Here is a 104,916-nt window from a genome sequence, read left to right as displayed (position 1 = left end):
GGAAAGTCAACACCATTTTCTCTCTTCCAGGCACTGTGGAAGTCCCAGGCAAAAGGAATCATAAGAACACTCATTCTGCCAGCACAGCAGCACTAGGAGGACATTGCCTGTGGTCAGCACTAAGAGTGAAACTGAGTATCTGCAGCCAGTTCCCAGCAGACAAAATCTGAGCAAAGCCAGGACCCATGTCTTCAATTCACTTTTTTAATGTGAGACCAGGTGAGATTTAATAGCTCTGTGTTTTCCTGCCTCTTTTAAGAGGCAGTCTATGCTCTAGCGTGAAATAAGTTACCAAAGCAAAAGGACTGGCTCAGAACCCATCCAAATGAGAGAAGAACACCACCTTGCCATATGCCAATAATGTAACATAGCATTAAAGCCTCAGAAACTGAATTCTCCCCTGAACCAACAACTTCAGTGCCTCCCTGCAAGGCTAGAGCCCATGCTGGCACAGCAGCTATAGGCAACTTCCCCTCAACTCTTCCACTCGTGGCAATTCTCCACTCCTGAGAACCAAGAGGCAATCTGATTTGTGAGCTGCCAAACCTGGCCTGAGCCCCAAACAGCCATGCTTAAATGCAGACCACCAGCTGTCTTCATTTGCTAAGGGACCAAATTCAATGCCATGTCTTTTTCCTCAAAAAGGTTTGAGTGGGGGGGTCGTAAATTTGCTTAAACATTTAGTAGATTCTTTCTTCCACCTTCCAAACACCTCTGCCAAAATAATAATGCACAGAAAGAATTAATTTAACACTGTGGGGGAAGAGGGTCACTAATAAAAAGAAGTGTGTAACACACGGACTCAGCGGCTGAGCTGGCCAGCACAGACCACGCTGGTGTAGAACTGGTCTTCACAGAGCATCACAAAGATGCAGAGCCTTTGGGCAGGGGCCCAACAGGTAATATGGCACCCAACAGGTGCAATATCACAGGCAGGCCTTGTTGTTGGCAAAGGCTGGAACCAGGAGAGAGGGACAAATCCCTGCAAAGGTACCCATGCAACAGAAGAGGAAATTGTCTTAGAAGCAGCAGTGGTTTTCTTGAATTCAAATCCCAAAGCCCCCACTGAGATACAGACCTTCTTTATTAATTTAACACCATGGGCTTTTCAGAAATGTTTTGAAATTGTTATTGATAACAATAATGCATGTGGTGGGAGGCAGCTGTAGTCCTGTTGAAATGGCTGCATTCCTTCTCTGTCCCCAGCCCTTTTTGTGGAGGGAACCCACCTCCTTTCAACATCAGAGAGTGGATTTGGCCCCACAGTTTCTAGGAAACAAACCCTGTCCCCCTCTAAAGCCAATGTGTTTTTTTTTTTGCAATTTTAAATGTATTTCAAGGAAGCCAAGTTTCATGGCCATTATTGCACAGTTAATAACCCTTTGGAGACTGCAGACATGTGTTATATACATCTTCCTGAGCAGTCATTTGGCTCACTGCCTGGAAAATGCCAGCATGTGAAGGGTTAAATTGGCTGTTATTCAGCCTTCTCTTCAGGCACCCCTCTCTAAACCCTTCTTGTCCTGGTCCTGAGGGGCAACGATGGCCTTGCAGGCAATGCTTTCCTGCCCAGTACACTCTGATGACTTCCCCACTCCCTGCAGCTCCTCACCTTGCTGCAACCTTTGGGCAGAAACGTTTTCCTTTCCTGCTGCACCAGCACTGCTGTTGCAGAATCTGGCCAGGTTGATCAGGCACAGGTTTAATGGGTGCTGCTATTATTTATGTCAATGCCCTACAGATAAAAAAAGAGTTTAACGGCAGCTAGGAATTGAGAAAAGCTATTTTATCACCTAAAGCAATCAAATAAATAAATAAAGTAGCTGTAAAAAAAAAAAAAAAAGGTTTCCTACAGATCAGGTTTTCACAGTCAGCTAGGGGTTTAATCAGCGTTTCTTCCCTGGACAGAGGGTGTTTAATGGTGTGCTCCCTGATGCAAATTCTCACTGTGTATTACCATTCAGGTAGTCCTCAGCAGAGGTTCTTGTAAGGACTCTCCTTCCACTGCATGAATTCTCCTGAACTCATGCAAGAAAAATCCTTCTGGGACTCCTCTACTGAGTCCAGTTGAAAATGACAGCCCATTCCTGAGCCCTGGGGATAAGGAGCAGAAAGAAGTGACTGACAATGGAGATGACCAGGGACAGCTGAGCCTCTGACACTTGTTCAGGAGAACACAGCCTGCTTCAGTTAAGGTAAATCTGTGACAGCTTTCCTGGCCCTTTCTTTCCTCCAGGATGGAGCTTGAGGAAGATACACAGCCTGGCAAAGGTTCCCTTTAGTCAGAGAGTTTGCTTCTGTTGACATACACCTGTTTCACAAACAGCAAGTAGAGCACTGGTGCCACTACTGCCTTCAAAAGACCTCCTGCAACTTCTTGTTGCCTTGGTACAGATGTTTTGAGGGATCAGGGCACAGCAGTGTCCGGAAGAGAAAATCAGATTGCTCACATGCCGTTGTGGGTGAGAAAAGGCAGGAAAAAAAAATAAACAAAGTTCTCCCAATCAAGTAACACACCTGCAGGATGCTGGAAAATCTGCTCCCTCCCTGCAGGAATCACTTTATGTAAGGAGATTGGAAATGTAAATGTACCACCACCTCCACACAGACCATGCTGGGATTTTGAAACACGGAGGCAAGGCCAGTCCAGGGCCGGTTTGGTATCTGAGATGGGTGTACAGATAGCCATCACCCAGGCAATAATAATCAGCCACACGTCACCCTCCAGGCATGCAGGAACAAACGGACAAAGGAAAGAGCTGTCAGTTTTTGAGCCTGACCCTAAAGTTCAGCAAGGCTTTTAATGAAGTCCAGAGTTGCCACCTCGGTTGACGTTATCAGGAACACGGGAATAGCTGGCACTTTCTTTTGTTCAGCTTTATGGTTTGTTTGGGTTTTTTCCTCTCCAGGCCATGGCTCCCTCAGTCATGACTCTTATTTCTCATTTAATTGTTATCACACTGTGTTTGACCCCATAACAGGCTAGGAAATGTGAGCTGCAAGAGGCCTACAGGCTCACTGACCAGGAACAAATGAAGAGGGTCCAACCACAGGATTATTTTAAACAACCTTTTCTCCAAAATTGCTGCGATTTCTTTTGTGTGTGTGTTTGTGTAGAGAGATGTTCTGCATGCTTAGAGTTGACAACAGCAGACACTTTCATGCAGATGCCATCTTCTTTTCCTGGTTGTCCTTCAGCTGGTTACATCCATAGCTGGTGTCCTCCCTCTCACACATCTCCCCTCCTGCCCAGCGCCTGCCTTGGACACCGATTACCCCTCAGAATAAATATTTCATATGAGGTTCTTCATTCTCCACATTTCCTTGCAGCAAGAGCAAGAAGCCAGAGGAGATTTGTAACTCAAGAAGGCAGTGCATGGTTTGGAAGACAAATAGGGGTGATGCTAAGGGCTTGGTACTGCCATCTGTGTGCATGTGTACAGGGACCTGGATGTGGTGGCCCAGAGCAGCTGCACAGATTTAAAGTGGCTTCTTTCCATCATGAAAGTACTAATAAGGGAAACTGTCAACTTAGAACTCTTAAATAATGTTTTCCTATTTCTTTAACACCTCTCCCCAGAGCACTCTCTCCTCCTTTCACAGCGTCTTGGCCAATTACACTTACAAAGCAAACAGAAAACTCAATATCCCCATGAGCAGGGATTACCAGCAGTCAGGGGCCGTCAGCAAGCACTGTGGTGGGGGCACCGAGGTGGGTCAAGGCAGGAGCCTGCTTTTCTCCAGCCACGGAGGCACTTCCCCCTGCTCCTGTTTTGCAGTCACCAGGGCTGCAGAAGAACACAGCAGGATATGAAGCAGTGGGGTGTGCCAAGACAGCGTCCTTCAAGGACAAACATCACTTGATGGTGGCACGGAGGTGAGGAAGGACTGCGCTCCAGGCCAAGCTCCACCATCCCCCCAGCCTAGGTCAGTAAATCACCTCTCCTCTCTTGTGGGATTGAAACAATCCCAACCCCCTGTATTCATGTTATCACTGCTCTTGATGGCTGTCATCTTCTTTTTCTCATATTGAAGTTGCTCTCAGGGCCCTTCACATGTATGAGTGGTGATGGGACAAACAACGCAACAGCACTGTGTTATGGAATGAACCCACGTTGGTGCAAGTTTTCTTAATTACTCCCATTTTGGGTGCAGAGCTGTGCACGAGCATCGCTGTAACACTGCTCTCAGAAGGAGTGCAGAGTTCACAGCCTAAAACCTCCAACAGCCTGGAGCTAGGCTTTAAGAACAAAATCAGCAATGCGATTTTGCCCAAGTTCTCTCCACACTTGGCTCTGCTGCAGTTCCCCACTCCGGACAAGTCAGCCCCTGTGCTCCCTTCCCATCATTCTCAATCACATCAGCAAATTCCCTAGCACTGTCCCAGAAGGATGAGCACTACCAGCAGGGAGGGATCTGTAGACAATCCTGGCCAGATAGCCTCCAGCATGCCATCTCACAGGCTTTAGAACATGCTCCACAGCCTGGAGATGCAAACTGTGGCTTTTGGTCAACTACTGTCACGTATTTATTTGCTGTCTGTCCAAGGGGTCACTTGAAGCACCTACTTAGAAAAAGTCCTACGTTTTGGGCTCCTGAGGTGACCTGAAGCAACAGAAACATCCTTATTCTGATGAGACAAAGGGGCAGGACAGGCTTGAGGTGCTGTGACCATTCCAGTGCCAGCAAGAGCTCTCTTTATACACAGCAAGCAAGGAAACCTGATTGCCCACACCAGCAAAGTCTGCTCAAGAGTCTCTTAGCTAAGAACTAGTCAGAGGGCAGCGCGAGGGAGCAACCCTTCTGGAGACTGAGACACATTCTGCTTTTTAATCAACAACTACCAATACCTCATCTCAGACCATTTCTGGCCAAAATTGTTATCACTTGCTGTATAATCAATAGATATCAAAATGTTACAATCAAAAAATTAACAAGAGAGTTAGGCAAAGTGGACTACGATAACAAGAGAGAATAAATGGAAGGCTTACCCTTATGCTGGGCTCACCACAAAACACCAGAAGAAGGGATCTCCAGACGAAATCCTTCCCCACTGGTAGCCAGCTCTTAAATAGGTCTAGGAGCCTATTTACATATATATAATTGCCTTCACCTGTGCTCCTCTGGCTGACTCATGGCTCACCTCAGGTGATCAATCAGAGGTTCAGGCCGTGACTCAGTAGTTCCCATACACTTGCAAAGTCATACAGTGAATCAAGAAAAAAACCAAGATCCTTCTCTGACACTAGATCCTCTCTGCCAGCAGAGCTGACAGTTGACTTCAACTTGATAGCAAGTATTTATTCACAAAGGCAAAAGAATTTGGAAGCACTGTAGGGCAATAGCAGCTAGACTCCTACAGGGATTGAGAGGAGATGTGCTTTGGTCAACCTGGCGGCAATTAGGAGTCCTAGCGCCATCTGTGAGCTGCGATGGAAAAAACCTCAAGCAGCTGCGTACCAGCACGTGGCAAACCTCCATGGGCAGCACGTACTGAGCAGGCAACCTTGACACTTCAGTCCCTGCCGGGACAAAGTGAAACCCAGCTATCTCCAGCTCTGACAGAGAAGCCTGGGGAGGAGATGGGGTCGGGTGGGAACCAGGGAGGCTGCCATCTCTGATCTACAGCGTTTGAGCACAGCCACGTGCTGAGAGATCCTGGGAAAATGCTTCGTTCCCATCAAAACAAATCAGCTCCCAGCTCTCTATGCAGCTATAGCTGAGCACAGCCTCACCAGAAGGTTGTGTTGAAAAGGATTAAAGATGATTGTTTATTCCAACAGATCCCATTTTCCTGCTGACAGTCGAGGCAAGTGTGGCTGCACGCAGGCCGTTTGCTTGGCTCCGTGGGTCATTTCAGGCAGGGCTTAGCACAGCTGTGGAGCCAGTAGGTTCTTCATCACACCTGCTATTGAGCCCTAGCCCAAAATTTCTTCCTAGCAATGGAGGAAAACTTCTACAATAGTGGTAAAGGAAGAGATACAGACCCTGAGTTGTACTCTGATAACAGTGCTTGGGGGATGACTCCTACAGCTCTTAGATTCTGGTCTCACTTGTCTTTTCTTTCTGCTCTGTATTTAACGAAAAGCACAATTTCAGTTCAGCATTTGACACTGCTTAGTCACTACTTCAGCCCGGGGTGACAAACTCCTTATTTACTTGAAACAAGTCTGGGACCAGCTTCCTACAGGCAGCACTTTTCAGCAACGCTTCCTGACAGTGCACTGTGGTGGTTCTGGAGGTGTTTTAAGGTACTGTTCTTGGACCACAAAACTGAATGTTCAGTCCATGCTTCTGTACAGCATATCTGTCAGTGACACAGCTCTCATTCACTCAGCAGCCTGTCACATACCTTGTCTTTTCCAGCACACAGGCAGCAGCCAAGCAGCTTGTCCTTCTGCCCTGGTAAAAGTTGGTGGTAGGTTTTCTTACAGAAAGCCATTTTGAGGCATTCACAAATCCTTGACTTGCTCTGACTATGAGATTTAAGGGATACAATACATCACAGCTCCTCAGTTTCCATCTGCTTTTGTTTGAAAGGTGCTACACCATGCCATGCCTTGCCCAAACCCTTCTACCCTTAAACTTTTGCTTTATTTTTAGCAAGGAAGACCCTTTACATACTTGAGGTGGACCATCTGTCTCCTGAGAGGGGATATCAGAATAACCCTCATCACCAGGGAGCTTTATCAGCCTTATTTGCCTTGCAGGCATTAAAGATCCAGGTGAGCCTGGGGCTTCATTCGTAGGCAGCTGCAAGCTCTGTGTCTTGACAAATTAGTAGTTTAAATAAACAGTACAAAAAAGTACAAGCAGCAAAGCGGAGATGATTAAAGAGCCTTCCTTCCTATTTCCACGTACAGCTCTGCTGCTAGAGAAGCCGGCAGGGTGGCTCTGCACATCAGCTCAAAGCTGTACTGCTGACAGCCGCCTATACGCCAGTCCTCAGGCACCAGCTCACCAGCCCTCCGTACCGGCCCCAAACGCTTTCGGTAAGTTTTGTAGCGGTCGCTCACTAGCGATGTGCCGGGCACGCGTGTCGCGGCGTGAGACTGACCGAGTAGGAACTGTCAGCTGCAAGCAACATTTTTGCACCCCAGTCTTTAACAAAATCTCCGTTGTTTCAGGGGCAAAAAGACGGACGTCTGAGCAGGGAGCAGCGTCCTGCTATTGCCACCTCGTGGGCCCTTGCAGCAATAACCAGGTAACCCAACACGTGTTTCTTCAGTGTTGCTTTCTCATCCCAATTGCAGCTTGCAGAGACCAGCAGTGCTGCTCTGGGCTTTTCGAAGGAAGCTATGAACCACGAAGAAGACCTGAGACATACCTACATCCTGTACCTGAGGTGTTTTCTGCTGCTCCCTGTACTGTCTGTCATAGACTGAAGACCAACGGTGATATTTGCTGTGCATTTCACACTAGTGCCTGTGGTTCAACATGCAACAATACAGAGGAGCACTCATTCCCACAGCAAGCAGCAAAAGGTGTAAAATGAAGAAACCAGAGTCCAGTAGCTGGAGATGAACCAGGGGATCACTGCCACAGCCTCCTGGCCTTGATGTGTGGCTGTTGAGGCCCAACCTCTGCTGAATCCCTCCATGGACCCTCACTTGCTTACTAGGACCCTTCTAAGGACTGTTTGGACAAGAAAGACATCTGCTCAGGTTTCCCAAATCCTGCTGCCTTCTACATCGGAACTCATCAGCGAAACCCCGACTGCTTAGGGAAAAGAAGTTATCCTGGCTGCAGAGACTTTGTTGAGAGTCAAAGACTTTTTTTTTTTCCTCCAGCTTTGTTATTCCTTTGTTTTGTGATTATTAGTAATGTCGGTTCTGTGTTTTAACTGCTGCTGTGCTGCCCCAGCCCTTTTTCTTCATCTTCTCTGTCTTTGCTCCCTTTTCTCCTCTGGCTCAGCAGCCCTCTTGCTCACTCACACAAGCACCAAGGTGATTATGATAACCACAGCTCATCATTTGCCTCTTCCTGGAAAACTGGGCCTCAGATTGCAGGCTTTAGCATCAGCAACTCAGCCTTTGTGAGATTTTGAACACTGCGGTAGGACAGGAGGCAGACTGCTTGCTGACAGTGAAGTTGCTGGTTGAATGGAAAGGCACTGCTTTTCCAGGGTGCCTTTCAAGATGTACGTGCCTGGTTTGGGCAGAGGCAAAGGCAGAGCCGTGTTCAGGTGAGCGTCATGCAGACAGGAGGTTTTGCTTCCTGGAGACAGTTTTACCCTGGGCTACAAAAGGGCAGACACTGAGATGTGCCCTGCTCCTGGCAGAACGCAGCTCTTGCTGTATGGCAGTGCCATGCTGCCGTTCTCCTTTCATCCAGTCCCAGGAAGTCCGGATCCTTTTCTCATCTGCTTCACAGGGAAAGGCCCCTGTAAACTTCAGTGGGAATTTAGTAATCTATTTCACTGCTCAATTTTAACTTATTTTTAAACCAGGTTCTTTTGTGTTAGGAGAAATATGGACTTTCTACCGCCTGAAACAACTGTGGGAGCTGCTGCTTCCCACCCCAGCTCAAAGCACAGTAATATTCTATGGCTACAGGGATGTGTTTCTTGTGCTTCAAAGTCAATGCGAGTAGGGTTTATCCTTGTTATTGCACTTAATGTTTCTGACTTTGAAATGATTATGGGGTCTCCTCTGAATGCTTTATGGGGTAACAGAACTCCAGAAGAACAGGATTATTTCCAGCTGAGTAAATAGAAGATATTTTCATAAATCTTCAGACCATTGGAGTATCAACAACATTATCCTACACGGATTGTTATGACTTTGTATTTGCAGAATCATATGTTGAAGCTTAGACCTGTGCCTTCAACCTTATCTTCTGCTGAACCAGAGACTTGAAGTAATCCTACAGAGGATGCTTCAACTAAACAAGCTCTCAGAGCCCTGCTGGAAGTCCTCTTTAGTCAGCCATGGTGAAGATCACGTTACTTTGATCCCCTCCATTTCCTTGACTGGGAATCCTGCTCTCTGAGAAGGGATTAATGTCAGGGCTTTTACCTTCTTTCTGTCCCTTATGATCTTAAAGTGTGGATGACAGGATGGAAAGTGAGATTGTTGTTCTTCCTTCAGGAGCCCTACTTTTTGGTCAATGATTTCCCCTCTCCCCTGTTATATCCCAGCACTTTGTGAAGCTTTCCCTTGTGTGATAAACCAAATAGCTTACACCTCAGCAGACGTGCTGCTTTGGCTTTACACTGCTTCTGCCACAAGTTTGGAGCAGAGATGTGGTGTGGAAAAACCTCTGCTGGCTGGGTTAAGCAGCCACGCACGTAACCGAAAACCTGCAAGTTGCAAGCAGGATGGAACACAAGATGGGCAATGGGCATCCAAAGAAATGCTCCAAGTTCCTCACCCAAGGTATGCCTAAATCCTGCAGCACAAAGCTGGTTGTTGCACGTGTGAGCAACAAGAACATCTGAGCTGTAACTTCATGGTAACACCCTTCCTCCTTCAAAATGTGTTTCAGAACACAAACCTGCCTCTGCTTTATAGCAAAATGGGAGAATGATTTCCCTGGGCTGCTGGCTTCGTAATCACCTCTCAAGTTTTTGGCACTGGCTGCTCTCAGAAATGGGTGACAACTGCTCTGGCCATGTTTGGTAATTTCTGTAAAGCAGAAGCAACATCGTGCAGAAACATGGAGACAGAGTGAGGAAATGTTCTCCACTACAGAGCTGGAGAAAGCAGCCTTTAAATGAATTTTTCATTCCTACTGTAAGAGAAGTTTACGTGACGAGTTGTCAAACGCTCTGCTGACATTTCTCCTTCTTCAGAAGGAAAGATCACCCTTGCCAAGGTGCTGGTCAGTCACGTGCCACTTTGCTGTGTGATACACACTGCTTACTCTCTAAAGCATGGGCGATAGGTAGGTTTTGTTATTTTCATACATAGAAATCACTCTCTCAGTGGAAATACAGATGTCCCATCTGTCAAATCAGAGGTGTTTACCTTCTGACTGCTAGGTCCTCACCTTGGGCAGCCAAATCTCAAACCCTACAGGCAAGAAACAAAAGCTTGGCTCATGTAGCAGAGATAGAGCAGGAGGGAGCCTATAAAGCTTACTGGAAAATGAGAACAGACATTTTCAGTGATTTTGAACATGACCAATGAAATCAGCTCAGAGATGCATTCTTGGCTCCTTTGCTGTTCTATGTTGAAAGGCTCCCCAGCTCTTGGGCAGCTATCAGCCATCAAACCACCTCTCTTTGGCTGTTTTACAACCAGGCTGTGCTCTTATCCTCAGCATGGACCTTCATTTCTGCCTGCTGATTATCTGTTGTTCTTCTAGCCCACAGCTGAGGGAAGTGCCTGTGGAGATGGTGTTTTTCTTCCTAAATCAGCAAGATTTTTTTTATTATTATTATTATTCTCCACAGTTTGCAAGTTGCTTGTAGCCAAAACTCACAGATCTCTGCTTGATTTGATTTCTATCTACTTTGTTCTTACTCATAAGCTTAAAAAAAAAAAAAAAGAAAAGACTTCAGATAAATAATAATAAATCCAAAGTGTTCTGCCACAGTTCATTATCTGGGTTGAAACACCTTCCCTTATGTTTGTCTGCAAAGAGAGGCATGGGAAGAGATGGCAAGTCAGACCCTCTGATCTTTCCATCTAGGGAGACAGAAATGGCAAGAACAAGAAATATGGAACAGCTCTTCAGCTGGCACTAATTATCACAGCTCCCTGCTTTCAGCAGAGCTTTTCTGCTTTTTTCAGGTTAAGATCCATGCCTGAGTTATCTGAAATGTGCTTCCGACCAGGCTTTTGGGCAGCGGTCCCACTGCAGTCTAACTTAGTGATAGCACCTCAAACTGTGTACGAACATAAGGAGCAAAAAAGATTCTGGTCATGGCTGCATTTCTCTCTGTATTTCTCAAATGCACATAAATTCAAAATCGGTCCTACTGTGCACAGTAACAAGAAAATGAGGAACGATATAAAAATGCTGGCATTATAGAGAGAGTAGAGTAGCTCCTGCTGCACACAAGATCACTGTCAAGTTGAAGCATAAATCTTGAATGATAAAAACGATGACGTAGCCATTAGATTTGCTTCCTCTCCATTTATGAATTGTCCAAAAAAAGAATTCTCCAATTTACCTGTAATTAAAACATCACTTAGCAAATGCCTCTATCTGTGCCATAACACACTTGCCCAATTTGCCCTGTGGGAAGGAAGCTTGACTTGCTGTACATCCTGCAAACTTGCTCTTAATCTCTGACCTGCCAGGTCAGAAAGCTCATTTAACAGTCACTGTTATCCCTTAAGAGGTGGGTGGATTGTCCAGCTCTTGCCAGGCCTGCTCAGGAGCAAGATTCTTCCTACAAAAGTGGTTTGAAACCCTTTCCCAGCCTATGGAAAAAACTTGAGAGAAAAGGGAAATCCTAACTGGGTGCTGACAAGAATGCTAGGAGGGAACAGAAAGCAGAGAGGACACTGCAAAGCAGGGAAAGCAAGGAAATCCCCTTCAGATATCTGCTTTAACAAAAAGGTTTTATTTGTAGCGTGCAGCCTAAGTGACCGGGCAAATTCAGTGACATTAAGGGCAAAAAAGGTAACTATACTGAAGATACTAATTGACAAAATGAGTTCTGTGGAGCAAGGGAGATCTGTAAATCAAATCCAGAGCAGCTTGGTAAATCTGTATAGCAAACAAGCACAGAGGCAGCACTGACAGGAATCCCAAAACAAAATTCAGAGGAATTAAATGGAGCAGAGGTGTTTCTGCTAATGCTGATGGGCTACAACTTCATGTTCTAGTTTACAATTCTATCATAAATATTTTGCATGGTCAAAGAGACACGGCAAACTCAAATGCCCAGCGTAAAGCATTAAGGCAGGCCTCGCTTTGTGAAATGCTCAGGACGATGTGTGACTCTGCCATCTCCTGTTGCTGTGCATTGCCTCCCGCCGTTTCGCACTGGCTTATTGAGGCAGTAATATTTCCAAAGGATGTGAAGGGCATTGAACAGATTGAAAATCTCGAAGCATCGAGGCATTCATTTCTTTAGTCGATTAGTGTGAACTATTTTCCATTATCTCAGCTTCTTGTTTCTGAGTTTCTATCAGCAAACAGCAGAAAATGACACCTGTGTAATTTCAGGAACAACCAATGTGACGTCAGCACAGCTCACAGCGTCCTGTCCCACGGCGACAGACTGCTCCCGTTTCTGCATTTATCTGCAGCACCTGGTGCTTTGTGCCAACAACTCTGTTGGCCAGGAGATGAACGCCCCGATGGAATTCCATGGCCTTCCTACTTCCCGTACCCCTGGATGCAATGCCACGGAGTTTCTTGGTTGTTTACTGCACTCGTAATCTTTGCCTTCCTTGCTTTCATATTCTTCTGTACTCACTCAAAACATGCCTCAACGTTTTAAGTTTAAAGGTATTTATCTGCCTTTTACTCTCCCTGTAAGACCCTAATTTCAAGTAGGTTTAAAACAAATGTAATTACGTTGCCTGTCTGCAATCCAAAATTTCATCTAGGCTAAACTCCAGTAGAGCTAATTGGCTTCAGTGGGAGACTTGTCTGAGTAAGAAGGGCAAGATTTGGTCTCGAAGAAACTATAAATTCCCGTTTAAAATTCAGTAGTTGTACAGAGGCTCGCTCCTGTGACAGCACCATTCTTCGTGTTTCCTTCCCTGAATTCCTTTCCTATTCATAGTAGGAAAGCTTTCTGGCATCAAAATCAAATGATAATATCCTGGCCACCTCCCAAAATCCCGTTGTGTCTTGTGGAAAGCGTCGTTGTCTCCGCTGCTTTGAACGGGAGTGTAAATCCTCCAAGACATTGGATTTCTACCTTTTTTTTTTTAGGAAAGGCCGTTTCTTTTCATGTGTGCCATAAACAGGTCCCGATAAGCAGCTCTGACCCTGCCAAATTTACCGGTTGCTTTAGATGATGTAATAAGTACTCAAGCTTCCAATAAATCCACACTGCAGCATTTAAGGTATTCTCTACAGCTGTGTAAGGAAACACGATGCTGTGCAACAACTGCTGAGGGAATTTTGCCTGCTCCACATGAGCAGCACTACTTATCTACAAGTGCTGCACAGGAATCCCTTCCCACTACTGCCCATCTCCAGTCCTTCTCAGGAGCTGTGGCCATACTCCTTCACAAAGATGTGGGGAGTACGTTGTCCACAGTGTAAGTAAAAACTTAAACACAGCCTAGTTCAGCACCTCAAGAGATGTTTCCAACTGCAAGCCTCTCTAACAAAGCAGTCCCACAGTTTTTTGCAACTGTTCAGAAAAAAATCTTTTTTCTTTGTATCTGAGATCCCAAACGTTTCCAATTCTTACAAATGCTTCAGTTGCTGAATTATATCCCCGTTTTCTCAAGATCTCCTTGGCAAAGAAGTCGCTCATATTGTGCTTCCTGTAGGTCACCAAGTGCCTGCTGAGCAGCCTTAAGGGGAAAGGAGCCTTTCCAAACTGATGGCTCTGCACTGGGGATGTTTTAGCTGTGGTCCCCCCGGTCTCGCAAGCTACTGGATTTGTTCCACCAGATGGTCTCAGCTACTGTAGAATCAAGAGCTCTTCTCACCTTTAAAACTTGTGACAAATCAATTACATCCAGTAAGCCAAATGCATCAGGTAGCACTGTTCAAGGGAACACTGGTCTCCTTGTAAAGCCCCGGCTCTAAAAACTCTGCACTAGCACTAGAACAAAAGTGCAAACTGATGAAGTGTGCATGGAAAGGGGAACCGAGACGCCACGCTCTGTTCTTACACTTCTCACAGACTAACGATGCTATCTCAGCCACCTGCATCCACGCTTGGCTCCAGCTGATGCAATTCACTATTTTCCAAAAGGGCAGAGATGAACAGATTCTGAAATCAGGTGAATACACTGCACTGATGATGTGATGCCCACGCTCTCCCAGTGACCAGATACATGCAGTGAATGCACAGCAGCCACAAAACAGATTTGCTCCAAGGCAGTCATCCGACATCACTGTGAGACAAACTTACACAAAACAGGACAGAATAATCCTTAATCTTCTGGGCTGTAAATGTGTTGAGATCTCGGGTGTTCAGCAAATAAGAAGTGCAAAAGAACCTGTGAGAAGACCCAATTTTCATTCACTGCTCCTTCTGTTCTAACATCCAGGATAGCTGTGATGAAAGACATTTGTGAAACCTGGAGCTCCGGGGAGAACTGCTGTGTGATTTTCTTCACTGGTACGTTTCAAAACATCTCTTCATACAGTATTTGAACTACATACAGCAGGCTCTAGAGATAAACCAGGCTTGTACAGTAAAGCAAACTCTTTGGAAGCAAATTGCTTGAATTCCTCCACACTAGCTTCCATCAAGATCAAAACAAGATCAAACTCGTAAAAAATAGCCATTTTAATGAGATTTTAAACTGAAAAGTAAAGATACAACATTAGTCAACCTACACCACTGTCATTTTTCCCCGCATCGAGTAACTCTGTCTCCTGATGGAGTTCACACTAGGTACCTCCCATGAAGCACCTATGAATGAAACTGCTTGATGAAATTGATGATCAGACTGAAAAACAGTTAAAATCAATGGGACACTAAACGATCTGACACTTCCACCTTGTAGAGCACTGTGAGAGTGGAGCAGTCTGTGTCCAAGCACCTTTTCAAATGCTAAGCAATGATTCAGAAAGTGGGTCATTAACACATTTTGTCATCTTATGCAATTTTCCCCTCCCCGTTTACTGGGCTTTTTTCCAGGCCCAGTAGCCAACAATAAATCAATCAGTGTCTCCTAAGTGTGTTGACTTAGGTTTTATCCCATAAGTTGGGTTAAAAACAGAGTAGCAATCGCTGCAGGAGGTGAGGCACGAGGGGGCTAGTGGTGACTGCTGGTAAGGAGATGTTTGCCTGACCCACAGCCATTCTTATTGCCGTTCTTTGTGGACTCCTCTTCATTATCCGTTACAGAATCTTCTTCCTCTTCATCACTCCGGTCATCTTTCAAGTCCTATGGAGAAGAAAGCACCATGAGCACATTCTGTACTTGCAGTATTTACTGTCAGATAAGTTGCCAGATTGCTATTAGTGCAATCAAAAGGCCTGTGTGTGCCACACAAGCAAGTTACTTCTTACAATGTGAACTGTGTGTCTGATCTTTACGAAGACTTGGCAAAAGCAGTCAGTTAGCTTCATTAGTCAGGAGCTCCCATTTGTAATTGCAAGATGAAGAGATGGTGCAGAGGAGTTTCAGAAAATGGAACATTCTGCCTTCTTGGAAATTTCTCTCATCCTCTGAAGACAGAACTCCTCAATTTCTTCAGAAAATAATGCGTGAGAGGAAACAGATGAAAGGGAGTTCTCAATACGAGCCCCCAGGCCACCTCCCAAGAAGATGGATGTGATGCTGGAGGACAGGCCAGCTAACACCAATTTAATCTCACAGAACCTAAAGTTCCTCAGACAAAATTACCTCTGTGGGCCTGGCCCAGCCATTTGACCTCTTCCTGCTTGTTTTTGCTTTCCCTTGTAAAGCATTACTGGTAATCCCTGGGTGCTGTGGGATTAATTAACGATCGTGAAGTGTGGGAAAGATGAAAAGAGTATTGTATAAAAGCTAAACATGATGAATGGTCTCACTCAGACACAGTAGTTCAGAGGCTGCCTGCTTCTGACAGGTGTAAACTAAACAGTGACTGGCTGTGCCAGCATCTCCTGGTATTAACGTCACTCAGAGAGACTTACTGACCCTAAAATGCTGTATATATCATACCAGTGTTTGTAAAGGGAAAGCCATGTCTCTACACAGCTTTGGGTACACCTATACATCTTTGACATATCATCCTGCTAAGGGAATTGCCAGGGAGGAGGGGATGGTTGTTTCGTTAGCAGGGATGAAAGGGGGTCCAGAGGCAGCCTGTCCTTGAGCAAAGTAATTCTGTGCAATTTGCATGGTACATAACATATCCCATTCCTCTCTTTTATTTCTCATTTTCTACTATATCATAAGACCTTACAGCACATTCAGGACTTTGGTCCAAACAATCAAGGCTTTGGCATTTAAAACAAACTCCCTGAAACAAGCTCACAAGAGCACTGCCTGCCTCACAGGAGTGATAACTGCTCTGCTGCCTCCAGGTAAAGATGCTCTAAGTCAAATAAATGCTTCCTTCTGTCCATGTGGGTGACCAAGAGCAGGAACAAAGCAGGCACTTATGAAATCTCCCCTAAATCCCACAGTTTCCTATGTTTAGCAGCCACCACCAGTGGCTTCTTTCTGTGACTTGACTCACGTCTCTTAGATTCAGTGCAGCATTTGAACACACGCAACACTCCAGGAGAAAAAAGACACACAGAACACACTGCTCCTTTTGCTGGCTTTGAGTTTAGCAGCTGATAGACTCACACAAAGCCCTCTAGTTTTTGAACTGGAAGAGATGGGTAATCACAGTCTTCCCCTCCCCAGCATCTCATGCTTTAATAGATGACTTCTCATTTAAAGTCAGGAGTTTCCTGTAGCCGAGGATCAGACCCTAACCGCTCACACTGTGGCTCACACTCTAAGCATGAACACCAGGGTATCCAGCATGTTCATGGAAATTCCAAACTCTAACAGCCAGCTGTTGGTGGTGCCAACATTCACATACTGAGGACTGCAAGTCCTGTGGTGCCTTTTTTTCATGCACAGGTATTCGGCCTGCGGTGCTGGCTGATGAAGGATGATCCAAGGCTTTTCTTCATCACAGAGGAAGCTGCCTCTAGAGCCACGTGCTGGATGTGCCAGGTACGTCAGCTCTTGCACAGACCACCTGCAGGCAGCCTGTACAGCTACACTGCAGATCACTCCTCTCTGGACAGATTTATTTTCCTTACCATCCATCCGGATCTCAGCCTCACACAGGCTCAGACTGCAGGCTCTTCCTGCTCCTGGAGCAGTGAGATGCAGAAAAGAGAAAGCAGTGTTGCCCTGCTATCTGCTCCCTGAATGAAGCAGCAGCTTCACTTAGCCTGCTGGTCTGGAGGTCTTTCTTAAGCACCAAATTCATACAGAAAAAATAAATGACAGCTCAGTAATAACTCACCCCATTGCAATCTCATAACCCTTCATATATTACACTTCTAGTAAAACATATAGGACTAGAAAGAAAACTAAAGTTCCAACTGTCTCATCAGAAACTGTAAACCTCCTGGAGCTTTTCTTTTTCCTTTTCCATAACAGCATACAAAGGGTATCAAAACAAACAAATCTTATTGTAAGCACTGTAAAATAAACTTGGCATGCCATCAGTTACAGAAAAGGAAAGACAGCCTTTCTCACACAAACAATTTATGAGGTTCTGCCTCTTTCAGATCACCTCTGTTACTCCTGCTGGTTATGTGTTTTGTATTTACAGTTAAAGACAAATGCCTGGGGTGGGGGAAGTTACTTTTTTGCCATCAGAAACATTTCAGTAAAAAGTGCAAACCAAAGCAAAGCAAACAGCAATGCAGCATCTGCTGGACTCCCCACAAGTATTCTCATCTCCTTGAGCATTCTCCAGCTGCAGCAGAAAACACACGGGATGACAAGGGGAGGAGTGCTTTTGTGCTCAGTGCAAGTGGACTTGGAGTCAGTAATGTTCTTGAAATCATAGCTCATTTGGAGCACCTTGCTGTGGCCCGCAGAAGTTGATGGAACTCAAGAATGTGCTTAACTGGCAATCTGCTTTACCTTGAGTGGTAGCTGATATGACACTGACTCCTGTCTTCTATAGGAATGACCTGGTATTTCCAGCATGGAAGTGGAAGCTCAGGTAGGATTTACTTTCCAGGTTTAATACCGTCAGCGTGGTTGCTATCATAAAAGGCACAATGTGTAATAATTAAAAACAAATAAACATTACCATCCAGCACACTGGAAATCCTTGCATTTGAGACGATCTCTTATTTTGAAGAAGCAGGAATTGAATTTCTTTGTCGTCTGAGACGATCATTATGGAGCAAGTTTGTTTTTATCAGGGCAAGAGTTCTGAATCCTAATATGGATCAAGAATAAATGCTGCTAAATAGAATCTACGTTTTGTTTCCTTCAGTCACAACCCTGCTTCCTCACCTGACCCCTCTGAAACTTGCTTTGGAAGAGTCTGGCTGTTTTTGTTTACCTTGTTTAAGCAAGGGGAATGCAACAGAAGTCATGGCAGAGCAGAACTTGACATTTCTGTAGTTTCATCTGTAACTGCAAAACCAAATAAACCTGACGTTGCAAACTGTGTAGCATAGCATTATAAGCATATTAAGACATCAAAAATAAAGTTTGTGCCCTGACCTTCTAAGAACAAAGAAATATGTAGCATTTCTAGGATTCGGCCTTGCTTTAATACTAAGATGTTTTCTCTGACATTCTCACATCTAAGTTAGCGCTGTGTTTTCCAGCACAACACTGTGCTGCCTGTCCCTGAGCAACAGCAGATGAATATATCACCAGAAACACAAGAACTGGAAAACTGTAAATGCAACTGAAGCCATCAGTAATACTCAGTGCTTTGGTTTAATGGCACGAGCTGAATTTATTACACTTTACGTGGTTTGAGGTAACAAACAAAATGGATGTGCATATTTTATGTTCTGGATGACTAACCAATTTAATCTTTCTAAACGGATGAATGGTTTCAAGGTTTATGAGAAGCAACACTAATGCTATAAAGTCTGCAAGAGAGCCATTTGTAGTGAAGCCAAAGCTGCAAACTTTTATAATCTTTTTCCTTTTGTTTAACCCTTCCACCTGCTGCTCAGTCTGCCTCTTTTAGTTAAATGAACCATACATGCTAAGGTAGTTTTGGCTTCTTGCATTTCACTTCTGCTACAGTGTGCATCATTCAAGCCATTAGCACTGCATCTTATTACACAAACAGGAACGGATCTTCTAAGAGGATTCACCAAGGAAAAAGGCTTGAAATCAAGCTAGAGGTAAACTTAAAAGGCTATTTCCCAGCCTCTTGTAGGCAGAACAGCATTGGTCGAATCTCAGTCTAAGCTAACTTTGCAAGAGTGTCTCTCAATAAAGCATTCAGAAATCAGTTCCCTCTGACAAGCTTTGGTGCTGATCTCTTTCTACTACAGCTGCTAAGAATGCCGGGAGAAAGACACAGCAGTGCTGGAAGGCAGACAGCATTGCAGCTTCGTGCTCCCATGTGCTGCTGCTAACAACTGGTCCTGAAGCTCACTGGGCAGACACCATCCTTCTCTCCTGCTCTGCCTCACTGAGGCACCCGGCACCTCCATCCATGGGCACAGAGATACGCAGCCATGGCTTTGGATCTGCTACTCAGTAGCTAAAGTGAAAAGTGTTAAGAGCAAAGGGAAAAAAAAACTGTGCCAAACAGTATTAAAAAACAGGCAAAAAAAAAATACATATTGTAGCTACATGGATTGATCCTACAAACAGTGAGGAAGGCTTAGCAACGTGCCTTCTACGTTCTCAGAAGGGACGGGGCACTTAGTAGCAAATGCACTGTTAGCTCCATGCGGCGTAGTACAGCCCATCAAGTGGAGATCTCAACGTGTCAGCAGTTCCTAAAAGGACACACTGCAGAACAGACCCACTGAAGCATCACGGAGAAGAATCTGGTAACCTTGCACGCTTTTGTGGCACATTCAGATCCAAGCAGAGGAAGTTTCTGCAAGGAAGTTCAGCTACTACATTTTTTTCATCCAGCTTTCAACCTGGCCTCTCCCTGACAAAGGCACGTACTTTTTGGAGGCATTTGCAATAGCTTAATTTGGCACTATGAAGGCAAAGTCTCTGCTTTACAAATTCATGGTGCAGGCTTGGGAGTATCATGGGGGGAATGTTTGTTCGTCTCCATGTTCATCTGAACAGAAGAGAAGGATGATAAGAAGGCTTGCTGTGCCATAAGTCACGCACCACTGGGCAGGGACATGCTTTCAGCCTGAACTGGCTACAGCTAAAGCCATCAGGAATCCCTCAGTAACTTCTGACAAACTCTCTGAACGACATCAATCTCAGCACTGTAATACCTGCCACCAAAAGTCAACTCAGAGTGAAAACCCCTGCAGTACATGTGTACCTGGACAGAAACATTATTGAAAATACTAATAAATAAATAACTGGCAGTGGCTAAATCCTGAGCCTTTTACTCAATCATTTGCTTCTTGATGCAGAACTTGGCATGGAGGAACCCTGCCAGGTACATTGGTGTCCTCATTTTTTTCTGATTGTGTTAAAAAAAAAAAAAAAAAAAAAAAAAAAAGACATGCAGTGACTCTAGAAACCCTCTGACTCCCATTAACACCTAAAACAGTCATAATCCACAAGCAGTTACACTATTACAAGTGGTATTTCTTAGTGCAATTGGCAGACTTAAATCCTAGATTTCTATACCTTCAAAATGCCACAACGTTTCAACGTGTCCAGTAAATCTTGATTACAGCTTTTATTCCTAACGTTATCAGCACGTTCCAATGTTCAATGGCTCCACAGAAGATCCTGTATGTGAGTAGCACGTAAATCACAACACAAATGCCAGCTTCTCCCCTACAGCTCCACCCAGCAGCCAGATCTCCCCAGGCCAACATACTGTGCAGAGGCAGAGACCTCCATGAGGTCCAACAGCTGCCTTGCCCTGAGCTCATCCACACTGCTGTAACTGCACCTGTTTGAGGGCACCACTTTCTCACTCCACCAGCACAAGCCCAGCTGCCATCCATCCCTTCTGCAGCTAACAGACCTCACCCTGTAACACAGGCTGCCAGTCAGCTCGCTGCAAATTGATCTTAAGAACAGCCCTGTACCCGAGATCAGTTGGATCATATCCTTACACAGGCATATGCTAATGTGATTAAATGCTAATGTGATTAACGCGTGCCAGGACGGTCATCTTTCCTCCTTTTTATTGTTAAAATACAGATCACAGCAGACGGTTCTGATAAGCACCAAGCCCACAAGCAGCCCATTGGATCTTGTAAACAGCAGGAAGGGTCTCTCACAGAGGTGGTAGGGCTGCAGGAAATACATTTGGGCCTCTCAGGTTAAGGTAATTTACTTCCACGCAGCTGACTGGATTTCTTTGGCCAGGTACTGCCATATAAAAAGCAATTCACAGCTGACCCTGGGATCATGGTGTTCTCTGATTCAGTAAAATTTAGATTTGTGAATTTTCAAATATTTATTTTTCTCCTTCAGTCAGTATTTCCCAATTCTCAAATGTATGCTTTGTTAAAATCAGGGTGCCCTAATTCTCATACTTCAGGAATGGTTTCATTTAAACATCTACAGCCACACTGCCTACATCTTGACTTTTCAACGTAACCACAATAAATTCCACAGCACCTGCACGCATGGGAGCAGCCTGCACTACGGAGATGAAAGCTATCAGCAAGGTCAGCAACCACTGGCTCAAATCAAAGAGATAATAAACAAGAGAGATAATAAAAAGTGAGTCCAAATAGATAGAAGGGAGCTACTTTTCTAACAAATAATACCATAAAGTTGATGAATCTCTAAGATCAACACATTTAATTTGACTTCAGCTGACATGACTTAATAAGCCTTTACTTTCCTGTGGAGTCTAAGCAATATATATTTGGATTCATGCAAACTGCTCTAAATTTCCAGCCTGGAAGACTTTCTTGGCAAATATATTTCCCTTTTCAGCTTATACACACCAGGCAACATAAATAATGCTGATCTTCAGAGGCACTGTTGGACTCTGCTTTCTGCAGTTAGGTGATGAAGATGCAGAGCCTCTAGATTAATTGCAGTGGACATCTCACAGGCCAAACTCATCTTACTGAATCTCTCTCTCTTTTGGAACTCTCACTCCCCAGGTTTTCCACTTTGAGTTTTCAGAAGGAACTCAAAGACGTGTGAAAAACAAATGAAACATTGCATTAATTTCACACGTATTGAAGAAAGCAGCCTCATAAAGCAACACATTACTGTTAGAGAACATGCCCAGGATTTTGATGGAAGGAGTAAATTTAACTTGGAAAGTGTCACTTGCCTTGTCACTCAGCAAAGCACACCTGTGACTGGAGCTGTAATACCTCAGCTGATCAGAAGACACAAATCATTGCTTACAGTTAATCAGGTACTCTGTGGTTTCAATGAAGTCTGCTGGCTGTGTTACTGAAATCCACTAACTAAACCTTGCACTCAAGTGCATGCGACTTTACGATAATGTCAAAAGCCCAGGAGGTACTGAATGAGTCATAATGTCCCACTGCTTTTTGAATTATTCCAATTTTAAATCCACAGTTGGCAAAGAAACAAAGAACAATATAATAGGCATTTGATGCCGTTCTGTATAGTGAACTTTTTTTTACCCTAGCACAGAATTTGTATTAAGCCAAGGAGTTCAGCGTTCTGAACCTTTATCAGAACATGCACTTTTATTCCTTGCAAATGGTTCTTTGGCTACAGGACAGACGATCAGACACTCACACTGTTCTCACTTAGAGGTGTGATGCTGCACTGAAGATGAATGCTTTGAAACAACACAGCTGCTGAAAAACACTCTTACAGAGCCTCACAGCACTACGAAGGTAACCTGAAGCTATGAAGAATGCTCCTCTCTCCTATCCAATGTGTCCATCAGGAGCTCATTTCTTTTTGCTGTGAGGTGTTCCAGTCCTTGTGTGATGTACCTCAACGTTGGCCCCACACTTAAAAATTACTAATCTGATTTTCAAGTCACATACCTGATACGAAATGTCTTTTGCATTCACAGCAGCATGCATGATAGATAAAATCATTGCAGTACAATATTTCTAAGCACTCTAACATTGAGTATGGATGCACAATTCTTCAAGCAGTACCTAATGAACAAAGTTCCTCACATAGCATTAGAAGTCCTGAGATTTGTGTTTTTAAGTCACCAGGAGAAGGGCTTATTTCACAGGTGTTCAGCATCCTGACTGTTGGGTATTGCTCAGTGCACCATCCAGGACCACCCTGGTACCAACAAAAAGGGAAACAGATCAGATCTCTCCAGAGGAAGACCTGCTCCACCACCGTGCTGCCTGCAACACTGGACACAGTGAATTGCACCCTCTTTTCCTCCACGTTTACAGTGGGACCCTTTCACTTGAGCAAGCATAGCTTTTACATGGCCAAAATTAGGCAGGACAAATCCCACTCTCGTATGCTTCAGATCCTCCTGCATCACCCCCTGATGAGAGCAGTACACTGACCAGGTTTGTTGGTGTATTTTCTGATGATCTGAATTCAGCTGCATGCTGTGCCTGGTCAAAAGTCATTAATTGTTCAGGAGTCAAGACTGCTCCTTTTAAGATTTCCTGCCTTCTTTGCTACAAGGATTCTTAAGGATTATGGAGCATTTGCAGATCTACCTAGGGAAACGTTTACTTTAAATCCAAGATACGGCAATTTTATTTCTGAATTGATATTAATCTATCATTAACTAGCTTTATTTCAAGTGCACTTATAAAAATAAAAATTGATTCAGCAGATTGCAGTACTATACACCCCTCTGAGAAAGTCTGAGAATTATTAATCTAATAAGAAAGTCTCAATTCAAACCTCCCCAACATATGTTAAAAATAGCAAATGAAAGCATGAAAAGCTCTGTAGAAGACCCAGGATTTGTTCTGTGAATTGATTTCTGGCAACTGGAAAAATAAATACATATGCACACTATTATATATATAGTTTTAATATAGGAGCACTTATATAAAACTAGCAACAAATGGAAATTTCATAAATATTCTCTAAAATTAAAAGATATGAGCAGTTAATAAGAGATGCCAGAAAAGCTGTCAGCAAATGCCCTTCTGTGAATGCTAAGGCAAACCCGTGAATTATAAAGCAGAAGTTTTACTGTTTGTCATTTATCTGAATTAGAAGCCTTCACATAAAAAAAAAAAAAAAAAAAAAAAAAGGAGTGTCATTTAAGACACAGATTTACTACAAGTAGAGCTGTCTCATGTCAGACTGACATGCAGAGAGGGCTGATGGTGGTTGTTCAGCCAGATCCATTGCTGGTAAAAACTTACACAATCCCACAGACTTCAAGTAGAGCTGCTCATTTATACCAGCTGAGAACCTGGCCCCGTCTCAACACTGCAGACTTCTGTGCTTCTGCTGAGCTGGCCAGGGCAGGAAGCTTTGCTTTCAGCATTACATACAAGTTTCGATTTTCGTAGAGGCAGTGGTCATCTGCATCTCCTACTGAAGTAAAACTCAGAGATTTGGAAACAATAAACTAGCTAAAAGATTTTTACACAGCACATTGGGTACCAGCACAGCCTTGTTCATGGCACAGCTGATAGAAACACAGGCAGCATCCACACACCTGATTTGTTGAGATATGGCCAGAGGACCAAGTCTGCTCCTGCAGAGCCTTATTATGTGTGCACAGTGGAAGAGTACTCTGTCCTAACACTCCCCTCCCAATGTAGGTTTACAAGCCCATCAACTGTAATCAAATGCATGGAAATTCTTTTCCTCAGTTTCTCATTACTTCATTCCTCCATAATGGTGTTAACAGTCCTTAACGTGCATTTTCTACACTTGATTTTTACGTAATATACAAATGAAAGGTGGTGTGGAATAAGAGGCATTCTAAACAGGGCCAGCCTAAAGAAAAATAAAATCCAGAGAACATGTTTGCTGTTTTGGAGTGCAAGTCGCACATTTCAGTCTAGAGTACAACAAGCCTCCCTGGAAGTCACCCTTCAGCTGCTGATCCCGTTTCATAATCTGGAGTCAAAAGCAGAAACTTAACCAGCAATCTGCCTCCTAACTGACAGAGCCAAAGGGAAGGCCAAGGGAGCAGTGCTGCTCTTGGACCAGCTCGTGACAGCTGTGAAATGAAGAACCAGTGGGTTTTCCTCTTTCACTCCCTGCCAGCTTGCTTACTTTGACAACAACTGAATTCAGTCTTGATTTCAGTTCTCCAGCAAAGATAGGAATCCAGAGCTCCCCTTTTTGCCTACCATCATGAATACCAGCCAGCAAACATCCTACTCCTTTTGCTTTCTCCTGCCTGCCTCTCAGCCCTCCTCCCCAGACGAATTTGGCAGCATCAAATGAGACATGTAGCCAGGCTTTGGGCTTAACTGGAATGCAGTAACAGAATGGGAAACACACAGATGACAGAAAGTCATAACAGGAAACCATTTCCCTGTTCAAGGGCTTGAGCCTTCATGCTGCTGACCTGGCTGGCCAGCTCCCATCTCCAGGCTATTAAAAAACCTCACATCTCAGAAGCAGTAATTTGAATCAACTGGGAAGATTCCCAGATAGAGTGATCTTCGTCTCTGAGGAAAAGCTTCCATTTGTCCTGCTTAGATCCCCTCATAAGCCATCCTCATAGGAAAAACTGCTATAAACGTTTATCCATAGAGAACCAAGAAATTCAACTTCTCCACAATCCATTTTCCTTTACAAGGGGGGAAAAGGCAGCTCCTATCAATCCAGTTCCATCTGACTCGAGTCTATGCTAACCTTCACTAGGAGGACTCAAACTCTGACACCCAACAGGTACCAGCCCTTCCCAGTCTAGAAGGTAACCACAAAACCTCCCTGTAAGCTTTTCAGCAGCTTCTCAACCCCAAGCTGTCCATGAAATTGCAGTTTACAAGATTATCATTATCCTCTCCAGTAAGTTACTGCTTTTAGGAGAACTGCTTGGAATAAGGCAAGAACATTTCTCTGGTCTGCTCTGTGAACACACTGGCTGCCACAGGCATGGTATGGGCTTAACAAAGCTCAGACAAAAAGGAAAGAGAACAGAACTTGAGCACCTATAGTTAAGGGAACTAAACCCTGCCCCCTGATAAACTCCTGTAGAATCACATTTTACTGAAATGAATGACTTCTTCCTGTGTTAATTCCCATTAAATTTCATTTTATATATACATACACACATTTATATATGTATACATATATTAAAAATGAGATGATGCCCTGAAAACAGTTTTCCACTGCTAAAAAAAAAAAAACCTCACAATCTGACTTCTTAGAGTTGGGTCAAGTGCAGTGCACGCCAAAACTCAATATACATTTCATTTCATACTTCATTTTCACATCCCAGTAATTGCATGGTGCACAAAAGGCTGCATACGATTAGGGTCACACTGTGACCTTTTGCAGATGAAGTTAGAAGTTGTGGTTTATGAGCTGGGAGCAGTCAGGCTGAGTTCACCCTCGGTGCCTCCCCTGCACACCAAAGAGCACACAGCTCAAGCACATGAATGCTGGTTCCAATTTTATTTGCCACAAAAGAGATTTAAAATGTAACCTCTTCAAAGGCCGTTCTACTTTCATGTTACATAGGGCTCTCTTCCCCCCATGGTTTTAAAAATAAGATTTCTGTTTAGGATGAAATATCACAGGTTATTGCACAGCCTCCACAAGAAGGTCTGTGCCGCCGCAGCTGTCAGAGCAGCACAGTGCTGGTGGCTAACAAAGGCAAACCCACAGATCTCAACCACTGCAGATCCACGGTCTAATTGTGAAGGATATAGCCCTGATTCCAAAGGTAACTAAGGAAAACAAAGCGAGTGCCATTTGGTGCTTAAAGTTGTTATACAGAAGTCTCAGCTTCCATGGAAAAATGTTTAAGGTCCTGCAAACAAAAGAACTGGAAAAATCATTGCTTTAAGTACATGTGCTGAGGGCCTATGTGTAATGAACATGAAAGCTGTCACCTGAATTCAGAACTCAAATTTCATGCCGTCAGGTCCCACACGGTTACGAAATGTATTTAAGATTCAAGTGAATTATTAAAAATAGAAGTTCTACTTGATCAAACACACAAACAGAGGAATAAACAATAAGAGACTCCTGGACAGGGCCCAGGGCAGGAAAGTTCTGCAGCAGCTGAGGTGAGGCTGAACAGCCTCAGCCTAAATGCAGTCATGTGGCCTCTGGGAACTGTAGAACTTAATTTGAAAACAAAGGGTTACAGCAAGTCTCTAAAGAGGTAAATTCACAACAAATAAGGCAGAACACAACACAGGGCAGCACACGTGCAGGCGTAAAGAAGCATTACTCTTCAATATAGGCAGTGGGGCATGTTTTACAGGAGCAGTTACGTCTGCATCCCAAGGGATTCTCAGGCCTTGTCTGTGTATTACAATTAAAACACATGAAGTATTTGAGTCCATGGACACCCTTTTAGGAATACAGCATTACTGGTATACATCATTTTGATGCAGAAAAGGAGTCCTGACTTCAGGAATCATGGCAAGGGCTGTGCTGGCACCCCGCTATCAGTGCATGAGAAAGAAGGAAAGAAAGTTAACTTGAACTGGCAGAATTATCTCAGTACAAGAACAGCCTTCAGACAGCACAAAGTTAAAGAACGAGTGCTGGCAGCAGCAGCAGAACCACAACAAGTATTTCACAGCTCTTATGACAGCACCAAAATAGTATTTTCTTATCGTTTTCAGCTATCTTAGACTGCCATGCACCATTCTTCAAACATTAACACTCACAGTTCCCTTGGGAAGTTGGACTGAGTAAGAAATGAATACATCATGGACAAGAATATGTCCAACCAAAAAGCCTTAAAAACCCTTTGTAATGATTGCAAAACAAAGGAATACTGAAGTTTTTCTTTGAGAAAGCAACAAGTCCATAAAAACCTGGTCTACAGCAGTGCAGGATCTCATGGGTCTTTTCTTCTTTAGAAAGAAGAACAAACCAAAGCTGAATTATTAAGAAGCTCTTTGCCTTAATTTAGGACAGTCTAACAACAACGAAAGAGTAAGAAAATACCTTGCTGGTAACATTGCAGTCTGTAAAAAGCCTACTGTTACCTTTTGCCATTGATGGACTTTGCATCAGCCCCGAAGCATCTGAGTCATGCAGACACCATGCCCACTTCCTACAACTTACACATATTTTCAAGATTTAAAACACCGTAGTCTCAAAACCTTAAACTCAATTTGTAATGGTTTTAACATATATTTTACGTCTTAATTTGCCATAATAATGTGGCTATAAGCTGCTGTCACTCGCTCCCTTTTTCTGACCTTGGAAATAAAACGTTTAATCTCCATGGGATTTTCCTGGCGAGATATTTTAAATCAGTGCACATGTACATACTTCTCTATATGTTTTTTCAATTTTCCTAAAATATTCTCATATGTGCAGACATGATGACTAGACATGTTTCAGTGGTTCGTGAAACCTGATACAAGTGGGTAATTTAACCATGTAATTGAACAATATTACAGAAACACACAGAGTTTCCTAGCAACAAAAGGCCTTGGACACCAAGATGGCAGCCAGCATTGCGATTGCCTGACCTAACTTGAAACGAAACCACACTGAAAAACGGCTTCTTTCTCCCACTGCAGAACTGATCTAAGATAAATGGCTGCAGGTCTTACCTCGAACGGCTTTCGTGCCTATGTCTCTCTTATAAATGGGCTCATAAAATGTTCTACCATAATATGAACCCAAATGTCCTTTAACGTATTATTGTTACTTTTTTTGTTGTTTTCCAGTGTAAGAACAACCTTTGATTTGAAAAATTCAATTCTCATGTTCCCTCAGGTTTAACTCCATAGAAACAAAGAGCTTCCTAACGCAAAGTCGCTGAGCACAGCTTAGTTTGCCACCATGGATTTCCCACTTGCTAGGGCATTCCTGGGCAATGAGGTTCAGAGCAGTGCTGTTCTGCACCACCAGCTCAGCTGCTGCTGACTGCCGTGCCTGAGTCAGCAGGACACAGAGGGGCAGAACCCTGCACCCATCTTTCCTTTTTTCTCATGTTCATTCATCTCTGGCTGCGGTGTTTACAAGGAGGAACATCGCAGGACTTCTAGCCAAGTTCTTCTATGTGAAACAAGTCAGCTGAGTAGTTATCCCAGAGAGATGGAGATTGTCCCCTTTATCAGGGCAGAGGAGGTGGCAGCTGAGATTAAGAGCTTCTGTCAATCCAGATTCACGTGCGACCCAAGCAGGTCCTCTAACCTGTGCTTTGACAGCAGACAACAGCACTGTCCATTCAAAGCAAATGCACTGCAGACTGCTGACTTTCAGACAGGCTGCTGACGTGGGCCAGGATGCCACCAGGAGACACCTGCCCCTTGGAAGGATGCCAGGCCACGTAAACTGCTGCACTGCAGTGCTGGTCACTGCTGAGCGCGTGAACGAGGGGCGGCTCAAAGCATGGAGGACACTGATAAAATCCTGACTCCCTTGGTGTGCTCTGAGCTTCTTTGAGGCTCCCACAGCTATACATCAGTCCCTATCCCCACTTACAACATGACTTCATTTTTCCACCTAAAGTAGCTAACTTGCTTCGTGAAAAACATTAAGAATTGCCTATCTTCTGAATGGGCTCAGAAGTCTTGGGCAGAGAAACAAAACCCTCCTAACACAAGTATAATGGTTTGCTGCTATTTCACTAAAATAGCAACAGCTATTTGCGTGGAGTACGCCTGTGACAAATGCGTTGGTATAAAAATGCAGCCTTACAAACACCATTCTTTTCCAAGTTGTCTTTACAGTTTTGGAGGCACTGCCTGCTTTCACAGCCAAGTTTGCCACCGCTATGGAAAACAGGCTGCACATGCAAGCCAGCTGAAGTCATGCAGACTGAAAAGGGCTAGGCCTGCTGCTGCTGCCACTGTAAAAATGTTATTTGGAAACCATCTTCTCAGAGAGCTGTATAAGGAATGAAAAATCCATGGTAGAAATGCCGGCTTGGTGCTTTTCCATTTTTTTGCAATGACTAATACAAAAACTGTCTTCTCTCAAAATAAAGCATTTCTGCCCCTTACAAAGGCATATAAGCATGCATGGCAGGATGGCCTTATATAGGCTGCTCTAGTAACTTCTCCTTAACCATGGTATCCAAAGACTTTTTGCAGTGCACTCACAAAACCTCAATCAGCATGGATGAAATACTATGCCAAAGCCCTTCTCTTCCTCGGCTGCAAAGCAGAGGAAGCTCCCCTGTTTTTATTACAAGAGCTGTGTGAGAAGGCTCACCCTTATTTCAGGCTCAGCATACAAAGAATGCTGTATATGGAACACAAACCACTTCTAATTTCATGTTATTTCAGGTTATCAATCCACTTACTCCTAAGTTTGACTTCTCAGAAATGCTTTGAAAATGTTACCAAACATCTACAATTTAACATGGATTCACATGGAATTTGTTTTCTGTTTCTTTCTGTACTGTTTCAGCCACACTGCTTTCATTAGCAAATTCTCCAGTAGCCTCATGTGCACTTCTTGTGGGACTACCATACCCATACTTTTCACAACCAGTACAAACTTCTCTATTCTGCAAACATCCTCAGTTCTAATGGCTAAACATTTCTTATCCTTTTTCCTCTCTACCTTCCTTCTTTAGATGTTTATTTCTCAACAAAACTGTGTTTTTAGAGATTATGATATTGAAGACAGTATTAAAGGCAGACAGGATGTGTTGGTCAATGTGGCTAGTTTTGTCAAATCCTAACAGGTATTCCGACAAAAGTCAGAATAATGTCAAAATTCTGCCAAACTACAGTGAAATATGAAGGACAAACTGCAGCTCAGTGCAGAGACAAGGTCACAGTCAAAAAAGAAATGACAAGTAAAACACTAACACTCCATGAGCCTGACCATAAATAACTACGGAAACAAAACATGTTTTAAAAGCAGAACCAAGCAAGATGTTCCTTGTACAGATTTTTCCTTGACGTTCACTGGTTTGCTCTCTAACAAGGGTAGAGCTTGTAAGTGCCATGTTCTTCTAGGAAAGACAGTGGGTCTCCTTAATATCCAATTATTTGCATAAGACTTGTATGAATCTAGGAATGCCCTCAGATGAGGCTGAGATTGGCCAGTGGGATCAAGCAGAAATTTAACTTGATTGCCTGAGCTTTCTTGAGAAGCCAATTTTAAATAAAGTACAAATAAAAAAAATGAGCAACAACAAAATCATCCTTCAAAAGTATCCAGTCAAGAAACTTCTCATCCAGACTCTTGTCAAAATCATCAAAATTCAGTGGAAGGCAAAACAAAAAGCAGTCCCAGCTACCACCAATTGAGGAATAAAAAAGCACCATCTGGCATACTGCAAAGCTCAACCACTGGGAACAATCATAATGGATTACCAGGCCTACCTGCACTGAATTGGTCACTGCATTTCATCACTTAGTCAGGCCTCTTCAAAGCAAGACCAAACCTAAAATACCATGATCTACAATTTGCACTTCACAGTTGTGTCTTACAAATAGATCAGCAGAAAAGCTAAAGAAAAAACTCAAAGGACTTTCCCTTTCAAAAAGGCTGTTTAAAACAACTAGTTTTTTTTTTTAAGGGGTATCTTATCAATTTGGTTGAAATTAATAAACAAATTAAGGGTATGGAAGTACTCAGACAACAGAATAAGCTTGGACTGAGAATGAAGATATTCAGCTCTTTTTCGTTTCTGGTGATAGCCAGAGTAATTGGCTGTTATTTTAGAATTTCATCCAGTACTATTAAAATCAGCAGCAGTCTTTCCATCAACTTCAAAGAGGCTTGGGTTAGGATGTTATTGAAATGATAGGGTCCGTGCCCGGGCAGCAAAATTGTGTATAATTGCATTTGTGCAGAGTTCACCACTAGTTATTTCCAGAAAGTAAAATACGGGATAGTTTCAGTTACTGGTGAAATGATGAATAATGTGGGTAGAAAGGAATATCCCTATTTGTTTAAGATGCTTCACAACATTAGCTGATTCAGATAAAAGTAGACTTAGCTCAGTAATGTTTTTAGTCTTGATAATCACAAGATTACTCTGCTGAATATGCTGAGGCTTCCTCAGCAAAATTAAGTCTCTTTGAAAAGCCATTTTGAAAATAAAAAACCTTTGAGCTTGATCTATTTGTATGCCATGGCTGAATAGGACTGTAGTTCATTATGTCATAATATAACATTGGATCAGTTTTGTATGGATTTTTAAGCCCAAAAACAGTGTTTAAGTATCACCAAGCTCAGATTTAGAGAAGCCTGAAGCACTTTAACCATGAGTTTTCTGTTGGATATAAAGATCTCAGCACTCACCTTTAATTCTTTTTACTGTTCTTATAAAGTCCAGGGAGAAAAAAAAAAAAAAAAAAATTACTTCCACTTTGAAAACAGGAATTAAAAGAGTTCTACACCATTTTTGGGCTCCAGATTTTGGTAGAGTTCACTTATTGACCATCAGAACAAAATATCAGACACAGGCCAAAAAAAACAAAACCAAAAAAAACTGCACCTGAAGTTTCCATATTCTGATCTGTGACCTTAAATGTGAACTTGAAAGGCAGAAAGCACATCTCAACATCTCTATACTTAGTAGATCCCTAACAAGAACGCTGACATGGAAATTCAGGAAGACAGTAAGAAATGTCAAGTAAATCTATTGAAGGTGCTAATGTAAGTTTGATATTTCACATATCTTTCTGTGAGGCAACATTGCTTACCTTTAAGAAAATGAACCTTTTCAAAATCTTGAAGATCAAGTAACCCCAATATAAATGTAAGCCTTGAAGGGTCAATAGCAGCCCATTGAATAAGAAATATGCTATGACTGGAGTGGTGGAGTAGAATGTAGGTTGATACAACGTGGCACGCAGAATCCTGAGAAAACAAAGGTCACTGTTATGATGCAGGGCTCCGTTTTTATGCTTTTTAAAGCAATTTCTACTTTCACATTCCAAACTGATTAACTCTTCCCATAAAAATATTAAAAAGCTCTGCAAAGATGACAGATGAATTAACAAGCTGTGCCTTACCTATATTACGTATCTCTACCTAAATGCAGACTTTACAAGATAAGAAACTTGAGTCTTGCATGAAAGTATTCTAAATAGAGATAGAAATATATTTTTTAATCTTGGGCTCTGTGTGGTCTAGATAACATGCAGCACAGAGCTAGACTGTGCCGTTTTTCATTCAAATTCTCCCTAATCTAAAATCCACATTCAGAGAAAATCCTGCAGGTTTTGCAACAGGGCTCTTTGTTAATTAACACGTGTTTTGTCCATCTTGAGGTTTCAATTCTTCCATATTATTTTGGGCTTTTCAAGTCCTTTTAATCTCATCATGTTTTGCTTCCAAGCTCAAGAACAAGAAGCTCAGTGAAGCAAAATGATTGGAGATCACTTGTGCAGTTAATCAAAAAATAACAAGAAAGCAGAAACGCTGATGTCTTTTTAAAAAAGAATACTACAGGAAATTAAAACCTTGTGCTGATCAGTGTTCAGAACTACTAATTTAACCAGCTTGCGTCTCTGAGGGTTTGTCCACATGCAGGGAGGGGTATGAAAGTAATCCAGAGCGAATCAGTGAAACCCTGGATGTGAAACACATTAAACATTTTTTAAAAGCTAAAGATGTTAAGCATTAAGCACACTAAGCACACGTGTGGATACTCCAAAGCAGATTAAATCATAGAACTCCAAATTCATGTGAGAATTCAGCAAGTTATGATTCACGTGCACTGACTTTGTAAATTCATGGGTTCACCTTAACTTTTGAGTGCTTCCAATGTAGGGGAGTGATGCAACGTACCTCCCAAGAACTGGGAACTGAAAAGAAGACACTAGAAGAAAAAGTAACTGCACTTATAGGGGACAGACTGTCCTCTGACTTTGCAGCTCCAGCGGGAGAATAGGAATGAAAGACAGTAGCATCTCTTTGTGAAGTAGCTCACCCCCCTCAAAGACACAGGACCTCATAGCATTTAACTACTAACTATGAAATGAAGTTAAATAATAGATTTAACCCTTTGAGTTGCATGTTTTCAAGTGCCTGATTTTTTTTAATTTTTTTTTTTTTTTACTAAACTATATGTATTTTTACTAAAATGCTAAATAAAATTATGGGCACTGAAGTAAACAATAATGAAGAAGCCCAGCTTCTTCGCTTCAAGGTACAACCTACTGCTCTTCTTTACCCATCACAACCACTACTAACCTCTCAATGGAAACAAGGATGAAATAAAAGGTCATGACTATGTTAAATATTGCTTACCAGAAGGGGAACAGGATGATTCTTGTGATGAAGAATGCGATAGAAAAGATGAAAAAAAGCATATTGCAGGTTTTCTCCCAGCGAGCATAATTAAACATTTTGGCTGCCTGTATTGAACATGAAACAAAGGTATTACAAATATTCCCTGAAATAAGTTCACTTCTGCATTTAATAAACAAGAACTTATCTTTCCCTAAGCAGGAAGGTTTCCTCCCTGTTTGACATACAGAGCAATCAGTTTACTAATACCTAATAAAGCAGCAACAAAACAGATTCTTGTTTATATTTCTCCTTTAATATTAAAAGAAAGGATTTGGTATAAAAAGCTGAAGAAACAGTTCTGAGATGTGAAAGTAGATGCATCACGAAAACATGAAGTGCTCTTGAAAGTAGAAGTTCATCCCTCACTACTGCACCAGTTTCAAAGCAAAGCTGCTGGCCTTATCTACACACTCAGGAGCAGCAGTGACCCTTTGTACCAGCATTCTGGTGGATGCATTCTGTCTCTTACCCTCCTCTTTGAGGGCTGGAAGTCCTAGCTTCAGTTTTTATTTCACTAGTTAAGATCATAATTTCTGCTTCTCCCCTAGCTGAAACGTGCAACTCCCCATGTTTCATTGAGGAATCACCCTGGGCACTGTCAAGCAAAACAGCTGATCTCAGGAGTGAACACAAGCTCCAAATGCCAAGCCTCAGTCTTACAGCTTAAACACTGTTTGAGAGTCAGACAACTTCAGTTTGCATCTGAGTGCTGTTATTCCAATTGTTGGTTCAACATTCTAAGGGCCTTGCAGTCAACTGAACAACAGTTAAGGATTAGAAGTAACCCAGCAAAAGCCTGCATTTAATTGGGACCAGCCCCAAATGTGTGACCCCCACAATTAGTTGCTCCTACACAACTAAAAGTGTATTAGGAGCAGAAATGAGTAGTGAGAGACAACAGCCTGCAGGAGAACACAGACACTACCACCAAAAAGGCTGTGAAACTATGTTCTGAATCCTGGTGTTATAAAACCGAAGTAATGCTGTTGAAGGAACCACAGAGTAAATTTGTCTTTTGAGAAACCCAGCAGCAGGTCTCCATCATTGCAGAACTGTGTGCAGAGAAATCCTAAAACATTTCTGAACATTGATATTTAGTCAAGAGAAGGAAAAACTTCACTTCTGCCAGTACCTGTGGTATCTCATTCAGAGTCAGCTTGAGTATCTCCAGCCAGAACTGAATGAGGCAGACATAGCCCTTGGGTCAACACAGGGGTGTGAATGCTGACAGAATTAAGACAGCGTGAAAAAGTAGCCAAGCTTTTAGCTGCTAAATTTGCTTGAGAACTGCTATCGTGACAAGCTGTTCACAGGCTAGCCAACTTGGTCTAACTTTAACAATGAAACAAGAATAAGCCAGGGAGGCATTTCCAGTCCTTGTACTGTTTTGCAGAACTTCTCTTATGCTTTTTTCTCATAATGGATTCTGTAACAGAATATCACCTTAAATTATCAGGAAGTTTTTTTTTTTTTTTTAATCTTACAATTTATGACTGTAGAACCACATCTCTGTAGGGATAGGGAGGGAGCATATGAAACTGATGGCAAAGATTGAAACACCACTGAACATCACCTGGGTGATAACAAAAAAAAAGAAAAGAAAAAAATAATTAAAGAAGAAGGTCATCATTACCTCAAGCCAGAAATCTGCAGTATCATGCACAAACATCACCAGTGTTCCAATACGCAAGTAATTGCCACACCAAGAGCAACTCATCAACCCAATGGCTGCAAAGTGATGAACGACGTGAGCCAAAAAATCCTGTGAAAACAAAAAGTAGAGCCACGTAAGTGCAGCTCCGGAGGGTCTCTCTGTGGATGTGGATACTACATCACACACACAGAGGGACCCTGACAGCCAGAACAGGGAAGGGTGCAGGTGTGCCAGGGATAGGCTGATGCTGCCCTCATGTGGCTGCACCAAATCCAGTATCAGGACGGTGCTTTTATCAACTTCTTGTTTATCACGACCACTTGCCTTCCTTTTGGTATCAATCCCAAGTGTAAATAAGAGAGACCAGTAGAAACTAATCTCAGCCATGTAGTACCAATATTGAGATGGCAGCATAGTCTGTAAATAAAAGAGTAATTTTATTAAAAAAACAAAACCAGTTAACTTGGAGAAGAGCAAAAGTGAATGCCAAATTCTTTTTTTCCCCCCTCACTTTTTTTTGTGCTCCTCTGCTGAGTCCTGTCTAAAAAAAAAAAAAAAAAAAAAAAAAAAATTAAACTAAATCCATGTTCTGGGCTTCATTACGAAGAACGTTCTGGGAGCCAAATATTTTAACCTTTACTCAGACCAAACTCCAAGATTCTGTAGTTCCTTCCCAACCCCCAATTTTAGCGTGCTTTTTTCTGTGCTTTTGTCAGAGAACTCAATATAGAGTGCTTCTGCATTTAATTACAAACAACTGCAAATAAACAAAGCTCTCCATTTTGGCAAACAAACATTTTAGATATTCACACATCTTTGGGTCTAAAAAGTCATCTATTTACACTAAAATCCTAGGTATCCACATAGGGCACAAGAGAGCTAGGATGCTGAAAGAGCTTGGCTTCTCACTTGGTTAAATGTGTTTCCCAGGTGGCAGGGAGTGAGCTGGTTTATCAGGTCCCACAAGTAAAAGGAGCTGGGAAAACCCAGCTAGGAGGCAGGATTCTTTTTATTTTTGGCCCCTGGCTTGGAGTCAAGTAAGAAGGTGGCGATGTGATGTGCCACAGATTTACCAAAACAGGAAGGGAGCAGCATGCAAGAACCTCTAAAAGGAGGGCAAGGCAGCAGTTTGCTTGAAGCCATCTGTTAGGGGACCATGACTAAAATACTTCAGGAAGAAAGCAGAACCTTGTGACACTTGGAGGGGAAAAAGAAAAAAAAAAAAAAAAAAAAAAAAAAGAGTAACAAGCAGATTGTCAGAGCAGGGCATCACATTCTGCCAAACCACATCACTGCAGGGCTCCCCTCCACTTGTGCTGCTAAGCAACAGTGCCCAGCAGACACTTGGTGGAGGCTTGGTGCAGCCCTCTGCATACTGCTACTCCGCAGTGCCTCAGACCCAAAGCATCATCAGGACTGGTGCAAGCCAAAGATTCCACACTGAAGCCTCAAACACTGAGGGACTGCTGTAGACAACTGGTAGCCTGGAATGGGCCAGAGGGCTGCAGTGCAGCACAGGCACATTATGGTGAAGTCCTGAAGGAGTCAGCTGGAGGTACCAAAAAAGTGGCAGAAGAGTTTGGTGCCACCCCTCTCTAGGTGATGCCTGCCGGGAGGGAGAAGCACCTCTGTAGATTATCCCTTCCAATGGGGAAATACCTGGAACACCCTGAGGCCAATGGACCAATGCCAAAAAGCTCACCTGAAATGGATAGCCAACCCACGTCTGCCATATGTCATACAACCAAGGCTTCTGGGGAAGACAGATGATTCAGACTGATCAGCTAAGCAATAAGTCATCATCTTAACTAAAAATCCTCAATACTTCAGCATTTTCTAATTGGAGCAGGCTAAGAAAGTATATTCTTGATAATTGTTCTCCAGCAATTTCTAAAGAGAGCTTAGATCTCAGGTTTATCATATTAGTTTCAGCTTTCTGGCTTCTTTTCAGGACACCTGAGACATTCCAGTTGATCATTTCATCATCCAAAGCAATGGGTGTGTTTTATCTCTGCAATTACTCAAGATTGTTGCTACAATTATTACATTTTGATGTATTTACCAGCCACACGCACTGGTTCATGATGATAAACTGTTTAGGGAGGAGAGCCAGATGAACATAGACACACTGAGAACTGTTCAATTGCTCAGGAGAAGCATTAATTATACCCCAGGCAGTGCTCACTATGAGCAGTCTCTCTGTTGCTGCTGAGTCAGAAGTTGGGAGTAACACAACAATAAACAGCCATAAAATGCACTACGACCCCAAAAAAAGCTGCCAGAAAAGTTGTACTGCTTCCTTTGAGAAAACATGGCCATGTGATGTATTTTTAGGTGTTAAGAAGGCACGTTGTAAACTTTCCTTAACAATGCTGGTTACTCATTATTTTATTTTACTGTTAATCATATAAGTTCATGAGTAAAAATTAAAGTCCCAATTAAAACTTCAGTGCAGCCTATTGCACAGATCATATACATTAAACTTCTGAACCCAACCAACCACCAAAATCAGTGTATGAGCTTCAATGGGTGCCATTAATATCTAGAGATCAGTCCCTGTTTTAAAATATAATATCAACTACTCACAAAGTATACTTACATCATACAGAAATATAAATCCAGCAATGGAGGATGCAAAATAGAATGAAAATCTCCAGCTGCAAGATTGAAATGAAAAAAACAAAACAAAACATTTTTGTTTTACAGACAGTATCAATTTTTTTTTCCATAGATTTTAGAAAGTCATTGTACATTACAGATAATTTACACATGAATGCACCCTCACACTTTACCTTCAGGGTTGCTAAGTATTAACATTCAAATATTTTGATTAATGGCTAAAAAAAAAGTGAGTTTACATTATATAACACAGATCCCTTGCTTGTAGATCATGGCAGTAGTTCTCCAGGCACAACATGATCAAGATAACAGTCATAGCAAATGTAATAAGTTCCCTACAAACGTAGGTTTGATTACCCTACTGTAATCAAACATACTCTATCTCTGCTCTAGAATATTCACATTGGACTGAACATCTCATAGCTCCCTACCACTAGAAAAAGTTTCAGCTACAGAACATGTACTTCCCAATCTGATCAAATGCTGTCAACACTGTCAAAGTCAGCAGTGACTTGCTTCAATTGCTGAGTAGATTGTCTGATTTTGTTGTTGTTAAAAGAGCAACAAAACACTGGTTGCTGAAAACAGGGGAGCCCTATAGAACTTAACAACAGCTACCAGGTAAGTTTGTATTTACCTCACAGATCTGAATTAGCCATAAACCTCAACCCCTGACTAGCATTTAAGTTTGGTGTAAGGTTTTTGTGGTTTAAATCCATCAAAGAACATAAAACTTTCAGATTTTCATCACTGATCTGGTAAGTCAGCAAAGGGGTAAAAAGCTCCTGCGTATCCTAGTGAACCGAAACTGTGTTGTTATGTGTGTCAGAACAGGATGCTGTGATTTGGAGCCAGCAGTCAGTGTTGTAACCAATCTGGAACCTGTGTGGGAGGTACTGTCCCTGGGACTGGGTGTGGCTAGAGAGACTCAGTAGGAGCGTTCCCACTCCCACCTCTACAGGTGATGGAAAACTTCTTCCTTTGCCCTCTTCTGCTCTGCAGGAACAAGCCTGACCTTTCCCTGAGCGTCTTCAAGATGAGCAGGAAAATGCTGCAGGACTTCACATGCTGGGAGAGGTCAAAATCACAGAGAAAGGCACACGACCCCAAACTTGGTGAGAACATTGTCTAGAACAAGAGAACAAAGGAGAACAGCAGACAGCCTCCCAGAATAGTGAGTTGCTAAAAAGGAGAAAGAGCCTTGACAAGAACTCTGCTTTCATTGTTGGCACTAATGAATTGAGAGATAAATAAAAATGATGATTTTGGGGGTCTTTGGCAAATGGTAACAAAGTGTCATTTGAGAAACAACGAGCCTGGTAGAAGCAGCCTCTCTTCTGAGCCCTGCATTACCTGGAGGCTGTCCTAGGTGAAAGAACAACACGTTCAAAGACTGAGCCAATGTTTCAGAAGAAAAATAAAGAAAATGAGTACATGGAACAGTAGAGGCCAGCTAAGTCAATATGCATCATGCTTGCAGAAGTCAAAAAGCAATTATAGAAGTGCCAGAAGATAGGCTGGTGATAAATGATCACTGTACATTTCTACTTTTAAGCATCTTTCCTAAGATTATGAAGGGAAAAAACACTTTATAACACCCACTGCACAAAAAAAAAAAAAAAAAAAAGCAGAAATTAGGAAAGCAAATGGAAGGGGAAGGTGGAATTCATAAGTAATACCTCACTCAGAGTTAAAGGAGAGATACTGGGAAAAATACTGTGGCACATGACTGACTACACATGGGCTGATTCTGCTGTTATTTCTCCTCATATTTCCAGCAAGAGAGGTGTGAGGAGTCCAATAAACATGGAACAGATTCTGTGTTCAGTGTAATATGTACGAATGCTTCAGCAGCTTCCTGACTGCACCATTAGCCCCCAGCCCTACAACTATGTATATCCAAAGCACTTGGCAGTAAATACTCAGAGTGCTTCAGATTAACTCGTCATCTGAACAAGACTGCCAGATGAGCCCTACCTCACTTTGCATTCAGCCAAGCTTCTTTATGAATTTTGTTAACAAAGCCCCAAGTAAAATTCATCCAAATTCACAAAATTTTATGCAGCATGTGCCTTATAAACTCTGAACTGCACAACAGTGATGTAAAAGGATCTTTCTGATTTAACTTCAGGAATCTTTTCTCTTGATTTTTTTTTTCCTCTTGAATGGAGTCTAACAAAAAATAACGTAGTGGGTGAATTTAAAGGCTCGAGTCTTTTAAGGCAAGGAGGTTTCACACAAAGACCTTTCCAAACCTCAGTGTTGCTTAACTGGGAACACTAATAGCTTAAGTACAGTTTAGATCTGGCTCATCACATCTTCCTTGTGATTCATCAAAATGATCCTGGAGATTGCAGGCTTTCAAAAGTGCCATAATGCTCATAACGCTGACTACCAACATGGGATAGCTCTGTTCCTTCTCTGTTGCCTTGAAAATTAAATCCAATTAAATTCACTGACACAAAGAGCAGAGCAAGGTCTCCAGAATTGCACAAGAAAAACCTGTTTGCTTCATTCTAACTTAAGCTGCTGAGCAAGTTTCAATTTTTGTCTTTGGCTGTGTGTAACTAGAAGAATGGACCCACAGCAGGCAGCTCTTATACTGATAGTAAGAAATCTTATTGTCACTTGACAGTTAACTCAGCCACAGAACAACAGCAGCAGACATGGATATCATTTGCCAAGACAGTTTGCTCAGTTAGGTTTCAGAGCAATGCACCTAAATGCCTAACAACTAGATTTATGCCCAGAGGAGATCATCAAATCATTATCATATTGATTCACACTGAAAATAATCTTGATAAACTACTCAACTCTGAGCTTTTAATCCTCATTCCTTAAGCTAACCTACACTAAAAGAGGTGAAATATTATGATCATGTCAATTGTTACCAAAGTAGTTATACCAGCTAAAAATCCAAGTAGACAGGACATTAGGAAAGTACTTTACACTAGTACAGTAAATTTCACTATTGAAAAATGAGCTATGTAAGCAAAGCTATGCTGCTCACTTGGGGACTTGCAATTCATATGAGATTTTGGATAACACTGGAATAATTAGTAACATGTTTACGTATGTGGAATTTCTCACAGATTTTGACAAAACAGACTCAATGCTCTGCTGGTTTGTAATTAGATGCAGAAGGAAGTTTTGAAACTTTTTCCATATTCATCACTACCACTCAATTGCTCAACAGCCCACTTTCATTGACATATTTGAGCTCATGTTCCATATGGTACCTTGCGTTCAAGTTGTGACACCTACTGCTTCATTAGGATGCCACAATTCCTGCTCCTGAACCAACATCAGGACACTATTATTCCAAGATGACAGCATAGATGCTTATTTAAAGCAGAGTGAATAAGTTCCCTATGATTATGGGCACACACAGACATGCTTTCCTACTCTCTACATGTTTTTATCAAGCATTATGTAGCAGTAACCTACAAATAAGTCCCTTTTTAAACGGTGAAGAAAATTACAATATTTTAGAATCTTTGATCTAATATTTTTAAGCTACAAATCTGGAGAAACCTTACTAACTCCTTTAGATTTCTTTGTAAATGCACAAACACAAACCAAAACCCTCATCAGACAGACCCAGCTTCCTGGAAATGAGCCCCTGCCAGGAAGGCACCTGAGGACCTCAATCACTGTTTTTCCCCAACACACAAATCAATAACAAGAGTTGTGTCTTCTTACAAAGCTTCCTGGAATTTCCGAAGCACCGTTGGGATCTCAAGGTTTCGCCGTCTCCTAAACCACTTTTCCACCAGATGGACTGTGCAGTTGCACTTTTTGGCAAGGCCTTGAATCTCTGACTGCAAAAAAATGTAATAATGTTAGCAACAAAACCTACACTGATGTCATCTTCACTGGTTCTATACTTCTCAGATTGGCTTTCCAGCCACTGTAAGATCTTCATTTAAAAATATTACTAATATTAACTATCCATGCCATTTTAACTTATAAGTTTCCCAATTTAACTTTTGAATGACATTCACAGAAATACTGTATTTTCAGGACACTAATTTATATTACTGAAGTGGGTACAAAATGCACAGGCCTACAAACCATGCTATTGTTTTTCTGGTGGCTTCTGATAATTTATAAGCTTGGGAAATTGTATGATTCTATGAACTTTTACTGCTAAGCAAGAGGTTTTGCTGAGGATAACTTTCTGAAGTGTCATGCATCACTGCACGTTATCAGTGTATGTAATAAGGTTATGTATTGGATAATTGCCAGATTGTATTTAAATGAGTCCTTCAGGTAAGACATGGCATCAAAGCGATCTGGGCTCTGTTCTCAAATCTGATGTCCTGCTATGCAACAGGGCAAGTCAGTTAATCTTACCCAGCAAAATCCAGACTGCCTTCTTTCAATGCCTAAAAATAAATTAATGCTTGAGCAACTGCCTAAAAATTCATTGGCCTCCAAGTGTCTGTGCTTTATCTGCACTCTGAAGGTTGAAGTGGCTCCGCTGTGCAGCCATGTCAGGTGCTAAGCACAAGGTTGTAGCTCCTGCTCTGGTGAGCTGGGGGTAATGAGCTGTATTCTGTTGGCCATGTGATTGCTGTGCTTCTGGGTGCCGGGAGCTCCACGTGCAGCTTGTAGGCTCCCTCCCTCTCCTCCATCCTAAAATGAAAATGGTGTGGGCTGACCTGCCCTGAAGCTGCTGCAGACATGGAGGCAGCATTCAACTCACCCCCCTAGGGAAGCAATTCACCCTGAGGCTAGCATGCAAATACTGGGTGGTAGCATCACTTTCTGCCAAGGTAAGTCAAGTTCACTTGGTCTCCTTCCCTTGGAAAAAAGCTCTGGTATGTAAGCAAAGGACAGTTTGCCTGCTGGGGAGCGCAGCACTGCAAACAGGCTCTCTATTCAGAAGGATGTTCCACTCGTCACACAGGAATACTGACTTTGTTTTGACAGACAGTGGAGCCTAGATGTCCTCAGATGACAGCCAGGCCTCTGCATGCACTCTCAGACACACTGGTCCCTAAGCCAGACAACTAAAGGATGCAGCCTGAATTCTATGTACATTGAGAAATATAAAAATGCAAATGCTGTGCTTCCCTTCAGAAATTAATTGGCAAACTGCACGCATGCAAAAGGAAGTTATGAAGCAGAGATCAAGACACTTGTCCAGATAGAGAAGAGCTCACGTGTGAACATGAATACATCTACTCCTCACAATATGAGGCAAAAAAAAAAAATAGGAAGTGAAGCAAAGTCAGAGTTAGAACAAAGTTTAAGGTATTAATAATCAGCTGAGTAAATAATTATTTCCAAAACCAGTGTAGGAAAGCTGCCATTGTATTTGTAGTCAATTAAATGAGCTTTGAGATTGCAATCACAGCAATCTCATCAACAATCAGGTTGCTTCATATTTCAGGATGGTAAGTGTTGGCTTTTATCTTTTACTTGTTTAAATTTGAAAATAGACAGCAAGGTAATGCATAGATATTTCTTTTTCATGAACCAGGATTAAGTATGCAGCAGTATATCAAAGTATGCAGTAACAGATCAAAGGGCTTCCATCCCAGAGTCCCAATGTCAATACATGCAATAAATATGATACCACTCCCCAACAACAGACATCAGCTGATGTTTTCTCCAGGCAGAAAGAGCTAAAGATGATGAAGCACTGATCTTCATTGGAAATACTTCCTAGAGTCTAACATACCAGAAAATTAAACATCTTCAACATATTTTCTAGTTTGGATGCTATATACCCTTGCCAGCAGAACAGCAACATAAACCCAAATAAATTAAATCATCTGTCAATCAGACGGAACTCATCCCATGATGTCATTGTTGACCATTTATTGAAACAGTAAAGCCTGTGATTTTCCAAGAACCAAAACTAGTACAAAAGAAGCTCTTACTTGAGATGGATGTCTTGAGCACTCCCGGAAATAACTCTCTAAAACAGGATTAGGCTGCGGCTTCACACGTCTCACATTCTTTATACCTAAGGCTTTTGCTAGAGGAATAGCAACGTATCTGAAAAAACATGCAATGAAAAGCTTAAAAAAATGCAACACAGTTACAAGACCTCAGCTGTTCTCACACCAGGATATGAATGAAGTAATTCTGAAGCATTTCAATTGTCCATAGGATATGACCATGCACCATGAGAAAGAAAAAAAAACAAAAAAACAAAAAAACTCACTAACTGATCCCAAGAGAGAACAATAGCATATTAGCAGCTACTTGAAAATGCAGATCCAATTACTCAAGCTCGTGGTCCTGAAAAGATATAAAGCTAAAGGAAAAACTCTACACTTTGTCTTGTATTTTTTTTTTTTTTTTTGAGTTCTGCAATAGTTAAGGGTGCACAAAACAAGAACAACTGGTTTCTTTATATGAGCTGTGCTGGAAGACTGCTTCTGGGATACTCTCTTAGAGGCAGAGAGCCACTTGACATACTGTGATAGGCTGCCACGGCCCAGGAAACGAGACTCTCCACACAGCCTCTAGCATGTGGCACGCAGCAGAGGGCTTCTCCTTCTCTTCCACTTGGCCCTCAAGGTGCTACAGAGCATGCCAGTTGCTTTGCCCTTCTGCTTGGGCAGGCTCTTCCGAGAAAAGCCCCTTGCCTCTACTGATATCAGCAATTGATTCTCTGCTACTTCCAGCAGTGGTCAGTTCTCTTCATTCATGAGCAGATTCACTGCATGCCAGATGCGTGGGCTAATTTTTCACATGAGCAACTTTCAGTAGTAGTTCAGTGAGACAGCCAGGCAAGCATTTACTCAGGAGACACTATGAATGGTTGTAAACATGTGATCCAAATTACTTTTGATCTCAAATATGAATGATTTTATCTGGCTCTGTGTCAAGTCTGTCCAACTTATGACATTCCAAGTTTACTCATTCTATCCTGAAATAATTAAAAACCTACTAATCACTTTCTTTATAGAGAAAAGTAAAGCTACACAAATAAGTCACAACACTACAAATTTTAACATTTTTGTAGCTTTCTTCTATGGAACCAACTTCTGCTTGTACCATTAAAATTCCAGTTGCAGAAGCAATACAACTTGTTAGGGAAAAAAAAAGAAGAAACTCATTCCTCAAGTTTGCCTCAGGTTGCTCCATTTGGGCACCTGGGATTGATCAGCATCATGTGCTGATCCAAAAGGAGAGGTTTGGTTCGAAGGAGCAGTAACTATGCTTCTACCAAAGGAGGAAAAATAGAAAAGAAACCAAAACGTTTCTGGAGAGTTTGCAACTCTATTCAAAGGGCATAACTAGAGTTATCCAAATGCTGTTCTAGAAAAGCTGTATAGGAACACCTTTCTAGATTGGGCTGCAATCGCATTCCTAGCAGTGAAGCTATCTCTAAGTTTTTCATCTTCCACTGTTTTGACAGTAGGTATTTTTAACAGACTACCAACTAACCTTCATACATAAGAATGAATCTTGTTCTCAAATTATTTTTTAGCATTACTGAAAACTAACAAGAACACAAAATTGAATTCATGCTTCTTACCTTTCAGTGAAGAACCGGATAATCAGCAATACAAAAGCATACGGTATTGTGGCATACAACTGTTGTGGCTTTGGAAAGACGAGGCCATCGCGGTCTACGAAATCTGCCCATGTGCAATTGATTGGCATCCAAATATTCTCCCACCAGAACCAGCTGTTGAGCGTCTTTAATATATGCGCCATGCTAAGCAAATGAAAAGATAGTTAAAAATTATTCCCCTTGTATTAAAAAAAAAAAAATGCAGGAAACAAAACATATTGAACCTTGTGAAAAGCAGTGGCTCTCAGCTGGCAGGACATTTCCTACAGATAAGGTACAAGCAAATAAAACAGGAAACTTGGGTCCCATACGAACGCGCTCCCTGACCAGCACAGGTTGTGCTCACACTGCTGGTCCAGCAGAGGCACTCCATAGTGCTACTGCAGGCATGCAGGGGGATTATGTGCTAATGGAAGAGAAAACAGATCTCAATCTTTAGATCTTTAGCTGGTAGAAATGAACATAGAATCGTTGAGATCAGTACTTCTGTTGTTTTCTTGGTTGTTTGTTTTAAATCTGCAGTCTCATTTCTGTCATTCAAATGAGGTTATTTAATATTGTAAAAGATTTGACCAGATAACTGTTTCTAATCTATCACACAAGATACAAGCGACACAAATGAGAACTGATGTCCTCTAGGCCACTCTTCTCAATTTAATATAAGGGACTAGGAGGATGGGAGGAAGAAAAGGAGAAAGTCCAGAGTGTGACTCAGTCTTGCATTAGCGAAGGTATTTTGCTGCTGAGTTACTGCTATTTGATGTACTACTTGTAATATGCATTTTGATCCCAATTTATAAACACCACTATGCACAGGACCAAGTATAGCAGTTACAGAGTGCAATAAGCCTGTTTAGGGATCAGAACAAAACGTCAAAAATCTGTTCTTGAAGATTGTTTCACTAAACCCCAGAATTTTGCTCTTTTCAAAGCCTCAATTTCAACCCTCCTATTCTACATTATGAATGTAGACGTTTTTGTTTCCCCTTATTTAATTGTAAGATCTTTACAATTTGTCCAAACTTTTTTTTTTTACATATATCCTATGAAAATATTCTAAAATAGAATAAAAACGGAAGGCCAAAGTAATCTTCCTATAACTTCAAAGAGAAATAACATTGAATAACATGATAACATTCCCTCTTTTTTTGTTTGTTTGTTTGTTTGTTTAGGGGAAATAATTGATTTTATGAAATCATAGTTTGAATGAAGAAACAGTCAGGCTGGGAAATCCAGCCAAGCCTCTTCATCGTGTCAAACTTCCCATCGGAAGAGCTTTCAGTGACCCATTGCATAGGATCAAGTGACTAAATAAATCAGGCCGAGGACAGATAGCGGTTCAGGGCCTTTCATGTGCCTCCAGTACTGAATAGGGACAACACAAATCCAGGTTTGCCTACAGCCACGTGTAAACTTTCACCTGTGCAATATCAGGACACCCAGCTTCATGCATTCACACAGCACAGGCTTCCCAGATTTAGAGTCCTGAAACCCACTGTAATCAACAGCTAATGAGTAATTGCTGCAATCCACGAAGGGCTGTTTCCACTAATCAGAAGACTTGCAGCAGGTTTGTGAAACTGTGACTTGTACCCATCAAACAGAGCTGGGTTAACAAGCACTGTAAATTAACTTACTGGCCATGAACAGTAGTCAATACTGAAATATTAATAACTCAACCATTTAGTCTTTTTAAATGCCAAAAGGGGACAGTAAAATCTACTGAATGGATTGTGTGTATAAGCAAACGCAAAAACAAAGGATGAAGAAATCACAGTCGTTCCTTCCCTGAGACTTTATAAGCCAAGTTTCAGCCTAGAGCAATTCTTTACTGCTGAATTATAAACTCCTGGAAGTCAGGATTTATAATGGGGCTGCTAACAGACCCTTAATTACGGCTAGCAGGCGCCATGATAATGAAACAGAGCTTTGAAACATGACATTTTATGTCAGGCAGAAAAGCTTGCAGACATGCTCCCCTAAAAGACCAGGGGAGACATTCATTACTTCACTGTGCTCCTTTATGTATCTGTGTTTTTAAACTAGACTGCATTGCAAGTTCATTGCAAGTTATCACAAACTGTAACTGTAAGTTAAATTGGCCACTATTAAAACACAGTGGAAAGAGCACTAACAATTGGACTGCAGAAGGTGGGCTGTGACTAAATATGCACCCAGAACACTCGAACCCTACAAGGACCCAGAAATATGCATTTCAAAACTGGATTGTTGGTATCTAAGCAATTCATGCCTTCCTTTCACACACAGTCATATAGTAAGGCAACTACCTTCACAGGTCATGTATTAGTTAATACACCTTCATTTAAAGCTCATAAGCACGTCCTTAACTTTAATATCCAAGGAAATTCTGGAATTTGGGGTCCGACCCAGAACCCACAGATGTCCATAGAAATCCTTGCTCAGAAACTCCAACTAGAGTCACAGAAAAGTGGGTTCTCTGAAACTCTCTCTCGTGTAAAACCCTGTATTTCAAACAGGTTCTGCCTGGTGCACAGCAGATTAGACCATCCCTGTTGATGGCTGTTCAAGAAATTCTTAGAAAACCATTGATGAGATTCTACATCTGTTTGCACAGCTTGCTATGCTTCATTATTCTTGAACTAGACTTTCACCCTACACTGTTTTCACTACAGCAAGTCAGGTCATTCCCTGGACAGTTCTGGAGATTCCCATTTCTGTAATAGAGGTTATTCAGGTACTGGGGCTATTCCTCCATGATTTTCAATTACACTTTTAATAACTAATCATCATCCTAACCTCTCCACCCTAAAGGTTATTTCAGCTACCCCACAGCATGACCAATACCAATAATCCTGCTTTGTGCCTTACTCATCACGTCTACAGCAACCACTGTCCCAGATGCTAACTCCCATTATCAGCTTTCTCTACCTTATGAGAGCTTCCATTTAAATTTCTTGATCATTTGACCCCTTAACAATGGCTGTGAGACATGGAAAATGAGAGGCCAGAGGATGGGGAATAGGTAATAAAGAAGGCGCACAGTTCATTTGTTTCTAGCAAGCTATCTGTTACAAAAAAAACTATTTTCATTTGCTAATGCCCCCTCCTAATTACCAGGCATCTGGTAAAACTGTGGCAGAGAGACATTTCTCTCTGAAGAATCCTATACTCCATGTCAGTTCACCAGGCAGTAGATTGAATGGCAGAGAGAAAGACATTTTCAGAGCATTTCCAGTGCCATCAGAAAATTTTCATGTTGTGTATTTTTTTTCCTCTATGGTTTTCCCTATGGGCTATAGTTGTGGTGTCTTACAAGTAGAGCAGACATAAGCACTTGCATGTACTTCAACTGTTTTGTCTATACTGTCTAGTTTTGTTTTAAACCCAATTATTTTTGGCAGCTTATTACATCTTACAGGTCAGGAAGACCAGTAACCTCTTCAAGTGCCCACAGCATGCATGTGAAGTGAAAGGCATTCGCCACTGGTACCTCCTGTGGTAGAGACAAATAAATAGGTAGAGATGTTTCAGCTGTCTTTTCTGCCACCCAGGAACAGGGCCTACGTACAGCAATAGCCATATAGAAAGGCATCACCTCATACAGTGCATGAAATCTAGGTGGAACATGGGAGAACCAGTTTCTCAGTACTTGGGCAAGTGAAGTGTTGTGCAACAAGCTCTTTTTATACTGCCAAGAAATCCTCACCCCTGAGAAGTGCTGTAACTGCAGTTGTCAGGATCCAGGCTTGCTTTCCCACAACATCAGCATAAAACTAGAGGATGCTCACTTTTGTCACGGGCCTGTGACAGCACAAAGACACAGAGAATAAGCCCAAGTGGTGGCAGCCCTTTCCAGTGCTGGAATCAGGCTGCAGATACTAGATTTCAAAGAAGGCCAGTCGTTGTAGCTTGCATAAATTGCCATGAGTTGTTACTCTCAGAGTGTGCTGTCATACACACTCTGCTTCCAAAGAATCAGCAGCAGCTGCAAAGGCCCAGTCTGACTCAGGATTGGCTCTAATAAGAAATCTGAAACCTTGCCCAGCGCAAACATCCTTTTTCTAGGATTGCTGAGCTCAGAACTTCTTCCTTGCAGCTTCTAACAGTGCCAAGGAAACAGCTATACATCATGTGTGAAAACAACAGCTCAGTGACAGATACTCTGCTCAACCTAGGGTGAAAATACCTACTACTTCCCAAATAAATGCTGCCACTTATTTTCATAGAAGAGAAAGAAAGGGGTGAAGAATCATAGAATCACAGCATTGGAAAGGATCTACAAGATCATCTAGTCCAGCTGTCCTCCCATTACCCTTGCTACCATAAGCCACTAAACCATATCTCACAGCTCCTCATTTTGTCATTTTTCACTGACAAAACTGGAATTTTTGCTATTCCTCTGAAAGGATCTGGAAAAAAAAAAAAAAATCAGTCTAAAAATAAAAGATATTTCAGAAAATTGGAAGGTTCCCCTGTATCCTGGAAAATAAACACTCCAAGTAAATACATCTAATCAACTCCTTGCTAAGGATCTCTTCTGTAGCCTAATCTAGGACTATAACTGGGCTAGCATAAAACAGGAAAATCAGGAATGGCTAGTTTAGGAACTGCATCCTTTGTAATTAAAAAGCCTACACAGTTGGGAAGTACCAAAGTGAACCTTCCTTTCAATCTCTTTTCCAAAAAACACATAAATATTTTTACTGATGTTAAACAAAAAAATGACAATTTTTGCTTTGACAAAAGCCAGAAACTACATGTTAGATTTTGAAAATCCAAGTCAGGAGCTGCTTTGAAGTTTAGTTACTGACTGCTACAGTATAAGGAAAAAACAATAAGAAATAGGCAAGTCTTGATTTTATCCTCCAGGCAAAAGCCCCTTCTTTGCAAAAACTGAATTTCCAAAACCAGAATTAAGGGAAAGTGATATCCAGATTCAAAGGAATTGTTAAAAGAACCTCTTATCTTCACTTACTGAATATGCTGGAAAACTCAATAGATCACCAACACCAACACGCAAGTGAAAAAGTAGTTTCACTCAGCATCTTTCCTAGAATATCTACTCAGTATCAGTCTGGAGGTGTAATAGAAAAAGGACAAACCAAGAATAACATAAATTTCCTATTTAATGCCATTGCCTGGTAGAACTGTTTAAGCTGGTTCAGTGAGTTTTGGAAAGAAAAAAATTATCAAGAGCATCATATATCAAAAAGATAGCAAAGCTGTTCCAAGCCATTGATCTTTAAAAGAGTAAATAAGATTAGAACTCTATTACAGCTTTTATTTTTGTTTTGCTTAAGACTAAGCAATAAATGCTAGAGGCAACACACAAGTTTCAGCCACAGATCTATGTTCTGCTAATACTGGGCAGCGTGTTGCCCAAAGATTCCCAACAGCATGAATGACATCTAACTAATGGAAGCACAAAATGAAAGAGCTGTTGGACTTAAAGGTTCTTATGATGAAACACTGAAATACTTTATACACATAACAGAGCTGAATTAAGATCGCTATGAGACCCCTAACTTCAAATTCACTCCTTAATATGGACAAGTTTCAACTGTAAACAATTACAAGTCCCTAGTTAGAAGGCAATTAGAATATTTTGTTTCTTTTACTATTCTATCACATTGCCTTGTAACTTGGTTTCTGTATCGCAGCAGGCCAAAATAGCATGAAGTAAATCTCAATTAAGGTGGCAAGTGAGTTTTATTACACTTTCCCTTGTTGTACAGGGGAAAGAGAATCAGGGCTGCTTGAAAGAATTCATTTTCTGGGTGAAAGCTACTATACTAGTCAAAGATAAAACCTGAGCGTATGTATTTGCTTCAGTAGATCTCAGGCAGCTTAAAGGAGTGAAAAATAGTTCTCACTAAGTATAATTATAGTGCAAACTATGCCTGTCTCTAAGCTTTAAAATCCCTGACACTGACAGAGTTGGATAAAGAGCTACACAGTAATTTAGAGTTTAAGAAAAAAATACAGTTCTATGAAGAAAGCTCAGTCAGAACTACATGTTCTTAGATGCTTAGCTCATAAGTTTGAGCAGACCTAGAGGGACACCACTTCCTTCTAGAACTCATTAGTAAAACTTGTCAGAACATAAGAGGCACTAAGTACAGCAGAGTCACAAAATATGTGAAGGTAACAGAACAATCAGGAACTGGAGAGAGGACCTGAGGGTGTAAAAGCAAAGGATGTAAGCTTCTTCACCGGCACAGCAGATGACTCAACATTTTAAATTAGCTCTTGGGAATTAGGGAAAGAGGCAGCACCGGTGCAGTTTCACTCTGGAGAACTGTCATTCACAGCTTCCTGAAAGAGGGGCTGGTGGACAGTCAAGGTCTTCAGCTATCACATACGCACGGTGACTCAAACTTGCGCGCTCATCTCCTCATCACCCTGAATCAGATCAAGTCTGTTGTGCTCCGCTGTTTTTAGTTCTCCACCTGTTGGTTATCCCCTCCTTTGCGGTTTAACCTGCCCATACATTCTCCACCCACAAAGCCAACTAGAGGAGGAGTCAGAACGTAACTGGTATTTCATTATTGCAGCCTCTGCTTGGCATCCTATTCATGTCATAACAAATGCAAGAGAGACCTTCGGTTAATGCATACCAGCATAGTCTCTTCATCAACAGCGGCGCTCCAGCTGAAGTTTTGATCCAAGCTAAAAAGCTGGCTAAAAATAGGTATGCAATACAAAAAGTAAGAGGGAAGAAATACACAGCATTACTCTATTTGAGTTTTATAGTGTTACTGTGAAATAACCACTTCTGGTAGCTGGTTTAAACGTGTCATTCACAGCACTAGACACCAGACCTGTAACAGGTAAGTCATACGTAAAACTGTTAAACTGAGTTAGTTACAGAATAGCAATTCATTTTAGAGAAGAAAAAAAAAAATAGAAGTAGCTTTTTCAAGCAATCTAAATTCAAAGTTTCCTATGCAAGCATTTTACATCATTAGCTAACATTTTTCCTACTCAAATTTTCCTCCTTTCCAGTTTAGAATTAAGTGTTCTTAGTAGCACTTTAAATAAAATGATGATACAAGATGCAGAAGTACAACTGTAATCCATACTTACCTTCTTCAAAAAGAAAAGCAGTTCTCATAGGCTGGAACGCTTAGCAATATAAGATCTCTTCACATCTATACCATCTGAATCTATTACAAGTTGTCATTATAAAGCCAACATGCTAACAGTTTGGACCATATCCTAATGTAGGGAAGCAAGAAAAAAAAAAAAAAAGCGAAAGAAATTCCTACCTTTATGATGTTGCAGCCAAAGAGAACACGCACACATTAGCCACGAAGAGGCATTGCAGTCACTACTTCGACAGAAGTAAACACGCCCCATCTGCACAACTCTTTCAAATTCTTCAGAGACCCACCCACCAAAGCTGCACTTCAAGATTTCTGACTGAAGGCAATCCTGATGTCATGAGTAACTACTCAGTGAAACTCAGGAGCAGTAATGCCAGGCGCCTTCCCGTGTGCCTGTTTCAACACAGCCGATGAAGAAATGTTCTAAATCACACGGTATTTGGTTGCACGATGAGAATTTGTCTCAACTAATGTTGCTCTAGACACGCACGGGAGGATGCTGATTGCACAGAAAGGAAATCCCAACACAACATCTTTAGATGCATTATTAGATTAAGTAAAGGTTTCAAAGTTAAATCAGAGAAAAATTCCCCCTCCTACTGATCACCTCCGGAATGCTTTCAGCCTCAGTCAACAAAATGAAAGTGTTACAGTTTCTCAGAATATAAAGTGGAATTGTTGGAAGTCCTACAGCAGAGCAAAATCACGCAAACTGAACATGTTTGGTCAGACATACCATACAAACATAGAATTAATTACTGAATTGCTATTTTTTTGTTTTGTTTGGATGTGAGGGGGCTTGCTTTTAATTAAAGTTTTTAATTGATTTGCTTTTAATTCCATGACTAAGGAATAAGGCTGAAAGTCATTCCTCAGCTGGTCACCTCAGCTTCAAATAATAATCAACAGCATTCAGAAATACTGGTATTACTTCGCATTCTGAAGCATAAGGCATCTTAATATTGTTGGAAAGGAATAAAGAGGTGTCACTAGAAAGCCAGGAACATCTACAGATTTTAAATCTGCTGAGAAGTTCTATTAGCCCTCTCTGTCTACTTGCAGTCAGCAGACAACAACCCACACAATAGGAACCGACATGTCAAAGCTGGACCCAAGTTTCACCTCTCCTGAAGTACTGCCTCTAAAGGGAGCTAACAGCAGATGGCTACACAGGAGTGCAAGATATACAAAACACAACTGATAATGGAGCAGTTTTTCCTCCTGCACCCCCACCCCACCCTTCGACTACATGGAAACTTTCATCATTATCCCTAAGACAGTAACGGAAGATGCGATGCAGCAATACTTGGATCCAGCTCATTTACTTTCCCCTAAAGAGATTCAGACTGAAATGTTTCGTTTGTTCAAAAGGTTTTTCAAGGTGTTCAGTATTGCAGCTGTTGCAATATCAATAAATAACTGTTTCAGAGCTTCCATAAAACTAGGAGTGATATCCAATAAACTGAAGCACTAAAGCAATATTAAACAGGAAGGATTATTTCAGGAAGGTAGTATTAGGGCTCGGCTGCTCCTTTAAGTTATCTCCACAGTTTCCCACATCTAAACCACTAGCATGAATCAAGCAGAACACTTAAGAACACTCTGCCAATCAGGAAAGCCTACAGCAAGCTGATTCATATTTCCCTTGTCTAATACTGTGCCAGTTATGTAATAGGTAATTGGCACAAACACCTTTCTTACACTTCATAATTTCTTCACTCTTGCACTGCATTGCAAAAAAACCCCTTTCATTTGAATGGAGCAAATTTGAGACTGCTACAGATAACAGCAAACTGTCTTTACACAGTTTCTCAGGAGCCTTTTTTAGGTAGCATACATTACCTACGCTGGATTCTATAGCAAGATTAAACACACTGCATGTAAATAACAAAATAACAACCGAACCATAGCCTCTCGATTAAAGCTGCCTATTGCACTTTCAATTACTGCCCAACTTTCATACAATTCTTCAGTCAGTTATCTTTAACTTTGAAGCCACAGGAAAAAAAAAAAATCTTACTCTGTATTACTCATGGAGGGAAAGAAAAAAATGCAACTACTCCTTATCTGCAGTGTAATGTGTGTCACAGAATCATAGAATGGCCTAGGTTGAATAGGATCTCAAAGACCACAGAATGGCCAGAGTTGGAAGGATCATGAATCTCCAACCCCCCTGCCACATGCAGGGCAACCAACCTCCACATTTAATACTATACCAGGCTGCCCATGGCCCCATCCAACCTGGCCTTGAACGCCTCCAGGGACGGGGCATCCACAGCCTATCTGGGCAGCCTGTTCCAGTGCATCACCACCCTCTGTGCGAAAATGTTACTCCTAATACCTCACCTAAATCTCCCATCTCAATTTAAAACCATTTGTCATATGACTGAGTAACTAGATAACAGAGGTATGTGATCAGCCAAAATAATTATTGCACATATCACTGGAAAGGATAAATTATGTAGAAGATGCCGGGGGGGGGGGAGTAGAACAAAAAAACCTCAGAGTCCACTTCTTTAGCTTTTCCAATAAATACATATATCAAATTAGAACACATGAATTCAATGTATGTGAGTTTTCACCTGAACTTTTAAGTAATTGCATAAGGAAAAAAAATATCAGAAATATCTCCTCCCAATACATCAAACTTCCCCTACAGAAAAGAGATGAAGTCATCCATTCAGGATCTCTCTAAAAGTTTTCTGCTCAAGAGCTTTCTTACTTGGAGGTACGATCTGACTCACAATCCATACAGAGTTGCAAGTTAATATTAATAATTAGAAATTAGTTTCTTCTATCTATCATAACTGAAGACTGGATAACTGATTGCAAATAGAGCAAATGGTAGGGTTATAAACACTGTACCTTAGTGTCAATGCAGCACCAAAGCAAAAATACATTTGAACAAACGGGCTGAAATCCTCAAAACACTGAAATCTTAAAATTCAGAACTTGATTGCATGAACTTCAATAAGAAACAGAATATTTGAGAATCTGTGGCTTGAATAACAGGACAACAATGGAACAGAAAGAAGCCAGTAGTAATACTAGAGGAGTAAAGGCAATGGAGAGGAAAGCAGTGGAACAGCAATACACTGCCGACCCAAACTACCAGCTTTTTGATCAGGTGCCAAAAGAGGACTATTAATAATCTTTAACTACATCTTGGGTAAAAGGCTCCAGGAAGCAATACCAGCACTACCTGGGGACCACTTTCTAACTACATTCTTTCATGCACAACTGAGGGATATAAATACCACAAATATGCTGCATCTCACAATTTTTTGGCTGCATTTCTTTCAAATGCTGAACACGCGGTGTATTGATAAGCCTCCAGAGCTGCAGTTAAGAATCCACCCAAACCCAAAAGCACAGAGCTGTATGCATATATTAGTGAAGTTTCATGTAGTTGTAGTTCAGACAGCTTTCCTTTATATAAGCCTCCCAATCTTTGTCTGCAGATGATCCCTCATAAGATTATTTCTCCTTGATTTAACTCACTTTCTCCACATTTGTCATATTCATCCCTCTAATAACAGAAGCACTGAATTATAATTTTCAAATCAAACTGCATATCCATGAAACAGTGAAAGCACATTAAAATATAGTTTAAAAAAACATGGAAGAGTAACTTCTACTGCTTGCATTTAGAGGAAGCATTGCATTAAGACTTATATCTGTTAATCACAATCTTAGTAAAAAGAACTATTACAAAGCCTGGACCTTTTCCCTTTCAAATACAGCACCACTAATTTGCTCAAATAATACTTGGATGTGCAGGGAATTCAACAATCACTTCAATCAATTTATTCAGGAGAGAGTTTTTAATTAATTTCCAACAGTCTACACAATGTGGGATTTAAAAAATTAAATAGATGATGCCTTGTTGATTCCTGGAGCTGGAAGTACTGGTTAAACAACTGCATGAAAATAAACCTCAGCAATTTGTAACACTTGCACATAAGACAACACTGCAAAGATTGCTTGATTACTTTAACAGAAGAGTCTTAAAGCATCAATGTTTATCTATCCATACAGAATAGAAACACAAAACATGAGCATGTGCTTAGTGAAACTGAAAGGCAACCCCTTGCCTGTTTCAGTCAGTAAAAACTGCCTCCTCTACAACTGTCTGTAGCTGAAAATTAGAGAAAACATTGGAATCACACCAGCTGAAACTTCGAAATGAGGTGAAGAAACAATCCTTTAGAAGAACTGACATTCTGCTTGGGATGATCAAATAATAGATTCAACTCCAAGGAGGTGATGAATTTAAACAAACACACCATTTAAGAGTCCCGCATTTGCTGCATAGTGAGTCTGTGCCAATTGTTAATGAAAAACGAAGCACATCGGACTTTGACTACAGATCCTATTGGTTTAATCACCACAAGCTCTTTTACATAACAGACTTCATAATCTTTTCTGCTGCTTCCTTTGCAGCTGTTGCTTCCTTCCAAGTCACTGTGGGCATTCAGAAGCTCTTTGAAGAAAACCTTTCAGGTTTCAAATCTCTAGCATCAGAATACAATGAGGGAGATTCTTGGACAACTCCCGACAGTTTTGGGATAAAACACCTTCTAAGGAGACCAGCATTCTGTAACGCGATCACTTTTCAGGTTGAATGCTTTATTTATTATTATTATTATTATTTTTTAAGTACTACCTAATGTTTTCAAGACTCTTCCCTGGAAAGACATTGCTGACTAACAAAGCTTGTGTTTTGCCATACAGGTCAGTAAGAACCAGAAATGACTAAGGATTTTTTTTTTTTTTTTTTAAATTCTCCATGAAAGATATTTTTTTTTAAAACCTGAAAACTATGTTTTATTTCTTTATTATTCTAAGTAAAACAAAGTCACCTTTTCTTTTAAAGAATGTTTCCAATAGTAGACAGCAATAAACTCAATTATACAGCACTTAAGATGACAGCAACGTGGAAAAGCTTAAATCTGAGACCTAACCTTAAATGGTTACTCAGCCATTCCAAGTCCATGCTTGCTGTTGAGGCAGTGATAGTAAAAAGCTGCTCATGATCCACTCTGACACACACAGTTGGCTTCTAACAAGACTTCAGAGTAAGCCAGGGAATCTGGCAGTTGTATGAAGTGCAACAACAATCTACAAATTCAGTTGGACAACTTTCAGGCAGAATACAGAGAAGAAAAACTGTAAAGACTACAGTATTTTCACTCCTACTGATCCTAACAGGCTGTGATAAATACTTCACGCTGGCTTCAGACACCATCCCAGACTGAATTTGGAAGTACAAACACTTCATGCTGCAATGATAAACTAAGGAAAAACCAAGGCTCTTTAATCCGAGCTTTACAAGAATATTGTAAATATAGAAATTCCGAATGTTGGGTTTTGTTCTTGTATTACAGGATTAAAACTCTTATTACAAGTGTAAAAGCCAGAAGGCAAAGCAACTGTAAATACTGGAGAAATTTCAGTCTGATGGAGAAATTTCAGTCTGAAGAACCACAAGAATGGAGTCACTGGGACCCACCTGGATTCAGCTGTAACTTATCAGTCCCTGCAAATATCCAGTTTAAGACTACCCTTCAAAAAAGTACATCCTCTAAGCAACTTCTACTGCTGCTTGCCTTATGAGGAAGTGTAATTTACTCTACTGGCCTGCAAGGAAAACTCACAACACAGATGGAGACTATCTCAGGCTAAGTGCTCAGATAAATAATCATCTCCAAACAGGGCATTTATCTCGTTCTCTATCTAACAGAAGAAAACGTTTAGATATCAGAAGCCAAATGCAATGCATGTTATCCTCCTAATAACAATACTACTGACCTAGTTCAAAAGTTCTAATCTAACACTGGCAATAGGTTTTGCTCTAGTAAATGGCAGCTCTGTATAAAATCTTCAGAGTAAAGATTCAAAAATAAACCAAAATCAAAACCCAGAATATATATTTAATGGATTGAAATACAAACTAATTTACAAAGGTCTTTTCCTCGTGCTAGACTTTCTGAATATACCCATAAAGCTACAAGTTACTGCACTGCTCACACTCATTTTGTGTGGAATAAAGAAAGAAAAACTTGACCTTTGTCAGTTTTACTTCATTTCAGTTCCTATGGGTCATAAACTGTAAAAGATCAAGGTATAAACCACTGGGTAGCTAGAACATTTACAAATGCAGCAAATTCCTGTTTTCCTACCTTTCTTTCACCATTTATATCATTAAGGTGTGAGAAATATGGTTGCAATCTGGATTATTTCCAACTTGTAAAGTAGTTCAGTGAAACAGCGAGGTTATTTAAGTAAAATAAACTAGTCAGCAAAGCTCAGATGAGAAGAGGGGACAGTAGAAAGGATTTCACTGAAACCTAAGTACCTACACTGAAAATTGTGAACTTGAGAAATCCTTGTTCAATTGTCTTGCCAAAGGCACTTCCCCTGTCTGAACTGCAAAGTTCTCAAGTTGTCTAGCGCTGCATCTTTGAACATGCCCACAGGCTTCCAGTCCTGACAGAAGTGAACAACTCAGCACCTAGAGTGTAACTGCATTTAAACACTGAACAGGAACTGGGCATTCCTCTGGTCAGACAACTCAAACATTCGTTTTTAATTCAAGTGACTATAAGCAAATTGAATTTTTCCCGATCAGACATTCATATTCCCCAATGTAAGCACAGAATATTCAGGTCTACTACATGTCATATGATTTTGTATTGCCTGTACAACTTTCACTTTGAGATGACAGAGCAGTCATCTCAAAGACCAAAGTTCAAGTCTGCCTGTCAGAAAGAATTAATACCATTCAATGTCTCTGGCGAGCACTGTTATCTCCATCTAGATAGACTATGAACTTCAATCCACTCTTCCCCCACTCTCAGTACATAGTTGATTCACTGTCTGAGAGCTCAAGACTAATCTGGAAGATGGCCACAGCAGTTTGGTGGCCAGAGTCACCTGTTTCAGAAACTGTTTATCTTCACATCTATTTTTCACTACAGAGTTCCTGTAAAGGGGAAAGAGACAACTTACCTGGTCCTCAAACAAAATAGACCACTTGCCTTCAAGAGATGATCCCAAGAGGAAAACAGCTTCTTTCAGAGGTGATGAGGTGTGGGATTTACAGTACTCTGTCACTGGTATTTTCCCATTGCCTAACCCTCCTAAGATCACTACAAGCTGCATGTTAAGTTTACCAACATTAGGTGGCTTCCTATTTGGTGCACACACTGGTTTGGATGCTGTTCTGAACTTTCCCCTAGCAGTCTTAGACGCTTTGCAGGTTATTCAAATTAGATGTAATAAGAGATGCAACCATTTAAGATTACATTCAACATCCACCTCATCGCACTGCAGATATTTAAATTTATAATTCTCTACCTTGCAGATATATTTGATACTTACATGAAACGTGTAAAGGAAGTAAGAATTTGTTGGAATTTCTCTTGATTTTAAACATAATGTTCCAACAAAAGTTCTGTAAATAAGTAAAACATGCATTAGTACCATGCAAAACTTTCCTTCATAATTAAAAGGAGCATACCACGCAATATTAAGAAAAAATAGATTCAATTTTTACTGAGGTGGCAACATCATTGATTAGATCAAGTAAACAGGACCTCCTAAGCACTAGGCAAGCACTTCAACCAAGGAAAACAGATGGCATGGATTATTGGGATATTGGTAGTACCCCCACACATTCACTTCGAGCAGAGCACAGATTCAATACACACAGTATGAACATTAAACCAGCCCCCAGCTGTAGTATTTTATTTCACTTAACCTCTTAACTGCTTAGAGTACACAATCACCACCAATCTGGCAATCACTACTAAATTGCTACATTAGAATGATGTTAAGTATAACTGACAAGACTTTAAATATTGTATGTTGTTGATATTCTTTCAGATAAGTTATTTATTAGCAGTTTTTGCATTCCTAGCAATTACTACTGATGCACAGTGCATGACATACATACCACAAATAAGCCTGAGACCCCGAGGTAACGGATCACGTCATTGAGCACAACTGCAGACTTTTTAGTGTCAACCAAAACCACGTTCATCTGATTTCAGTTTTAATACACCAATAGGTGCAAAAGGCCTTAGAAGTCATTCATCTCTAGTGCACTAGTCACAAGTCACTAGAATACTACTTTGATTTATTGTGAATTCATGTTCTTACTAATCTTCTCAATGTGACTCAGTAGTCTCAATAGCGCAGATGGATTATAAGGGAAAAGATTTCTTCCCTGCAATCTAGAAATTGCTTTTTGCAGTTCTTCCAAACACTTTGTTGATTTATAAAGCATTATTCTTAGAGGAACGATGTTATCTGAAGACAATATACATGCCAGACTGGATGAGGTATTAGATCCCTTTTGTTTCAGAGGCAACACTTCAGACTCGAGTTTATTCTGTTTATCATCTGTGTAGCTGCAAACAGCTTCCCTTATCATTGTCTCACACTCCTTATGTAAAGGCATCTGCTTTGTGTTTACTAAGCACTCTTCTCCAACTGATTCTAATTCAGAATCTTCTGAGCTGTCATAATTAACAAGTCTTTGAAGAGAACCCAGCAGAGATGTATTATCATCACATAGCAATGAGTTAGACTGGTTAGACTTTGCAACTTCATTATCACCTTGCTCTGCTGTAAACACTAAGTAATTGTGAGAAGAAGCCAAAGGTATCAAAGTCTGTGATTCTGGTTCACAACAAGCATTTTGCAAGCTCACACCAGCCATGCAGCTTTGTTTTTCTTGGTGTCCAGGCTTGATAGAAGACATTGCTTGAGAAGAACCACACTTGGTATCAAAATGGTTACAGATGTTTACAAACCGATGCCAGTCTTCTCGAAGAAGTTTCAAGTACCTCACCAAGTACTCCAGAAAGCAAGTTTCTGATGAAATCAAAAAATCTAGAAGTACTGTGGAATCAAAAGAGATTTTTTCTAGAAAAAATAAAAATATGCAGTGAGGATTATAACCATTTGCATGTGCATGGAAGTCCCAGCTTTCCTCCTCTTCCCAACTTAAATTATCTGCAGCATCACACCGTAACCTGAAAAGTAAATTGTGAAATGGATTAAATTCAGTGGAATTCTACAGTTAAGAACAGACATTTCCTGAAAATTTTATTCTTGATCTTTTTTGATGTTCTCTAACAGACAATAAATGCACACATGCTAGGCCCTACAAGTTTTACAGTGATTAGATTTCCAGGAAAATATTTCCAATAAAATTCCGGGGAAAAAAAAAAAAAAAAAAAAAAAAAAACAACAACAACAAAAAAAAGCACCTACAGGATTCCCAGCAAAGTAACTTGTTTTGTTGGATGAGCTTTCTATGCAAGACAGGTTTGAAATCTGTTTTACAGCATGCAGTATTTTGAATTCCAACATCCCAGAGTCAGATTGTCAAAATGTAAATATCAGGAAAAAAAGCAGTTTTCATATTAGAGAATGAACACAGGTGGGTGGTAGATCAGCTTGGGAAGCCAAAGCACCTAAAGCAGGTTTTCTTAAACAGCATGTCCTTAATTCTAGAAGCAGCAAAACTTAGAATATGTGAATAGTTCTCTGTAATACTTTCGTATTACTTTCGTAAACTTGAACATCCACCACATTGGAAAAAGAGCCTAAAAGTTATTTTATGTGCCTAAGACACTACTTGCAACGTCCTTGCGTTTGAAGCTTGAAAAATATTTTATAAGTTAGTATACACTCCTGTATGTTAACTTGAACAATGAAGTAGTGAACATCCAGGGGCAATTCACAAAAAAATCATTTCTGATGTTAGTAGTGACAGAATTTACATGGGTCCAAAGGTGAGAGCACTACTTTGCCAGAGGTCCCTAAATTCTTGAAACTTGATTACCAGATTGCATTCTTCACATGTGTTGAAAGAGAGCAGCTTTGCCTTTTATCTCTAGTTAACCACTACTTAGAATGTGAAGTCAATTATTCTAAATTGCAGGATATGCTTTGGTATTAATAGGAATTTGTTGCACAACTCCTTCATTTCAATGAAAAAAAACACTTAACCAAATTATCAGAAAAGTTAACAGCTCTTACACCGTCCATTACCGCATAATCCAGAGCTTATTAAAAATATTCATCCTTTCTATAAAAGTAATCAATGAAAGCATTATGTGTATCACAACAGCCTCATTACGTTATCATTCATAATTCAGTCAAATAAAAAGCATACCAACCTATCAATTTTTAAATAAATGAGTAATAAAGCTTTTGCAGCTTCCCACATGTCATCGTCTTGCTCTATAAAAACCAAGGAGAGCCATTCACAATGATGTGCAACTGGATGAGAGTGCAGGGAACACTTCGTGTGATTCCTCCAGAATGTCAAGAGATGGGACATGGAACTTTCAAAGCCTTCTGAAAACAGGAGAGAAAAGGGAGGGGAAAAAAAAAACCAACCACATCTATTTGTTACTAACCAATACAGACATTTTTAAAAGTTAACAACGCAAAACACTGCACACATTTATCATTCCTAAGCTCAACTGATTTAACACAGCATCAAATTTCACAGCTCATTTCTTCCTCCTTGGTACTAAAGTAATCTAGAAAAAAAATTCAGAAGACCACAAGCAGTTATCTAACCTTAAATCCTTTTTATCTTTAAAAACACCAACCTTTAGATGTCAACATTATTAACTAAGTTAACCTGCAGAAAATGAATTTAATTATATACTAGGCTCCTCCTCTCTTGTCTTTCTCCCCACAGATAAGGCAGATAAATCCTAAGAACACAATTACTTGATCCAGCAGTGTCCTTCTCGTGGACCTAGAAACTCCTGCAGCATGAATCCTCTTACACCTAAGCTTGCAGGTGCGCATGTATCACAAAGCCTACAAAAATGTTGCTATACCTGTACAGCTGTGGTTTATATTTTTCTCTAGCTCCCCAGTTAGGTAGCTCCATTGGCATATATCAAACTGAAGAAAGGTGAATTATAATCAGGTCAATACCACAGATGTAATGATGTAAAATGAGTACTTTCATTCCATAATGCAATTCTGATGTTCTAACAGCGCTGAAACTAAAAACCCCAATGTGAAAAATACCACTGTACAGAAATCTGCTGCACTGCTTCACAGTCAGTGGGACCAAACTGCCATCTCCACAGAGTAAGAAGCCTGCTTGATAGCCTTAAACCAAACAGTTCTTTATAAAATAATCTCATCACGGATGATGCAAGTTTTCAAGTGCACATAGGCTTGAACAGAAGTACATTAAAGAGATGGCACTTCCAGCAAGGATTCTGCACTGTTTGCACTGAACTCTCTCAACTAACGCCAGCAGTGCTCTGCCTGAAAATCCTCTCCTTCTGAACACTGAACTTCTCAATGGGAAAAGCACCTCAAAACTTATGCCAGTGTAGTGTAGTAGCTCACCCATTAAAAAAAAAAAAACTGTATTTTTATGGCTGAGGCAGACTCTTCTCCCTTAAGTCAAGAAACCTCCTTAATAATAATGACAAACTAGGACAAGATTCTTTATGTCTGAATTTAGGCACTACTTTTTCATGTAATGCTGCACATATTCAATATTTAGAAAATAAAAAATAAAAACAACACATCTTTACCCCAAAGGTACACCGTGAGAACTTTCACACTGCTTGAAGCACACCATAGCTTGAAGAGCACAGTTGCATCATTCATATAAACTGCAATTACTGCTTTTGAAAGATTTCCTGCAGCATGGGATCAATTTTACTAACAAAGCCATCATGTGGTTTTCCTTAATATCTGGCCTTAAGAGTTGCTTCTCCTCTCAGAAAAAAAAATTGAAATATCTAATTATCTTTGTTATTAATAGTTACTATTCAGAATAAAATTCTCCCCTATAAATCAAAGCTATCTGAAAATTGCTCCCAAAATTGGAGTGAATTAAAGTTAAGCCACTGTAATCCGTATTAGTGAAAAAGATAGGATCAACAAGCTTCCTGGAAGGGAAGTTAGTCTGTTAAAGCATTTTGGTGCTTGTTTTAACCACTTCATTTAATAACACTCAAATAGAAGCACCACTCCTTTCAACTTGAAATGCCTCATGACACCTGTGGTGTTTGAATTTAATTAAACAACTCATTTCAGTAGCACAAAGTGGGAAGAGAAAAACTTTGTTCTTTGAGACAATTTTCCACAGACATCTAAAATAGATGTAACCTACTTTTATTCTATTAATTTGTTCTTAGAAAATCTCAGAACTTTTTCAGGAGATGGATTGTAAGTAAAATCTCCCTTACAAATACTTAAAAATCCTAACAACACAACTGGCATCACAAATGACATCTTCCACAATATGGAAAAAAAGTGGATGAAGATCCCTTGTAAAATTCCCCAGCTGTCTTGTACAGATGAATTAAAAATGGACTTTGCTCTAGAATGTAGAAATATAAAAAGCAAAATAGCATTTACATCTAGAGCTTCTCAGGTGTCTCAGTACACCACAAAAATGCTGTAAAATACATCCCCATATAAAAAAAATGAAGTAATTGTGACATTTTGCCTCATGAACACTTAACTGAGTATAAGGAACATATCCAGTCTCACTTGTATTTGACTAGAAACACTACTTCAGAACCATTTTACCTTTTTTGTCACATCCTGTAATCCAGGACAGCATGCTGCTCTGATCATACAATTTGCACATCCAAGTTCACGTGGCTTAGTATCAGAAGACACTCATCATGTGCCTCTGAAAGGTAGACAGGCCAGTGGGAAGATGGAACTCCAGGATATCTAACAGGCAGTGTCTCCTTAGAGCACCCAAGAAGGCTAACTGGATACCAGTGGGAAACAGCAAGGCATCCTCTCCTGTCAGGAATGAGAACTGCACTCAATCCTCTGCCATCCCACTGTCTGTCTTGTGGCAATGCCCAAACACCAGAGACCAATCTGCTCTTCTGCTAATCTAATTCATCTATTCAGTGGAATAAACATACTCAAGCTGAGCAGGAATGAGAAGAATGCCTAGCACCTACTAATTTCAAAGGGCTATATTCTAAGGTAGAGTGAAGAAAACCACCACTACACCCTGTCAGCTCCCATGATTTCCCTGTCTTTTATTTTACAGCCTCATTATAATGTTTACCTCTTCCCCACCACTACTTTTTCTGTCCCATAATATTATTTGTCTGGCAGTGCCTTCAACCAAGTTAAGTGGTACTTAAAAGGCCCACCTCCAATTACAAACCAGAAAACCATCACCTATCCTTTCTTTTAGTTCCCCACCCAAATGGAGTAGAAGCTTGTACTATGAGCGTTTATTTTTTTTTTCAGCTGGAAAAAAACCTGATGTTCTCAAGCTGGTTCATCTATTTCAACTATTAAAATATGGTCTTAATAGGAAAAGTTTTCAATCTCAAGAGCAGCTGTCACAAGCCCTCCTTATTCCAAGGCTAAGAATATGAAAAAGATAAGGAAAAAAGCTGATTTAGGAAGACACAGTGATAGTGAAGGCAAACACTCTGGGTGGGATTTTTTGTTCCACCTTCCTACAACCACTAATTCAGTAGAACATGCTTCTAATCTTAATGAGCTGCAACCATAAATTTAAAAGCTTTACAACTCTTGCTGCTTAATGAACAAAACCAAAAAGAAAATGTTACCTTTGATTTCTGCCTCCGTAGCAGAGTTCCGACTCTTGAACTCCAGTGCTTTGAGCACAGCCAGACTTAGGGCTCTAAGGACAGTTTGGTCAGAACCACTTTGACTATTATCTCCAGAAAGAGCTTCATTGCCTCCAAAGTAGCTGGCCTTTCCACTGAGCGGGATTTCATTAAGCCAAGTCAAATTCACAACTTGCAGAACAGCATTACTTAGTGCAAGCACATCCTCTTTTAAATATGGGTTTTGTAAGAATTGAGACCCACTTACAGCATCTTCTTGAGGCTTGTAAAGGACACATTTTTTAAGAAGCATAATGAACTTCTTCTTGATAAAATAGTGAGCTGATGAGTTAATGACCTTCAGGACATAAGACGTTTTTAAAAACAGTACTCTCTGGCATCTCAGTGGTAGCTCTAATTCAGTTCTAGAAGCCAGAAGTGCTTCAAGCAGGTCTACAAAACTGACCAAGTTGTTTGCAGCTTTAGAATAAGGTGAATTATAGAGCTGACTATCAAAATGATGTTGCAGAATGGAATTGTAAAATCCTTCAAGCACAGCATCAAGAGGAGCCAACAACTTCAAAACACCTGCAACAACAAGAAGGTTACAGAGTTGGAGTTCCAGTATAACACAACCAGCTAAAGCATCAGATTAACAGAAAAATGGTGACTATGATTACTTCCAGTTTTAAAGCATATCAAAGCCACATTCTTAATTGTGTTTCAACTCTCTCTACAATGAAGAAAATAAGCGTTGTGTAGTCAAGCCGCTCTAGAGATTACCAGTAACATCCCTCCCCCTAGTGGGCACTGATGTATTGACACTAGCATAGAACTACTGCAGTACCTGGTCCAGGTAACATTTTATCTTTCATTACATCCTTGATGACAGCCGTAAGAGTCCACAGACATTCTGCTACTTGGGTATGCATAGGGAACTCCAGAAGACTTTTCAAACTGAAGCTGAGCCAGGTGACATTTACTGCATTCTAATTAGATGAGTTCAAAAAAATATAAACAAATGCTTTAGAGTTACTACATAAATTAAACAGCAATACAACGATAATTATTTTGATACTCATGCTAAACTATATTTGGATAGCATTAATAATACACAAACTAAAACATAGAAAAGACACAGGTAGAAACAACGTATCCAACTGGTGCCTTTTAAGCACCTAGATCTGTATTTACACACAAGAAGTCAAGTCACATACAATAGCAAGAAGCTATGTTTTCCAGAAAAAGAAAACAAAACTTGCTAATGTTAGCCAACATGCCCCAAATCAGGTAATACTGAAGATAGACCTGAAGCAACAGTGCTACAAAAGAAAAGGGTTGCTTATCTGTACCAGAAGATTCTAGGGTCACAGGGGAAAGCTCTGCCCAGGAGGAATCTCCAGAAAGAACTCCATCCCCAGTGGCAGCCAGCCTTTAAATGAGATCTAAGAGAGGTGCAGCCAGGCTCCATCCCTTCCGGTCCCGTAGCTGAACTGCCTTCACCTGTGCTCCCAGGGCCCACCGGGGCCTTTCCCCAGCTGCAGGGAAATACCTACAGAATGTTAATCAAATACATTTCTGTATTTTCTTGTTTAATATTCCAAGAAGCGTTCATTGTTTGTTTTTTTTTCCTATTTGCTGTGTGTTTAATGAAAAAATATTAGAGCTTCCATAGTAGCATCTCTGAACATATATTTCTTCTCAGAAGCACATCTATGTTATTTCTTGTAAAAATCTGTGAAATGGAAGTTAGGAATTCAGCTATGATCCTGAATGGGAGCTGCTGAGTCACGGCCTGAACCACTGATTGAGCAGCTGGGGAAAGGACCTGGTGGGCCCTGGGAGCACAGGTGAGGGCAGTTCAGCTGCGGGACCGGAAGGGATGGAGCCTGGCTGCACCTCTCTTAGATCTCATTTAAAGGCTGGCTGCCACTGGGGATGGAGTTCTTTCTGGAGATTCCTCCTGGGCAGAGCTTTCCCCTATGACCCTAGAATCTTCTGGTACATACAGGTAAGCAATCCTCTTCTTTTATTGTACCCTTCTATCATGCTGGTCCTCCTATTATCACACTTTTGCTGTAATACCTTTCCTATTGTATTCATCTGTCTGATTGATACAACAATGTTCCTGACACTAAACACGTTTCAAAAACTGTATGGTATTTTCAGGACACTAACTGTCCATATGTTGAAAATCACTAGGCTGCAGCTCTGCTTTTCTGAAGGAGCAATAGAGACATGCAGGCAATAGATACCAGAAAGGAGCAGCACTGGTGTTGCTCTGTAAGTCTCACTATGAAAGAATACTCTTGCTAAGTAATTTTAGACTATGGAGTAGTGAGAAAACAAGTACTTCTATGCCATGTAAGCTACAAAAAGTTGTCTATAAAGTCAAATGGAGAAACTTGTAGGTACGTATTCATTGAGTCATTTTTCAAGCTGTGCTAAGTTATAAGATACTCACTTCTTCCTTCAGTTGGAAATATACAAGAGATGCTAAACTTTTTGAAGCCATATGAGATAACAGCTGATCATGGCTACCAAGAAGACAAACCTGCAGATATATAAAAAGAAACAATATTTAAGTAGCATCCTTTCTATATCTCTTCTTTTGCAGAAGTCTTCCCACAGGTTACAAACCTTACCAATTTCGAGTCAACTTGTGTTTCCTTCAAAAGAAGGAGAAGAATTTCACAGTACTTCTGTCTTGTGCTGAATCCAATTTCCTGGGACTCTGCTTTAGCAACCAGCATTTCGATCAAAGTTAATTGAAGCAGCATCACTTCTCGTGGATAAAATGAGAAGTTCATGTTTGCTAAGTTATGTGATACATCATCTGCTGTAGGGATAACAGCATCCTGATGACTCCTAATGCTGCCATCGGTGGATGGCAGATCACGCAATTCATCTCTTTCTTGTGACTGCCCAACACACAGATTAAGAAAAGAGGTGTAATAATAGCTTTCCTTTGGCAACGGAGTACCTGCCAGTACATCCTTATACATCTGCTGTAGCAAAGATATCTTCATTGTGAGAACATCCAATGTAACACAGAATGCTGTAGGTTTTCACCAATTATTTCTGATTGCTGCAAATCAGCTTTGAAGTTATTTTTATCCAGTAAGAGAAAGAGACAGGCTAATAGGCACTCCTCTTCTAAGTTACCTAGGAAAAAAGATTACACTATTACTGAACTTAACAGATAACCATAAAGATATGAAGGAACACCACACATTCTTAGACTCTGTACTACCATTATTAAACTTAAAGCACAATTACTCTGTAGTTAAACAAGTGATAAACTAACAGTTGTGCAAAACTCTATCCCAGTGCAATGTTCAAAAAGTTATAAGACTTACAATGTAGTGAAGAAATTTACAGTTCCAATACAATACTACTGAAAATGTAGATTTGCAGGAATTAACAAAAATAAAGATGACAATTTTCAGGGTCTGTTTCTGAAAGATATGAGAACTTCAATCAAATCTTTCTCTATCTTCTGCTGCTAAATCCTCATTTTCTTTGCGAGTGATTGCTTGAAGAGCAGGCATGACATTTCAAGTGGGAATTTCATCTGAACTGACAATGTTTATTTCTCCACTAAGGGTGAACAGGACAATCTCACTCTATTTAAAAACAAAAACAAAATAAAAAGGGAAGGACAAGTCCTATATTTGGTTGCACATAGACTCAAGGGGAGTAGTGTGAATATACAGGAGAGAACTGGGCTAATTTAGTAAGGAGGATCAAAGATTCATTTACCTCTGGACATGCAAAACTCTGAGCACGTAAGTGTTGTAATCCAAAACAGTGTTTTTATATAATACAAAAGGTCAACTATGCCTTTAAGCTTGGTCTCAAGGGTCTAATGGCTGAGAAGTTTTAAATCAAAAAAATTACTTAAAGTGTAAAAGGCTCTTAAAAGCATTTAAACATTCAGAAAAAGATTTAAAAGGAAACCTTTATCACAAACCTAATGGGATGTTTCTTTCAATTGCTGGAACATTCAGTGTAGCTTTACAAGAAAACCTATTAATAATTCAAATTTCTCCTTAAAGTGTGAGTAGTAAGCACCCCAAAATTTCCAGTCAATATGCAAATGGCTAAAAGGGTGTCAGATCTCTCCAGAAAACAGATTTACCCATGATCACGAGGGTAGTTTTTTTTTATCAGTGATACGACTCTATACAGGTTTAATATATTATCTAACCACTGCTCTTTTCATAAAATAAACTCGTTACCTTTCATCTACTCTGAGTTTAGGAGTGAGATTTATTTTCTTTATGGGAGTTTTCTTGTATGCTTTTGGGATTCCCCTCTCTTTAAACCTGGCAGAGCCAAGGTAGGCTCCTGCAGCCATCTGTCTCTAGCTGGCTGCTGGTGAAATGTTAAGTATCACATCTCTTAAGAAGTGAAGAAAACAGTTCTGTCTCTTAATAAAGACTAGCTATTCCCTTTCTATGTTTTTAATCATAATTCCAGTTATCACACCAAATATGTTTAAAAATATTGCTTTCTAGGAGAACATTAACAAACTGAGGTTACTAGAGTTTATTTAGCTTATCTTTACACATTTTTAAAACTATTGAGCATTGAGGATTGTACTTTCATTTTCATAATGTGATTTTTTTTGTTGTTGTTGTTTTAAAACTGTAACTGAAATATGCATTGAAATGGCTTCCCAAAGCCACAGAGTAGTAGGGGTAGACCAAGACCTGCTATCCAGGCTGCTGCCTACTGTCACAATTGAGCAGTATTTCTCTTGGTGTAGACTTAAGAGAATCTAAAATTACAAAACAAGCACTACCCTGCAGGGAATAATCTCCAATTCCCTCTGCTGGGGTACCTTTGACAGTGATGGCTGACCTGGCAACTTCAAAATGTACCTCACCTAATCCATAGCAGACCTAAGAACCCTTTCCCACATTCCACGTTAGAGATTAGATCTGATACTTTAAATTCCCTCTTCATCTGAAGAATCTATTTGTAATTCTACTTGAGGTAGAAATTTATGGCCCGAACCATTGTAAAACTTCTTCACAAATCACTTAAAATATTTTATGTAGCTATTGTTCCCATCTTTGAGTTTTATTTCTTCCTATAAGAACATCTAATAATGTAAAATTATCTCAGCACATTTGCTTCTATGTGCAAAACCAACCTGAGCTGTCATTCTTTGTGGCAAATGAACAGATCTGTCATGCACAAATTCATGCAACGCAGCAAGGCTGTAAGAGCACGAGAGATTTAGAACTCCTCCAGCACATGCGCTATGAAATTTTTACATTTACCACATGATACTGGTTGTGCTTTCCCTGATCCCACCATTGCACGTTTGTGTTATAGCATTAACTTGCAGAGCACTTTGCAAAGAGGAGTGGTCAAGTCATTAAAAAAAGATACGTGAGGGGCTTATTTTGAAGAGGTTTAACTTCAAAGAGGGAGATGTCAGACAGACTGAATTTGGCTCAGCCACAGTAAGAAGGCATGGTGGAAAGCTCAAAGAGTAAAGAAAAGCAATTACATCCACACAAAGGAAATGACAACCCCAGCCCTCACTTACGTTGTTTATTTGTGACAGCATCGAAAAAACAATTAAGATAAGGCCCTGTGGTGTCAGACTCCTGCATAAACAACAGGAACCAGTTCTGGAGACCTTATAGTGAGACGAATCAGAGAGGAAAGCTGTATAGAAAGAAAGATGTTTTTCTGTATATCGTTCTCACCATTGCTTTAGTTAGGCTTTAAAAGCATAAAATCACGTGCAGCTGCAAAGACAGGAATGAGAGATGAAAACAGGATGGAGAAAGAAATAACGGACCTGAGACAGCACCTGAGCCTGCCAGCTTTAAAGGCCTCAAACCCAAGCTGTGTACCTGCAGCGACTGCGTAGGCTCACCTCTGGTTAAAAGAGCTTGTGCTGAATTACCGTAACCCCCTGTAACACAACGTCATTTCCCTTCAGAGGCTGTAAATAACCCAGCGGCCTAACGCAACGCTTCTGCTCTTCCGCAGCGCCTTCGGCCCCTTCCCACCCGCCCCGAGCCCTCAGCGCCCCTTCAGTGTTCCCGCCTTCGCCTCGCGCCCCCCAAGCCCCGCCCCCTCCTGGAAGCCCGCGGCCCGCTTAGTCACATCGCGCCATCCCGCCCCGTTGCTAGGAGACGGCTGCTAGGCGACCGCCGCGACTCACCCGCCCCCGGGAGACAGGGAGCGGGAAGGCCCAATTCTCCTCTGTTCGATCACCGGAACCACCGCGGCCTGCCCCCTCCGCTGTCGCAAAGACCTCCCCGTTCCCTTTACGGCAAAGGCGGGGCCACGAGCGGCGGGCGGAGCCGCCGTCAGCGCGGTGACCAATCGAAAGCTCCGGCGGCGAGCGGCCGGGGGCGGGCCCAGCGCCAAGGCCTTTGATTGGCTGCGGCGGAGGTCAGTCCCTGCCCGCTGACCCCGCAGCGAGCCGCGGGGGGCGGCTGGGCGCAAAGTGTCCCCGCACGGCGCGGCCCCTTCCCGCGGCCGGCCCGGCCCCGCCGCCGGCAGTCAGCACAGCGCGGGGGGCGGCCGCAGCGCGGAGCCCACCGGCGCGCAGGTAACGGCTGCGGTGCTCCCCGGCCGCCCCCCGCTTCCCTCCCGGTGCTGCGACCCCGTGGCCTCCGCCGGCTTCCCCTCAGCCCCCTCGCTCCGCGGAGCTGCCCTCTCACCGCCTGTCCCCGCGGACGTGGGCGCGCTGCCGCTCCCCCCCCCCCCTCCCCATCTCCGCCCCTCCCGCCCGTCCGCCCGTCCTCGGGGCTGCCCCGGGCCGCTCTATGCGCTCCCGGGGCGGTGAAGCTGAGGGGAACGCCGGTGACCCCACAGCGGAGTGCGGCCCTCAGCCTCCGGCGGTGCCTCGCCGGGCCCGGAGCTGCGGAGCGGGGACGACTCCGGATTTCCCGCAGCTCTGCTCGGCGGGGACTTCCTGTCACTTCCTCCGCGCTCACCTCAGCCCCGGGGCTGTGCTGACAGGGCGGGCGGGCTCGGCCTCGGCGCTTCCTACAGAGCCCATCTCTGAGCTGAACGAGCCCTTCCTGGCTCATCGGAGGGCTTTTCCTGTTTCGGACTGCTGTTCCTTTAGTATTGGCCGCTGTGCTGTCAGTTTCTGTCATTGCATGGCTCAGTTCTACTTTCCTGTATTTTTTCAGGTTTAAGCTGCCTTAAAATCGGGACTGCAAAGAATGGAATGAGACAGAAGAGAGAAAGCAACGCTCGCAAGTGCCCAGCAAGGTGATAATCCACTTAGAGTCATCCCTGCTGCACGGTTTACCTGGGTCTGCATTCCTCAATGTGGCTTTGGTGGATTCTGTGGGCATTGTTGGGTCTCTTTGTTCTCCCAGAACCTGCGTGTTTCTGAGGTTGGGTTTAGAAGCTCTGAAGCCCATTTGAAGAGCTCTTTCCTCCTTGTAACGGTTTGTCATCTGAATCTAATCTGCAGACGTGTTTCTGATCACAGGTTACTCCTTAACATGTGTTGGTGTCTCTTCAGCTCAGGTATGTCATAGAATCGTAGCATGGTTGGATTGGAAGGGACCTTGAAGATCATGGAGCTCCACCCCCTCTTGGCTGGGTGCCCCCCACCATCTTGGGCTCCCAGGGCCCCATCCACCCTGGCCTTGGGCACCTCCAGGGATGGGGAGTGTTATTTAACGTGACCTCACCCAAGGCAATGGTGACGGTCCCTTCACCCTTTTCTGCTGACATGCTGCTCTGGTTCTGCAGTTGTTGCTGCAGTAGGTCATGGTGATTAGGTTTTGTTGGTTTTAGTTGCACCGAACTTCTGTGTGGGTCAGGGTTTTTGTATTATAACCAAGCTGCAAAAATTCCAGTGGATTTAATTGGATGGTGTTTGTTTACAAGTACTTTGTGGGTTGAGATGACAAAATAAGATAATGCCGTTGGATGATTAAGGGAAAAAATGAAAGGAGTCATCAGAAACTGAGCCCTGCCGTGAGAGGAGAATGGTTTGGTTTCAGAGCAAGAGCGGCTCATAGGGAGAATTCCTGTTTTATGTGGCTGGGAGGTGAAGAGGTGGCCTTTGGAAGGGAAGAGAACGGGGGGAGGTTAATGTCAGTCAGCATTATTCTGCATCCCACTCTTACGCGCTTCAAGTAATGGTGCTCATGCCTGTTCTAATGCAAGGTCTGCACTGACTCTATTGTAATCCATTTCAAATGTAGATGAGTTTGTGTTATTTTGGCAAGTGTATTCTCAATATGGTTTCCACTGGTCCTTGTCTTGTTTTCAGAGATGTCACTGACTGTACCAAAATGGTTTCTGTTGTCAGAAATGAATTGCTTCTAGTGTTAGTTGCAGCAGAGAAAGTACCTGTTGCTGTGGTCAAGGGTGGATCTTTATTCTGATGCATTCTCAGCATATGAAAGGTGAAAAAGTTGTTCTGTGTAAAGATTAAGTAGAAAATTGCCCTGTAACGCAAGGACAATAAATTCTGAGGTATGTACTTTAAAAGCAGAGTGAAGAAATATTCTGTGCTATTTTGATAGCGTACCACAAAACCAGATGTATGATGCTGGAACACGTAGACAGGCCCAGTGTGATTGCAGGAGTGGTTTCTATGCAGCTAGATAAGATAGTGCATTAATGCTAACTTTCCAGTGCAGCCATGGTCACCTGCTTCATACAGTGTTGGTTTATTATAACAACCTCTTTGTAACCCCTCTGTCACATTTAACGTGAGAGCTTGCATCAGTGTAGCTACTCAAACAGCACAACATCTTGGTTCTGTGCTGATGAGCCATGAGGTCTTCTGAGAAATCAGAGTGTTTGTGACTTGCTATGCTCCTTCTTGATGTGAAATGCCAATGCAACAAAGTATGATCCAGATGCAGAGGCTGGAACTGGGTTCACAGGCACTGGGGCATGAGCTTCTGCCAGAAATGTACACGTGATCAAAACAAGAAACAGAGACAAATGATGTGCTGTAGCCTTCCTCTCAGGCTCTGGAAGGAATGCAGCACGTTGCAAGTAGAGCTATCCCCTTAGATTAAGTTACATATCCAGTGTTTTTCTTATTTTTAGCCTCAGGTTACATACCCAATGTTTTTGTTTTTCCTAATTGTGAATTCTAAACCCTTAAAGGAAATGTGTGGAGTGAGAAGCTGCTTTCTGTTCCAGCATTTGCTTGCAGAATGATACTATTGCAGTGAAACACTGTTGCTTTATCTGCTGAAGTCATCCAATTAATTCTCCCCAGTTTGGTTCTTCTAGGCCTTATTAAAAAAAATGCAGAGCAAATACACATCTTACTGAGACTGTTAAATAAAATGAGCTCCATAAGCAGCACTCTTTTTTTCTCATCAGCTGTGTCATGAGTAGTAGGACTGAAACAATTACTGTAGTGAGGTTTGAATTAGTTTGTGGATTTTTTTCCTGCTTCTGTCATTCAGTGAGAAGTTGGTGCTGGGATACTTTAGTGATAGCAAATAATGTTAAAATGGGTAAATCTTACACCTTAACTCTTGGTCTGAATTACTGCTCACTTTTAAGGCTAAGTTTTCTCTATGTTTGTACTGTTTGAAGCTTGCTAATGGTAAGTCAGCAGTGGGGCTGCCTTTTATGCTCGACCTCAAAGCGTGCTGCAGGCTCCCTGCAGGTGCCCCATGCAGACTGGGGAAGGAGTATTGCAGCTGTATGAACTGATGCAACGTTCTCTCCTGCAAAACATCTGTAAATCAGCACTAACACTGAGCTTGCTAGATCTGTGGCATTTTCTTCACAAGGTCCCATTTGTACCCACAAGGTGCCAGCGTACAAATGGGGATTTTGAGGATGGTTTGAGCTGATGCGTTAACGGTGGGTGCTGAAGATGATGTCTCATCTGTTGCTCTCCTGTTTGCAGACCTGCAGTTACTTGAGCTGGGTAATTTCCCCTAGTTCTCCATCAGGTCCAAAAGTCAGAACCTCACATCTCACCATTAAATGGGTAATAGTAAAATGATACCTCTAAACTTAAGTTTTGTTCACCTGCAGAATGTAACAGCACAACAGCTGCTCGTTAGTCTATAATGGCAGCATGATTGCTACTACACACACCTGAAGCTGATGGAGCACTTTTAGATTAACTCTCTGTTACTTTAAATATGTCCAAGCCAGAAGATGGCATTACAGGTGTTCTCATGAGAAATGTATAACTTTCAATGATCACTCATGAAGAGTGAAGCTTCTTTCCTTTGAAATAATTTTTTTGTGATGTTTAGGAGGATTAACGCATGATAAACTCATTGCTTTTGGTGGCAGGAGTTTGCACTAGCAGCTTGGTGACTTTCATTTTAGCCCCTTGGATGCCTCACTTGATGTCCAGGATATAGCAGCTAACATAAGATATATTCATAGAATAGCTTGGGTTGAAAGGCAGCTCAAAGATGTCTGGTTCCAGCCCCCCCAGGATCATAAGGCCCTGTGAAATATTGGCATTTCTTTTTTGTTTGTTTGTTTGTTTGTTTGTTTTTTTCAAACATTGATTGGAATATAAGAACACAATAACATGGTTATTTGCCTTTCTCTGTAGAGTTTCTGAAATAGGAAGCTAAGTGACATAGGAAGATGATAGTTGCATTTAAACTGTTTGTTGAACACGTACTGCCCATTTTTCAAAATGCCATTTGAGTAAAAACACATTTGGCTTGTTTGAGTTCTGAAAGGGACAGGAAAAGTGGGTTGTGAGAATCATGAATGCTGATTACCCTTAATCCATAGGACTTCCTTCTATGTTATTTCTTTGGTTTAAATGTATTAGAATACTTCAGAGACAACTGTGCTGTGGTTAGTTCCATGCTAGACGTTAAGTCGTGTCATGAAACACTTTTCCTGCTTTGTGCAGCTAGGTTGACATCAAGAAGTATGGTCCTCTTCCTGCTGGCTATGTGACCTTAATACTCCATTATAAACAAGTGCATACGCATGCTGGAATTTGTTTTCTGCATGATGTATGCAGTGACTTTAATGAAATGATGTATTGATTTGGAAAAGTCTAAGGTGTCTTAGATAACATGGTACTTTGTCAGCAGAAAAGGAAGATGTTTCTTTTGTTTTTAGTGTGCTACTTTGCTACAATTATTAGTGTTTTAAGCAAACTTAGTCAAGTTAAGTAAGTGAGCTTTACTTTCACTAAATATAATTTCTTTTTATTAAAGTTACAGATCTTATTCTTGCCATATGCAGCTAATTTTCCTTTGGGGGGAAAAATGCTTGTTACTTTTTTAGTGGAGCAATCTGTTACCTTGTCTGTAGTCTGTGAAGTCAGTGCAATTCTAATTTGCATCAGCTAATAAAAAATGTGTGGGTTTTTAAGTGGAAATCATGCAAAAATTAAAAAGAAAAAGGAAAAAAAAGAGAAGGTGAACTAACAACTGATCAGCTATGCAAAAACAAGGCTGGAAATGTGATCAAAATAGGTCATGGCAGTGCAGTTTTGTGCAGGGCTGTGAGCGTGTCTGCAGACCTCGTGTGTTTTATCTCGAGAAGCAAAGCTCTTAGAAAACGTGCATAAGAGGGATGAAGAGCTTTTTCCCATCTTCTTTTTCTGAGCTATCATCAGCAAAGCACAATCATATGTTGCACGAAGTGACAAATTCTAAGCTGAAGGTTCAGTTCTTAAAATTGTTCTGATGCAACAGAAACAACTCCCAGTCCGCGTGATCTGCTATGCAATGAAGTAATTAATGCTTTTATTATTTGTTACATTATTGCAGTGTGTAAGAATGGGGAGGGTCCTCTCTCAAGGATCTTTCAGACTAAGTGGATGAAATGCCAGCTGGACAGATGTGTATGGAGAATTAATGGAATATAGTGGCCAGGAAAGGCTCGTGGCAGCGCTTTGAGCAGAGGTCAGTTGTTGGGACTGGTGCTGTTATCAGCCAGGAGGGAGGATAAGAAAGGCTAGGAACTGGATAGGGATGGGTACTGGAGTTCAGTGAGGCTGGATATTGAAAGGAAAGGGTTTAGGTGATGATTTTTGAGCTGAAGGTATTGCTTGTGTTGGGAAGGCGTGTTCACTGATCTGAAACACAGTGTGTGTTAGCTCAAGTTGGTTGTGTTGGGGAAGGAAGGCTTACCTGGTGGTGCCGGAGGGCCACAGGACAGTGGATGGGAAAGGCAATGCTCTACTTTCTCAGGTTATATTCTTGAGACAGAGAAACACAAATGGGATGGAGATAAAGAACCAACATGATCTGGGAGGAGCAAAGTGTTTTTTCCTGACATTTGGCTCCCACAGGAAAACATTCTGCAGTTGGGCAGAAATACATACAGTAACCTTTGCATTCTTTCTTGTTCCATAGCAGGAGCAGATAGGTGAAACTGTCAGAGAAGAGGTTAGGTGGTTCCTTCAAGGTGTACTCTGCAGAGAAAGCACATCTCTGGTTTCTCTTATTTTCCACAGATTATTCTCTAGCTTTTTCTTCATCTTTGCAGAAGCAAACTCTTCTCACCCCAGCTTCTGAAGGACTATCTGATAATGGAAAAAAAAGAAAACACACACATTTGTGGCCTTTTTTGACGTAACTACATTAAAATGTAGCACTCTAGTACTGGTACAGAGTAAAAACAGGTAGACCTCTGACTCTTACTATTGGCACCTAACAGGAAATATCATTCTTTTTAAGGGGTAGCAGGTTGTTTGACACGCATGGGCACACAAGATTATGAATAGTGAAGAAAATGAAGAATGGAACATCCATCAAAGACTGACAACCTCTTATAAGGTAATTCAGGGACGTGTTGAATTCATGCTTTTGTACTTGCAGAATCACTTAAGTTCTTGTTACTGTCATTTTTTCTCATGGCAGTATACAAATATTAATAATGTATAGGTGGGTGTTTTCCATGCTTTCCCATCTTAATTTTTTACTTGAACATAGGAAGCCAATATGCAGCAATCAAATTACATACTATTTTCTAAAAGGGATTGCTTATAGTTACAAAGTGTTAAATATTAAGTGCCCACTGGAGAAAGGCTTCCTGTAGACCCTGTTCCCTTCCCCAAAGGTTGACGCTGTAAATGATGATTTGTAAATAGCATGTCTGAATGATCTGTGGAGTGGAAGTGAGCATAATTTCCAAGCTGGCATGTGTCTGGAGCTATCCTGAAACCTCCAGTGTTGCAGTTAAGCATTCTTGTAATTTGAATTTTATTGCTTGCCATAGGGGTGAGATAGAAGAGTAGATATTCACAGAAACTACACAAGTGATAAAAGGAGCTGCTTATGCTTGACTTTGTCTTCTGCTTTGTATGTTTCAGTACTTACGTACTTTAGTACTAGCTGATTTGAATAAGCTCTGCTAGTCACATGCAACATATGGGGTCAGTGCCAACTTTTTATAATGCTGCATTACAAATGTACCCACCAGCTGAGAAGTGTGATATAAAGAGCTTTGCTTTTTCTTAACCAACTGCCTTTGTAGGTACTTTTTAGCATATGCTGCTGGCCCCTTAAATGAGAAATCCATTTCTTCTTATTTGTGTGGTCTCCCTTTCTCTCTGTAGCATTTTGAACAACTGGGTTGACTTTTGTTTTCAGGATAGTAGGAGATCTTCAAAATACTACTCCTTTACCAGAAGGGCCTGTAAAAAAAAATGTGGGAGAATGTTTGTTTCCTTTCCATCACATATTCTCAATTTGAAAGAACTTTTCATGTACATTTTTTTACATATTCAGAAAGTAGGGCTGGAAGAGTGTGCTCTGATATTTATTTTTTATTGTTGCTTTTGTTTTGCTTTGAAGGATTTCCCCCCAACTCACATCTTTTATCAATCAAGTTCCACTGTCAGCTTTCTCTTGTAAATCCAAAGAAAGGCCTTGCTTTATAGTTGGAATTCCATTCTAGATTGCACTACTAACAGCACTGTTAATGAAGTCAAGCTCACTGTCTTACAGGTGAGAGCATTCTGAAGTGCTGATTGGAATTTAGAAAAGAGCTTAGCAAAAATGTATTACAGTCAATAGAAATAATTCTGTTGTCATTAGATTAGTCAAGTTTGATTATTTTTTTTTTTTGAAAAAAAAAAAATTGAGTTAGCAGTTGCCAGTTTGTGAATCCTCTTTTCCTCCAAAGCCAGATAATGGAGTTCATGCTATGAAACAAAACCAAGTCTGTAATTAAGCCATGTATGACCTATTGAGCTAAAAAGTTGTATTCTATAGCTCTATGCTGAATTAGTGACTGTTGGCATACGTGCTATCTTGAAGCATCAATAAATGTCAATGGCAGGCATTGGCTGTATGTAATCTCTGCTTTTGCTGTCTCAGTAGGGTGACTGTAGCTACCTGTTCATTATTAGTTGCTATCTCTGCAAGCAGCACATAATAACTTTTTTGCAATGGGCACAGGCAGGTTAGAAGTAGAGTGAATAGCCCTTGAAGCCTTTGTCCAGAAGGATGGCAGTGATTGATGTTTTCACTTTTCTATTGTCTGTGTGCATATCTGGATCACAGGAAAACAAGCGCCCAGTGGGATATGAGGAGTTGATTGCAATGTCTTCTGAATGACCTATGAATCGTGAGGATTGAAATCCTTATGATATTTACATAAATGAAGGTGTAGGTGATGATGTGGGTTGTTATCCCAATAAAATGGGGTTGCTGTACACTTTAACAATTCTTTAAAAATTCCTTTTTGTCTTCAGAATCTCTCATTATACTTTACTCTTAACTTTATAGCAATCTAAATTCTTTCTTTTTCCCCCTTTTAAAATCTCCTAATTCATTGTTAATATCCACTGCAGTTGTTTCTGGATAATTGCTGTGACTTCTGTTGCCCAGCATTCGCTTTCCTCATTTCCCTGCTTTTATTCTTTCTTCTAATATTCCTTTCCATTCCAGGGGTAGTTGTTAATGGGATATGATGCGCAGTGCATGTGAAAATGCAAACACTTCACAGACTTTGTACTGTGAAAGAATCCTTAAATACCTGTGTTTTTTTTCTTGTCCCCAGCTGGGTAGCAAGTAGAACTGCAGATGAGTGCTTTTCAGACAGAGCACAGAATATTATACTTATTTCTTTCCCAACATATGTTGGTATCTAGGCTCTTTTGCAATGGCTGTTTTAGAGACCCTTTCAGCCCAGCATTCTCATATACTTTATCAAGGTAATTATAAATTGAATTTTTCTGATACGTGTTTTCATGTCTCATGTAGTACCATCGTTGTCAGATCTTTGGAATATGAAGATCCTTTACAGTGTTTTATGTACTAGTAAGGAAGCCCAAAAGCCAAAATATGGGCAGAAGATTCTAATTTAAAAAAAAAAATCCAACAAAATACTAGGAGAAAGGAGGTTAAAGTTCTCAGTTTGAACATTGATGCTGCTGGTATTCCTGTGCAGCAGCTCACGAGAAAACATTGTATTAGTAATCTGAACGTATGTTTTTCAATTAATTTTTGTAGTTATTTATTTCTAGGCAGGGGAAAAAGTGGTTCAGCAATACAGTACTGTTTCATGCAACAGTTTAGAGAATGTATTCAACAGTATCTCTTGAGTCAGCGTTATTAACCATGTTGTGATCTGAAATGAGTATTGGGTTCTGGAGATTCCTCATTCTCCTCCTCGTTCAGGTATTTTAACTGTGGCTTGCTGTCACTTCTGAAGAAAATATTTACTATTTATTATCTGCGAGTGTCCTCTTTAGTTACTGCTCAGTGATGTGAATCGTATACCAAGCTTTTGCTAGCAGTAGTGAGATTGTGCTTAATCTTATCCTATGTATAAATAACTTTGCTCTGCATGTAGGGAGTACGTCTGAGCATTGCTTTTTCTAGTACTAATTATTTTTTTAGATCTCTTTCCTGATCGCAGTCCTAATTAATCCATGTTTTCTGTTGATTCAAGGTGACCAGTGTGACCTCATGACGCTTCTGTAAAAGCCAGACTCAGCTAGGATGTTACACCATCACTGTCGGAGAAACCCTGAGCTACAGGAAGAATTGCAGATTCAGGCTGCAGTTGCTGCTGGCGATGTTCACACCGTGCGCAAAATGCTGGAGCAAGGATATTCTCCAAATGGTCGAGATGCCAACGGCTGGACCTTGCTTCATTTCTCTGCAGCCAGAGGGAAAGAGAGATGCGTCCGTGTTTTTCTTGAACATGGAGGTGAGTTGCCTAGAGAGAAAAAACTTGGTACCCAGTTCACAGCTCTCTATCCCAATTCCCATTGTATGGCTTTCCAGCATCACTTAATTGCCAGACTACTTCTGTTTGGTTGTTTTTTTTTCCTCTCTTTCTTTGGTGCTTCTTTTCTGTTTCTGTCTGATGCATGCTCTGTGAATGAGGTAATAGATTAGCTGTATAACTTAAAACCTGACAGTGTTTCAGACTTGCCAAGTAATTATTAAAAAAATGAATACACATTATAAAAACAGGGCAGAGAGCTCATTATAGACTTAAACACGCTCACAGGACTCGCTATGGGCTTCTCTACTGGTAGGGGCTGTTACTACAGGAAGGCAGGTCTTTGGGTTGAAATCTTAGGGAAGATTGTTTCATAATTCTCAAGAAGTTAACAAGTCGCGTTAAAGGTTTGAGTTTCCTTGTAGGTTTTAACATAATCTGCTAAACTCTGTGAAAACATTCCTTTGTGCAAAGATTTTGGTGTTAACTGGTGCAGCTGAGTTCACACTTCTCCTGCACCCACTGGTACTGAAGCTTTAAAGACTTGAGTTTTAGATGATGTAGTTGTATGAATGGGGCTCATTCCCCACAAATGGTACAGTCAGAATTTTTTTCTGTATCTTCTTTTAAGATCATCTATTGCTTTAAAAATTTATGGGTTTAAGTCTTTAATGTGAGATGAGGAGGGAAAAAAACCAAGAATCAGATGACCTCCACGTTCTGAGTAGTGTTCTTTATGAACAGTATCCTTTACTCTAGCACTGTTCTAATCAACTTAGTTCTGAAACAGGATGGCTTCCAGTCCTATGGAAACTGAAACGAATCGTCTTTTTGGTGCTTTACTTATCTGAGGTTTGGTCCTGGTCCCCTTGTTTAAGATTTCTACATCTGACATATGCTATGTTACCCTTAATATTGAATGGCAGTAATAAAGTGTGGTGTTTGCACAATTCTTGGTGTGTTATTTTAAAGCACTAGTGAAACACAGCCTGACCATCTAGACCCCGTTTATATACCTACTGCAATTTCTAACGATGTAATACTGGGAAGTTCTTCTATCCTTATTGGAGGTGAGGGGAAAGCTACTGAATTGCACAAATAACTTTAAACTCTGCTTTTTAAAGGAAATATATGTAGATAATCTGAAGTCATCTTTAGTTTGGTAATTCAAAATGTATGGGCTGAGTCTCAAAGGGTGTGATTTTTAAGATGATCAAAAAAACCCTGTAAATCCTACTTACTTTAATTATATAGGTTTTGCTATTAAATAGCTGCTGGCATAATGTTTTGTCTTGTTTTTATTTTTTTGTTACTCTTTTCCATATGAAGTACTGGCTGAGTCTGATGCCTGGTGAAAACTGCCTGTAATGAGACATCTTTGTTCTGCAAGCAGCCAAGAGTTTAATCACCAGGACTAGAAAGTTGAGTAACAAATAGTGTGAGGGTTAGTCATCTAAGCAGCTTTTTTCTGTAGTTGAGCCTCTGTTCAGAAAATTGGCACTGATTTGTGCCTTACCTTGTTTTCCCTCAAAACAGATAATGTTATTTTAAAAAAAAAAAAACAACAACAAAACAAAACATAAAAGATAATGAGCATTTAAAACATAATAATGTCACAAGTGAGCCAATGAGTTGACTGTTAAAAGCAAACTTAATCACGCCTGCCTCATTAGAGTGAGATTTGTGTGTACCTTTCTTAACAGCCTCCCCTTTCCTCCCTCTTGAAGTAGATTAATTTGATGTTGGATATTAATCCCTTTGGACCGAAAAGATATTGCAATGAAGGGAAAAGTCATTTTCTGGTATGAGTCTTATGGTAAACTGCACAGAAGTGACTGGGTGTGTATTAGTAATAAAGAGGAGGCAGTAGGTGAAGTTGTGGAGAGAAAAAAGGGTACCTGCGAGTCAGTGGGAAGAAAGGGGGGGGGGGCTGATAGATGTGGCTGTCTGGTGGTGATGGAGCTTAGAAGAGCTGGAACGATTTTCAAGTACAGAAATGAGAACATGCAGGACTGTTGCTGAGGGAGGAGTGCCATGCCTCACATCTTGGATGCTGCAGGAGCAGTGGCGTAGGCTGGAGTGGTAGTGGGTTTGAGATGGATTTTGGCAAATAAGCAATGAGAGAGACTCTGCTCACTGACCTGGAAATAAGAGGTAGCTTCTTATGGGAGTCGTGACCTAGCTGCCTCATGCTTTTTCTCTCTTTTCTTTTTCATCATTGCTCACCAGCAAAGAGCCAGGGGACAGTGCTGTACATGCAGATTGGCTGATGGGAGTGGAGGTGGTGTGGAACAGGAGGAAGAGTTTATTTTCTGCTAAACAAGGAGGAGAGGCAGATAGATAGGGAAATGCCTAAAGTAACAGCTCACATTTAGGAGTGAAGCCAGCAGAAATAGCAACTAGGTACAGAGATAGTAGATCATATAAGACCCTTGTGAAATGCAGGAACTTGATCAGAACTCCAGGGGAAGTTAGTTTTCATTAAGAAACAGGGAATTGGACTTAATGCACTTGTCTCATCTTAATGAAATGGAGATGCTACAAAGCTAGCTCTTTCCTTCCACACGAACAACCCACAGTCACAAAGCTCAGTATGAGAGCAATGTAAAACAGGGGGATAGTTTTCAGTAATTTAGACAACAAACCTTTTTTCCCCCTTAATGCTTTTTTTTTTTCTTTTTTTTTTTTTTTTTTTTTCAAAACAATATAGAAGCAGACAATAAAATACTGGACAAAAACTATTTTAATTCCCAACACCACTGAAGTAGCAATCCACTGAAGCCTTGACAGTGTGTAGTTGCTAGCTGTCTCTGGTTGATGTTCTCTCAATGCTAATTGAACAGGACAGTTTCTTGTTACTTGCATTAATGCGAGGAAATGATTTGGGAAGGCTCCCAGAAATTAGACTGAAAAAGGAAGTGTCTAAATAGAGCTATTTATTTTTAGTCTTGGCTGGAAGGTATCTAATTTTTAGTAAGGTCATGCAGAATCCAGAAGAAATGAGTGAGCGCCAAATGCTCCTAAACCAACTCACGGTGGTTTTGTGTCTGAACAGTAATGCCTTCATGGAGGTCTTGTGTATCAGTGTTGTCCTAGAAAATTCAAAACAGAAGATAAATGTAGCCATGTTTCTAAACCTTGTGGTCTGAATTAATTCCCAGTTGTGGGGGAGTGATAGAAATATTTTATGAAGCCAGTAGCACTGTGTTCTTGGCTTCCCAAATTAGACTGATAGAGCAAAAGTGTCCTGAAAGAAGGGAAACTGTCCCACTGAGCAATAAATTGAAACTAAGATTTTTAGACTCTTTCCTAATAACCTATATATTCTCTAGATTACACTACTAGAAACAGGTCTCATTAACACTGGAGTTAATAGCTAACTGAGGTGCCCAACTTTAACATGAAATAAGATCATGAGCATCATTGTTACAATTTTCTATCTCAAATGAGATTGATTACAGTAATTCAGGTACCCTTAAGCAGCTCAAGGTTTATGTCACTGTGTTGTGCCGTATATTTTAAGAACATTAGAAGTGACCAAATGCAGCTGTTCATATTTCTAGATTCTGCTATCCCCAAATTAATGGGAAGCTTGAGAAGAAGTAACTATAATTGTCAAACAATCAGGATGGAGGCAAGATAAAGAAATGCTGGCAAGTGCTGGCTTCATCCCTTCCTAGTTAAATACGCTTGTACCAAGTACTTTTTTACCCCTCTGCAGAATCTGAAAGGTAAGCTAAGTGAATTCTTTCCCGATTCATTTCTGCCTTGCTTGTGTTCTGGGGGACAGAGATGCTTTACAACATGGTAATGATGTTCAAGCTTTTGAAAAATAATGAAAACGAAAAAATAATCACAGCAATCAAAGCTTTTAAGGCAGCATCAGCATCGCAGTCTTACTTTGGTGCTCGTACAGGGACTGAATGGATAGAAATTGTGTGCAATGTAATGCGGGTCTGACTTCTAAAAGCCCTTGTGCAATTCAACAGTTTTGCAGGAGGTGGCAGCAAGACACTTGTTAGTAGCTGTGGGTAATGTTTTGGTCTTGTTAATGTTGCTTCTTTACTGGAGGAGTGGTTGGTGCAATTAGGTCTCCCAAAGCACGTTATGAGAATTGGAATATTTTTATTGTGATTTTTCTGTCATTGGGCTTGGTTTTGGAAGGTTAGGTATTTGTATTTCTTGGTTGCGCAGGTAAGACTTTTTTTGTTGCTGTTCTATTCTTGTTGAGATACATGTCTTATGTGTGCTGGTAACTGTTTGTTGAGCTTAATGATACAAAAGTAATGAAACTGTGGGAGGAGAGAAGGTGTTGAGAGATACTTAAAACTATAGGGAAAAGATATCCTTATTTTGTAAGCTAAACTGCTTTCATATTGCAACAACTTGCTTGTGAAATGCATACAATGAATTTGGGGCAGATCTGATGGAATTTGAAAGTGGCACAGGCCAACTGGAATTGTGTGCCTCAGCTGGGGGGTGGAAATGATGGACCTGCATGCTCAGCATGGAAGAGAAGGCATAACATGAAAGTGCTTGTCAGTTCTATTTGTAAGTCTTTTTTTTTTTTTTTTTTTTTTTGTGCAAAATGGCTGTGGCTGCTGCTGTCTCCATTATGTCCAGCTTTCTCCCTAAATCTGCCTTTCAAAATGCATCATCCTACTGCATCCTCCTGCCTGTTCTACTCCCTTTGCCTATCACCACTCAGGGGATAATCTGGAATAGTCTGAACAGTGCAGAAAGAGAGCATGTGAGCAGCTAACGTTACGGGGAAGTAGTGTCACAGTCTCTGATGACTGTGTGGGTCATACTGATTCTGTGCTATAATATCAGACACCATCACAGAGCAGGTTAGGAATCACTTACTGAGCCCAGGTCTGCATTTTCCTGCCAACCTGTGGATTCTTCAGCAATTTCTTTAATGCAGGTTAGTGCAATTCTGTGGTATGCTGAAACTGTTTCTGCGTTTCACGAAAGGAGGGCTGTCTACCAAGGCACTAAACTTTCCTTAATCTTTCATTATTTCTGGGGTCCTCCTCTACTGAGGTGGTTCTCACTCTTTATTTTGCCACGTGCTGTTTTAATTGTGACTCCATTAGTTTGTACGTTTGGTTTTGTTTTTTTTTCCCTTGGTCCTTTCTTTAAATCTTAAATTCTCTGGATGTACTGGGTTACCTTTGCAGCTGTATTCTCAACTCTGTCTTCCCTGCCCTATTATTTTGGTAGGGTGTCTATCTCATTGTGTTATCTGAATGTGGTTGCAGGAGGTCCATGTTAGAATGCTCATCCCTGTTTTGTGATGGCACCTTTGCATTTTCAGACCATTGTTAAACTAAACTAGCTTAAAGTTGATATTGTGACTTTAGCTTGCTTGTATGGATGAGGAAATGGCAAAGAATTCAATACCAGAGCTGTTGCAGTCATTTCAATAGATGCATGGGCATACTGAAAATGTCAGCTTGATGCAAGTCTTTCATGCAGGCAGCATCTCTTTTTACCAGCTGGAAAACTTATTAGGAATGTGCCTCAAACTTGCACGCTGCAGTTTATATTCTTTACCATCCACCAGACAGCATCTGCAGTTGTGAGAATGGTAACAAGGCAGGCACCTTTCTGTCAGTAATTAGTTGCTACATGGGAAAAATCGGTTGGTTTAGAAGTCTGGGGGATTAAGTAAATTGGTTTAGTTATTTTATGCTTCTAAAGTCATAAATTAGGTGAAGATTTTGTCCTGTGTCGGGGCTGGGGGAGTATCTGTCTGATCACTTGTATTCTGCACTAACTTTTCTCTTGACTCCTTCCATACGTGGTTGCTTACATTCTTGTAAAATCTAAGATTTTTGTAAAAACTATAAATTCAGAACAGATTGATCATTTATAAAAACAAACTTTATCAAGATAATCTAAAATAACATATATCCTACACGCTTTGGAAATCCTGCAGACCACAGAGAAACATTTTACCTAATACAGTATTACACCCTAAAAACAATACAATCCTGCCAGACCACAAAACATCCGCAATTTGGGACAGCAGATGTTTCTACACATGCTTCTTTTTAAGACCAAGCAGCAACACAAGGGAAACTTAAAAAAAATAAAAAATAAAATAAAAAAAAAAAAAAGTTGAACATTGAGAAAGAAATGTAATATTACAGAGCTGGACGAAAACTGGATGGACAGAGAGATTTGGGTAATTAGCCTGAGAGTGCTAGAAAGATGTTGAAAACTATTTGTCAAATGGAAACATATGTATATGAAAGAAAAGTTCTTTTTTTGTTTGTGTAATTCTTTCATAAATATAATTTAGCTTTTTCTTTACAATAGCGTTTGGTGCAAGAGTTGGTTTGAAGTACAAAAAATCCTGTCTTGCTGTGCTTGAAAAGAATAACATTCAATCATTTGATTATTTGTTTGCAGCACTGGTTTACCCCCATGCCTTCTAATTGTTTCTTAATTTTATTTTAACTTCAGCTGATCCCACGGTTAAGGACTTAATTGGAGGCTTCACTGCTCTGCATTACGCAGCCATGCACGGCCGAGCGAGGATCGCGCGCTTGATGTTGGAATCGGAATATAGGAGTGACATTATTAATGCAAAAAGCAACGACGGTTGGACTCCCCTCCATGTAGCAGCCCACTACGGCAGAGACTCGTTTGTCCGGCTCCTGTTGGAGTTCAAGGCTGAGGTTGATCCGCTCAGTGATAAAGGTACTACCCCGCTTCAGCTGGCCATTATCCGCGAGAGGTCAAGCTGCGTGAAAATCCTGCTGGATCACAATGCCAACATCGACATTCAGAATGGTTTCCTGTTACGCTACGCTGTGATCAAAAGCAATCATTCGTACTGCCGAATGTTCCTTCAGCGAGGGGCGGACACAAACTTGGGGCGCTTGGAGGACGGACAGACGCCCTTACACTTGTCTGCTCTTAGAGATGATGTGCTTTGTGCACAAATGTTGTATAATTACGGAGCAGACACTAACACAAGGAACTATGAAGGACAGACCCCACTGGCTGTTTCAATAAGTATTTCTGGAAGTAGCCGACCCTGTCTGGATTTCTTACAAGAAGTGACAAGTATGTATGTAAGAAAAGTTAATCCCTGGGCACGGTGTCCTCTAAAACCTTCTTTGAATTTAGCCCAGGAGAAAAATGCTTTCTCTCTGCCCCTTGATGAAACGCACTATAAAGTTTCTGGGAAGGTAAAGGGATTCTGGTACTGGGAATCTCATACTTGACAAAGGTGCTGATGTGAAGTATATTTCATTTGAACTAGTTTTGTTTAAGTATCAACAGGAAGCATTAAGTTTTTTTTTTATAAAAAAAAAACAACTGTAAAATCTAGTTTAATTTATGGCCTTTAGAGTAGGATGTTTCCTGCTTTTTGGCTTTATGGGGGTCCTCTGCTGGGGGAGCGCACCGCAAATGCTCGGCAGTCGTTGGCTTTGTCCTCTGGCAGCACAGTGCGGGCAGGGAAGAGCTTTGCTGCGTTTTGCTCTCCTACGTTCCTTCTCCCTCTCACCTCCAGCAAACAGCAAAACGCCGCAGCTTATTCCTGCACGCTGAGGGGATTCGTGTTGCTGTGTGTGGGGCTTTGATTTTGTTGCTGTCTCCAAAAGATGAAAGATTTGAACTCGTCGTTACTTCTGATGTTTAAACTGAGAGTGTTTGCATCAGTTTTGCTTATTGGGTCTTTTGGTGCTAGACATCTGCAAGCTTTCCTACTCTTCCATTCAGCATGCAATGTTGTAATGGTGTTTTTTATAACTGTAGTATTAGCTAAAAGCGCTTAGGAATTGCTTATTAACAATTAGCAGTTTACTAGCTCAAGCAGGATGGCTCGATAAATTATCATCCGGCTAGGATGATCTTTACACCAGTGGGAAGTGTGGGGCATTTCATGTATCTCTTTTTTTTTTTTTTTTTTTTTTCCCCTTATGGTTCCTCTTATTTCTTTCTTTATGGTGGTTTTGGTTGAGAACTGAGCACACCGTGTTTTCTGAAGGTCAGTGTGGGCTGGGGTGAATCAGCTGAGATCTGTTCCCACTAACTGACACGGAGAATCGTTTGGAGTTTCATTTTAGTCTTCCTGATGTGCTGTTTTTGCATCTGTCTTGAAATACGAAGAGAATTTTTGGGGGAAGGTGGAAGTTGACAAAGTCAAGTAGTCACTTCTATTTTTTTATTACTTTTCTTGACCCCTTTTCATACTTGTTTCCTCTTGCTTTTACTTCTGGGAGCCTCTTACGGTAGCACGGTCAGGGTTGTTAATAGATGATAGAATATCCAGATTTGCTTTTCTTGCTTTAAAAACATAATAATAATAATAACACTTAGGAGGTATCCATAAGCACAAAATTTTAGATCTGCTTCAGTTTCTCGTTGTTGCTCCCAAAGCTGGAAATCACTCGGGTAATTTCAGCTGAAGTTGCAGACTCTGTACCTTAAGGGTTTACTTTCTCATTTCATTGAAGTGAGGCTAAGTTCTGCTACAAAAAAGAGCAGCTTAATTTTGTGGCCAGCATAACAGCCCTGGAACTCTTCCAATTCTGTGCTGATGGAAGGAGATCTGGGAAAGCGGGGAGGACGAGTGCTGACAAAAACACTTCAGCTTTGTGCTTCTGAGCAAAATGATTATGAATATGTGTTTACAAACAGCTATAAACAGACTGCGCTGCCCTTATTATAAATCTCCAAACACTGTCTTCCACTGTTTTCATGAATAATCACTGCAATAAGACAGTGTAGGAGAGAGGAAATAAGTAGAAAGGAGCTGGGGCTTTGGAGCGGCGTTCCCAGTTAGATCGGCCCGCACACAGGGAACTGCTGAGCTCCGGCCCTGCAGCACTTCAGGAAGGATCTTGTTTCTCCATCCATTGCAATATGTATTTACTCAGAAAAAAATTACACATATTACAGTAGTATTTGGGCAGAGTTCATACTGTAACTTGCAGCTGGTAGCAGTACCTGGCTCTTACAGGAATGTGTTGGTTGTTTACTTGGCCATCGTACTGCAGAGTTTTACATGCTGATATAGAAATCCACAGCTGTATGTTCTATATGTGTGCCCAGAGTTCTGAGGAATGTCTCTGACAGTAAAACAGGAACTAGTTCCTAGTTGCATTAGGTCTAATTATTTAAGATTTCTTGAGCTTACAGATAATGCATTCAAACTCTGAAAGCATCACACTGATGTGTGTCTTCTAATGAAAGCAGTTGCATGCTTCAGAGAAAAGGAATATTATTTAGCAGTCTATGTATACAGTGTAAGTTACTGTGTTTTTATTTTTTTATCCTCAAAAAACATTTTTACAGTTGGATCTACCAAAAGTGTGATTGTTGTTTGTTTTGGTAGATCCCATAAAGGTTAGTTATGGCATCCTGTAGCCTGGCTCCCTATCTGTGCACAGCAGGTAGGAAAGCACAGTCTCAGGCACCCTTATATTGGTTCTTGGTAGCCCGTAGGAGGATTGGGCATCTTTGGGTTTTGTTTTTTGATGCTGGAGGTCTGATATTCTTCCCGGCTTTAGGCAGAGACTCCTTTACTCTGTTGCTCTGTAGTTGTATCTCAATATTTAAGCATAAATGTCAAAGTTGAGAGCAATGGAGTTTTTTAAAGTGAGTCTGCTGTTGGTCTGATGTACAAACAGTTGCTCGTATCTCCTTTTTTCTTACTCTTTGTTTAAAAAATAAGTCTCTTTTTCGGGGGAAAAAAAAAATTGAGGATGAAAACTGCTGAATATTTTTATCACCTTTCTTTTTCCTATTTTTTTTCCTTTTATTTTCTATTTTCTGTATTCCAAAAGGTTGTGTTAGTGCCTGCCATGGTGTCTGAGATCCATCTGATAAAGAGTGTTTTTTGGATATATTTCAGTTGTACCAAACCAGTCCCTGCCTTGTTACGAGCGTTAAGCTTGGAATGCTCTAATGCAAAATCAAGAGATGCATTTACTTAATACTAAATGAAAACTTGAAGGAGTGCATGTATATGGTAAATAGAAATCTGTTTATTTATTATTATTTTTTTGTTGTGTATGCATTAGCTTTGTGTATGTGCATTGATGGGCCAAGGTGGGATATCGATGGTGAAGGGGATTTGTGAGTATTAAAACTTAAGAAGAGGATGCTGGAGGCAGGGTTAAAAAAAAAACATCAGCATTAGGGGAAATAAATAAATCTTACAGACTGAGTTTTAGGCACTAGAAATTCGGTTCTGATCTCAAAAAGGAAGGGAAAAAGCGTGAAGCTTTCCTCAGTTCCCGTAGTGCTCATGTAAGGTAATGGCTGCTGGGATGAGGCGGCGGAGGAGCGGCTGCGGTGCCGCGCGGGCTGCATCAGCCTCAACAGTGGAGCATGGCAAGTATGGTAACACGATCAGGGAGCTGATTGCAGGCCTGGAACAGAATCTAAGGCTCACCAAATGAAGGGAATTACAGATACTTCATCTGCATTCTGTTTTGTTTTCCAAAGGCTGAGTTATACTGGCTTTGAATAGGGAGCGTCATTTTCCAGTCTAGAAAATCTGTGTAGCACTGCGAGCATGCAGAAAACTCAGACAAAAGTCCTGCTAAGGAGATCTTCTTTGTCTTTATCTCTTTGCTAAACAAATATAACTGTCACTTGAGTTGGGTCTGTAATAAATAATGTTTGAGAAACAATTTTCACACATTGCAGGTAACTGTTTCTTAAAGACCAGTATAGTTCTTTATAAACTTGATAAAAACATAAACATAGAACTTTATAAAAACATGGCCCAAGTCCTTGTCTAGAGAAAAGGGGAGTAAATTTCCAATAATCATTTAAATCTCGAGTTAGAATTTCCTAGTGTGATATTTCAGAACGTAATTGCTAACTCAGACTGCAGTTAAAGCCAGCCTTTACTTTTCAGGCTCCTTGTCTCCAAAAATAGATGAACAGAATTGAAACTCTTACTGAGACTGCTATGGAAATTCATCTAAGACTAAATTTAAAGATTAAATATGAAATATTTAAAACAAAATGATGCAAATCTATAGTTTACTGTATTAAAAGTCTTACTACTAAATACACCTGTTATGCTCAGCATTGAGCTTTCTGGCATTCTGCTCTTCCAAGTATAAATTTTCAGTCCCCAAAGCACTCCTCCTTGGTACGTATTTTCTGTATCAGAAACAGTGAAAGTTAACACACATCTAAGAATTATTATGAGTTATTTTTTCAAAGAGCACTGAATGTCCATTAAAGCCCTGCTGTTCTAATAGGGACATACAGACCACAAAACTGAAGTGCAGAAAGCCCCTCTGATGTTTAGTTAAAACAACAAATTACAAGGTGTCTTTGTCACGTTGTTGCTACTAGTCAAATAATATGTTCACTTTCTCACTGAAGACTTTGTCTTCCAGTCATTCCAGAAATACAGTCCTGCATGTTATATTCATATATTTCAGGCCTGTAGATTTGTGATACTTGTTTGGTTGTTGTTTTTTTTTTTTTGTTTTTCTTTTTTCTGGCATTTTCCTCTTAGTTACATAGCTGTTGTTTTGTAGATTGGTGAGTGTGTGTGTGTGTGTGGGGGGGGGGGGGTTGTTTTTTGTTATTTGAACACAGGAAACTGCATCTCCTGTGCTGTTACAGATCTCCCGTTACAAGGACTGGCTGAATTCCTGCTCAGTTCAGTGGCCAGTTGCTGGGTGATTGCATCCCTGCAGTATGATCCTGTTGGCTTATGCATCCTCGTCTGTGCATTCCCTGAGTGATGGTGTGTTAGACTGTGCTACTGCCTCTTGGAGTGTGAATTTCCAGGAGATAAGATCAATTTTTAATTTGTTTGTATCTTTCCTACCTTCCTTTGCCCCCCCAACTCTGGCAGCCCCAAAAGCTCAACCCAATGCTATTGCTAAGAGATGGACCCAGCAGTTAGCTGCAGGTATAAATACTTACCATCGAAATCTCAATGAACTCAGCTGCCACCAGCTATATATATACATTGGCTTTCAGCTTTCTTTGGTGTTTCACAAATCTTTAAGTTTCATTTGTAGCTAAAAAGAAACTACCGAATGGCTTCTTGCTGCTGCTTTCAGCCTTTCACAATTCCCCGGCGAGGCAGAGGCTCTGTTTGAGAAATTCCATTGTAAGCTTTCTGGGGAGATGTGTTTAATATTGCAGAGAAAACCATGGGCATCTTCCAAAATACAAAACTGATGTTCCTGTTCACTTGTGAACTTCTTCAGAAACTGCCTACATGCTGCAAACCAGTGACACCATTTGCTTTTAAAAGCGCTTCTCTCTTTTTTTCTTTTTTTTAGTAGGTGGAACAAAAGATCAGGAAGGATTTCCAGCAACCTCTACGTGTGTAATTGCAGTTACTCCTGAGCATTCTCTTGGCTCTGTCTGTGACTTTGCTTTGTGCAGGTGCAGGATCTTCGGTGGAGTATGGCAGGAATTCTCCTTCTCTACTCTCACAGTGCTTTTGCTTAAAACCTTGTGACAGTCTGTAATAATTAGTGTTGTCAGAGGAGTTGGTCTGTATTCAAGGACTGGTAGGACATAGTACCTGTCAGGTGACTTAGCATGTTGTTTCCTGGAGGGCACGTCTGCCTAGGACGAATGGACTGGCACAGTTCTCAGCTGTGGAGCTGCTGTTATGCTGACATAGGTTCTTTGCAGAGGGAGCAAATCCTAAACAGAACTTTGGTATAGGGAGCAAATTCCAGCCTGAACTTCTGCTAAATGCGTTGGGTGAATATTCCTGTGCTGTGTGTGGCTGAGGTCAGTGGTGTGTGCTATACAGGAGGATGGAGGACTGTATCCAAGGGGTATGCAGTTACAAGCATACATGACAAAGGACTGTTGGTGTTCATTGAAGAAGCCTAACATTTTCTGGTTCTTGTGTTTTTTTTTTTTCTCTTACACCTGAACCCACAGATATGACTTCTTCAGATCACTACTGCCAGCAAAGCTTCTGCTACAGGCTGTTGGTATTGATGGATAAGTAGTAAGATAGGTTCTGGTTGCATACTTCTAATTAATGCTGCGAAGATTTATGTAAGATAAAAGTTGACGGGACACTATTCATAAAAATAAAATCTTCCCCTTAAGTTTGATGTACCAAGTGATATTTGTGGTTGTGCATGGAGTGGGAGCAGGTGAGCCAGGTTCTGATATAGAAGAGACAGTGCTGTGTGTTCCCTGCTATTGCACGTCCTCATTGCAGAGCTGTCAGTGCTCCTCTATTTACAGTGCACGTCCTAAAGAAAAGAAAGAAAAAAGCTTGGCTGATTTATCATGTAGGATGTATGGAAAAAGAAAACAGCGCAGAAAAGAAAAACTGGGAACTCGATTTTTATTTTTTTTGTTGAGAGCTGTAAAGCTCACTGTTTACCTTGTCCCTTCCAACTCTTGGAAGTAACGCACACAGATGTTAGGCAAACTGTTTGTGCTCGGTAAAGCAAGAGGCCCAAGTTTAGCTGTATTGAAATGGAGCTTGCTGTGAAATTACTTGAGGATGTAATGGACACAGCCATGAGCAGAGCTGGGGCTTGCCTGGAGGCCAGCTCTGTTGGGAACGGATTGTCTGCAGAATGCCTCGGGACTGCGGGAGGAGGGGAATAAAGCACAGAGTGGGAATTCACAACTAACTGTAATGTGTGCTTTTTTTTTTTTCCCCTCTTGTTTTTTCCAGACGAGGCTAATCTATTAATGACATCAGCTTTTTTAAGCAAATAATTATTTAAGGGAAAAAAGAAATCAACAAGAAGCTGGAATGTTGAGTACCTGAGTGAACACCTGAGTTAGGACAGTTTTTACATCCTGAAGCCTGCTGTCTGTAGAGAGAGTAAAGCTGAAAATCGAGACCTCTTTATTTTATAATTCTAAGTTTTGTGTTTCTTGTGCTTCAAAGAAACTTCTTTAATATTTGGGAAACTACACAAGTGTGGTGGTGGGGATTTCTGCTTCCCATTGCAGCACACGGTACAGGCAGTGCAGCAAAGAAACTATATATCTCTCCTTACGTAATTAATACTCTTAATTTATTTGCTTATCACCATGAAGCTTGCAAAATAAATCCTCTGAAGTATCAAACTGGTTTCTGTGAATTCCGTAGCAAACTTCCAGCTCCCAGCAGCTGCAGGTGTTGGCTTGTGTAACAGCCCAGCACAGCCCTGCCTGCTATGGGCCAGCAGCACCGCTGGGCTCAGGGTGTCCTTTTGACACTGGATCAGGATTTTTAATTTTTTTTTGTTTTAACATGATGGGAAACGGAACTGGTTTTATGTAACTGTTCTGCTTGACAGTGGTAATTAGGTCAATCTTACCTCTTGCATTTTTGTTTCTTCCTTTAATTCTTTTTTTAGCTTATTTGCCTCAGCAGCTTTCCAAACTTACGATGCGGGCTATAATCAGAATTACTGCTTTCTAATCACTTTTAAACAAGCTTTATTCATCACTTAACTTGCCTTACTTTGCCAAATTACTAATAACATTTTTCATTTGCCAAACTAAGGTTCACTGACATTGGTCAGTAATCCTTTATTTTTTTTCTCGTTTTCATTCAGATGCAACCAAGAATGAGTAAGTGTTCTAGACACCGTTTCTAATAAATCACAAATGCATTAATAACCCTGGAATTTGCAAGGCATGACCTAAGACACCAACAGCCACTAGATGCAGCAACTGGTGCTTAACACTGGAAATGTCCATTGTTAACACATTCCCAGGAAATATTTTAGGCTTATTGGGGGAAAATGTCATATGTTTGATAATCGGGTCTTTTTGAGTTAGCTGATAACAAATTTCTTCTGGGTATTTTGTCTGTCCTGTTTTCCTGTCAAGTAACCCACAGGATATTAATTAAAAGGCATTAATTTCTGAAAGCAGAAATCATTGTCTTATAGCTGTTTTGTGTATCCTCATTTGGAAAACAAGGCTTTGTAGTCCTTCTTAGCCTCTGGCTCTGCTGTTTGCAGTTAAATTGTGAAGAGGTGCATCTTTTTTGAGTCCTGTTTGCATTCACATTTAAAGCATTAGAACTATTTCTTTATCATAATTAGGATCCCTCTGCTTTGTTTCTTACAGCAAACAACATATCTTTCCCTGAAGTGGAGCATTCGGTTGTTGTCTAGATAGTCCAAATCCATTCCTTGCAGTGGGAAGAGAATTTGCTAAGAAAAAAAAACAACACCAGGGGAGCAAAGTAATTGCTGACCTGTATTTGAAGCCATGGCTGAAGTATATAATTAAAAATACTTATATTTAGATACTGTGGTGATAAGTGTGGTGAAAGTATTATAAACTGATATGAAGGGAAACTCCAATTTTCATGCTCTGTAATTTCAAATCTGATTACTTTAAAAATGGACCAAGACTATTTTCCTGCATTACTTCTGCTAGCTTACCTCAGATAATTTTAGTGCTTAGGATAAATCCAAGTGTATACCTGTCCATCAGCCTGTTTCTATAGAAAAACCCACACAGAGTAGTGGGGGGAAAAACAAAAAAAAGAAAGGGGAACTGGCTATAAGGGGTAACTGAAACCAAGTACCGAATGCCCAAAGTAGAAAACAGGAAATAGTTTCGTAATCTCTTTACTCTGTGCTTAGCAAGAGCATCTAATAAACTTGTAATGTCAAAGTCTATTGAGCCAGGGCTGCATTGGAGCTGACTGCCAGCACTGTCCTGGTGGAAGGCAGCTCTGCCCTGCAGCCCTCCTTTTGAATAGGGCTGAGGAGCTTGTGGCCAAGTTGCTTTGTTAATGCACTTTTGGTGTCTCTCAGAGAAGCAGGCGTTCAAACAGCTCAGTGCAATTGCCATATGTTTCTTTGCCAAAGCAGTACTGGGTTACTTTTGGGTTGGTGATGGGTTATTTTGCTACTGACACCATTGTACCAAGCACTCTGCATCGGACCATTGCAGGGTGCAGTAGCTGCGTAACTACTTTTGCAGGTCATGATGCAGCCAATAATCAATTATTTGTTACTGGGGTGACTTCAAAATGAATAGAGTAGAATGAAGAAGGCAGGCAATGAGCATTGGATTGGCTCCTGGTGGGGAAATTTTTAATTAGAGTAAAAGTTTAATTAGAGTCAATGTCTTCAGCTTTGAAAGAGACACCGAGCATGAGTGGAGGACGGGGTGATATGGAGATATATAAAGCTATGACTGCCACAAGAACTATTATTCATCACTTCTTTTGCAACTGGAAGAATGCAAGGCACTCGGCAACACAATCAGGAAGCAGATCTAAAATAAATAAAAGCACTTTGTAGTTTTCCAGCCGATGCCTCGTTACATTGTGAAATGTGTTGCCACAGGATGTTTTGGATACTAAAAATGTGAATGGGTTCAAAAAATATTAGACAGATGTACAGGGGGCACAGCAACTGCAGGCCTGGATCTTGAGGAGCCTTGCTGCAGGAAGGCTGTGTGCTGAAAGCTGGAGGGGTGTATTGGGACAGGGTTTCTCAACGGCTGTTGTTCTGCTCTTATTTTTTCTTTCCTTTCTTGGATCCATTGCTGGGTACAATTGGGATGCGAGGCTAGATTAACTTTTCCTACGTTATGGTGCATAGAGGATTGTTTTTCAAGGTGGGAACCAGTTGTTTTGGAAAACCCTTGCTAGAAATCAGCGTGATGTCTGTAAAGCTTGTCTGCTGTGGATTGTGGTTAACTCGTTTTCATCCCTTTTTGCTTGATGGGGCTATGGCTGTGCGAAGCCTAAAGGCTTTGTCTTTTCATTAGAAGGGAAAAAAGCAATCTTCAGCTCTGCCACGCGATCCTCAAATAACTTTGGTAAGCCTTGGTCTCCTAGGGGGCTGCCTCTTCCCACTGCAGATGGCATACAAGTTCATGTCTGAACGTTTGAAAAGAAGCAAGACTGTGTTTTATTTTTTCCCAGGTGACACAAGGATAGAAAAAAATGCACAAAAATTGAACAGATTAGTTCTGCTGTTCTGCAGGCCCTTGACTGTATGCTGCTGCCCCGGGGGAATCCTCACGTGGGTTGAGTCTCTTTACACTGACATCAGTAAAATTACGTGTGTGTAAATGGCAGTGTTTTCAGGATTCATCCCTTGATTTCACTGAATAATTATCCATTAGAAAGGCACTAATTTCCACTTCTTACTGTAACTTTTCCCTTTCCTCTGCCCGTGCTGTTTCCTTCTTCCTCTCAGAAGACAGCAGTTCTGTTATTTTACTGAGTAAATTATTTCTTAAAGCATGTTTAAAATCATTTTACTTTTGTGTTCCTTTTCTCTTTTCAGGACAGCCCAGAAACTTGCAAGATCTATGCCGAATTAAAATCCGACAGTGTATAGGCCTTCAAAACCTAAAACTACTTGATGAACTACCCATTGCCAAGGTTATGAAAGACTACTTAAAACACAAATTCGATGATATCTGATATCCATGAAGAGAAGAACTCTGAGCAAGATTAGTTATATTCCAGATACTGAAAGAGGCTTGTTGCCTTGCACAAAGTATATCCTATGCAAATTCTGATTTTTCTGTGAAGTCAGAAGGCAGGTATACACTTCCTTGGGTTTTTTTTATGCCACATGCTAGAAGGTCTTAATTTTTGGTTTCTTGGTCCAAGTTTACAAGGTCCAAGCTTTCTATACGATGTTACATTTTAGAATTTGCTGTTGGGTTTTCAGTTGTTTGTTTTCACATTCGGTGTGCAGACTTGCAGTGGAGGTGGAATGTGGCCTAACGACGGAGGGGATTGCTTTGAATTGGCATGCTGAGCAGAGGTTTGATAGAAGTCTGGAAATCAAGGTGCCAGTCCTGCAAAAGATACCCATAGACCTCTGGAGACCTGTGGTCTGTTGGGGCTTTTTGTCTCTACCAGGGTGGATGTTTTTGCAGGGTAGGGGAAGAGTTGATAATCAAAATGTAATTGGGTACTGTATGAGAATAATTTGGAAATTTAAAAAGTAACAATATCACTCATAATATCACTCTATTCAATTCAAGCGTCTTTTTATTTTGCCCTCTTCCTCTTTCTTATGGTTCAGATGCCTATCAAATTCAGCCCTCTTTGCTGACGTTCCCTGTAGAGTGGGCAGCTCTTTTTGTCTCATCCTAACAGTGATGGAACACTATGAAGAGGCACAGCCTCTTTATTTTTCACATTAACTTTAAAAAAATCTAGACTTTTGAAGCCAATGTATTGTTTCTCATACAGTGCCTCCTGTGCAATAATCTTTCTGATGTATTTTCCCTTTATTGTCATTTTTTGTTTTAATTCCTTCCCCCTCTATTCCTCATCTAGTCTCAGTGCATTATTTGTGAGAATAGGAACTGCTGCCTCACTGCAGTGTTAACAGGACATGACTGAGATGATGGTGGCAGTTGCTGTTCGTTATAAATCCCTGAATTTCATGAATGTATAACCTGCTTTATTTCACATTCGGTTGGAATTTTATCTGTGGGTTCTCAGCCAAATTACATCCATTTTAAAAAAGTAGGAAAGAAATTGGCCAAGCCCTTCATTTTGAAGGCATTGATTGAGTTCTGTTGTTGTTATTGCTCTGAAATTCGATTTATTTCAGCTTAGAGAGTGGGAAGTGCATGTAAGTGGTGTTCGGCTTATATGCACACAGACAGGAAAGCACCCTCTTCGTACTGGAAGTTTAAATTCTGCAAACATCAAGTGATTTTTTAGTAATCTAAAAGCAGCAACTGAAAGGAGTACTGAAATTTGGCTACTGGATGTGTTCTTCATGCTAGGTATTAAAAAGATCTGTTAAAGAGTTTTTGTTTCTGATCATAACAATTGAAATTCTTGCTATCAAAGAAAGATTGGGCCAAAATTTGAAGTTGTTTCACTCTCTTTATGCTCAAGAGATTACGGAGTGGTCATATGCCAGTGTCTTCTCCTTTTGCCATCCCACTGACTCCAGAAGAGCCCCTCTAATGTCAGGAGTGTTTTGTACCCATTATACCAATGGAAGTGGGGAGATGGAAGGAACTGATGGTGGCTTTTAATTTTAACAGTCACTTTCAAAATATTTAGTATTAAAAATACTTTAAAAAAAAAAAAAAAAAAGAAGAAAGAAAGAAAAAAGGCAGAAGCGGGTTTAGTCACATTGTTTCTCTGCTGGTTCATTTTAATACCTTGTAACCCTGGGTTGCAGTTCCTGAAGCTGGAACCTTTCCACTGGTAGTGGATGCAGCAGAGCTGTGGCTGCGAGAAGGCTTCTCCATCCCTGCTGTGCCCAATGGCTGCATCAGGCTTCCAAACCATAAGTGATTTTGGAGATTTGTGGCTCAGAGGATTGGTGATGGGATGTAGAACCTCTTGATTTCCAGCTTGCACCAGTTCCAGTGTAGCAGCACGTGAACTCCAGGTTAATGTGAGCACTGGGAGCGCCCATGGCTGATCCCACAACTGCATCACCTGAGCCTTGGCCACCAGTAGGGCTTGCTGGGACTCCAGCCAGGTGATGTGTGAGGGCAGAGCGTGTGGCTGGGGTGTGCATGTGAGTGTGTGACTGCCCATAGCTGTGGTGGAAGCAGGACTGGTCAGCCCTTAAGGTCTAAAGGCTCTGCAGAACTGAGACATGATGAAAACTAAGAACTGGCAGGTTTGAAGCATGAATTTTCTTTTGTAACACAAGATCAGAACCTTAAAACTGCTTCTTGTTTTTTTTAAATACTTAGTATTGTACACTACACTTGTAAGTTGGTCTAAACCAATATCTTTTCCCACTGAATTTTTACAGTAATATTTTCTAAGGTAATCTAGAGTATATTTTAGTTGCAATCTATATTAAGGCAAATTATTTGTTCTGTTTGTTGCTGTGATTGAAGAAAATTATGGAAGACTTGTTGGTAACAAGAATGCTATTTAATGAAGAAATGTGTAATTCCATTATTTATTGTTTGAGGTTTGTTTTTTGGTTATTTAAGTAACTGACATCTAAAGGGAACACATACATTTCAGGCCAGTAAAAAGCCTTTAGTTTAAATTCATTTTCATCCTCTCTCCTTTCCCTTCCCCACGGCGGAGGGAAGCCCTCAGCATTTCTTATATGCCAAGCCATCTCTTGCAGCTGGTTTCTCTGACCTCAATTCAGCAAAGTGCTGCAGCACGTGTATCTCTGAGCCTGCTGATAGTCCTGGTTGCTATCTGAAGTTATACGTGTGCTCAGTGAAGTAGGGTTACTCGTCGTTAATCCTACCCAAATTTCATGTGGAATCTGGTCTTTTTTTATGATTTAAATTATGGTGCACAAATACTTTGAAGAACTAAATGTGCTTTGTTTTTCATTTGGACTGGAATGTGGAAAGAGAAGTGCATAATACAGATTTGTTATGTAGCCTAGCTCCATTACCGTAAAATTCACAGTTGAACACTTTTAATAAACCTTAAAAAATTGGCAAGTACACCAAAGAATCAATATGAGTAAAAGACTCTGATCGTTAACAAACTGCAAACCTCATCCTTTAAAACAAAGTGGAAAGTTTTTGTAAATATTTGTTTATAAATGTACAGCAGAGTAAGAGTGTTTTTTTAGATTATTTAATTACCATATTTCTAAACTATTTACATTATAGACAATACTTGTTAGTTTGAAAAGCTCTTGTGTGTTTTTTTGTTGGGTTTTTTTTTTTTTTTCCTTGTGGATTTGTTTCTGGCTCTTTGGGTTTCGTTTTTTAAATTCATTATCACTCATGCTTGGAATAACTTTGGCTTCCTTTGGGATAGCGTGGAAAATTCTTCTTTTCTGGCTCTAGTTGGCTATAGTAGGAGAACACATCTGGACAAACTCATCAGAGAAACACCCTGAGGCAAAAGAGAATATGTAGCATGTTTACTAAGGAAGACCTGGATAGGTGAAAAATTTGGGATCCCAACTTTCTCAGTTAAATCTGTCCAGGGCCCACAGTGATGTTGTGATGAGCAACTTGCACCCTGCCCACAAGTCTGGCTTCCATGCAACTCTGTGTTACCAATGCCATGATGTATTTTGTTCTTCCTTTGCAATGTAAGCTTTTGCTTTTGGATCGACTCAGATTTAAAAGAAAAGAAAAAAAAATTTGGATCTGGTTTAAAACCTTCTTTTCATTTATGTTCTGTTGATTTCCAATGTAATGTTTTAATAACATGATACCACTTTACACATCTCCTCTCAATGTTTGTCCGTCTCTTCTACTCCTTTTACCGTCTCCTGTGCATGTGATGTTGCCAGTGCACTGGGTGGGTATTGCAGTTTGCCCTCAGTAGCAGTTCAAATGTCTCATGCAATAGAATGTGCCTTCTACCAGGGAATAAGAGCATAAAACTCACTGCACACTAGAGCTGGGCTTCAGAAGGGAGAAGGATCTGCTCTCACTGTGAATCGTGTTTGGGTTTTCCCTGCTCTGATTCCAGTGTAACCACTTCAGGGTTTTCCAAAAGTTCTGCCTTTTCTCCCAAAGTTCACGAGCTGGCTAAAATGCAGAAATTGCCCGTACAGAGGTCATGTTTTACAGATGAATCTGGTTTGTGTCCGTTTACTAATAAAAAGTTGAGTCAGGGGATGTATGTTCCTGGCACACAAATGGGAACTGGAAGCAATTGGCTTCAGTCATGAGTGATGTACAAGCCAAAGTTGCAGCAAGGTTTTGAACGGGGAAAAAAAAAAAATAGAAAAAAAAAAAACAAACCCAAAACCTGAAGAAGGAGCAGAGTAGATTTGAAAACATAAGCTGAAGGGATGGGGGGAGATGTTTTCCATTGCCCGGTAGCACACTGCACAAACATCAGTGGAGTACATAAGCTGTACAGTCAGCAGTTGTGTTTAGAACTGTTGATGATGGTTCCTAACAGACCGGCCACTGGTGTGTTTACTAAATGCTGTTAAAGACTTTGTTCCTGTTTATGTATCATATTTCCCATTTGAGTGTTCATTTGTTAAGTTTAAAACAGTGGCTAATGTTACTACTTTATAAAACAAAATTATTTACAAGCTGTTGACAAATGGCATTGTTTAGAGTATGTGGCCTATACCGGTGTAAGTGGGTGATAAGGAAGTACACTTGCATAGCAAAACACCTTTTTTCTGCTTACAACAGTACGTGGCTTTTTTTATTTACCACAGTTTAAAGCTTTTGCTTCTTTGAGAGCAGAAGTGATGGAGCTGATGAAAATGAGCGAACATCAGGGAGCTGAGGTCCGTGCTGCATCTGCCATGTGTTTCCCCAACCACTTCCACTGAAGCATTTAACTTCTTTGCTTCTGCATGGGTTGGGGCTACCGTGGCCTCAAAGGCTTTATACAGCTCTTTGAAACTGGGTA

At 40.9% G+C, this 104,916-nt stretch overlaps 3 protein-coding genes across 22 annotated transcripts; 1 reads left to right on the top strand and 2 right to left on the bottom strand.

Moving 5' to 3' along the window:
- Window positions 1–14,088: 14,088 nt before the first annotated feature.
- CERS3 (ceramide synthase 3) lies at window positions 14,089–60,347 on the bottom strand. 3 transcript variants are annotated; one of them, XR_008203706.1, is made up of 12 exons: window positions 60,274–60,347; window positions 45,764–45,946; window positions 44,154–44,271; window positions 41,965–42,083; window positions 38,243–38,300; window positions 37,346–37,396; window positions 35,968–36,060; window positions 35,623–35,751; window positions 33,948–34,054; window positions 32,396–32,552; window positions 17,685–17,807; window positions 14,909–14,984 (listed from the first exon to the last, which is right to left on the bottom strand). XR_008203706.1 is itself a non-coding variant. In XM_052671802.1 (11 exons), the coding sequence occupies exons 2-11, from the start codon at window positions 45,943–45,945 to the stop codon at window positions 14,853–14,855; spliced, it is 1,146 nt and encodes a 381-aa protein (XP_052527762.1). In that variant the 5' UTR covers window position 45,946; window positions 60,274–60,347; the 3' UTR covers window positions 14,089–14,852. The 3 variants fall into 3 exon arrangements, 2 of the variants coding, with proteins under 2 accessions (XP_052527762.1, XP_052527763.1); XM_052671802.1 differs by lacking the exon at window positions 17,685–17,807 and having other exon boundaries at window positions 14,089–14,984; XM_052671803.1 differs by lacking the exons at window positions 17,685–17,807; window positions 60,274–60,347 and adding an exon at window positions 59,253–59,313 and having other exon boundaries at window positions 14,089–14,984.
- A 271-nt stretch (window positions 60,348–60,618) lies between these two features.
- LINS1 (lines homolog 1) lies at window positions 60,619–72,792 on the bottom strand. Of its 9 annotated transcripts, XM_052671798.1 has the most exons (9): window positions 72,694–72,792; window positions 72,403–72,441; window positions 71,665–71,731; window positions 69,149–69,668; window positions 68,968–69,057; window positions 67,351–67,492; window positions 66,504–67,091; window positions 63,084–63,264; window positions 61,030–61,931 (listed from the first exon to the last, which is right to left on the bottom strand). In XM_052671798.1, exons 4-9 carry the CDS (start codon window positions 69,530–69,532, stop codon window positions 61,031–61,033), a joined length of 2,286 nt encoding a protein of 761 aa, XP_052527758.1. In that variant the 5' UTR covers window positions 69,533–69,668; window positions 71,665–71,731; window positions 72,403–72,441; window positions 72,694–72,792; the 3' UTR covers window position 61,030. The 9 variants fall into 9 exon arrangements, with proteins under 9 accessions (XP_052527759.1, XP_052527758.1, XP_052527754.1 ...); XM_052671794.1 differs by lacking the exon at window positions 71,665–71,731 and having other exon boundaries at window positions 72,380–72,441; XM_052671800.1 differs by lacking the exon at window positions 71,665–71,731.
- Window positions 72,793–73,017: 225 nt separating this feature from the next.
- ASB7 (ankyrin repeat and SOCS box containing 7) lies at window positions 73,018–103,772 on the top strand. 10 transcript variants are annotated; one of them, XM_052671908.1, is made up of 8 exons: window positions 73,018–73,086; window positions 73,676–73,757; window positions 73,984–74,021; window positions 78,239–78,373; window positions 79,151–79,249; window positions 82,374–82,634; window positions 89,127–89,732; window positions 99,896–103,772. In XM_052671908.1, the coding sequence occupies exons 6-8, from the start codon at window positions 82,424–82,426 to the stop codon at window positions 100,033–100,035; spliced, it is 957 nt and encodes a 318-aa protein (XP_052527868.1). In that variant the 5' UTR covers window positions 73,018–73,086; window positions 73,676–73,757; window positions 73,984–74,021; window positions 78,239–78,373; window positions 79,151–79,249; window positions 82,374–82,423; the 3' UTR covers window positions 100,036–103,772. The 10 variants fall into 10 exon arrangements, with proteins under 10 accessions (XP_052527868.1, XP_052527866.1, XP_052527867.1 ...); XM_052671912.1 differs by lacking the exons at window positions 73,018–73,086; window positions 73,984–74,021 and adding exons at window positions 80,270–80,422; window positions 80,981–81,633 and having other exon boundaries at window positions 73,483–73,757; XM_052671906.1 differs by lacking the exon at window positions 73,984–74,021.
- The last annotated feature ends 1,144 nt before the right edge of the window (window positions 103,773–104,916 follow it).

The sequence above is a fragment of the Tympanuchus pallidicinctus genome, unplaced genomic scaffold, assembly GCF_026119805.1.
Source record: "Tympanuchus pallidicinctus isolate F22 unplaced genomic scaffold, pur_lepc_1.0 scaffold12, whole genome shotgun sequence".
Classification (NCBI taxonomy): Eukaryota; Metazoa; Chordata; class Aves; order Galliformes; family Phasianidae; genus Tympanuchus; species Tympanuchus pallidicinctus.
Note: the sequence above shows the minus strand (reverse complement) of the source record. Positions and strands in the feature narration are given on the sequence as shown.

Excerpts from the sequence above, each read along its gene's own strand:
- CERS3 (XM_052671802.1), bottom strand. The coding sequence starts at position 45,945 with ATGGCGCATATATTAAAGACGCTCAACAGCTGGTTCTGGTGGGAGAAT. Across the intron at positions 34,055-35,622 it reads CTGCAGATTTCTGGCTTGAG|GCAGCCAAAATGTTTAATTA; the intron begins GTAATGATGACC and ends TGTTCAATACAG. Across the intron at positions 14,985-32,395 it reads AAAGGTTCATTTTCTTAAAG|GACTTGAAAGATGACCGGAG; the intron begins GTAAGCAATGTT and ends TCTTCTCCATAG.
- ASB7 (XM_052671907.1), top strand. The coding sequence starts at position 82,424 with ATGTTACACCATCACTGTCGGAGAAACCCTGAGCTACAGGAAGAATTG. Across the intron at positions 82,635-89,126 it reads TGTTTTTCTTGAACATGGAG|CTGATCCCACGGTTAAGGAC; the intron begins GTGAGTTGCCTA and ends TTTTAACTTCAG. Across the intron at positions 89,733-99,895 it reads TTTCTTACAAGAAGTGACAA|GACAGCCCAGAAACTTGCAA; the intron begins GTATGTATGTAA and ends TTCTCTTTTCAG.
- LINS1 (XM_052671794.1), bottom strand. The coding sequence starts at position 69,532 with ATGAAGATATCTTTGCTACAGCAGATGTATAAGGATGTACTGGCAGGT. Across the intron at positions 63,265-66,503 it reads TACGGAGGCAGAAATCAAAG|AAGGCTTTGAAAGTTCCATG; the intron begins GTAACATTTTCT and ends TCCTGTTTTCAG. Across the intron at positions 61,932-63,083 it reads ATTTATTTAAAAATTGATAG|GTTACGGTGTGATGCTGCAG; the intron begins GTTGGTATGCTT and ends TTTACTTTTCAG.